This window comes from Vombatus ursinus, unplaced genomic scaffold, assembly GCF_900497805.2.
Source record: "Vombatus ursinus unplaced genomic scaffold, bare-nosed wombat genome assembly UNPS02011334.1, whole genome shotgun sequence".
Lineage (NCBI taxonomy): Eukaryota > Metazoa > Chordata > Mammalia > Diprotodontia > Vombatidae > Vombatus > Vombatus ursinus.
Window position 1 is genome coordinate 3,457,051 of NW_020951112.1, and position 144,179 is coordinate 3,601,229.

Consider the following 144,179-nt stretch of genomic DNA (forward strand, 5'->3'; position numbering starts at 1 on the left):
CTAATGACTGTACTTTGTTGAAAGGCTCAAGTTCAAACCCATTCTTCTGGCTTTCAAGGTGTCCACATAGCCATGTTTATCTCCCACTACTCTCCCTAATCCTTCGGGACCTGAAGCCATGGCCATAGTAAGCAGCCAATAACTGCCTGCTGGATGAATCAAAGGCTACCACTTCAATGCAACTGAGCACCTACTTCAGACAAGAAATGCTTTTCTGGTTGATAAAAGACAAGAAAGAAATAGCCCATAAGCTGGTATGTAAAAATAGCATTGCTCTAAGTGGGAGAAAGGATCAGATAAGATTAGAATAGCTTCTTGGAGGTAACGTGCACCTCAATACATAAATGTCCATACAATAAGGGAAGCAGCATGTGTTAGTGCAAACAAATGGCTGTACTCCTGGAGACCTGAGCTGTAGGTCCGGCTCATCAATTAACTCACAAAACATTCTTGGTAAAGTCCATTTCTCTTCTTGGATTCCAGCCTCCTCCTCTGTACAGCAAAAAACTGAAAACTAAGTGGGGTTGGGGGGAAGATGCCTATCAGCTGAACAAATTGCAGTATATTAATGTAATGACAAATTTCTGACACACAGCAGGTGCTACATAATGACTGTTATCATCACCATCATCACTGTGCCTTAAGAAATCATCAAGGGGTCAGTTTCAGAGAAACCTGGGAAGACTTTCATGAACTGATGCAGTGTGAACTGAGCCACACTCAATCACAATATAAACCATAACAAGGTAAAAATAAGCAACTTCAAAAGACTTAAGAACTTTAATCAGTGCAATGAGCAATCATGTACCTACCTCGTGGCAAATATGTGATGGACAAAATATGTAGAAAGAGATACATGCCATGGACATAGCCAATGTGGCAGTGTGTTATACATATTTATTACAAGAGTTTTGTTTTTCCATTATATTTTTCCTGGGCAGTGAGGAAATAGGAGGAAGATGAAAAAGAATGTTTAATTAAAAAAAGAAAAAGCAGACTAAATGGTCTCTCAGGTGGTCCTTTTCACCTAGAAAATTCTGATTTTAACATCTTATGAATTTGCTTCTGATAATTAAGTCTACTGTAAGAAATATAACAAAAACCAAAACCACAACTTTAAACTTGAAAACTATTCCAATTCACATGCTCACAGGCAAAGTGTTTTACATACTGTATCACATTTTAGACTTCCAACAATGCTGTGAGGTAGACATCACAAGAATTTTTATTTCCATTTACCAGTAAGTTTCATTCACTTAAGCTCCAGAAAGGAAACTCATTTAGGGAAAAGGAAAATAAAGTCTATGTGTATCTCCTTTTAGAATGATGCGTACACTCCACTTTTTTTCCACAGGAGAAAAGAAAGAACTTGGTAGAAAAAAGAGAAAGGCACAATTGTTTATAAAATTACAAAATCTTCTCGAATTTTGAATGTCTATTCTAAGTGTTAGGGTTCCAATTCAAGAAGACAAAAATAATCTTGTAGACCATGTAATTTTTTGTAAAAAAGTACCTATTCACATAGTTCCCAGCCCCTCTTAAAACTTATCATAATAGTTTTCTACCCAAAACAGTAGGAGTGGCAGTAAAAGCAACTAATATACTGATACGAAATTCGGTGTGTACAAAATGAATGGGAGAATTTCTTTTTAAAAAGTGATGCAATACATCTCAACTGTATTTCTAAAAGTTTGAAGAATTAATTTTCAATGAAAACCAAATCATCAGGAACTCAATATTGCAAAAGAGCCCTTAAAATCATCAGCTCGGGTACTAACCCTCCACCAGAAATGATCACAATCCTCTCCAAGTCTCAGCAGATGATATTCGTGAATTGCTTGTGACCACCCCCAGTTCTCTACCCCTCCAAACTGCCTATGACCAACTCTCTGGCATTCCTGTTAATTAGGAGAAGATACCTCTACATTAAAGAGAAAATGACCTTCCCAAAACAGTGACTGCTGTCAGTATCACAAAGAAAATATACCCCAAATATTCATTCCACGTATGAATTTTCCAAGCATGATTCAAACCCCCAATAGTAATAAAAACACCCTCACAAAGAATGCAATCATATCACAAACACACTTTTCTATGCAAAATGACTCTTTCTTCTTAATGCCATTCCTTTCTGAAATAAATGATCACAAGGTGTTCTTCATGTAAGTCACTGCTAAGATCAGATATAATAATGTACAGCTCATGCAGAAATCATATGTGAAAGTTGATTTATTTTTTTAAAAAGTCCCCTCATATCACATGTTGGCAGCAAGAATGTTTTGTTATCATCCCATCACATTTTATAATCAAATTCAGTGTAACCCAGGACACCTACCAAGAGTATCAATAGCACACAAATCTTCACATGGTTTATTTAAAACCACTGCTGGTCCCAGATAATTCAAAACAAAAATATGAAGGCAGCAACCATAACACACATACACAGTTCTTTGAAAGATGTGTTTAAATTTATCACCGCATTAAATGTGGAAATATAATTTAACAAAATACAAATCACATTCACAGCATAAGGCCCTGTGGTTTTTTAAAGCAGCAAATGAAAGAACAATATCATCAGTGAAAGGCTATAAAAAATAAAGCATGTAGGTTTTCTGTAAAAATGTTAAAGAATGAATTCTTTCCTTCCACCAAATGGTCAACTCTGAACATCAATATGTTAGAATAAAGGTTCCTGAAATTCTTAGGAAAGGAAGAATTAACATTCAGTGGCATTAACGGAGAAGAGGTCAGACTGTATCATGGGCAAGCTGAGCATCACTGTTGGCAAGCACAAGATACGACTGCTCATTTTTGGAGAAGTAAAGTTTATTACATTTGGAGCAATACAGCATCACCAACTTTAAAAGTTTATTCACCAAATACACTTGGATTCTTACAGATCTGCCTTGGAAAACGCACCTCACAAGTTTCGGTTCAAACACAAGAAGGCAAGAAGAGACAGGGCAATGCCCTACCACAGAGCAGTGCCAAGTGACTGCACCCATCCAGCCGGGCTCCTCCACTTAGATGGGCACAGGCAGAAAGAGCCAAATGATCCCAAGCACTCCCCAGGGAACCCAGGAACAAAACCCACTATGCCGTGAGGCGGACCATGCTCCACCAGGTTTTACAAGGATTTCACTTGCACTGATGACGGTTTACGAGGCTTTTACAGTTTGAACCAATGAGAAGCAAGATGAGTGAAATTCTGCAATATTTGCTGAGAACTGTCTAGAAAACAACAAAATGCATAAGGATTGCTCAAGGCAAACAACCTTACCCTTTCTATATGCTTACAGTTTGCTTTACTTAGAGAAACACCAATTCAGGAATCAATTCAAGCAACTGGGTATAAAACAAATTAAAATTAAAACTGAACAGCTGTGGCACGTGGACTCTGGTGGCACCGGGCAGACAAAACCTGCTGATGCCATCGACTCCTCTTTGTCACTGATTTGTTGCACCAAGTTACGCAGGGAGAGATGAGCCACCGACACCCACGTTTTCAGCTCTGAACGAGCCTGGTTAGGGCCATGCCTTCAGATCACTAGAAGGGGGGGAGGAGAGGATGTGGGAGAAGGCGAGGGGAACAAATCAAACTGCATTCAATGTGTACAAACGACAGGATTCTACATCGCTACAAAGCTGACGCGGACACCCTTGCTTTCCTCCACCAAATCACTCATATTCCTTCCTGTAGGGAAAGTTCCTCCAAGCCAGATATTCAATCAAACAAACCAAGATGGAAATCAGCTCACCCATGATTAAAATGTAATCAATTCTTCAAAATGAACACGAGATGCCTTACCCAAATAGATCTTTTAAATCATTGCTAGCTGAGCTGCTACTAGTCATATTGGCTGGCTGTGCAAAGTTCTGTGGGTTAAAGAAAGGATTGCCCTGCAAACCAAAGGCAGGCTGTCCTACCATGTTCAGCTGGGTTGCCATTACTGAACTGCCCGGCCCTGGGGACCCTTGAGGAGGTACAAACTGATTAAGCCACTGGTTTGGTTTCTGTTGAGATAACTGGTTCATGCTAACTTTGGGTTTCTGAGGCCCAAACAGACTGTCCAGAGCAGACATATCAGTGGGTCTGTGTGGGGTCTGCTGTGACATTCCAGCTGAAGCCCTCCGAGAGTGCAGGTTCGGTAAACTAGAAGGCGTCCCCAGAGTCATCTGGGCCACTGCCGGTGTCACTGGGCTGCTGAAGAGATGCTGGTTTGCACCGGCTGGCAGGCTGAATGCTGGCGTCTGAAAGCCCATATTGGCATTTAGGCCATTTGTCAAACTTCTCTTTGTATTATCAACCGGTGTGGAAAAACCCATGCCCATCCCCATGGACGGACCTGGAGAGAAGCTAGTGGAAGCCGAGATTTGGGGAGTGCTAACAGAAAGGCTGGTCAGAGAAGACATGTTATCCATCAAAGTTTCTGTCAAGTCCTTAGTCTGCAAAATAAATAAAACAGCAGCGTGATTAGGGCTATTTGCATCAAGGCTACACTCTTAAATCAAGCATGCCAACATATGACAGGAAAAATTCAGCTCAAGAAGCATTGAACTTAACTAAAATGTTTTGTTCACAATACATAATTTTATGTTGATTTCTCCATCTTTTAGGAGGGAGAATTTTTTTTTTCTTCACTTAACATTAACAAAGAAGCCTTCTGAAATAAAAATGTCATGACAAGCAAAAATTCAAATTATTCTTGCCACCAACTGAGTTTGTGCGGAACCAAAAGACCAGTTCTTTGAACTGTATGTGTCTGATCCTGGTACCTTTACTGTTCTGAAATCTGAGTATTTAAAAAACAAAACACAACACAACACAGCTCTACTCAAAAAACATCAACAGAAAGAGTCAGCCCATTTTGCCTGCTGTACAGAAAATTAGGTGTGGCAGGTGCCTGCCAGACCTTAGAGTGGGGGAAGGCCTGGCATTTGTCACTTACCTTTCAGTGACAACCTTCCCCCCACCCTAATCACAACCCTTTGAGAATGGACAATTTAAGGAAGTCTTTATAAATGTATCTCCTGAGCATAACTAACTTTATATGACTACTGTCTTTAAAGGGGGCAAAAAAAATGATACCAAAGAAAATAAACTCTGACCTGCTTGATGGGCACCACAGGGGTGTGGGCCTGCGGCTTCAGCGGCTGCTGACTTTTCAACTTCTGGGCCTGTTCCTGTTCCTTTGCTAGCTTCTGCTTCTCTTCAAGTGTCAGTGATGCCTTCAAAGTGAAAAAAGACAGTTCATGTGGCAATGTTAGATTTCCTTTTTTTAAGGCAAAGATCTTCCAGTTAATCCTGAATTTTCACAGGCTAGTTTTTATTAAAGTGCCTTCACCAAATACAGCACAGAAGAAATCTCTGAGACATGGCTCAGCCTCTAGTCGGGCCCAGGACTGAGCAGCATGGGAACATGGGAAGCTCACCCAGCTCTTGGAGGCACGGCTTCTTCTGCTGGCCCAACACAGCTCACAGGGTAGATATGGGGAAAGTATCTGCTAAGCCTCAAAGCTCCATAAAAAACGTAAACTGCTATTGAACGTTTGGAAAATGGTATACTCACACTGTAATTTGACAATAATTTCACACAAGTAACAATCTGAACAAGACTTAAGTTTGTCCTGGTTAAGAGAGGCACATTTCTTGTTAAAAGGCTTAAACTGTAGAGGACTTTCTGAACATACTTGGAACTGCTACTTATGAAAAGCTGGACATTGGAGTCATCTTCTTCTGGTCTACAGGACGGAAGGTACATTGACTTTGAGGTCCATTCCATTAAGGCCTTGCTTAACTCTAATTTACTTTACTTCCCCCAAATCTCAGAAGGGCAGAACAACCCCCAACAAATCAGTATCTAATTAGGTAATCTGGACCCAAACGAGATAATTGTGCATATCTTATTTCTCCTGCTAGTGCTTCAGCATCTTAAAGGAAGGGCTCCTATCCTGTCCAGCCCTGGATTCTATATGGTATCTTACACAGCAGATACTCAATAAATAGGAATGAATTAAAACTGTTCTGAGAATAAGCAGTTGAGTCCAGGATTCTACTCTAAGCTTCTTTAATTAACAAATGAGACAAATAGCATTTTATAGTCTAGGGTTGGAATCAGAGGAAATAAGATGAAAGTTCACCTCAGGAACTTTGATGTCATTGAACTTGTAAAAGAGAAGTAAACTTGCAGGAAAAGTGTTTAAGAGGAAACCAAAAGAACAGAACAACTTGTTATGCAAATGTGTTCTTAAGTCTGGTGGATGACAATTATCTACAATATTGAGAAAGGATTCCAATTTGGGAATACACATTCTAATCAGATAACAGATAAAAGACATCTTATCTCTCCCTTCCCCAAGTGGAGAGTCAATAAATCCCCTAGCACATTTTATAAGACTCTTTAAAAGAATCTTTTTTGGATAATACACTCATCATCTTTTTTTTTAAATTTATTTTGATTTATCAATAATCACTTCCATATGCTTTTGAGTTTAAAATTTTTCTCTCCATTCCTCCCCATCACCCTCCCCAAGTTGGCGCACAATCTGATATAGGCTATACATATACATTCATATTAAACATATTTTCATATTAGTGATGTTGTAAGTAAAAATTAAAACCAATAGGAGGAACCATCAGAAAAAGAAACAAAATTCAACAGAAGAGGGAAAAAAAAACAGCAATTCAACTTCCATAGTTCTTTCTCTGGATGGGGATAGCATTTACCATCACAAGGCCTCTGGAGATGTCTTAGATCCTTGTATTGCCAGGAAGGGTTAAGTTTATCAATATTAGTCATCACACAATGTGGCTGTTATTGTGCACAAAGTTCTCTTGGTTCTGCTCACTTCACTCAGCATCAGACCATACAACTCTTTCCAGGTTTTTCTGAAGTCAGCCTGTTCATCATTTCTTACAGCACAAAAGTATTCCCATCACATTCATATACCATAACTTGCTCAGCCATTCCCCAATTGATGGGCATCCTCTCAATTTCCAATTCTTTGCCATAACAAAAAGAGTTGCTATGAATATTATTGTACATGTAGGTCCTTTTCCTGTTTGTGTGATTTCTTTGGGATATAGCCCTAAAAGTACCATTGCTGGGTCAAAGGGTACGCACATCTTTATAGCCCTTTGGGCATAGTTCCAAATTGCTCTCCAAAATGGTTGGATCATTTCACAACTCCACCAACAACGCATTAGTGTTCCAATTTTCCCACATCTTCGCCAACATTTATTATTTTCCTGTTTTGTCATGTTGGCCATTCTGATAGGTGTGATGTGGTACCTCAGAGTTGTTTTAATTTGCATTTCTCTAAATCAATAGTGATTTAGGGCATTTTTTCATATGATTATAGATGGCTTTAATTTCTTCATCTGAGAACTGTCTGCTCATATCCTTTGACCATTTATCAATTGGAGAATGGCTTGTATTCTTATAAATTTGACTTAATTCTCTATATTTTAGAAATGAGGCCCTTATCAGAGACACTGGTTGTAAAAATTCTTTCCCAATTTTCTACCTTCCTTCTAATCTTGGTTGCATTGGCTTTGTTTGTGCAAAAACTTTTCAGTTTAATGTAATCAAAATTATCTATTTTGCTTTTCATAATGTTCTCTATCTCCTGTTTGGTCATGAATTCTTCTGTTCTCCATAGATATGACAGGTAAACTATTCCTTGCTCTCCCAGTTTGCTTATAGTATCAGCCTTTATATCTAAATCATGAACCCATTTTGACTTTATTTTGGTATATGGTGTGAGATTTTGGTCTATGCCTAGTTTCTGCCATACTCTTCTCCAGTTTTTCCAGCAGTTTTTTTCAAAGAGTGGGTTCTTATCCCAGAAGCTGGGGTCTTTGGGTTTATCAAAAAATAGATTACTATAGTCACTGACTACTGTGTCTTGCACATTTAACCTTTTCCATTGATCCACCACTCTATTTCTTAGCCAGTACCAAGCAGTTTTGATGATTGCTGCTTTATAATACAATTTATGATCTGGAATGGGTAGGTCACGCCCTGCATTTCTTTTCATTAGTTCTCTTGATATTCTGGCCCTTTTGTTCTTCCAAATGAATCTTATTATTATTTTTTCTAATTCTATAAAATAATTTTTTGGTAGTTTGATTGGTATGGCACTGAATAAGTAAATTAGCTTAGGTAGAATTGTCATTTTTATTATATTAGCTCGGCCTACCCATGAGCAACTGATGTTTTTCCAATTATTTAGATCTGACTTTATTTGCATGAAAAGTGTTTTGTAATTGTGTTCATAGAGCTCCTGGGTTTGTTTCAGGAGGTAGACTCCTAAATATTTTATAATGTGTACAGTAAGTTTAAACGGAATTTCTCTTTCTATCTCTTGCTGTTGGGCTTTGTTGGTAATATATAGAAATGCCAATGATTTATGTGGGTTTATTTTATAGCCTACAACTCTGCTAAAGTTGTTGATTATTTCAAGTAGTTTTTTGCTTGATTCTCTGGGATTCTCTAAGTATAACATCATGTCATCTGCAAAGAGTGATCTTTGCCTATTCTAATACCTTCAACGTCTTTTTCTTCTCTTATCGCTAAAGCTAACGTTTCCAGTACGATGTTGAATAACAGCAGTGATAATGGACATCCTTGTTTCACCCCCGATCTTATTGGAAATGCTTCTAGCTTGTCCCTGTTACATATTATGCTTGCTGAAGGTTTTAGATAGATGCTATTTATTATTTTAAGGAAGAGTCCACTTACACCTATGCTCTCTAGCGTTTTTAATACGAATGGGTGTTGTGTTTTGTCAAATGGTTTTTCTGCATCTATTGAGATGATCATGTGGTTTCTGTTAGTTTTGGTGTTGATATGACGGATTATGCTGATAGTTTTCCTTATATTGAACTAACCCTGCATTCCTGGTATAAATCCTGGTCATAGTGTATTATTTTTGTGATAAGTTGCTGTAATCTATTTGCTAATATTTTGTTTAGAATTCTTACATCTATATTCATTAGAGAAATTCGTCTATAATTTTCTTTCTCTATTTTGACTCTTTCTGGTTTAGGTATAAGCACCATATTTGTATCATAAAAAGAATTTGGTAAGACTCCTTCTTCACCTATTTTCCCAAATAGTCTATATAGTATTGGAATTAATTGTTCTTTAAATGTTTGATAGAATTCGCATGTAAATCCATCTGGCCCTGGAGATTTTTTCCTAGGCAGCTCATCAATGGCTTGTTCAATTTCTTTTTCTGCGATGGAGTTATTTAAGAATTTTATTCCTCTTCTGTTAATCTGGGCAATTTATATTTTTGTAAACATGTATCCATTTCACTAAGATTGTCAAATTTGTTGGCATATAGTTGGGCAAAATAATTCCTAATTGTTGTTTTAATTTCCTCTTCCTTGGTGGTAGCTTCACCCTTTTCATTCTTGTACTAGTAATCTGGTTTTCTTCTTTCTTTTTTTAAATTAGATTAACCAAAGGTGTATCTATTTTATTGGTTTTTTCATAAAACCAGCTCTTAGTTTTATTTATTCAATAGTTTTCTTAATTTCAATTTTCTTAATTTTTCCCTTGGTTTTCAATATTTCTAATTTGGTGTTTAATTGAGGATTTTTAATTTGTTCTTTTTCTAGTTTTTTTTAGTTGTATGCCCAATTCTTTGATCTGTTCTTTTTCTATTTTATTTATGTAAGCATTTAGAAATATAAAATTTCCCCTAAGAACTGCTTTTGCTGCATCCCATAAGTTTTGGTATGTTGTCTCATTATTGTCATTCTCTTGAATGAAATTACTGATTGTTTCTATGATGTGTTGTTTGATCCAATCATTTTTTAGGATTAGATTATTTAGTTTCCAATTATTTTTTAGTCTATCCTTCCATGGCCCTTTATTACATATAATTTTTATTGCATCATGATCTGAAAAGGATACATTTAATATTTCTGCCTTTCTGCATTGGATTGTGAGGTTTTTATGCCCTAGTACATGGTCAATTTTTGTGTATGTGCCAACTCATTATCTTTTTAACTGACTAATGCATCATTTGCAAATGGTTTGACCTACCAACATAAATAACAAATGAGCAAACGGTTTGGCATTCCACAGGTAAATATATACAAGTTTGCAATTAATACCCAAAGCTGCATAAAGTTAGTTTCATAATATGATAAAAATTAAATGCTATTTTAAAAACATAAAAATGCAGTTGTTAGCCAAGCTTTCCCAAAATATACAAAAGTATATCACTGGATACTGCAACAGGGAACAAGGATAACTCTTGTAAAAGGAGGCACATTGCTTTCCTCATCTGTAAAACGAGAGGGCTGCAATCAATTGCCCCTAAAGTCCCTCCATGCTCCAGATGGACAATACTGTAAGCCAAATCTATAGTATATGTCCACTGGTTAGTTGTGATAGTAAAGCTTAACATTTTTTCTGAAGGAAATTAAATACTAATGGTATAAAATAAAAAAAAAATTTGAAGAAAACCTGAAGAAAATCTTTAAGTGAGGGAAAAAGATCAACATCAATTACTACTGTTTAATCACTGAATCTGAGAGTCTCAGAGATACACTTTAGCAGTTGTTTATTTTACAATACACTGAATATGCAGTTTCATTCTATCCACACATTTAGGTTCAACAAAACTCATGTACTTAATGATTCATGGAAAGCGTTAAAAGTTGAGAAGTGTTTTCCTGATAAAAATTTCATATTCAAACAGCCCTACAAGAAAAAAAATGGTACTATAAGAAAACAATTTAAAAAAAACAAAAAGCTTACTTTCTTCTGTGTATTCTGTATCCCATTCTCTTTATTTTCTGATCCACCACCAGTCAGAAGGTCTGCTCCAATATTGTTAAAGACTTTGTCAATCTGTTGAAATTAGAAAGTTAACTGGTTAAACAGAAACAAACAAACAAAAAAGAAATCCAGGGGCAACTAGGTAGCGCAATGGATAGAGCACTGGCTTGGAGTCAGGAGAACCTGAGGTCAAATCTGGCTTCAGATTCTTGATACTTACTAGCTGTGTGACCCTGGGCAAGTCACTTAAACCTGACTGCCTTGCCAAAAAAAAAAAAAAATCCAATGATGTCATTATTCTTGAAAAAAGCCTGCCAGTGTAGAATCCTATTTTCAAGAGTTCTGTAAAAAAAAAAAAAAATTAAAGAAATCTCAAAACTTTCTTACCTGACTACCAGCATTAGGAATTTTTGTCTCTTCAGATGCATTCATTTGACTGGTGATATCCAAAGATCTGCAAGATCAAGCGCAATTATTGCCAAGTGAGAGAGCAAAAAAGGAAGGTGTGTATCCCCAGTTCCTAGCACAGAGAAGGACCCACAGAAGGTGCTGAACAAACGCTCAGTGACAGAGAGCAGTCACACTCCCAGGCTCCTCACACCCATGCTACCTGAACAAACCTGACACACACTAGGACTTTCCTGGGACTGTGGATGCCTCATCTGCCATTCTGCTTCATCTGATGGGCCTGATGGAGGTCCAGAGCTAGACTAAAGTAAGGTCGGGTGGAGGGGCGATGAGAGAGAAGATAATAAAACAAGTAAAAGGTGACCTCCAAGAGTTCACCGGGGGAGAATGTAAATATCCAAATGTGTAGTACAGACAGCAAATGCAATCAAAGGGCAGAGCAAGCCAATGAGGCTGAGGTAATCATGAAAAATTCATGAAGATGAGTAGGTTCAAGCAAGCCCTTGCAGAATGGGCAGAAAGGGATGTACTAGAGAAAGTTAGGTTTATTTTCCCCTGAAATAAAGTTAGGCATTTCACTTTATCTTCATGCAACAAACATGCAAATTTTATTTAAAGTGTTTCCCTCTTGCTTTAATGAATTCTGTCTTTTAACTGACAATTTCAATGACATTCAATGGATGAAGAACATTTCAGATGTTGTACTGGCCACAGGACTGTTCTAACAAAAAAGGCTTTGCTCAACACATCACACACCAAACACGTTTACTTTCATGCTCTAAACGGAGCCAGGGAGGTCCCTGCCACTTGAAGGAACCTCTTCCCTTTACTAGCTTTACTCTGCTCCAATTTACATGGGTAGGAGATGGATGAAGAGCTGCTGGTGGGTCATGAACTCCACCTATCACGTCCTTCCCCAGGGAGGGCATGTCTAGGGAATGAGGATCTCTCCCCATGGGAGGACTGAAGAAGTCCTTAGAGCAGAGATGTCAAATATGTGGCCCACAACACTGCCGAGTGCCACCCAAACCAAATCAAAATCTAACTGGAAAATATTTAATAAAATAAATAAAAACAGAATACAACCCAAGTCAGTGTGTGGCCTGCAGAAATGCATTTCTATTTGAGTCAGACACCACTGCTTTAGAGGATGGAGTTATTTCATAAATATTTCAGTTAATCCAAGAACAGAACAAAGAATCTAAATTTTTGGAAGGTTGTGAAGTTTACATCCCTAGTGGCCTTATTAGGAGCAATGTTGATAGGAGAAGTTCTGAGGGATGAACTACACAAAAAAAGACACTCTTCCTACTAAATCAATGCATTCATCTTTAAACAATGTTCTCCTTTAACCTAATCTGAAAGCTGATCTAAATAAAAAGGAAGAACAGAATGCTTGGCTTCTGATCAAATTAAAACCCAAGTGTTTTCCAGGTAACTCATGGAAGCCGATAAAGGTGAGGACTGGCTATTCTCACACCCAGAACGCCTGAATCCCAGGAGAAAGCGACTCACTTCTGCTGCTCTTGCATTATGTGGAGTTGCTCCAGTTTGGTTTTATGTTCCACTTCCAATCTATGAAGCATTTCTTTGATGACCGAAATAAAAGAATTGAACTAAAATTAAAAATTAGACAAGATTACAATTTTGAAAACTGGTAAAATAAAGCAATCAGTTATCAAAATATTCCTTATGGTTATTATAGCACATTTTTTCTAACACTGGCACTGAAGAATGGGACAGTACCTTTGCTAAGCATGCTCAGTAAAGCAAGCCTTTTAAAACTGCATCAGGCCTTAAATTCTCACTTTGCCACTTAACTATGTCAGGGAGTTTGGCCAAGGGACTTTAATTTGATCATCTGTAAAATGAGGAACCTGGACTTCATGACTTTTTCAGGCTCCCTTCCAGTTCTAAATCTCCCATCTCCTACATTTCTGGATGCAATCTCAATTTGGAGTTTTATGTCCCAAACTGTCTAAAAGGTGGCTATTTTTACAGACACTCAGTGTATGGCTTATAGATTTTTAGGAAAACACCCGCCTTAATTCAAAGAAATTTGGAAACCTCCATTTTTAAAAATTGACATATTCTATTCAGACACAAGAGCCTGAAATTCCAGGAAACCTGATTAAAATCACACAGAGCTGAGAAGCTGAAGGAAAAGTAAGTCATGGGTTCCCTGAGGGTTTTTAGAACAATCACTGCAGCTGCTGCCTCTGTCCTTGCAGGGATCAGGAGCTGAATCTTTGGGGTAAGGATGGGGGGGCGGGGAACGCTGCCTCTTCCTCCTCAGAGTCTCCCCCATTACTTGTAGCTGCACCATGGCTCCTAGTCCTCAGGCACAAGGCCATGTGCTCTCTCCTGGCACACGTGGGAAACATATGGAGACAAGACTTGAACTGATGGCTGTTCCTATCTCCTTCAATGTAAACGAGGACCGCTCAGACTGCAAATTCTGCTGTTTTGTTTCCCAGGGTTCAGGTTTCTGTTTGTGCTTTCTCCTGACCGGGCATAGCCTTAGAGCTTTCATACATCTTGCCCTCCATTTCTACAAAAGCAAGGCCTAATCAGGAACGGAATAGTCCTGTGGGGATGGATGGCTAAGCTCCATTCCTCTCTCAAAGAGCTGAGCTTATCGATGGAGACAACATGTGGAGAGCCACTTTGAGGCGGACACAGACAAACCAGACAGAATCAGGGGAAGGCACTGGCCTCCACCTAGTGTTTTGAGGCCTGCAAAGCACCATACACATGCTTCTTTCACCTGATCCTGACAACCACCTGGGGAAGCGGGTTCTGTTGTAATCCCCATTTTACAGATGAAAAGCTGAGGCTGAGAGCAGCACTGGTACTCGCACTCAGGTCTTCTGGACACCGAGGCCAGCCCCTTCACCCAGTGCATCTACATCTGTCTCCCCAGCAGGCGGAACTGCTTCTTACATGTAGTAATTCCTTAATACAACATCTGCTGAGTTGAAGACACCTTCAAAGCCTGCTCTCTGAAGATTTCAGAGAGATTTCACAGAATCACAGCACAAAGTGGAAATGACTTTCTACTTCAAACCCTTTACTTTCTAGGCCAGACCAGAAAGGAAAGTCACAAAATCAATTAGTGACCAAGAGCACAGAGCCAAGACCTTGGCTGTGAGCCTTTTGTGAGGGCAGAGGCTGGGCCATCACCCCGTTACAAGTGGCCTCCCTGTTTCTGATCTAGCCTGCCCACTGCTGCCACGAATGCACTGGGACTGAGCAGAGCTCAGCCTGGCATGGGGGTCATGCGCTGGGCTAGGTGGGCCTGAGGTCCCTTCTAACTCAATAATTCTATCCCTGGATCCCTAGAACACAAGGTTCACCGTTGCACTGTCCCCACACTGACAGCTCAGCAGTTACTGTTCACCTTCTCATAGCCAAGTCCACTGGCCTAGTTTTCACTCTTCTCTCCTTTCCTGTAGCACTAACTGCTGAATGTTGAACCCCTCCCGTGTCTTTGGCAATACCATACTCTCTGCTGCTTCTGCCTTCGCTCAAGGCAGGCCCTGACTTTCAACCACACCCTTCCAGTTTCAACTATCACCCCCAAGCAAATGATGCCCAGGATAAATTTTTCTGAAGAATAAAAATTCTGACTCACAGAATTCTGGAATACTAGAGCTAGAACACTACCCAGACCGCCCTCCCCACGAAGTTGGTCACTGGTAGTTTCATATTACCCGCCCAATCGAGTCAAAACTCCTCCGCCTGACATGTAAAGCCCCCCACCCTGCCTGCTCCCATCACCTTCTGTAGGCATCCCTGATGCTACAAACCAATGGCATCACTCCCCATTTTCTGAATACATTTCACTTTCCTGCCCTTCCCCCTCTGTCAACATCCTAACTCTCCTTCTTAAATGCCACTTCTTCCAGGAAGCCTTCCCTGGCTCCCCTGCCAAATGAATCCCTCTCTTCTTAGAAATCCCAGAATCTTTTCATCACCCACCCCTCTGGGCCATTTCCTTCCCTCTGTATTTCCCACATCCAGAGAGCCTCTCATGGGGCTTCACAGAGTAAAGACTTACTGCTAAATGAATAAAAATCCCTAACCACCAGACTCACCTGATTGAAATTAAGATTATTTTCAATGCTCAGAGGAATCAGATGAGGCAACACTTTTCCAGCAAGCTGTTCCTTAGTGATTCCCAACTTCTTATGAGTAAAAGTACACTTGTAAATACCTAATATAAAAAGATCAAGAGAAAACTACTCTTGAGTCATGAATCAACAAATGGGAATTCCACAAAAAAGTACAGCTACCAAGAGCTGCGCTTTGAAGTAGGAATGGGGACCCTGAATTAGACTGAAGCTTCCCAACAGTTCACTGTGTATTATTTCGAATTGGTGATGAAGTTCAATCCTAGATGCTATTTGCTAATTAATGCCTTTACCAGGAAGCGAGACTGAACTCTCCGCATCACAATTCTAAATGTGACAATAAAAGACAGTTACCCCCTATCCTTATAGTTACGTACATGGTTTAAAACAAAATTTCACACAGCGTAGCATCTGGATATATCAAACAGCAGCAGCAGCCCCCTCACACAGCAGAGGGGACATATTACAATGGCTTTTCCAGGTGCTACTGGAATTTACTAGACAAATGCTAAAATGTTCTGCTAAAATGTTTTGCTAAAAGCAGCAGGGCTCTTAGAGGTTCTTAATCAGCTCATAAATAGCTGTGACTTCTCATGGCGAGCTAGGGTGACTGCTCACAGCCTCCCGGAGATACTCCCCTGAGCCATCCTCCTTCTCCTCCTACCGCCTCCGTCTTCTATGCTAGATCTCCTCCTCCTTCTGAGGACCTGCAGCAAGGTAAAATCCTTGGTCTTTGCATGGTCTCTCTCTATACTTCTTTTCCTGGAGAACTGGTTCTCCCTCTGAAGACTCAGTTACCAATTTAAAGCTGCCAGCAGTTCTTTCTCACCCAAGTTCCAGTCCAGAATTTCCAAGTACCTATGTACCTATCATAGTATTATAGAGGATACAGTATTGCTACATAATATATATGCAGAGTATATACATATGTAGTGTAGTATATATTATACAATATATCGTATTATACAGTAGAGTACAGCATTACAGTATAGTATAGTAATAGAATCTATTGCTGTTATTTTTTCTTTTACTGAATTCATCCCTGCCCCATTCCTGTGGTCTCTCACTATCAGAATTTTGGTCCTAACACTTCCCGCATGGATGACTACAGCTCTGATGTCTTCTTGTCCTACTCACAAGCACGGATCCATGACTTGACTTAAATCACTCCTTAAATCATTTGCCTTTTAAAAAGAGAACATAGCTCTTCAAAGTCGATTACATCAAGTCCGGCTCTCCCAACTCTTCCAGGGAGGTTAGTCTTCTTACCTTTCAACCCTCTTCCCTCCCTCATAAACGTGAACCATACCCATAAAGGAGGTAGTGTGGAAAGTGCAGAAGATTTAGAGAGAAACTGGATCGGAACCTGAGCTCTGACCCTGACGACCTGTGTGACCCTAGGCCCTCTCTGGGCCTGTTTCTTCTTCTGTAAAATGAAGGGCTGGACTAGACGTCTCTGCAGTCTGCCCCCCTCTAGAGGTATGATCAGCTCACACAAGTAGCCTCCCCTCCATCTCCAATGCCCTTCTCTTCCTCACCACCCTTCCAGATCCAGCTTGCATCCTGATGACTGCAGTCACCACCCATCTCCTTTCTACTGTACTTTGGCAGCTCAGAAAATCCCACTTTTCATAATAAAACATCTTACATGAGACTATATTTGTTTTTTGAGTATGTCAGCTCCCCAAGAAAGTAACTCCATGAAGACAGGTCAAGTCTCTTACTATTCTGTTGCTCCTCATCCCTATAAACAGCACTACTTTGCAGATAACAGCAATAAGGTAAAACAACTTTATTTAGTTCTATGGGACTCTAAAGTTGCATCAACAACCATCTGTTGAAATTCAAACAAAGTATCATGGAGCATGATGGAGTTAACTAAGCATACTGTCAAGCTGAAGTTACTGAAGAGCATACGCACAAGGAATGAGTCAATTAAATTAGCTAAAGAAAGTAAAGAAAAGTGAAAATTATGGAATCACTTTAAAAATGTGATCTGTAAGGATTATGTAAGCTATAAATTTGGTGAAGTAACATAAAATAAAATTTAAAAACTTCAGCTACCTAAAATTCCCATGAGGACCGCAGGTTCTTTGGATGGAATTTGTTGTAGAAAGGGTAGAATATCATCAAGTACAAACCATTTATCCATGTATTCCAAAATCTTTCCTAAGCACACTAACGAATTTACACGAACCTATTAAAAAGGCAAATTGTTAGTAAATTAATACTCTTTGTGGACAAGAATTAAATATTTTTTACGAAAACTAAATTTTAAATAACAAAACACAATCTGTCAATGTTTAATGAAGTAAAACTATTACTTTTGAGACAAAATAACCAGGTAAAACATGCTTTGATTAAAGTTTGAAATCTGATTCTACATTAATACAAGATTATAAAACTTTTTCCAAAAAATTAATACAAAATTAAAGGGGTCTTAGATAGGTAGGTGGCACAGTGAATAGAGGGCACCTGGCCTGAAATAGGGAATTCCTGAGTTCAAATCCTGTCTCAGACACTTCCTAGCTGAGTGACCCTAGACAAGTCATTTAACCTCTGTTTGCCTCAGTTTTCTCATTTGTAAAATGGGGGTAACAATAGCCCTTGCCTCCCAGGAGGCTCAAATGAGATAATACCCATGAAGTACTTAGCATAGTATCTGACACATATTAAACACAACATAAATGTTGGCTATTATTATGAGCAACTGTACTTAACTAACAGTATTTACATTAATATGTAAAATGACAAATACAGATTTCTAGTATTTTCTATAGATTTAGATGCATATAGTGACTTTAAAAATTATAAATACTATTTTCTAACTTTTGCTAATGCTTGATTCTCCTGACTGACTGAGACCTATAAATCTTGGTAAAGGCTTTGTGTTCAATTCTTTCGCTGACCTGTAGGAGCCATGACCACAATAGCTATATTAAAAAAAAAATCTTAAATTTATTTTAAAAATCATAACAATGTAAGATTTCTACTTAAAAAACAGGCTCTCATAGTAAAGTGCTCCAACAAAAACTGTCCAGAAGAGACAGTACAGGGAAAAATAACACATACATAAGAAGAAAGAAATATCAGGCAAATAAGCAAAAATGAAACATTTACTTACAGCAAGTGAAGATGTTTGTAAACATGCATTTTTAATTCTTGGTATTAAAGAATTTTTCATGGATGGATAGTCTATGAGGTTTGCAAAGGTTGGAATGATGTTCAGGCAAAGTTCCTATAAAGGACAAAGACCTATATCAATCTTCTAATAAAAAAAATTTTAAAGCACTTCAATGCACATCAATATAGCCACAGTCTTATAATTAACATAGCATGCTTCTGATTCACAAATCCATTATCTCATCCAATCCTCACAACACACCAATAAGGCAAATCTTAACCCCGTCTTTCACAGGGAAGAAAACTGAAACTAAAAGAGATGAAGCAAGTATGGCCAGAATCCAAGACCGATTTCAGTTTGGTGCTCTCACACCTCTCAATTCTTTAATGTTGATTTTTAACAACAAGGAGGCTTATTATTCCTCATGCTGGGAAGAAAGAGGCCAAATCTTTATCAAAACTTCTTGGTAATTAATTTTTATACTTAACAATAAAATAGAATACCATGGGAAATACCTGAAGGTAATAGGATGTATCTTTTTTTAGTGCAATCAGGAACACAAAAGCCCATGTTTAATTGTTTTTGGTCTCCTTAGCAAGGTAAGAAAATGAAGGAGAAAGAAGAGGAAGAAAGGATGCCAAGTAGGCCGAGTGGGCCAGCTTCTAGAGTTCTCCTTCTCCACTCTGTGCTTTCACCCTACTGAATCTATATTCTTACCTGAGAGAGGAGAAAACAATGTCCCCAAGACAGTTTCAGATCTACAACCACATCCACATCTAAGCCTGATTACTTTTCTAAATCCTTTCACAATAGGAAGGGACCTGGGTGGCCTAGGAGTATCCTTTCCCAGCTGCCTGACGACCTCCAGTGACAAGGACCCCCTCACCAGGCAGGCCACTCCCCCTCTGTAGGCCTCTAACTTTTCCTTACATCTAGCCTAAATTTGCGTCTTTGCAAAGGGCTCCAGGCTCTCTGGGGTCGAGGAAAAAAAGGCAAATGCCTCTTCCATGTGAGGTCTTTTCCCAAACCTGAAGATAATTTCCACATCATCTTGGACTCCCCTCTTTTCAGGCTCTACACAGCCCCAGCTCCTTGAACCCATCCTCAGATGACACGAACTCAAGGCCTTGCATCATCTTCGGCTGCGCTCCTCTGAATTCTTTGCTACTCACCCACCTTCCTAAATAGCTACCAGGACAAAACACCATATCCCAGATGTAGTCTGACCAGTGCAGAAAAAGAGAAACTTCTCCAATTCCTGAAAGCTGTGAGACTCACTTAACAGGCCCATTCTTTTTTAGCACTAAATTTAGGCTCAAACTTTATTTTTAACATGTGTCACTTCTCGTGACTTTCTCCACGATTCTACTCCCTTTCTCATGATTTTCTACATGTAGATGAAGTTTGGGGAAAATGATCTCACTTTTTTCTTCTAGGTTCCTTTGGCATAGTTTAAGTTATCAGGCAGTTTTGTCTTTGTAGTGTTAAGCGGGCCTCTTTCAAAACAATGATGACCCTGTGGTTAAATTATCTGCTTATTATATTGTAACTGTGTAGGGAAATACCAGAAATGCTAGTTTCAAGATCTTTTCAACAGACCAAACAACCTTGAAACTCCCAGAAAAAATACTAAATATTCGTTGCAATATTCACCACCAATTAATATTTGCTGAGCCCAATGCTCCAATTCCAACTCAAGAGGAGGGTCATGCTATTTGGAAGTCTAACTGGTCAGCAAATCCCACCCTGGCCCAACTGATATGAATCTAATATTCCCTAAAAAGAGGTAGCAATCAAAATGGCCTTCTGAATGCAATAAGCAGAATAATAAACAAGTTTCCAACAATTTTTGTTCAAATTTTCAAAACAAAATTTATTTCCCATGTTTCTTTTGCTTTAAGAATCAAGCCTCTAAAATTGTTCCCTGTCAGCAATCTTACCTGGATTTGAATGGAAGGGGCTTCTAAGGCTCTATAAACCATTGGTAGAACACTGTTTTTTATTTCATCCGGAGGTGTTTTGGTTAGCAATAAATCCATTTTTTGTAGGAAAATTAACAAAATCTGTTTTAAAAAAGTAAACCACATGAAAATTATAAAGGGTTACCAAGATAGATATAAAACTTCTAAAAAACCCAACACATGAAATGTCTTAAAAAGAATAAACTTACCATGTTGCTGGCCTGAAGGCATGAAAGACAAAAAAACACAAACCAACTCAAGCATGTGATTGCATTTCAGAAGGCAGATCACTAGAACAATCCCAGTCATACCCTATAATGCTATCTATGTTTAAAAGTAATTAAAAAGCCTCCAAAGTCCTGATAAATCTACCTTGCTATCTTAACCCACAATTTTCTTTTGTGCCTGAAGGAACTAGTTCCTTGTTCCAAGCTGGCTGACCACACAGACAAGACTACATACAAAGTAGTTACCAAAACTGATTCCAATGCACAGAAAGGCTCCAGAAAGGCTCCACACGCACCTGAATAGGCTCTTGCTGCTTAAAGACGGGGCCAAGTTCCGGCAGAATTAACTTGACATATTCTTCTTTGGTACATTCCTCAGCAATCAGTAGAACATTGGGCAAAACGAAAGGTACCATATCAGGGTTTACAAATTCTGAGGTTAAGCAAGGCAAAATTCTTTGTACTATCACACGCTGCAAGAGGGAAAAAGCACAAGAACTGGGTAAGACAACTATATGAAAATTCTTTCTACATCTACTATACAAAATAAAAAAATTAAATAAACTTGAAATATCTTACGCACTTCTACCCTACTGCAGTAACCAAGGATTCCTGACAGCCATGTCAATGGAGTGCAAGCTCCTGAAGGTCTAACACCACAGAGAAAAACCCTACAATGTGAGGACCAGTCTCGCTAGGTAAGGCAGAGACCCTCATCAGCCTAACACTGTGTGCTAAGGGATAAATCAATTCATAAAACTGTCCTCTATGACATGACCTTGAGGGCTCCAATAGTACAGGAATAGTATGATTTCAAGCAAGAAGAAACCTTGGACATCATTTAGTCCAAGTTCCGAATTTTACCAACGAGGAAAACGAGGCTCAGGCAAGAAAAGTGACTTGTCCAAAGTCACTCAGACTCTCACAGAGCACAGCCCAAATTAAACTCCATCTCCTCCTATACCAGAGCCCCTGTTCTTCCTAATACACATTTATATGGGTACATAGTGTGCCCCCCAGGCAAAAGGTTAGCTCCTTGAGGGCAAGGAGCCTAACACTTAGTAGGTCCTTAATAAATGCCCAGCATTGCTGATGAATGATTGATTGACATGTTTACTGACTAATAAGAAGATTAATTTTTATGTCACAAGGAATTCATTCACTAAAAATTACTGTTTGGTGTACACAAACCCGAACGGTCATGACCATTCCTCTAAGTTTTCCATCCCAGCAAGCAGCCTTTCCCTGGTTTGACCAGTTCAAAGCTCATTTCCACCTTCAAGGTATTTCTCTGACCTCCCTTCCTTCCAAACCAAGTCTCCCCATTGGTTTTAGGGACTGAAGCTGAGACAGTCCCCGAGAAGCCTAAGCTTACAAGTAGATGTCCTCGTTTCTTTGGGCCAACCACCGGGTTAAATCAGTTATCAGCTTAAGATTTTTAAATCTAGGTCACAATAACAAACTGAACAAAAACAAACCTTGGGTAGTTTGGGTAGAACTTTCGGGAGTCCTTTGAAAAACTGTGATTTCTGAAGATTATCTCTTTGGAATAAGGAATCAAAGTATTGTAGCGTGACTGCACCGACATCATCAAAGAAGGGAATCTAAATGTAAGGGATCACAGAATTTTTGACGACGATCAGAACCTAGTGCTGAAATGAATTCTTTCTTTATTTAAGGTAATTAAGACCCAGAGAGACTAAATAACTCCCCTAATGCCACAGAGAGGATGACAACAGAGCTGGAAAAATTAAAATGAAAGATACCCAATAGTCCTGTTGCTTGTATTACATCCTCACTCACTATTCAATTCTCAACACTTTTAACATATTTCAAAGACCAATTGTGATATTTACCATTGAAAACTTCAGTGAATCAATGTGTGAGTGAGTGAGAGAGAGAGAGGGAGAGAGACAGAGAGACAGAGAGAGACAGAGAGAGACAGAGGCAGAGAGGGAGACAGAGGCAGAGAGGGAGACAGAGAAGGAGAAAGAAAAAGAGAAGGGGTGGAGGAAGAGGAGAGATCAAGTCATTGAGTCCATGACACTATCTACGTTAAGATGCGATACACTCTCAAGGTTCACTCATCATTCTTGTTAAGATTCTATTCATTTGAAATATTAGTTTTATGAGCAAAGTTCTATAAAGTTCTACTGTTTCAATCTGCATGAAGAGCATAAGATGTTCCTCGGGTACATAACAATCTGATCTAGAAATAAAAATGTTGATAATAAATACTATATGGCAAAATAATTGAAAATGAAGGTTTCATCCACCTGAGATGATCCCTTTAATACACTCACCTTTGTCATCTGATCTGCATCTGGCCTGACAGTAGGAGTCACATTTAAAAGTAATTTCACATGTTCCCGAACTTCCTCAGGTATGTTCTGAAGAGAACTGGATCCTAGACGACTCAGCTAATCAAAAGAATGATTAAATATAATGCAGAATTTAAAAAAAAAACTATGCAAAAGGGAATCAAATTATATTATTTTCAAATAACCTTTTTAAATATTTAAAAATGACACCCAAAATGTCTAATTCTACTAAATTAACTAAGATACTAGTTAAAATCATACTACTCATCCATGCTACTAAAAGAAAAACCACTAACCTTCTTATAAACATCTTACATATTTTAGAGATGTTTTTTAAATGAAGCTTTGCAAACAAAGCTAAATTTCAAACTGTCACAACAAATGAACATATATCATTACTCACGTTACATCTACAAAATTAAGTTAAATCTGATTTATATGCAATTTTAAAATGCAATACTATAACCTTATTCCATTTTAGATAGTTTGTCTTCAAAATAACTGAGAAACTGAAACATGTGGGGGCCACAGCAAATGAAGTACCTGATCCAACTGCCTACTGAAGCTCTTATAGATGTCTTGCTTGTTGACTTCAAAGATAGGTTTTCCTTTATTAAATACAGCATAAATAACAGCTCCTAAAGAGTACATATCACTTGCTGTCTCACAGCTCACAGAAAGTATGTATTCAGGAGCCAAATATTCAGGATTTGGTAGGCATAATGAAGGTAAATTTGGATCCCACTCTTTGCAAGGAAACTTAGGCTATTAAAAAGGGGGAGGGGAGAGAAGAGAGATAAAAGCACATGTATTAGGAACTTTAAATTAAAATTTGATTAAGCTTAAACAGCAATTTACTCCCAAACTCACAATCAACCATGCAAACTGACATGCTGCCTCCCCCTCCCCCCCCCAAAAAAGTAAGCTCCAACCAAGTAATCAGTAAAATACGGCCACAGTACAGAAGAGTTTTAATAACATTCTTGAGGCTATTGAAATTTACCTCCCAAAAGCAAATTTTAACATGTTATTATTAATAGTAAGAATTAGGATAAGTATTTTCTGACAAGTGCTCTAAATTTCACAGAGTAGAAAACACAAGATTTGCAGATGTTCCACCATATATGTAATGAAGACTGAACTTTGGGGAGGTTTTATTTTTAAAAGTTCATTATTATATAAATTTAAGCACAACACAGGTAAAATTAGTTATAATAATTACTACTCACAGCAAAAATCTGTTACATTATGTAGTGTAAAGTTCACATGTTTATACACTTGTTTTCCAATGTTAACATTTCTACTGAATTGTATAACTTTTCTCTATCAATAATAGACTTACTTATAACACTGAGAAGTAGCCAGTCAGTAGACAGACCTGAAATCTTGAAGCTGAATAAGTATCTTATTTTGATACTAGTTGTATGACCAAGGGCCAGTCACTTAATCTGTCTTAGTCTCAATGACCTCATCTCTAAAATGGGGACAGTAGTACCAGTAGAACCTGCCACAAAGGGCTGTTGTGAGGCTCAAAGGAGATGATGCTATGGAGTGTGCCTTGCCCACTTTAAGGCACTACAGAGATGTCAATGACCACTCTCATTACAGCTGGGCTATTTTCTGAAAACAGATTTTGCAACTTCAGCACTGTCAGTACTACTTACACTTGTATTACTCCTCTGAAAAATTTCGAAGAAAACCGTTTTCTACAATCCATTTTAAATGTAATAGCTAAGGTACTGTTTTGTTTTTTACACAGGGAAAATACCATTACCTCTTGTTCAGAAGGATTTGTTGATGGTATACAAAAATCAAAGCCCATTATTTTCCAGGCTCCTGTTTTATTCAATATTATATTTTCTGGAGTTAGGTTTCCATGAACCATTTTCACGCTGCTATGTAAAAATGACAATCCTTCAGAAACCTGTAAATGGAAAAAAGGCTCATTTCTTGCTAATAATACTCAAACTTATATAAGTAAAAAAAAAAAAAGTGACCACTTACAGAAAATTTGATATGACTTATCACAATTCTTTAGTTCCCCATGTCTAATATTAAGAAAAACTGTATTAGTCACTTTTTTGAGATTAAACACTAATTAAAACTCCATTTATAAAGAGAAAAAGAAAAAAGTTATTTGCAAAAAGTACAAAGCAAGTATTTTTAAATTCCTTTCAGTAAATGCTAGTAAGCAAAGAAAAAAGAAAATGCTTTAAAGGGCACTTGGCAATCTCCTCCAAAGTTTCACTATTTGAAATCAATTAAATGCTTTATGATATCCTACATGGAATCTAACAATCTTGTACACACTTATCTTTCAAACATCCAATATAGCATAAACTAATTTTACACTAATTCCATAGTATCTTCAGCAACTTTTATATTCATGCCTAATATTACTGTTAAATTGATGAAAAACTGATTAAAATGGTTGGTCTGTTTTGTTTAATGTTAAAAATGAAATTTAAGCTTTATCTTGTCTCCACCTCAAATTCTCCTTTTCTCAACTTGATATTTTCACTGTGGAATAGAAAACTAACAAAAAATTACATTTCTAAAACATTATTTGAAATGTTTTTCAACACAAAAATAATTTCTAAGTACCTCAGGTATACACAGATTATGATGCTTAATTTTTCTTAGTCAAGATCTAGGAATTACATGAACACCATTTTCAACGACACTTGGATTTTGGAGTGATTAAAGTCATCAAGACCATTTTGCTTAACAGAGACCTCTCAAAGATAAGCTGTGGCAACATACTAAAAATGACACTATTACCTAAACTAACCTACAGACTTAAGTATGACACCAAAAAACTAACTAAAGGATTACTTTAAAGAGCTAAAAAAAATAACAAAATTTTTATGAAGACCCTATTGTCTGTTTTACTTACTCACAAGAACTCAGGCAAATCTTCAACAGTTTAATGAAAAATACACAGAAATGTATGCAAGAATTTTGTAAAGTATAAAACACTATACAAATATAAAATATTATAACATGAAAGCTTAACTTAAGGTAAGGATAACATTTCAAAATAAAAGTTATAAACAAGACTATATTGACATATAGAGGGAAATACACATAACTTATTCTTGCTGAAAATACAGTTTTTAAAGTTAGTTTATGCATTAAAAAAAAATTCAGCAGAGATATGCACACACCTGAAGTAATCCGTATTTTGTTTCGACATCATAAAGTTTATAATCCTTAATGTCAGGGGACCCTGAGGAAGGCAGATTGTCCCAGTTCCCAAGAACATTGGCTAAACTTGCACATACTGGTTCTGTACAAAATGCCAGGCAGTCTCTATAAAAAATCAAAAAAAAAAAAAAGTTATATTTACTGTACCATTTTTCATGTTAAAAAAATTAAATAATCTGGATACTTATTCCATTCTTATATGAGAACATGCCAGATTAGTTTTTTTTAGTCAAATAGGCTTTTAGGCCAGCACAGCAATGTCACAAATGTATTTACTGAAGGTCTAAATTATGAATCAAATGTGATGGAATGAACATATATGGAATATGCTCCCAAGCCCCAGGAAACTATGAGACTAAGTTCATTAAACCAATACATACAGGCATACAACATTAAAAAATAGCATGTTAAGTCCAAACTCTTTAGGAAATACAAAGTAAGTTTATCTACAATTTACTGCCCAGTGACCTGCCGGCTCTCTCTGGTGAATGCCATTCAACATACACAAAGTATCACCCACCACCCAGAAGCAGTGGCTTCCGAAAAGGTGCCTTTCAAAGTCTTACAAAATGGAGAGAATGTCAATAAGCTAAGGCTTATCTGAAGGAAGATTCTGCTTCCACCCTGATCTGCCTTGAAGCCCATATAGTTAAAACATGGCTGGGGGGAGGGCCAGATAAGGGAGAAGACATGTTTTTAACACCATTAAAAGGCCAGAATGCCACTGGTGATGCCTACATTATGATTCACTGAAAATTCTAAGTAATAACAAATTTAGGCATCAAAGAAAAAAATCCCCTTTCATCTGTCCAAGAGGGGCAAGCTCTTTCCCTGTGTTCCAGGACAGTGAAAAAGACGACAGAAGAAAAGCATCCATCCAGATGTACAAGGGGCCCTTTCCATGTTTCCCAATTACTAGCATGCCTCCTCCCCAAGGAACCATGTATTCATTTTGTACATATTCTGAATATACTTACATGTGCACAGGTTGTTTCCCCAATAATATCTAAGCTCTATATTCATCTTTGTATCCCCAGCAGCTGATCACGGTGTCTGGCATACATATAGTTGGCACTTAAATGCTTTTTGATTGACACAAAGCAGCCTTGTACTACTGGTATGTTACAGAATGATAAAAAGTCTGGATGCCAATATATAAATAATCTTTCTCTTTTTAAAATTGTTGATTTGAAAATTTTAAAAGGAGTAAACATGATATTCACTCTACTGTGGGCAAATTTCCCTTTATTCTAACCCTATCTCTCACTTCTTTTTCTCCCTTTCCTAAAATAAAATTGACTCAAAAGATGGCACTCCTCCCCATCCCGAGACAAAGATGAAAGGCAGATAGATGTAGGCCTCCTTCTATGTTTCCAAAGCCGTCTATATCAGTGACTAAGCAAACAGCCTGTTTCATCACTGGAAGCCCAGGCTTATCCCTGTTCTGCTACCTGCCCCCCACAGGATCTCTTCCTGACTTTGAAAAGGACTTTTGCTCCTGGCTCACCTACTTCTCCATCCTATTCTCCAACATCTTCCTGCATAACATTCATGTAGTACGTTAATGATGCTTCAGCCTTTTAGATCTTACAGCACTTTACTTTTCTTCACTTAGAGTATTGCCATTTTCATTCCATATCATTCATAGAAACCTAAATCTTGTCATTACAGACATTTATCCACCTCTGTGGAAGGCTCAGATCTTGAATTCATTACTCCCCTACTAGCCAGAACCCACCTTATCTACCAGCTCTCCTGTTTTTCTATCCTATCCATGCAATGTAACCTTCATAAAGTTTTCATTCTCTTAACTAACATCATTTCAGCTAGTCCATCTGCCCTCTTGACTCAACTAGATGCCATCCTATCATTTCAAAGCTGAACCCCACCCCTCCTTAACATACTAGAATCTATACCCCTCGCACTCCATTGAACCAATTTCTAACCCTAAGTAGACTGTCTTTGACTTTTTCTACTGCTGCTCCCAAACTAGGGCACAGGAGGAAGAGGAAACAAAGCCCCTTACAAACTTGTGTTCAGTCTCAGCCTGGCACTTGTCACTAAGCAGCTCTTATATTTGTCCTTAATCAGCTTCCAGGAGCATCATCAGACAAGTCACTCAGCCCTTCTCCTCCCTCCCCCCCTTCTTCAGTTCCATGATGCCCTTTTCTCTTAGCAGAGGAGCTAACTCCAGCTTTTGGAGAAGACTAACACTAGGCTGCTGGTAGTGCTTTGGCTGGTGCTCACATTTATTTATTAACAATAAGCCTGAAGGTCCACATCCATCTCTGGCTTTAAGGTTACAAAGCACATTCCTCTCATCATAGCCCTAGGAAAAACTTAGTGCCAGGTCTATTCTCCTCATTTAGGAGCTGGTGGAACAGATTCAGGCAAGTAAAATGACTTTTCCAAGGAAGGTCATGGTGTGGGCACGTGGCAGAGCGAGGCCTCATACTTGGCTTCTTTCCAGGGTGCCCTGCCTGCTACCTCCACAGTTCTAATGAAGCACTGAAGAACGCTCCCATCACTCGGTGAATTAACATCTTCTTTTCTGCCTAAGGGCTATTTTCAGTTTTCATTCCCTTGGACACTCTATACCATATTATGTGGTTGAGTACACGATCCTCTAACTCTCGTTTGCCTCTGTATTGATTCAATTTCCCAGTTCACTTCAAGAATTCAATACTTATTAAGCATATACTACATGCTAGAAGGTAATGTGTGCTACCTCCTCTAAGAAATTCCAAAGTAAACAACAGCTCCCTCAGAAAACGTAAAATTTGATTGAGATGATAAAACATCGACACACAAAAATATAAAATGTCTTCACCTGGAGACACAAAGGGTACCAAGGCTGGAAAGATCAATGACTCCTCACAAATGGATGGGTACTTCATTTGTGAGGCAATGAGCAGAGCAACAACACTCTCAAAAACATGCTCTAAGACTACTGTGACAATTTGTTTAGGACGGGTTGCAAAGAAGAGAGACTAGAAGCTCAATGTCAAGTAAGGTAGGTTTCTTCCTTTTCAGACACATCTCTTCATCCTCCACATCATTACATGTCTGCCAGGGATCCGTCTTGGGAACTTTCTTATCCCTGTTAGTTGAATTAGTTCTCTACTGATGATCCCCAAATCTGTATCACCAGTCCCAATTTCTCACCTGTACTTGCCTCTCTTCACTTGGGTGTCTCACCATTACCTCATGTTCAGCCATCCCAAAATAAGAAGAGCACCTCTCTATCCTATTCCTCGGCTCTTCCTCCTCCTCCCCATCTTTAAGAGGCACTGCATTCCTTCAATCACCTAGACCAGGGCTTCTTAAACTTTTCCCACTTGTGACCCCTTCAGCACTTCTTAAACTGTGGATCGTGACCCCATATGGGGTGACCCACAGTTTAAGAAGTGCTGATCCAGACATGCCAGCTGTAGCCATTTTTCAGACTTGATGTCGGACAATGTCAGAGCCTACCACTGTTTTGAAACGCCTGTTTCAAGACTAGTTTGTGTATTGTGGGTGAGTTTTCATGGATAGTCAGAGTAGACAGTCCACAGTTGTGGACTTAAGAATAACTAAATGGAGGGGGGCGAAGCCAAGATGGCGGAGGGAAAACAGTGACTTGCTTGAGATCTCCCCCCAAACCCCTCCAAATACCTATACAAAAATGGCTCTAAACAAATTCTAAAGCAGCAGAACCCACAAAAAGACAGAGCGAAACAAATTTCCAGCCAAAGACAACCTGGATGGTTGATGGAAAGGTATATCGCGCCGGGCGGGGAGAGAAGCGCAGGCCGCAGCGACCCTGGAGCAGGCTTCAGAGGACTGAATCACGGGTAGCTGTGGTGGTTTCCAGACTTCTCAACCCATGAATGCCAAAGACAACTTGGAAGGTCAGTGGCAAAAGTCTGTGACTGCGGTGAGAGAGGAGCTAGGTCTCAGCCACAAGTCTGGAGCATGGCCCAGGGCCGCGGCTGTTTCCTGAGCTTCCAGCCCACAGACTGAGGGGGAATCGAGTGGCTGATCAGAGCAGGATTGCAGGGATCTTTGCCAGTGCTGAGGCAGGAATCTCTTGCTTTGCCCGTGCTTGGATCTAGGTCACAGTTCTGAGGGGTGGTCCTGGGGCAAAGAGGAGTGCTGGCGTGGTGGAGCTTGTTGTGGCGGTGGAGAGGAAACACCTCGTCCCTTATCATACCACCTTGGAAGAACTGAAAATTTTCAGATCCCTAGAAGTATCTCTGAAAACAGTTGTACAAACCCCTAAAGCTTGGGACAGTACATTCTCCACATTGGAAGCAGACTTTTACCTTAACAAAGAGGTTAAAACTCAAGTAATTGGCCAGGATCATGAGTAAGCAGCGCAAAAAGACTCAGACTATATTATCTTACTTTGGTGACAAAGAATATCAAAACGTACAACCAGAAGAAGACAACGAAGTCAAAGCTCCTACATCCAAAGTCTCCAAGAAAAATATGAATCAGTCCCAGGCCTTGGAAGAGCTCAAAAGGGATTCTGAGAAGCAAGTAAGAGAAGTAGAGGAAAAACTGAGAGTGATGCAAGAAAATCATGAAAAACAAGTCAACAGCTTGCTAAAGGAGACCCAAAAAAATACTGAAGAAAATAACACCTTAAAAAATAGCCTAACCCTAATGACAAAAGAGGTCCAAAAAGCCAATAAGAATACCCTAAAAAGCAAAATTGAACAAATGGAAAAGGAAGTTCAAAAGCTTACTAAAGAAAATACTTCCTTAAAAATAAGAATGGAGCAATTGGAAGCTAGTGACTTTATGAGAAATCAAGAAACTGTAAAACAAATCCAAAAGAATGAAAAATTAGAAAACAATGTGAAATATCTCACTGGAAAAACAACTGACCTGGAAAATAGATCCAGGAGAGAGAATTTAAAAATTATTGGACTATCTGAAAGCCATGATCAAAAAAAGAGCCTAGACATCATCTTTTAAGAAATTATCAAGGAAAACTGCCCTGATATTTTAGAACCAGAGGGCAAAATAGAAATGGAAAGAAGAATAACTAAATGCCTGGTGTCAGTATTCCCAAACTGGCCCTTGTGTACAGTTTCAGTTTAACCACTGATTGCCTTGTTCATTTCTTACTCGATTGTTTTTTGAGATTAAAATCACTGGTTCAAAACCAACAATGCCTATTGAATGTTTAGTCCACAGGCCACGGCAGGGTAGAGAAGAGATCTTGAATGAACTGGAGCCTAGGGTATCTGGAATGGGTTGCTTATGGATCAGTGTAGCATTATTTGTTCAGGGTCCTTGCTGAGTTCCATGTGCTAATCTAGACTTCCTGCTCCTTCCCAGGTAACAGCTCTAGGCAGGCTGATTTGATAGTACAGTGGGAGAGCTCTGACTAGGGCCCTTGTACTTTTTCACCTCAACTTGCATATGTAACATTGTTCCACTTCTGAGGCTTAAGGTCACCTCGTCCTGCTGTGTCTTGCTGTGCAGAGCCAAAAACTTTTCATTTGTTTAGAGCAGTTGGGTCAGTGGGAATGGACTGGCCGGTACCTTGTCTCACACTGATACCTCAGATGCCGGCTATGTGAATTGCCTCTTTTCTTGTTCCCAGACTTCTGTTTTGATTGTTAGCTAAATGCAAAACTGCAGATTATTCTCTTTCCCTCTTCCTCCTTGCCCCAAACCATGAAATAATGCATTTTAAATTGTTCCTAGGGTTTTAAAGTTTAAAAAAATTATGGCAATATCCAAAATTTATTTCAGAACATGCCAATAGATTCCTTTTAGGCCTAAGATCAAAACAGCAACCCTCAAAGCTCAGACAAGACTATTTGCTCAAAGGTTATTTCATCAATACCAAAATAAGCCTCCTGCCTTTGAAAAATTTATTTTCATTATTGTTAAGAGGTAGGGCAGCATAGTGTCCAGCAACATCAGTACTTGCCTCGTTAGGAGAACATTACTTTTGTCTAATAAGAAGGGTGTATAAGGCTACAGTCAATATTAGCCCTCTTTTTCTTTTGAACTGCAGAACTGGATTTTTTTTTTTGTAAAATTAAAACATTTTTCTTTTGAATTTAATGAAGTATTGCTAGCTGAAGCTATTTTGACATAGTAAGATATCGGACTGATTGAGAGGTGTGCAGCCTGATTCCAAACAAACTCTGAACCCTTTTAAAGAACAATAAAACATATTTTACACGCAAAAAAAAAAAAAGAAGAAGTGCTGATCCAGACTAGAAATTTGGTATTCTTGTCTACCTATTCTTCATCCACTTACACTAGACATTCACTGGGCACAACAAGGAGGTTGAGTCAAGAGGATACAAAGACCAAAACATAGTCTCTGTCTTGGAGGAAACTCAAAGCGAGCTATGCTGATAAGGGAGTATACAGGTGGTGCACGAGTGAAAGAGACAATGAGGGCTAGAGGACTTCTGAGAAAGGACACATCATTGAGAGCCTGAATTATTAAAGATGGTGGCCTTCTTCACGACTAGGTCTCCTTCTTTAAGCTAGGTCTAGCCACCTTTCAGGAAAGACAAGACTTGGAGAAAATGAAGTCAACCCAGCTACGAAGAACTGCTTGAGCAAAGACGCCAAAGAAGAATGCCCACAGTATGTCTGGGAAAAGATGGGTAAGACTAGAAAGAGCCAAAAAGGCAGGCACAAAGGAAAAGTTAGGGCAACTCGGGGCCAAGGTGTTTGCCTGAACATTGAAAGGTAGCCCTTCTCTCACATTCTTATTCCATTAAAAATCTAAAAATAATACCAGAACAAACAAAGATCAAGAAATCCAATAAGCAACTACATTAAATGGCTTCACCCACCCCCAAATTGCAGAAAAGGTCAGCCAGAAGCTGACAGGCAACAGAAAACAGAGCTAGGACTGTCAGAGTCTACTCTCCGGCAAACATGCAGGCAGCTTCTCAGTGCCTGTACCAGAGACCAGCCAGGGACACATGGATCCGCTTAGGCTGGGGCCAGAAGCAACAGGAACCAAAGACTAACCGCAAAACCCACAAATTTCAAGAAAGCCAAAGAGCGGTCCTTGGAAGCAGCCAGACACTTCCTAAGCGACCTTTCTGCCTCCACTCCCCTGACTATTCCAGTCTATCTTCCACAAAGGGGAAGGCAGAAAGAAGGGAAAGAGCATAAACACAATTAAGGATAGTAAGACCGTCCTAGCTTTACATAAATTGCCTTATACAAATTCAACTTCATGTAAAAAATTCTAAAAGAAATCTGCATTCAAAAAAGAAAAAAACAAAATGAAACCCTATGTTAACTTGACTGTACTGTGCTCTCTGCTCCCGCTCCTCAGCTCAGCATTCAGTATCCTTCTCATCCCCCCCAAAAAAACTAAAAAACAAAAACAAAAACAAAACAAAACTTAAAAAACCCCTCCAAATGAAAACAGAAGAATGGATAGGTAGAGAGACCATCACTGCCACCTCTAAAATAGGTGCCTGGCAGGGACTTAGCCTGAGAACTTTGAGAGAGGACACCTTTGCCCCACTCTGCCTAACCGTTTGCATGTCTGGCCTGAATGTCTGTCTTGGGGATCATGTGTCTGCCCCCCCCCCCCAGCTCCCACATGTCCCTCCTCCTGCTCTTGCTTCTCTCTGACATGTCCTTGAATTATGCACATTTCCTCCCTCCATTTCTCATGCCCGCGGGCAAATACTCATATTAGGTAAAAATCACTTTACTTAGACGTCTATGAACAGTTTGCTTACATAAAGTAAGAACTGTCTGTGTAACGTAAAATGTACAACAAAGGGCATCATGGAAGGAATTTCAGATAAAATGGCCCATAAGCTGAGACTTAAGGGGAAATGAGTATTCTGAGGGATGGAAATGTAAAGGGTACACATTCCAGGCATGTTGGGTGGTTTCTGAACATAGATGGAGGCAAGAAATAAGGCGTCAAGTTTGGAGACCATGTATGTAGTGTCCACTTTGACTGGAATAAGAGCTCCCAAAGGGCAGTAATAGGAAGTAAAGCTTGATCAGTGGGTGGGAGCCAGAGTGTAGACGAGTATAAATGTTAGACTGAACCTTCTTGAGCAGTGGAGAGGAATAGTCTGACCCATACTTCAGGACAATCCGTTTCTCTGCTATGTGAAGGATGGACTGGAGAAGGGAAAGAATGGAAGTAGGGAGGCCAACGAGGAGACTGAGAGTCGTTCACTCAAACACTGATGAGGGCCTTGTCTTTCCCAAGAGAACGCAAGCTCCTCAAAGCCAGGGTGTCCACTTTTCTTTATCCTTAGCACTGGAAGCACTTAATGTCTGTTCACTGAATGATGAAGTAGGGTAAAAGGTGTATGAGCAGAGAGAAGAGAACGGACGCTTCAGAAATTATATTAGCCAAACTGACAAGACTTGGCAATGATACGGGGTGAAAGAGATAAGAGTCCCCAGGACTCTGAGTTATAGAGGAAGACTGGTGGTACTCTCAAAAGAAAAAATAAATTTAGGAAGTAAAGCTGGCAGGGAAGACAATAAATTCTGTTTGGGACAGTTAAGAGGTCACTGGTAACCCTGGAAAATTGAGAGTACTGGGAACATGGAGAACAGCATTTCATTCACATGCTGTGGTCAGAAGTCAGATTGGTGAGTCCTGAAAGGTACACTAGAAATAACAACAACAGTCAAAGACTTAAACTTGGATCCATGCAATGGCCAGTGACAATTCCAAAGGACCAATGACGAAGCACGCTACCCACCTCCCTACAGAGATGATGAACTCAAGGGAGAGATGAAATACATATTTTTGGACACAGGCAATGTAGAAATCTGTTTTCCCTAACTACAAACATTTATTACAAAGGTTTTGTTTTTTGTTTTTTCCCCCAATATGGGGAAGGGAGATGAGATGGAAAAGATAATAGCAATAGGATATAATAAAATAAATAAGAGAAAGAAAAGAAAGAGGGTCACCAAAACATTTTTTAATACCTAGAAGAGAAAAAAGGCCAAAAGAAAACAGAGAAGCAAGACAGCTTTGAAAGTTAATGTTGAATTTATTATACTTTAAAGAATTGTACTTTATATATTGTACTTTAAATGAAAAGCAAATTGTACAAAATAGAATTTCACAATTTCACATGCAATCCTCTTTTTCTATTCTACTTCGCATTTGAAAAATACTCCTTTTAGCTAGTGTTTATTAAGTTTAGAATAAATTTTTTAATACACTGAAAAGAGCAGATGTTAGTTCTGAAGGAGACACAGACAACTAACTACTATGTTACTGTAACAATAAAAATAATAAAAAGCTATAATAGAGTTCTATGGTGTCACATACAATCCTTTTTCTGTTCTTTCTGTAATTTCTATATATTTAAGTTAGTTGAAGTTTGTCAAGTTCATAATAGAAAAGACAATTTTAAACAGTGTTGAGAACTGAGTAGATGGTGAGGAAATGGAGAAACCAAACAATAATTTCAGGACCTTGGCAATGAAATGGAGGAGAGATATAGGAGAGTAGTGTAAGAGAACGGAGGGTCAAATGAAGATATTTTAGGAATGGAGCAGATGTTAGCATGATTTCAAGCACTGGTTAACAAGGAACAGTAATAGGTAAAGAACTTGAAGACAGGAAGGGAAGGACCTATCATGCTCTAGGAACCTCCTATTCAATTACTCCATATTTTCTATTACATTTAATTTAAACTCCTCTCCCAGGTTTTTAGGGAATTATACAATCCGCACCTGATATAGTTCTATTTTCCACCATCTCCAGCATCTTTCTGATGTAGTAAAGCTTACTGTCTGTTCTATGCTGCAAACACACCATGCTCACTGCCACTTTCATCTATCCGTATGCTCCCGCTGTTCTCTCTCCAGACACCTATAATACTTTCCTTTCCTCCTCTTTAGTCACCAAAATCATTCTCACCTTCCAAGTCCCACCTTCTTGACTGGCTTTGGCTCATCTCTCCCTTCTAGCTATTCCTATGGCACTGAGCATCACCCAATTTAGTACTTAAGTATATGCCGTCAAAAGAGTTTTTCAGCATTTTCTATTTGTTGTCTCCTCTCCTTAAAGGAGGGGACTGTGTCATGTAACTTCTGCATTGTCTATATTGCCTAAAACAATACTAATAACACAGCAGGATCCGAATGGCTTATCCACTGAAAATATTAAGAAAAGTCTTTATTGACATTGATTCTTCTTATCACTAAAACTCACAAAGATAGATCAAAGAACTCATAGGTTAGATCATTTAAACTTTTTGCCAGTTTCCAGTGCTCAAATTGTTAGAACTTCTATTTGTATTATTACATCAAATTTTGTAAAAAGATTTAAACTATAAAATAATTTAATTGCTTTATTAAGTCTGATTAAGCTACATAAAAATTTACCTGGATTCTTCTAAAGGATGTTGGACGGTAAGAAGTCGAGGGTGTCGAAGCCGGGTTAACTGTTGGACTCCTCGTTTCAGAGAATCAATGATCTGATCCTTTTCAAATTTTTGATATTTGTCAATCAGCTTTTTATCAAAGACGAAAACAGCTACGTCCTAATAAAAAAATTATGTGTAACTAATTTTAGTCAGAAATATAAACAAGCAGTACACGTGTGTGACAACTTCTCTAACAGAAATACACTAAAAACTACTAACACAAAAGTTCTGTTAGACAATATAAGCTACTCAAATCTGAAATAGAATACGTTATTTTACTAAAGAAAAATTCATTTTTCTTGATTGAAGAAAAGCTGATTTATTTGGGAAAAAGTCTATCTACAACATAAATCCGAGTATTTAAAAAGCATGAGACACAAGTGCCTTTCTTAAAAGAGGGAAAATAGCATTTTCCCTGGTTTTGAGGTTTCTGATACCAGTACTACATGCAAAATGAAAGTACGTAATATGTTATCTATCCTTCATTGACAGTAAATGTTCATTTACCCAGAACCCAAAACCAGAAAACTTAAATAATTAAGTTTCGCAATACTATATAACAGGTGTTCATAATGATCAAAAGATCCCTGAAGTAAATATAAGTGAAAGAATAAATTCAGTACAAGCACTCCCTAAAAATAAAAAGTCTTTCCATATGCATGGCCATATGGCACCAATGTGCCTCCCCTCAATCCCAATCCAAACCTGCTTCAGATCAAGACCATGCTGGTGGTCAGATAGGAGGAAACTGCTCCCTCACCTTTACTTTCATCTTTCACAGCTTACCTAATGCTGAATGCAATAAAACTCTATCTTATGCACAACCATACACAACCCCACCCCACACACACACCCTGCTTTTCTTGCTTATTAATTCCCTTAAGAAAATCTCTGCCCTCCCCTCTCCCCATTATATTTGTGAGTCAAATACATTTCAAAGTATGGCTGACTGTGTATGAGTAGTGCTAACACAGTGCTACATCATGGAACTGGAAAGCCCTAAATCTTGAAATAAAATTAACCATAAGAACCTATACTATCAGCCTCTAACACACTTGAAAATTATTTCAAAATCATCTTCAAAGCTTCATTAAAATATCCTCCTCCCCTAAATTAAGTCTATTTTCCGGAAGTATTTTAGAAATAATTATTTATTTAGTAATTTTTCTGTTTTAAAAACTTATTACTAATTTAATAATATAGGAACAGTATTACTTTCTATTATATATGCATGTATATAAGTATATATGTATTGTATTTCTATTATATTCTAGATTGTGAATTAACCTAGAAAGCTAACCACAATTTATAAATTATTTTCAATGAGAAAATACATTCCAAATCCCAAGAAGTGACCTGACAAATAAAGGAATTATTCTAACAGTCTACCTTTAAGTTCAAGTTTTACAATTAATCATGAAATTATGCAGAATTTCATAATTCTTTGATAAGTGGTAATTAATACATAGAATAATTAGCTCTTAGTAATTAAGATATTCAATTTATCAGAAAATCTCATTCTCCAAAGGTCACATGTAGATAACCGAAGTGGAACATTGATGGTTTTACAACATACAGCAATATATTTAAGAAACTTGGCCAAAAAGCCAGACAAACAGGGAGAGAATTAACTATGAAAGCTACAGGTTGATCTTATTTTATACTGTAAAAGAACAATAAAGGGGCAGGTAAGTAGCGCAGTAGATAGAGCTCCAGCCTTAGAGTCAAAAGGACCGGGGCGCAAATCCCGCCTCAGATACTTGAAACTTACTAGCTATGTGACTCTGGGCAAGTCACTTAACCCTGACTGTTTCACCAAAAAAAAAAAAAAAAAAAGAATATAAATATAAAAAAAAGAACATAAATATAAAAAAAAGCTATACAAAATAGACTTGTAAATTTTTGTATAATTTTTTTCCATTTTGTTACATACGTGCAAATGTCCTCTCTAATTTAGTGTAACAATAAAAATCAAAATTAATTAAAATAAAAAGAAACTTGACCAAGAAATTATCAAAAGATAAGGGACTTTCCATTCTTTCTTAATTCATAAGATTTAGCCTAAATAAAATAAATTAATGTATCTGTAGTTCAACTCCTGAATAAAAGTAATAGTATTTGAAACTCTTGTTTTTACATTACTTTTTTTTTATTTACATAACAGTCAGATAAAATATTAGGATCATAAGACCAGAGATTTACAGCTGGAAAGAACCCTAGCTGTTACCTAGTCCAATCTTCTCACTTTACAGATGAGGAAACTGAGGCCCAACAAAGGTCAGATGACTTGCCTAGGGTCATATAAACAGCATGTGGCAGAGCTAGGATTACAATTTATTTTAACATAAAGTAAAAACTGGAAGTTATCTGACATTAATATATTACAGTCATATGATCCCAAGTTACTCTGAGACACAAAAACGATTTTTTAACAGCAGCACTCTTTCTGGTCGTGCTATATGGCTACAATCCACAAACAACTGCAAAACACCACAAGTTTTACACAAGAAAGACCATGTGGAGGGTAAGTAGTGTGTAACATATTAGCAATAGTAGGTTGTTTAACTGGGGAAAGAAAAAAAAAGTGGTGTGGTAACATATTGAGAACTACAGGTCATACACAAACACTTAAAAATGTTACAAAATGTAGAGGAAGACTCTAGATTGGGCCCCCTCACTAAAACCACTCCTTGTTTCTCTTGACTTACACAAGGAAAAGCAGCAACTGAAAGGACTTGAAAGATGACAGCATATGATGCCTCCACCAAAGTCACATAAAGATCCCAAACAGACATTCACACAGAGGCTTGAAGGGTCTGCTCCCTAAAGGCCATAAGACACATTCTTGTCACAATGTCTTTGAGTCACTACAACCAATGACCTAGATGCATACGTTTTTGTGCCTCATGATCATTCATGTGCATAAATCCTATTTTAGAGGAAGATGTTCTGTTACATTTTATAAATACATCTAATTTAAATGTGTTTGTTTTTTTAAGTTGTTAAGTATTGGCTGAACTGCTTTTTTTTTTTCCTTTTAATACCTTATTAGACGGGATGGGTGGGGAAAGGGAGAATTTACAAATGTGACATCAAAGCAAAGGCTATCAATAAAAATAAAAGTTACATCATTTAAAACACCTCATCAAAATAGAACTTAATTTTGCTTTTTAAAAAAGTTATGCCCTTAATAATTCACTCATTTACTCATTCAAATAACATTTGTTAAGCACCTACTGTGTGCAAGGTACAGTGCCTGCCACACAGTAGGTACTTAATAAATGTTAATTCCAAACTGTCTTTGCAAATGACTGTACTGACCACCACCACAGCTCCACCATCAATGCTCCAGTGGACCTCTTTTCCCACAATCCTTTCAACATTGTCTATTTGCCATTGTCATCTTTGCCAATTTGCTGTGTGTGAAGTGAAATCTTGGAATTGTTTTCATTTGCAGTATTAGTGATTTGGTGCATTCTTTCAATGTAGTTGTCAATATTTTATACTTTTTCTTTTGAGAACTGCCTGTTCACATCCTTTCATCATTTATCTATTAGGGAATGTCTATTAGTCACATATAGTTAATAATTTTTTATCTCTTGGATATTAAACCCTTATCAGATATATTTAATATAGATTTCCTCCCCCATTTGACCACTTTTCTTCTTAACCTATGCGCATTCTGTGCAGATGCTTTTCAGTTTCATGTAATGAGTTAACTAATATTTCTTTTGTAGTTGTCTCAATCCTTTGTTCAGTTAAAAACATATCTCCTACCTATAACGGTGAGAAGTAGATTGTCGTCTGTAATTTTCTACAGTATGATCTTTAATATTAAAGTCTGATAAGAATTTAAAATGTATTATAGAATACAATGTAATAAGGTATAGGTCTCAGTCTAATTTCTGCCAGCTGTTTTTAACAAATAGAGGGTTTTTTTCCCCTAAATAATTTGTTTTCCAGTTTATTTAACACTGGTTTGTTGAGTTCCATTATTTTTGATTCTCCCTCGATTAGTCTATCCAGTGATCTACCTGTCTATTTTTTAATCAATACCGGAAGACTGCTACTTTATAATTTAGTTTGAAGTCTCTAAGTGCTATTCTTCCTTTGATGCTACCTCTTTCATTACTCCTCTCAATATTTCAGACTTTTTATTTTTTTATTTTTATTTTTGGTAAGGCAATCAGGGTTGAGTGACTTGCCCAGGGTCACACAGCTGAAGTGTCAAGTGTCTGAGGCCACATTTGAACTCAGGTCCTCCTGACTCCAAGGCCAGAGCTCTATTTACTGCACCATCTACTTGCCCCTGACTTTTTGTTTTTCAAAATGAGTTTTATTATTTTATCATTTTGCATAAAGTATGCCTTTCATAACTTGACTGGTATAGTATTAAAGGTGTAAATTAATTTAGGCAGTACTTCATTTTACTAGATAGGGACGGCCTACCCATGAACACTGAATATTCCTCTGGCTCTTTAAGTTGTTTATTATTTCTTTAAGAAGCACCTCTCTAACTGAATCTCTACATGTAGTACAGGCTGTGCTAGACTGATCCCCAGATCCTTTATACATTTTATAATGATTTAAAATGGGATTTCCCTATTATCACTTCTTGGATTTTGTTGTTACTATATAGAAGTGCCATTGATGTCTGAAGGTTTATTTTGTAGCCTGAAAACTAGCTGAAACCATTGTCTCAATTAACGTCTTAGATGATATGCTAGGATTTTCCAAGTTAACTAGCATATCATCGGCAAACAGGAAAAGTTTCTTTCTTTACCTATTTTTACGCTTTTAATGTTTTTCTCTTGTTCTATTGCTGTCATTAGCATTTCCAGAATTATATAAAAGAATACTGGGGAGAGTGGGCATTCTTATTGCACCCCCATATTTACTGGAAAAGGATCTAAAATATCCTCACTGCAAATGTACTGCTTACATTTGATTATAGATAAAGTCTTTTTAAATGAAATTTAATACAATTATGTGTATTGTTTTCCTAATGTTGAACCATCTTTGCATCTCTGGAATAAATCCAATTTGTTCACAATAAATGATTTTAATTAAACACTGTAGCCTGTTTGACAGGATGTTATGGAAAAAAATTTTCATTTACATTTATCAATTATTGGCCTATAGTTCTCCCCCTGTGCTTTATCCTTCCCTGGTTTAGGTATTACGATTATGTTTGTCTTGTAAAAGGAATCTAATAGAGTGCTTTTTTCTTGATTTTTGAGAATGATCTGTATAGCATGGATATTCACTGTTTTTCCAAGTTTGATATAATTCAGCTGGGACAAACTAATTCTATTTCCTTTTCTGAGATTATGTAATTTTAAGTTCTCTATATGATCTGTTTGGGTATTTTATATCTTTGAAAATACTCCTCTCTATCTTTTGTGTTTCTGTTTTAATAGGTTATGATTATTACTTCGTTTTTCTGGTTTTGTTTAGATTTCACCTTGCTCATTTGCTACTTTGTTGATTTGATTTTCTGCCCTCTTTTTTAATTAGAATGAATAGTTTTATGAATTTTATTAATATTTTCAAAGAATCAGCACTCAATTTTTGCTATTTCTAGTTTCAAGTTTTTCTATTTCTCCTTTAATTTTTAGCATTTCTTCTTTTGTACTTATTTTAGGTTTATTTGTTGGCTTTCTTACTTTTAAATGCATATTCAGTTCATTAATCTTCATTTTTTTCCAATTTATCAATGTACGTTTATATGATATGATCTTTCCCAAGGACTACTTTACTTGTAGCCTGGAAATTTTGGTATATTGTTTCATGCTTATCATTTTTATTCACAAATTCTTCTCACTGTTTCTAGGATTTCTTCTTTGGCCCATTCACAGTTAAGTATTTTGTCATTAAGTCTCAATTTGGGTCTGTCTTTTATTTGTGCTCCCTAAATTGATTACTATTTTTATTACATCATAATCTATAAAAAATATATTTCTTATTTCTTTTTATATTTGTTTACAATATCTGTGTGCCCTAATACATGGTCAATTTTTGTAAAAGTCCCATGTAGTGCTGAGAATACAAACATTCTTGAAGTCTATTTTAGAAGCAGGTATAAGTCCTTTGGCTATGGTTTCTCCAACAATTTATTTAGTACTATATTTTCCCTTTTGTTTATCTTTCTGTTAGACTTATCCATCGCTGAAAGGCACACACTGAAATTCCTGGTCACTGTTATATTACTGTCTTTGTATTCTTGTAGTTCAGTTAAATTGTCTCCTTAAGGATTTAGATGCTAAGGCATTTGAAACAATTTTTTTTTTAAATTTATGGAATAAAACAAGCACTTCTATAACACAGTACAATAAAAAGGATGATTGTATGTGAAACTGCAAATCTACTAAGCACAACTTGCTATTCCTTTCAACTACACAACAAAATTATCATGTAAATTTCTCTCCCACCCAAATAGGCATATATATAAAATTATTTTATACATGTTTCTATTCATCAGTTCTTTCTATAAATGCAGATAGCACCTTTGTTCATATATCTTTTATAGTTAATTTGGGTATTTACAACAGACAAAATAACTTACTCAAAGTCATTCTTAAAACAATCTTGCTGTTACTACGTATAATGTTCTCTTGGTTCTGCTCATTTCGCTTTTCATTATTTCATGCAAGTCTTTCTAAGTTTTTCTAAAATCACTGAGATTATCATTTCTTTTAGCACAGTAGTATTCCATCACGATCATATACCACCACTTGTTCAGCCATTTCCCAGTTGATGGGCATCCCTGCAATTTCCAGTTCTTTGCCATCACAAAGAGAGCTGCTATAAACATTTTAGAACATATAAGGTCTTTTCCTTTTCCCCTAATCATCTTTGGAAATAGATCAAGTAGTGGTATTGCTGGGTCAAAGGGAATATGTGGTTTTAATACTCATATTGATTTGTTGCCCATGATTCTTTTTGCTATAACATAGTTTCCTTGTTTATTCCTTTTTATGTTTTGAATGTTTGTTTTTGCTTTGTCTGATAACATGACTTACCAGTCCTGTTTTTTTGGATTCACTTGATGCATACTAACTTTTTTTTTAGCCCCTCATTTTTATCGTATATGTCTTTGTTTTTTAAATGTTTCTTATAAACAACAGATTGTAGGTTTTTTTTTCTTACCATGCTTTTTCATTTTATTGGATTGTTAATCCACTCACATTTAAAGTCATTAATCAGATTTTGTGTTTTCCTTCATTTGTGGCTAATATGCTTTTTCCCATATTACATTTTCTCTCTTCCTCTGTAAGCACAGTACTATATCTTTTCAATTCTTTTAATTCAGTCTATTTTAAAATAATACCAGCTCTCTTCCCTCTCACCCTTAAGGGGACCTCCTATCATTTTTTAGTTCTTTCCTTGGTTTTTGTTTATTAGTTCCTTTTTCTTTCTCACTTTTCACTACTTATTAAATTATTCCTCTTTTTTTCCTCAGTTAAGTAATTAAGTGGAATTGCCTTGCTTCTTCCCACCATCAATGTGTTTTGCTCATTAGTTTTTAAAATTTCATTTTTTGACCTCCTCTAAAGGGAATTTCTTTTCCCTTATTTGCTTCATTACTATATTTTCTTTATATTCTAGATTTTTTTCCTTCCTCCTGAAATTTTTGATAAATTTGTTTTTTCATTATTTTCCCCTATTGTTTACTTTATAACTCCCTCCTCTCTGATAGTTTCTTCGGGAGGCTGGATCTCAAGTTTCAGCCCTCTCCTACAACAGGCAATTTATAGTTCGCCAGCTTCAGACTTTGCCCCGAGAGTTTTGGGGAGCCAGAACTGGCCCCAAATGGATGTTGGGCTCTTTCCCTCTGGTTTAGTGGAATACCACATAACCACACATGTGCCTTGCCCCCTTTCCTTTGGCTAAGCTCTGTTGTGGCACAGAGCGCCCTCATACTGCTATCAGAGTCTGAGCAAATTACTGTAGCGTGGATCTCTGCAGCATGAGGTGGGGGTGGGGTGTCCAGATGGAGAGTTGAATTCTTTTGCAAGCTAGTGGGTCAGCTTGTGTAGCACTACTACAGTGGGTGGTGAGGGAGGGGATGTTGAATAAGCAGGTTAGGAGTTAGGAATTCTTCTGTTACTAGATCATCAAGTTTTTACCTCTTGAGTTCTTGGTGGCCCAGACAATGAGACAACTGAAACTGCTTTATCTCTTGCACCTAATTCCTATTTTGGAGAGGTCTGAAAGGTCATGAGAAGCAAAGAATATGTCTAGGCCTCCATCTTGTTGGCAATGTGGCCTGGGACCCAATGTACATTCTAAAAAACCAACCCATGCTCTTCTTTAAACATTCTTGTGACTCCTTCCCAGGAACTCCTTGAAAACTAGCATTGTATGCCACTCCAATGATTAATCGTACACTGCTTTGTAGTATGTCATTCAATTTTTCATGTATTATGCATAGGGTAACCAAAAATTTAAATAAACAAAAAAGTCACAGCATGTCAAATCAGAAAGACTACCTTCTTGTTATCAATGCTACATTACTCCCCCCTCCCCCCCCATCAATTCCCATCCAGCTTGGCACTGTTCAGATGACAGCACGTATCATAAAATCCAAAAACTAAAATCTCCAGTAGCCAGCCTTTTTAATTCAATGATATCATTTATGCAACATTTACTAAATGCCAGGTACGAGGGGTATAAAGACAAAAATGACAACTATTCGTGCTTTCAAGAGGTTTGCATTCTACAGAGGGGCTGGGGTGACTATAAAGTTAAAGAAAACACCCCATGTAACTAAGACAGATGCAGAGACGTGCACAAGCGCGCACGCACGCATGTGTGTGTGTGTGATTTTTTTAAAGAAGTAAAACAATTAAGGTGATATCAAAGAAGGCTTCCGAAAGGAGAAGGCCTGAAATGAGTCGGAAGCCAGACTATTCTAAGAGGCAGAGGGGATAAAAGAGTGCATTTCAGACACTGGAGGCAAACAGCTGGGTAGTACGTATTTCAACACAAATTCCCACTATCTGTCTCCCTGCCCTTTGCAGTATTTATCTCCTATGCCTGGAATGTACTCTTTTATCTCCTTAAAAAAAAAAATCACACACACACATTTATTTACATAGGATATTAACAACAGCAGAGAGATAGCTATAAATAGACAAGAGAGTTTGATTGGATAGATCACCCTCTGGTTTGCACAATACTTTCTTTCTTCATGACAACCCTGTGAGGCAACTATTATACCTGAGACATGGAGAAGAATTAAGTCTCCTGAGGTCCCACAGCTAGAAAGTTCAGTGAGAAACTAACTTAGGTTTTGTAGTTCCATATCTACTTTTTGTATTTCAACAAACTTGCCTTCTTAAACTACCATCAAAAATATTTTTCAAAACCTAATAGAATTTTTTCCTAGAAAATTAGTTATACTATAAAAATACGACAGGTGATGAACAAACCCTGATTTCATCCCGAAATGTTTCCCTAGGCCAGCTTACTTAATTATTTTAGTAAGCTACCTAGAAAGCATTTTTAAGGAAAAGGGTTGGCACACTGTGAGGCAGTATGGTGCAGTGGATAGAGAATTAGTCACAGACTCAGGAGGACCTGTATTCAAGTCCCATCTCTGCCATATACCAGTTAAGTGACACAAGGCAAGTCAGTTAACCTCTTTTTAAAGAATTCTACAATATACCTTAATATTACTAGAGATAGTTTAGATTGATAAACAAAATCAAAACTGGTCATTTCTGACCTAAATGCCTTAACTAGCATGTTATTATTCTGCTTAGCAGGATGTTTTCCTGTAATACCAAAAACAGAATTACAATTTTAATGTGTGCAGTTCTTTAAACAATATTAGTAAGGCAACACCTACAAATACAGGAACCCTCAAGAGAAGAATTTGGATTCTGCCATATGGTGGGGACTATGTCCAACTCTACATGTGGCACAGTGTATAAAACATGATTAGCAATCAAATGTTTATTGCAGAACAATTTTTCCAATGAATCCTCATAATTATCATATGAAAAAAGATGGATTATATAAATGAAAGGACTGTGAAATCTCTAAAAGCAATGGTAACAGGAACAGATATGTCTATCAGAATTATTTTGAAGTAATCCTTTATTCTAAGGGGAACAAAAAAGTTAAACTCCAAAAACAGACACATGACAGACTAAACTGTAAGTTTGGGTAACTTATAATAAATGTAATTTTTAAAAAATCAATAGAGAAGCACTATAAAACACAGAACTACCTAGGTAGTATAGTGGATAGAGTAGCTGGCCTGGAGTCAGGAAGACTCATCTTCCTGAGCTCACATCTGGCCTCACATTTACTATCTATATGACACAAAGCAAGTCACTGAACCCTGTTTGCCTCAGTTTCCTCACCTGTAAAATGAGCTGGAGAAGGAAATGGGAAACTACTGCTGTACCTTTGCCAAGAAAACCCTAAATGGGATAATGAAGAGACAGACATGACTGAAATGAATAAACAATACCACCTAGGTAAAAAGACTTTCACCAGGGAACTCAGAAACGTTCTCAGAAACATACTTGGATAATTATCTTTAAAAAAAAAAAAAAAAAGACTTGATTATCTAACTAAAATTAAATCCTATAACAATGTCGAAGAGCTGCAAAAATTCATGAAATTAAATGTAATATGAGGAGGAGACTATATACTTAGGTAAAGTTAGAATGCCACTATGATCTTCTGACCAGTGTGGTTATTTATTTGCTACATGAAAAACAGTAAAACTGATATATCTAATAGTATTAAAGCAACTTACGGTGAGCTTTTTTACTGGAGGAGGGATTCAAAACTGTGATTTCATTGGTACAAAGAACTCTATCAATAAGGGCTGGCATCTCTTCACCATCTCAGAGAACTGGCTGGAGTATTAAGAGTATTAAGTGACTTGGTCAGTATCTGTAATACTCCTGTTAGGGTAGTATAATCCCCATTTGAAATGGGAGTATGGAAAAGCAAAGCTAGTTCTTCAAGGACACACCAGAAGCTGGGACTACAAGGCACATACTACATCTTAACTTACTTGTGTCCCTAAGTACACATACATACAAGGAAAACAACAGAAAGCTGACAGATTATGAGTCAAAATTATATACATACATGTGTTTATATGTACATACAAATATATTCACATACATACACACTATGCATTTATGTATACATGTATATACACACATACATATATACATATATGCAGCCAACACAGAAATTTATTTTGCTTAACTAAGCATATTTATTATTTTGGTTTTCTTTTCTTTTTTTATTCCCAATAAGGGAAATGGAGGGAGAAAAAGTAGATTTATATTCATTGAAAAATAAATTTCAAAAAAGAAACGTAAATAAATGACTTGCCTAGATAATCCTAAATAGTATTTTAAAGACAAGCTGGAAGGTTAAAGCTCTTTTACACTGAATGCCCATTTGAGATGAGGGCATATCTCAAAACACAAGTTATTTTTAAAATTGGAAATAAGATTAACTGGAAAATGTTAGGCTACCATAGCCTATAATCACAGTCATCAGTTCCAATCTCAGACTAAAAAAAAGTATATGCTATATTAATGAATAAATCAGTGACACTGCTGTAACCAGAGTATTTGTGCTCCTAGCCTAGTAATTTACTATTGATCAATTAATAAACTTAATTTAAATTAAGTGCCTTCTATATGCCAAGCACTCTGCTTGGGGAAAATGGGGAAAATAAAGTCATGGGGAAAATAAAGACAAGCAAAATAGTCCTCTTAACAGTCCACTTCAACAGAAGTGAAATATACTTAAACTCCTAATCTTCAAAGAAAAAGCAATCATAATTTTAACTTTCTAAATATCACCTAGAAATCAAGTTATAACATAATTTATTTCTTGAAATTAGAGAAATAAGGAAAAATAGGTACTAAGAAACCCTTCTAAATGAATACACAAAACAGAATAGGTCTCAACTTAAGAACTGAAGCTGACAATAAATGGTTTGTACTACCAGTACGTATGCACCCAAATATCTAAAATCATTAGTTGAGAACGACATTAAAGTAAGTCAAATAAATTTCCTTTTCAATCCGTTTTTTTAATTGAAGAAGTTATTCCAAATTTTAAAAAATGTTAACTGCTGATTCTATACAAAGAGCATGCATAAATATTCTTAAAACTGCAGACATCTATGTGTACAGCTTTGTTTCTGCAGGGTCGTAACATCTATGATTCATTATACTTTTATTAATTATTCACAATGAAATGTCCTCAGTAAAAATGGCCAAGTCCAAAGAAAAACAGCAGAAATTGATTTTTTAAAAGATAAAGCAAAAAACCCCACACAAATAATGACTTGTGCAACTATCACATGCTTTAGTAGCATGACAACAACCCAAAACTGCTCTGAAAGAGCTCAGCAATGCACCTTTCTTTCCATCTAACTGCAGGTTATAACAGCTTGCAGTCTTTACGAGATCCCTGCTCCTACCCCACCAATCCACACATGAAAACTATATGTAAAAATAAATCAGGTACTGAAAGACATAAATAAACAGCTTGGAAAGAACTCAGCACAGCAACAACTCCTTTGCCTTTTCAGATGTTCTGCAGAACCCAATTCACCATCTCTCTTCACACACAAGTCTGAAATTTCTTTTGCTTAGGATTTGTTTTTTGTAAGATGGCTTACACCTGTGTCAACCATTTCTAAAACTATGTAAATAAGGGAGTATATTTGGGGAGAAGGAAAATAGGAGAGAGAAGCACCTGAATTTAACTTGCTATATAGGAATAATATATCAACTTTACATTGTAAGGCTTTTACTTCAGTATTATGTTAATTTAGGAGTCATAAAAAATCCTTCAGTCTCCTTAAGCAAAGTAGGCAAGAATTCGCTATCACAGATGCAATCTTCCACCGTAAAGTTGATGTCAAATTTAACATGTTTCCATAGTAACAAAAAAAGCAGTCAATTGCACATGATAGTGAATGGAGAAGAGGAAGGGAATGTGGGAAAGACCTGTACCTTCCTTCATGATGAAGCGTTGATCAAACATGTTCCTCCTTATTCTTCCTTTCTCATTTCTCCGTCTATCTTCTAGGTGCCTCTCCATTCAATCAGATAAGAAAATTTTAAAAGTGTCTAAATCAGGAGAAGCTAGGTGGCGCGGTAGATAGAGCACTGGCCTTAGAATCAGGAGGACCTGAGCTCAAATCCTACTTCAGACATGTAACACTCACAAGCTGTGTGACCCTGGGCAAGTCACTTAACCTCAACTGCCTCACTCCCCCCCAAAAAGCATCTAAATAAAACTAATCTAAACAATATTTTTGATGATGTCAACCTCCTCTCCCAGTCAACTGCCTATGAGCTAAGTGCAAACCACTGGGGGAGGGGGGTGTCCAAGCAGCAGGACTGTGAGATGCCAGGCTTCAGTCTTCCATTCCTCCTTTGAAGCCTTACTGTTGCTTCAGAGGCAGCTATGCTACAGGCTCCTGAATCAAAGAATGAGAGTTGGAAGGTATTTCTGGGGCTCTCTGTCTCTCTCTCACCCTACAAACACCTGAGTGATGAGGGTGAGTGAAAAGTTCCCTGACATCATGCGCTCCCTGTGTTCTACTGCCTCTGTCCCATCTGAGTACTCTAGAGGCTGCATTTTTTGGGCCTGGAGAACCACTGGGTCACTATCTCGTTACTTCTAGTTCACAGACAACCACAAGCTGCAAAGGGACTTAGAAAACCACAAATTAACATTATCTATGCTGTTTGGTATTTTGATCTTGTTAAACATTTCCCAATTACATTTGGTGTGGGGAGGTACAGGCCTTCAGCCTGACCCCTCTGGTATACAATGCACTTACAATTCAACATCTAGAAGTCAGGCACAGTCCAGATCTCAATATATTGTAGTAATTACATTTGAATGCCTTTTATACAAGAACTCTTAAGTTCAGTGGCATTCCCCTACTGCCAGCAGCACTACCACACACCACACCAGTCCTTGAGGAACCACTTGTGAAGGAGCCATTCCAGAAATACAGCTTTAAGATGATCTTTGGCACTAGGAACTCCTTGTGAAGAAACTTAAAATTAAATATAGAAGAAATAAAAAACTTCAATGCAGATCATCACCTGCCTTACCAACTTGCAGTCTTAGAGATCTGTCTAGGGCACTGCGGGCTGAAGTGATTTTGCCCAGGGTTTCACGGCCAGTATGAATCAGAGCAGCAACTCAATCACAAGTCTTTCTGACTCCCAGAGTCAACTTTCTGTCCACTATATCTTTTCCACGAAACACAAATCAACAACCTACATGAGAGTCCGATTATACACTTTTGTTACTAACATAATTTTAGAAACTAAGTAATGGTTTTTTAAAGTGATCCATGGCTAAATAAGCCATTCTTTAAATGGGATGATTATTAAGCAAGTTAGAAAAAAATGACAACGGCTTACATCAGACATTTTAAAAATACAAAATGATGAAATGTCTTTTTAGTATATTCTTGACATGGATTCTGGACCTAAGAAACTTAAAGAAGCAGTGATGAAAACAAAAATTATGGACAAATTAAAAACTACCCACTGACTGTAAGGTAAACGTCATCAGTATTTTATTCTCATTTATTATTTGGTAAAACTCTTATTCCCAAGCAAGTTACTTATTTTCTAATTCAGTGGACACCTATTATGTACTAGGCACAGATACTGAAAGACGGGGGAAAAGATAGTGTCTGATTTATAGAACTTAAAAATTGTGTTAACAAACAGCCCTTTAGACATGGAAAGGTTTTCAAGCCCCTTCCTTTTTCAGATGAAAAAAACAAAAAAACAAACAAACAGACATAGACTAAGCCTAAATGACTTGCCTGAGATGAGAAACCAGGGCTCCTCACTTCTGAAGCTATATCCCATTATTATTCTAAAAAATCTCTAAAACTAAAACATCATGCACATTTGGATAGCTTTAACACCACCAGCTTTATAATAGTCACTCAAAAAACAAATTTACTCATGATTCACCACCAGAAATAAAAGTAACCCACAACTCTTCACCCACAATGTACTAAGTAATAATGACAATATCTATCATAGGACCAAAATTACTACTGTATTCAAGTTAACCAAAAGCTTGGTTCCCTTCTTTTGTGATTTAGTCTTAAACATAAACATAATGTTCACTGAAAAGTCAGACTCAGTAAAACAAAGGAGAAATATGCAACACAGTCAGTTATCCCATACCTTAGCCATTGTGCTTTGTATGTATGGGGAACTGGTAACATGCTTCCTAATAGTAGTTTAAGACTATATATCTAAACATATTTTGGGCGATATGACCAACACAGGAGAAATGTTTTGTTAGATTATGCATATTTGTTAGGAGGGTTTTGGTTTTCTTTCTTTTTTGGGGGGAGGGTGGGTGAAATTATTTTTTGATAACTGAAAAAATAAAATCTAATTTTAACAAATACTATATATCTCAAGCATTATGACCTTGAAGAATGCACTAATCCTTGTCAATGCATCAAATAAAACTGTCCAGAAAATAACAGCACTCACAATTACGCAAATTTATAACACTGATCCACTGATATTTAATAAGGTAACCTAAGAGTTTAGAATCTGAAACTGATGGACATGCTTTTCCAAAAAAGCAATTGTTTAATGGAAAATTAATTTTAAAACAATGTATTCATTAAATACCCCAAAGCATACTAATCCACATACTCTACAATTTTTACCCCCAAATGAGATACAAATAAAAAGATTTATCCGGTTAAAGACAAAAAAATTTTATACAGAATTTTTACATTTACTCAAGTGAGGAAAATGTTTCTCACTAAGTGAGGCAAAAGACCCACTTAATTATAGGAGAAATTCAACAAATAATTTTGCCACACCACACCATTAGATCAGAAAAGAAAACCAAAAGGACAGAATCTCACTTCTTCTAATATAAAGCCTTCATATCACAAGATACAGTAATCTTAGTTTTATTAACATTTACCTATCTCGTAAGACAAACAAAACTAAACCGTAGAATGTCATGACATGGAAAATCTGCAACTAAGTAAATCAAAACAACATATATGATATGGTGCTATTTATTGGATGCTATTTATTGGATAAGAAGCAACAAGAACACTGGAAGAACTCAACACAACTAGTATATTAAGAAAAATATATTTCTTAACATATCCAGGAATAAATCTCTTATCCATGTTTTTCATCACTATCTTTCACTTCAAGCTCACCTGTTTAGTTGACTTTTTTGTGCCATTAAAAATCTTCCAAGCTAGTCCATTGCCACCACTGGCAACATGTCGACCAACATCAAATTCCCTGGTGACAGGATTTCCCATTACCGCACTGGTGACATCAGCTGTTACTTTTGTAACCGTACTCTTCAACTTATTCAGCATGGACTCCATGGCTGCAATGGTATGCAATTCTATTTACCTATAGGTATAAGAGAAAAAAAACTTCTTTGAAAATTTCACCTATGTACAAAAGAATTATTAAAATTTTTAATTCTCATAGATTAACCTTGATGAAAAAAGTTCAACACCTAAGCAAAGGTTTTACTTCATTCAAAATACATACTGCATTTATTTTAAAACTACAGAGAAGTTTGATAACAAGAAAAAGAAATCAAACTCATATGTCCTTGGTAAGTAAAAACCTGGAAAATCAATTTCCTAAATTTTAATTGTAATCAAGATAGTACAGAAAAGTCATGGAAAGAAAGCTATGTGGTCAAATGATGCGAACAAATATTTCTCAAGAGACAAACTATCAGCAATCATATGAAAAAAATCCTCCAAATGACTAAGAGAAATGTAAATCAAAACAACTCAGAGGTTTTACTTCATATCTACCAAACCGACAAAGATGAAAAATGATAGAAATAGTTGATGCTGGAGGAACAGTAGAAAAATAGGCACACCAATACACTGGTACTACAGCTGTGAATTGGTTCAACTCTTCTGGGAGATGATTTGAAATCATGCTACAGAAGTCACTAAACTGTTCAAATTTTTTAATATAAAAATTTCTCTACTGGGCATATTATTTCAATCAAAGGCTAAGAAATATTGGACATAAGCCAAACTATTTGTAGCAACACAAAACTGAAAACAAAATAGCTTCACCTTAATAGGGTGAGTTGAGCTGTAGTAACCAAACATAATGGAATACTATTGTACAGTAAAGAAACACAGAATATGAGGAACTCAGAGAAACATGAAAGACCTGCATGAACAGATGCAGGGAGAAATAAGCACAACTAGAAGGGTATTCACCATGATTTCAGAATAAACAAAAACAGCACGACAAAGCAGATAAACTAATTGCTGTGACCAATCTCAATCCCAGAGAACATAGATGAAATACACTACCTTCTAAGTAATGAGGTGGGGGAATACAGGAAATGAAGGGTGCATGCGCTGTCTAGTAATTCTTAAATTTGGTTTATGTTAACTTTTTCTTTGTGATGAGGGAGTGCTGAGTCACAGTGGTTTGGATAAATGACTATGGTATAAAAAACAAAAGGCATCAATCAAATGTTTAAAAACACCTGCATGAGGAAGTTGAATCCTTCAAAATCAGTTTCCCCAAAGTTCACATAAAGGAATGGAATAAAGTCTCATTACCTGATGTGGAACAATGAAAACCAAAGCTGATATCATTTCTCATAAACGAAGAGAAGGAAGAGGAAGAATTACAGGTGAAATGATGGCTAACCTTTCAGGAAAATTCTTCAACATTATGGTAGTCCATCAAGTAATATCTACTGAAACTGCACAAAATGACAGTAAGTCATCATACATACGGAAGCATTTACTGTGTAAGTCTTACTCACTTTTCTCCCAGCCTTTAAAACCATCAACTTCATGTGGGACAAGGGTAGTAGAAGAATGCTACTGAAAATCTAAGAATAAAATATTGAATTGCACCAAAATTTCAGTGAAGAGCTTCCAGAAGGGGGGAAAAAGTATGAGACAAAAAGTTGAAAATGTGCAAAAGCACAAAGACCCCAAATGTTTCAATTTTGTTGTGAGAATACTACCCAGTTTACTTTCACATCTTTAGCTAAAAATACTTCTAACATTAGCCTATAGTCAAGTTCTCCGTATTTGCAATTTCGGAATAGGTAACAACTTGAAATTGTTCCTATTCTAGAATATAAATTAATATGATTGCAATTAATCATACCTACACTAATTTTGAAACTGTGATTTGCTATATAATAATTCTGAATACTTATTAGAAACATTTCTCTTTACTAGTATTTTAACACTTTTTTCCTTCAAGCTAATTGCTCTGCTAAGTACTAAGACAACATTTCAGTGTTATCTACACAGGTAATTTCTTCTCCACAAATATCTGCTGCTAATTGTGATATGTAAAGCAACTATAAAAATGGAATGGGCATCAGGGAAAATGATAAACTCCATGCAAAAGCTATACTGCTCATTGAGGTGAAATGGAAATTACATTTCAGAATGTAGACAGGACTTAGCAATTTTGAAATGTAAATTTAAATCACCACTAGTAACTATTTAAGAGATGAAATATCTCATCACAGAACCTAACAGAGCTAATTCTTAAAATTACAAGCCATTCTAATTCTTCATTTTCAAACCAAGTAGATTTGTTTCTCTAAATTAAAATTGAACAGAAGCCATAAACAGTAAATTTTAAAACAACAAAACCAAACCAGCTGGCTCTTTATACTCTCTGTTTACAACATATGCTATGAATCACAAAAAGAAATATAACATAATAACCATCTTACAAAAAGAAATTCAAACCTTTTCAACTTTTAAATTATGGACCAAAATAAAGATAACACTGTATGTTTAAAAGTTCAAGTTCAGTATGATGCAAAAAACAAGGAGAGTCCACTGCCACCTCATTCAGTGGAAAGCTGGCTTGTAGCAGAGCAAATACAGTAAATTTGTGGTCCTCATTTTGTTTGTTATGATGGCCCAGTCCCAATGACAGACTGCTATCAAAGGCCCCCACCTAGCTCAGAAAGAGAAAGGCCCAATGCTAACAGGTTAGGTACTAGTTTAGGAATTATTTGACCAGGGCAGACCCATAAAACAAAGAAAAGTACGAGATGGGCCTGAGGCTATTCTGTTCTGTAGGGCTGGTAATGGAAAGGAAGGCAGTGAACAAAGGGTGCAGAGATCCCACAGTTTTTACACCATCTATAAACACTGATTTAACTGTTAGTAATCATGAAAAAGACACGAAGAAACTATACAATTGGAACAGCTTCAACTCAGTCTATTCAAACCAACTGTCAATTCTGAAAAACCAGAAATGCACAGAGGAAAATACAGTGTCACTGATCTGCACTGTTTCTTACAGAAGTTTAATCAAGAGAAAGCAAATCACTACAATGAGACAGGGTAAAGGTTCTACCTCAGTCTACAAACACTCTTGATCTTGTCAAATTGAGAGGACATGACAGAGAGAGGCAAAGAAAGTTTAGAATATAGACTTGCCTGAAAAACAGAGGACGGACAGAAGAACATTATGAGCAGATCTGTCTCCCCAAATAGTGAATAGGTGGAGGGGGTGAGAGGAAAATAAATCACAGAAACCTTGGTATAAGACCTAAGATCTTCCCAAGAATTCAAGATGTAGAATGAGATATACACTTTTGGATATGGACAACGTGGGAATTCATTTTGCTTAATTTTACATATACATTACGAGAGCTATTTTTTTCTTTTGAATTGAGAGAAAGGAAGTGGGAGATGAAATAAATGCTTGTTAATTGAAAAATAAGGTAAAATGAAAAGAACTTTATCATGGCGAAAGTATTTTGAGCTGAAGCTGAAAGGACAAGTGGAAATTTGCCAATATTTCTATAGCTATTTATTTTTATCCTTAATAACAAATGAACACATTTTGGCCCCAAGGATCTATGAGCTTATCCACGAAGGTGGCAGTCAAGAATCATTAAATTTTCAAGGTCATCGAGTCTAACACATACCTCAAAAGAAATCCCCACTATAACATACTTGATAAGCAGTTATTTGGTCTCTGCCCAAAGACTGCCAATATCAGAAAAACCACCACCTCTCGACAATCCATTTGGCTTGTGGTAGGTAGAGAGAGCTCTGTTAAGAGTTTTCCTAACACCAAGCCAAGCCTAAAATCTGCCTTTTTGCAACCTGCACAAATTTCTCCTGCTTTTCCCTGGAAGGCAAAGCAGAACAAAGTCCAATCCCTCTTTTCCGTGACAATCCTTAAAGCACTTGAGAGAAGCCATCAAGCTCCCCAAATCTTCTCTTCTCCAGGCTAAGCTGATCCAATTCTTTCGACTGAACTTCCTACGTTAGGAGTCCGAGGTCCTTTGCCCTGATCTAGACTCTGTCTAGTCTATGTCTGTCCAAAACAATGACGCAATGAAATGAAAACGATATTCTCCACGTGTTCTGAGCAAAGAAGTGCTTAGAGAGCCTATGACTTTATTCCTGCAAATGGACTCAGGGTAGCTCAAGACTGGATTTGTTGTTTTGAATGCTGTATCACACAGCCAACGCAACGTGCGCTAAAACACTTGGATTTTTTTTAACATAAATTTCTAACACTACTCTGTCTCATGATCTTGGTCAAATACATATAAAAGAAATCCACTTAAGGCAAAGCAATTTTGAAAAGATGGAGAAATTAATTTTCAAGATATCTAAAGTATGAAGCCAAATGATTAGAAACATTACAAACGGTATTGTTTTCAAAAAGGCAGAATAAGAGGATAACAGGTAATCATCTCATCCTCTATGAAAAGGAGAAGAAAAGAAGTGGTTTTCATGAACAATGTTTCTTTCAGTAAAAACTGACTGGAAAGTGAACACAAAATTCCTCGAGAGGCCCCTGAGGCCACAGATCTGGGGGTGGAAAGGACCTCAAAAGCCACCAACTCCAGCCCCCTCATGTGACAGGAAAGGAAACTGCAGCCTGGAAGTATTAACCCACTTTCCCAATCAGGGGCTCCCTACCCCAAAATGCAGCTTTGAAAGGTTCTCCTCAAAAAGGGTGTCTTCTCTCTAAAGCATGTGGTAGTAACATACAAGAGTCCCTGGTAACTATAACTAGAGAATTTCATTCAATGATTTTTGGATTATTAATGTCAAGCAAGACATAAAACAAGAAGATGAATGGTTGCCAAAGTATTTGTCTCTGCTTTGGGGCAACTCCTGCATGAAGTTTAGACAAAGAGAGAGATTCTACTGACAAAAGAGAGAGATTCTATTGACAGTAGTCAGTAGTCATCCAGATAGTCCTGTCTGCAGATGACACACTGATTGTCTGCAGCTCCAGACCATACAAGGCCTTTTCAATGAGATCCACAGGCATCTGAATGATCAGCAAAGCAAAACACACAGGAAAAACTGTGTAGACAGGGACACAGAAGTGAAAAAGAAACCCACTCAGTGAGTCCAGGAGAATAGTTCTATGTTGCATAGCTACTACAAATGGAAAATGCTTAAGAAATAGAATTAGAGACCGAGTGGAATAGAGTCTCCCTGAGAAACTTCACAGAACTTTCCTTGAAGTCAAGTTGCTTCAGGATATGAAAACCCCATCTTTAACACGAATATCCTTCCAGTGATGCTATGTAGCTATGAATCATGCAACTTTCTCTCAAGAATAAAAATTATGGGAAAACCAAAAGGCAATTAAAAGACTACCTACTGGACACAAGTAGACTGCAACAACTCAATTCAGCAAGCATTTACTCAGTACCTATGTGAAAGATAGCAAACTAGGCTCAGATGAAAAGAAAAAATGAAAGAATAGTCTATACCCTCAAGGAGTTTATATTCTTTAAAGTTGAAAGAGATCTTAGAGGCATACACACACACACACACATATACACACACACCCCCCCCAGATAATGACCTAGCAAAAGAAAATGAAAAAGATATTGGAGAATTATCATATAAATTCAAAGGATGATGACTTAGGCCATTGGATTTAGTAAAAGAAATCACTGGTAATCTTGGAAAAAACAGTTTTAGCCAAGTGGTAGAGTCAAAAGACAGAATATGAGGCTATAAGTAACCAACTACTTCTGCTTAAGAAATGGCATGAGTAGTTTCCTTGGCCCATACTGATCCTACAAGTCACATGGCAAAAGTGATGAATAACAAATGAACTAGAGAGCCTTGGGGATGTATTGGGGTCCAAAGAAAAGGACAAAGAGCTCTAAAACTTGCAGCATGGTGACTTGATCTTCTAGAGAAGTCCTATGGGAAGATGCATAAAGAATCTCACAGGTATATAAGAAGGTGTGGGTGGTCTGAGATCTGCACCAGCGGAGGGAATACCCATATGGTTGAGATTGTACAGCAAGCAAAGAGACCAAAGGTGGGTTTGAAGTGTCATGTAACCTGATGAAAGGGAGCACGCATGCCGTATGTAATCTTTCAGTCTTGCCTGTCCACAGCCATTATATGTGGCTGGAAAATAACTAGGTAAAGTCATATGTTTAACTGAGAAAGCTCACTGAGTGTTCAGTCCTTTCCACTTAATTCTTTTACAAAAAGTATCACTGGTTCAAACCTACATGCAGTAGGGTTAGAAGTTCCTTGATGTCAGCTTTAATATTTCATTTCTCTCTTTACCTCTAGTACTTTTACTACAATGCCTAACACAAAGCAGTTAATAACTAGTTGTGGAAATAAATAAAATAAAGCTTAAAGAGTTAATGAATATTAAGAAGTAGATATAGATATGTAGATAACTGGTAATGTTATCACTGCAAATTCTGCAATGCAAATAAAAAAGAGGATATTAAACTTTGTCTGAGGATGGTATTTTACATTACTTTTACATGCCCCATTGCAATTGGACAGCAGCAGGTGTTAAACACCAGAAAAAATGGTAGAGACTGAATACTGCAAATGAACTGCAAATACGTATCTTGACAACATTTAAGCTAAAATGTTTTTCTAAAAACATAAAATTTCATCCACATATTTATGCAGCACAAGAAGCAGTATGACATGGTAGACAGAGAGTACAACCAGACATAAAAAATCCTAGGTTCAAATTCAGCCTCTGACACTAGCGTAGATGACCATGGGCGAGTCACTTGAGCTTTCCGTGCCTGGAAATTCTCAAAGGCTAAGTTAATGACAGGTTATGAACTGGGATAATCCAAGGATTTAGTAAGCTGATCACAGGTCCTTCGCATATTGCCAAAGATAATAGTTTTAGACTAAAGAATTGCTGAAATAAAATTTTTGGACCGAAACTCAGAGTGATATGCATTTGATTTTAAATACTTATTGCCAAAGAATAATAATCAATCAATAAACATTTATTAAGTGTTTACTATGTACCAGTCACTGGGTTAAGTGCCAGGAATACAAAAAGACTAAAAAATATGATAGTGCTTGCCCTCAAGGTGCTAATCATAATACAGTTTTAGAATTTAAAATTGCTCAGAATTTTTGGACTGTAACAGAGTGATACTCATTTGATTTTAAATACAAGTCAAATGAATCCTCATTTAAAAACAGGAACCCATTTTTGGCAAACATCCCTGTTAAAAGTGTGTAATCCTACTACATACGTAATATATTCTTGAGACCTGGGTAAAGGAGTCTATGAAACATTCTGAAATATTTCATCCTTGGAAGCAATCATAATAGCGTACTACATATTTAAAGGAAATTAAATTTTCCAGCAGAAAAGAAAGAAGGTGTAGTAGATATAAGGTGAGCTTTCAGGGAGGAAGACTTGAGTTTCAGTTGTACCCCCGACACAGACAGGCCATGTGAACTTCCAAGGCCCCGGAAACCTCTCTAAGGCTCTATGTGGCAGAGATGATGACCTGCACTGATTAAGGAAGTTTCTCAACTGAAATTACAAATAATTACGGAATCATAAGTAAAGTCCTATCTCTATCCTCTGTTTTCCAACATACTTCAATCAGTCTTCAATCACTTCTGGATTAATCATTCTCAGAGTAACTTGGCTTAAGTGCCACCTCCTACAAGAGGCTCCTGTTCATTTCCCATCAGTTATTAATGCTCCACTGCCTCCTACCACTGCACCCCCAGTGCCGTGCCCCCAAAGAAGCTCCTCAAGGGTAAGAGCTGCTGTGGTTTTGTCTGTGCATCCAGGGAGCCTCACACAGTGTCTGGCACACAGAAGGCATTTAATAAAATGCTTGTTAAACTGAATGATAAGATGGAGCACAAGAGTAGGATAAGCTTTGACTTTAAAAGCTATGTCATAATTTATAACAAGAACTAGAATTTACTCAATAAAATCAAATACCTATTAGTAAGTACTAGGTTCTAAGTGGAATATTAGATAGACAGAGAAACATAAAGAAGCACAGCCCTCAGTTCTTATAGTCAAGCTTATAAACTCAGGGAGAAGAGATAAGATACATGTGAAAAATTAAACAGTACTTAAATCTCAATCTAAAAGATGTAACAATTTGGTATTTGGAAAGTATCAAATAAGTATTACAGAAAATGGTACGAGAGATGCATAAGACTAGAGTGGGTCAGAATGCACTTGGAAGACTTTACAAAAGAAGTGAGATGATATCAAATATTTATGTGTTAACTGATATCTGTTTCAGAAAATGCCTATTTATGAGTAAATTTCTAAGCAGCAATTTCTAGTTAACAAGATATGTGGATTTAGAATCAGAGAATTTAAGTTCAAATTCCAATTCTGTCATTTACCAATATTATCTCTAGATTTTAGTATCCTCACTTACAAAATGAAGTGGTTGGACAAGACAACTTCCAAGATCCCTTCTATATCTAAATCTAAAGTTACATGATCATTTCTTTTTACGCAAAATTTCAAAACTGGGAAACTGCTATCATTTTCAGTTCTTAGGGAGATCATGTTTGGCCAACATTCCAGCGTGTCTTTCATCAACTCCTCATCTCCTTTTTAAAAAAGTAATATCTATAAACCTTTCCACCACAGTTCTACGCCCCCAGTTTACAGTGACATAGAGATAAACATGGATTCTCAAAGAGGAAGCTTTCCTTATACCTACAATAAGCTGAACAGTTACAAGAATGGACCCAGAAATATTGCCTGAGGCCGGTAAGAAACACTAAATACAAAGAATTCAAAGAAAGACGGGAAGATACATGAAATCATGCAAAATAAAGCTGAGCCAAAAAAATAAAAACAAAACAAAACAAAAAGCCAAACCTATTGACAACTGTGTTAAGTCAAAAATAAGACAACAGTAAAACTCAGTAAGAATTTAAGTGCCTACACTGTGTCAAGTACCACAGATGCAAAAAAAGGATATATACATTGTTACTTGCTTGTTAAACACATGCTTTCCTTTTTTTTTTTTTTTTTGAGGCAACCAAGGTGAAGTGACTTGCCCAGGGTCACACAAGTAGTAAATGTCTGAGGTCACATTTGAACTCTTGTCCTCCTGACCTCAGGGCTAATCTACTGCGTCACGTAGCTGCCCTTCACACCCTTGCTTTCTTTCAAAAAACAGAAAATTACAGAATATGAGGTTGTGTCCCAACTCCAATCACTGTTTCATACTATTCAACTATTTTCAGTGAAAATACTCTAGTAATAAAATTCATCAACCAAAAATATACTACTGATTAAATTCATCAATTAAAAAAATCTAAAGGCCAGACTGGTTAAGTGTGAAGAAATACATCACCATATCAGGTGATAAATTCTGCAATTCAATCAACTTAAGCAGAGATTAAGGGTTGGGTAAATACCACCTACACCGATGAAATCAAATACCTCTGAAATAACATTTATGGACAGCACCAACATATGAAAAACATTTATCACCACAATCAATGTCTTAACCACTAGATTACTATTAATTAATATATCCACCTCTACAGGAAAATGATAATTTCCATAAAAATACAGTTCTTTGAACTCACAAAAGAAAATTTAAAAATTTTACAAAATAGATATAGAACATCCAGAATTATATTTGTTTTCTGAACATTCTGAGAAAAATAGAACTGAAAAAAAGTGCTTTATTTTCCTTGACAATGGCATCATTTCTGGAAAAAGTTTCAACTTCAAATTCAAATAACATTGAATGGAAGTGTCTTCCTCCACTTAGGCTCCCCATCTCACTAAATTCCCACTCACTACTTAGTTACCTCAATTTCATTAACCTCTAGGGTCTCCTCTAATCCATATTTTCCCCATTGGACTAGTGGAGTAATTTTCCTACTCTGAGAAGCAGATGGTAGAGTGAATAGTGCTGGGTCTAAGTCAGGAAGATCTGCATTCAAATTCTACTTCTGATCCTTCCTCATTCTGTAATAAGGGGAAAGTCACATGATCACAGATTCAGAACTGCAAGGAACCTCAAAGGTTCAACACCTTTATTTTACAGTGAGAAAACTGAAACAAGGAGGTGTTGGGAGGTGCAGAGCCAAGATGGCAGAGTAAAAGCAGTGACTTGCTTGAGCTCTCCCCCAAACCCCTCCAAATACCTATAAAAAATGGCTCTAAACAAATTCTAAAGCAGCAGAACCCACAAAAAGACAGAGTGAAACAAATTTACAGCCCAAGACAGCCTGGATGGTTGATCAGACAGGTATATCACCCCGAGTGGGGAGATTCATGGGCGCACAGTTCAGCATGGGTGCACAGGCAAAGTAGGCCTCAGCAAACCTGCAGCAGGCCTCAGAGGACTGAATCGTGGGCAGCTGTGGCAGTTTCCAGACTTCTCAACTCCTTGAACACCAAAGACAACTCAGAAGGCCAGTGGGAAAAGTCTGCGACTGTGGTAAGAGAGGGAAGCGCAGTCCTAGCCCCAGTCCTCAAGCTCTGCCCCGGGGCGGTGACTACCTCTGGAGTTTCCAGCCCACAGACTGAGGGGAATTGAGTGGCTGATGAGAGGGGATCTCTTTGCTGGTGCTGAGGCAGGATTCTCTTGCTTTGCCCATGCTTGGATCTAGGTCACAGTTCTGGGTGGTGGTCCTAGGGCAAGGAGGAGCACTGGCATGGTGGAGCTTACAGTGGTGGTGGAGAGGAAATCCTCTTCATAGTTTCAAGACAGGAAAGAGTGCCTGTGGTTATTCACAGACCAGAGCACAGGCCACGAAAAGAGTAAACACCTTGCCCTTGATCATACCACCTTGGAAGAATGGAAAATTTACAGGTCCCTAGAAGTATCTCTGAAAACAGCTGCACAAAACCCCCAAAATTTGGGACAGTACATTCTCCACACTGGAAGCACACCCCTACCTTAACAAAGAGTTTATAACTCAAGTAATTGGCTGGGATCATGAGTAAGCAGTGCAAAAAAAGTCAGAACATAGAATCTTTCTTTGATGACAAACAAGATCAAAACATATAAACCAAAGAAGATAACAAAGTCAAAGCTCCTACATCCAAAGCCTCTAAGAAAAATATGAATTGATCCCAGGCCATGGAAGAGCTCAAAAATGATTTTGAGAAGCAAGTAAGAGAAGTAGGGGAAAAACTGGGAAGAGAAATGAGAGTGATGCAAGAAAATCATGAAAAACAAGTCAACAGCTTGCTAAAGGAGACCCAAAAAAATACTGAAGAAAATAACACCTTAAAAAATAGCCTAACCTAAATGGCAAAAGAGGTTCAAAAAGCCAAGGAGGAGAAAAATGCCTTCAAAAGCGAAACTGGCCAAATGGGAAAGCTTACTGAAGAAAATACTTCCTTAAAAAATAGAATAGAGCAATTGGAAGCTAGTGACTTTATGAGAAATCAAGACATTGTAAAATAAACCCGAAAGAATTAAAAAATAGAAAACAATGTGAAATATCTCATTGGAAAATAGATCCAGGAGAGATCATTTAAAAATTATTGGACTATCTGAAAGCCATGATCAGAAAATTAGCCTAGACATCATCTTTCAAGAAATTATCAAGGAAAACTGCCCTGATATTTTAAAACCAGAGGGCAAAACAGAAATTGAAAGAATCCATCAATCTCCTCCCGAAAGAGATCCCCAAAGGAAAACTTCTAGGAATATTGCAGCCAAATTCCAGAGTTCCCAGGTCAAGGAGAAAATGGAATACCTCTCCATTCTTTCAGCAGAGAGAGATTACAAATGCCAAATGTTAGAAATTCTACCAGATAGTGATTTTGTGCTTGTTCTGATTATTCTGTTTCACAAAGAGAAGAGTGTAGGGCAATACAAGGAAACATTTATGTTGTCAAAATCACAAGGAAAGAAGGAAAAAAAAGAAAGGAAAGGAAGGGAAGGGAAGGGAAGGGAAGGGAAGGGAAGGGAAAGGGAAGGGAAGGAAAGGAAAGGAAGACTTAGAATCAGAGGCTGGCCTTGAGTCCTTATTCTTCCTACCACCTGCATGACCTCGGAAGTCACTCTGGACCTTAGTTTTCTGATCTGTAAGATCCTTTCAGGCTTAGGCTATCATCCCATAATTGATCGATCCCACCTTCCCATCCAATCTCTTTCACAGGAACTCCTTAGACCTATTACACATAACAGTCAAATTGAACCATATTGTCTCTTGATTTTATCTTGTTCTCTCCCACATCTACGTCTACATTAACCATTGCCTACTTCCCTCTGCTCGACCCACTTCTGGGCATGCTGATGCCTATGTCCATGCAAAGACCCTCTTCCTCTTCTTCCAAGGTTCAGTTCAGATGCCACCTTCTCCATGAAGTCTTCCCTGATCCCCCAGTTAAGAGCAATTACTAACTCAAATTTCTCATGCTTATTTGACCTCTCCTATGCAATCATCATATTCTAGTATTATAGTTATTCTTGTACAAACATACAGTTCCTTGAGGGAACACATTATTTGTCCAACTATTCCCAAGTGTCTATGAGTTACTAATTAGTGCTTGTTGAAATGAATGTACAGAGTTTAAACTCAATGGCTAATAGTTCTTGAATAATGAATATACTAGGTATCAGATTAGTGATCTATAACGAAAGATCTATGCCTTTTTCAAGTATTTACTTGATAATTATTTAATAGTATCTATTATGTGGGAGGCACTGGAGATTCAAAGATAAAAATGAAAAAAATATTTCTTTCCCTCAAGGAGCTTACATTCTTATACAGGAAAAACTCCCAGGACACAACTCCTCCACCAAAATGGATCACAACCTGCCTATGACTTAATGGATAAATTCTATACTATTGTCATATATCTAGTGGCACAGGCAGGATCTGAATCCTTCTCCTTCAAGCCCAGCATTCAATCCACCAGCGCAATGCTATTATGATATATCGGTGGTACACAAGGACACACACTTCTATGAAATGAATATTCTAGAAAAGAGCTCCTCTGTGATATAACCCTTCATAAATCATGTGAAGCACAACACATACATCACTGCCACCGCTGATAAAAATATCTTCCTGCTCAGTTTCTATTTGTCCCCACAAAGTTGTGAAATCTTCAAAACTGGTCTCCAGCTCCTGGCACTCCATCCCCCTCCCTATTTCAGGCTGCTGAAATGTTGAAGAAATGACTGGATATACAGAATAAGAGAAAATCAGAACTGGAAAGGATCCCAAGAGATCAAAGATTTTCATTTCACTAATGAGAAAAGTGAGGCCCCAAAGTGATTATCTAAATTCACACAGCTAGTAAACAGGAATAATAAATAATTTTCAAAATGTGAACTTCACCAATATGTGCATTTTCTCTCCACTGGTCCCTGGCCTCCAAGGCACAGGTTTCTGGAAGCTCATGATAACATAAAAGCCTACATCTGTCCCTTAGATTTATCACAGATCCCTTCATTGAATCTGAGAGTTGGATGGGGAATATGGGAAAATAATTATGTTGTTAAAATCAAAAGGCATTAATCACAAAAGAAAGAAGGAAAGAAAGAAAGAAAGAAAGGAAGGAAGGAAGGAAGGAAGGAAGGAAAGAAGGAAGGAAGGAAGGAAGGAAGGAAGGAAGGAAGGAAGGAAGGAAGACTTAGAATCAGAGGCTGGCCTTGACTGGCCTCCTCTAATCCAACTTGTAGCTAAACAATAAACTCTTCTACAACATAGTTCAGAAGTGATCACTTACAGGCTCCAGAGTTCATAATGCCTCAGCATAGGTCCAAATCACACCCTCTACCTAAAATTACTACTGAAAAATCTTCCCATCCTTTTCCTAAGAATGGGTATATAGTCTCCTTCCCTAACTCTGCCTAAGGCTCACAGATACAGACTACGTGTTTTCTGAAATTTTTTCATTAGAATTAAATGATATTTCATAAAATGACCCTTTTTTACCTGGAACACTGGCATATATCTATAACTGATTTGTTTCTAATATTTAACATATTTTGGGTAAAGGTTGAAACTGAAATATGTTAAGTAAAGCAGAGATTAAGGGAAAAAGATAAGTTCCCCATTGTCCCCTGAAGCTAGACTTCTTTACGGTCAGTGGAGTCACTGCAGGCCAGATTCTTCCCTAGAAGAATCTTCCCTTCCCAAGAAGATCATAAGTTTGAGTACTTAAAAGTCAGGAATGAGAAGTCTCCTTGTTATCTCCCTTAACCAGGGTCTTTCTACCAGTCAGTCAGTGAATAAATACTAATTAAGCACTTAATTATTAAAGACTTACAATGTGCCTGGCATACAAAGAATGCAAAAGACAGTCATTGCCTTCTAGGAGCTCACAATCTAACCAAGGAAGACAACACATGAAAAGAAACGAAGGTGGAAAGGGGAGGGGATGCATGGTTAAGTTCAGAGGAGTACAGACCTAAGAATATAAAGAGATGTTGCCCAGGAGCCCTCCTTAAATGAAGGAGAGCTCTCCCGGTGGTCTGCCCTCTCTCTCTAATCAGAAAGAGGAAGGGGCACCAGGAAAAGAGGTGTAGAAGAGTGTGAGTTTCACAGACCATGTAATCTTGTAGGATAATGAGGTTCTGGGGAGTGTGACAAAGTCCAGAAGAGTACAGCCTGATGGGAATTGTTACTCTCTGTATCTGGAGGGGAGTGCAGAAAATCTTTGAGGATGAGGTTGAATTAAAGGAACTCAAAAGTCTATTCTAACCCTAAAATTAGAAGATTTGTGGTTCTTGTATAGTTTGGTCATGTTTTATGAAAATCTGATCAAATATAAACCTGAACTTACAAATTACACTCATAAAAATATTTAACCTCCCCTAATGCATTTTAAAATATAATCTGATCTACAAATCTTCCTTTCTAAATGCACAAAGCAAAATAATATCTAATAAAATCCAACACTTTATAAAAAGTTTACAAAGCACTTAATATATATTATGTCATTATAAGACATCTGCATTTGTTTCATTTGGTCTTTTTGGGTGTGTTCTTTAACTATGAAATGGATAGATAACATTAGGGAAGGAATAGGAGCTTGGACAGATTTCAGGAGATAGGAGAGGAAAGGGCTGGTGTTCTATAGTCCTTGGGGTCACCAAGAGTCAGACACAACTGAACAACAACAAACAACATCTTTAGCTATACAATATGAGTAGGTATATACCCTAATAAAGAGCATTTGCTCAATTTAGACCAGAGTGGGGAACAGAAACAATGTCTTCAGTACAGAAATAATTACAGCAGAGACATTCCTCCACAATTTTTCCCTCTCCCCCACTATCACTCGTGACTTGACTATTACTATTCTGTTCCTACAAATGTATTTTTAACAGCAGCAACATTTACAAACATACTTCTGCCTAAGTCATTCCTATGCTTCTTTCAAAACGGATCAACATTAACTTACATTTATACTTCTGCAAAAGCTTCTCCCTTTCTCCTACAACTCTGTGAGGTACTCTCTATTTTTATGTTTCTGAAGACAGGAAATCAAACAACTTCCCCAGTATTTCTTCTTCTGACTTAACCATTTTTTCCTCTACAAAGGTATCTTTCACAACAACAACAACAATATTTACATACAATACTGTTGCCCAAGTCATTCCTAAGCTTCTTTCATAATAACAACAACAATATCTGAACCCCAAACTCTCGCTTATTCAAAAGCTCTCCTCTCTGTCCAGGTAAAGTACACTAAATCTTTATTTCTCACCAAGAGGGACCAACCAAACAACAAATCACTAAGGCAAGGCCTAGCCCCACAGCTTTCAAGCCACCAAAGGAAACACAATATGAAACAGCATTCTTCATCGTACAAGTTTACAGTGACAAATTGACAAACTTAGGGTTGTACCTGAAGAACACTGAAGGGAGCTCAGGCCCTCACCTTCCATGCTACCAAGTGATAAGTCACATGAAATACCCCTCTTTCTTACTGAAGTTCATAGAGACAAACTGACAAACTTGAGAATGAAGCTGGTTTTCTTAAATGTTCGTTTTAACACAGCATTGTGAGTTACATTACCTAATAGACTTTTAAAAGAAATTTACGGTTTCCCAATCAGCAGGGAAAAAAAGTTCATCCTGGAAACAGTTCTTTATTTCTCTTGTCAAGAAGCCCATACCAGAAGTATTTTTAATTTTAATGATGGGCTTGCTACGTGCCAGGCTCTGTGCGAAGCGCTGGGGATATAAAGAAAAGCCCGAGTCAGTGCCTGCTCTCAAGGAGCTCACGGTCTAACGGGGAGAAAAACAACGCAAACAACTCTGGACGAAACGAGAGAAAGGCAGTATCGGCCGGAGATCATCAAGACCGGGGTCAAGGCTTTGGCATCAGGGGGATTCCTATTTAAAACAAACCAACCGACCGACCCTTAGTTTTACCACCTACTTACAAGCCCCCGACGGAGAAGGGGAGGAGGCGGGGGTGGGGTCGTTACCAGGGTCCGGAAGCAGGTGACCCCGGTCCTCTGCACACAGTAGGCGCCTTCTAAGTGTTTGCTGGGCTGGTCCTCTTCCCCGGGCTCCCCAGAAGCGGCAGCGGGGCTCCTCTCTCCGGCTCCTTAGACAAATCGAGGGCCGGGGCGGCCTCGGCGGCGCTGCCCCCTCCCCGGGCCCGAGACCCCTCGCAGGGGCACGAACCGCAGCCCCCGCCCCAGCCTCGGCTCACACCCCGTGCGCCCTCCGCCCTCGGGGGCTCCTCCAGGGCCGCGGCCGCCCCGGCGGCGTCGTCACCCGGCAACTGCGGTCGGGGCGGCCTAGGCCGGGCGGCGGCAGCCGGAGCTCCCTCAGCCAGCGGAGCAGGGACGGCTCCGTCGCGCGCGGCCCGGCCGCTCACCTGGTCCGGCCAATGGCCCCCGAGGGGGCGGCGCAAGGGCTCGCTCCCTTCAGCCGCCGCGCTGGCGCTCCGGCTACTCCACCGCCATCGACGCCGCTCCCATGGCTGTCGCCGCTGCCAGAGCTCCGGGAGCCGGGAGAGAGGCGGGCGAGGGGAGGGGCAGGAAGAAGAGCAGGTCCCGCCGGTCCGGTGAGGTCACTTCCGATCCTCGAGGAAGGGGCGGAGCCGGCCTGAGAGACGCCTGAGTGCGTGCGTGCGTGCGGAGCGGGGAGGAGGAGTCGGAGCATGATGGCGGTTCTTTTGACTCCGCGGTTCCGCAGGCTCAGCAGCCAGAGCGAGCTCCGGCTTCAGCGGCGGGACGGCCTCCGGCTCCGACTTAGCGCCGGCGGCGGTATCAACCGGAGGAGAAGGGCAGTTATCACAGGTGAGCTGTTTTGGTGGGGAAGAGAAGGGGAGCCAGACTTTGAATGCAGCTTCCTGGAGACTAGGGAGGCCTAGCCCCGCCCTTTTGACCTGGCCCCGCCTCAGATGACCTTACCCAGGGCAGCCTATGCCCAACTGCACTTTATCTAGCTCCGCCCACTCTTTGCATAGTTCCTCCCCTTTCTGATCTTAAACGTAGGGGAGGCTCTGCCCTATTCCCCCTGCCACCTTGTCTAGGCACGCCCATTCTCTACCTCTCCCCGCCCCTTCTTGCCTAGCCACGCACCCTTTCTGACTTTATCTTGGGCAGCCTCTGCCCTGTTCCCCCTGCCACCTTATCTAGCCCCGTCCATTGTCTTGTATAGCCTCTTCCCCTACTCAAGTAGACCTCAATCTCCTTCCTAATCCTGCGCAGCCTCACTCAAGACCACCTCTTTATCTAATCCCCCCCATCCTTCTTGCCTAGCCACTCCCCCTGCCCAGTTCTGCCCAATTTCCTCCACTAGCCCCACCCCCTGCCCAGCCCTAACTTTCCAAGCCTCCCCTTACCTGGCCCCATGTAGCCCCACCCTGTCCTTTTACCTGGCCCCTAGTTCACTCAAGGGATGTAGCCACTCCTGCCTCCTTTCTTGCCTTAGGTTGTAGTTCCAAAGTGGGCAGCTCTTACCCTGAAATGCACTTAGGATCCTGGGCCAGTACAGGCAGTGACAGGGAGACAGCCTTAGGCAAACAGCTCTCTTCTGCTCCATGTAAGGAGAAGGTATATGGACCTTTGACTGCTGGAGTTGTCTAAGGGTATTAGGGAGTTCTTGCTCTTTTATGTATCTTTACTAACCAAAGGCCTGAGGGAGAAAAGTAAAATGGATGCTCAAAAGCCAAAAGGATCCTTTAGTTTCTCCTCCCTCCCCTAGAACATCTTAAAGACTCTAACAAGGAGCCCAAATGATTCTAACCTCCTTTATGCTCCCTGCAGAGCTATCTTAGGATGCTATGCTGTCTAGTGGATGTGCTAATGAGCCATAAAATGCCTAAAAGGGAGGGAGGAGAAACAGGTTAGAGCATCCAGAACCCAGTAATAAGGTTTGCCTTGAAAAGCCACCTTGGTGTGAAAGAAGAATGAAAATTGCACTCCCTTAGTTTCCGAGTAGGTAGTAAATTTCACAAACTAAAAGGATCCAGAATTCTTACTATGATTCTCAAATCAGTGAAGTTTAGCTACATAGGTTGAGTGCCGTTTTTATCTTGGCAGAGGAATATTACGATATAGTTATTTTAAATATGGGTCATCATGAAAAATTGCAAACATTCCATAGTTTAGGATAGGAAATGAAATTTATTATGAAATTGGCAAGAATATATTTCACAAGAAGCATAAGGTTCACAAAAATAAGTGAAATTATGTATGCATTTGAGTAATCTAAATTCCACAGCCTATTCCATATGTCTAAATGTTTTTTCAGGATGCTCGGGTCCTTTTCAAGCTACTCAGCTGTGGAATGGTATCATTCACTCTCTTCACACGCAGGTGGAAATAAAAAGAAGACGGCAACATTTCCGAACTTATAAAGACTGTTTTACTGGTTCGGATGCTGTTGATGTAGTGTTAGGTCATCTTATGCAGAATATCTCCTTAAGCAGCAGTGACATCTCCCGTCTAAATGGAGTGCGTCTTTGCCAAGCTCTCATGGATCATAAAGTATTTGAACCAGTAGGAATGAAGCTATTCAAAAGTGAAAAGGAATTGCAATTTGAAGATACAAATAGCAGTCTCTACAGGTTTCTGGGCCATAATCCCAGTCCTGTTTTATCTAAAAGAAATTATGATCCTAAAAATATGGGGTTTGATCAAATAAAAGCAGAAGAACTCACCAGGTTAGTGACAATACAGTACTGCATAATGTTTGACTTAAACATTTGGGCTTCTAAGTGAAGAAAAATGAGTATACTTTATTTTTAATAGAATAGAAGATGAAACGATTTCGAATCCTTTAGCACAAGAAATTGATGAGAAGACAATGGAAGAACTAATTCATACTATAAATGGGCATACATCTTTCCCTCCAGATATCACAGTTGATAAATCAGTCCATGTGCTTTCAAAAAAAGGTAATTGAAGAGCTATTTGTATTTATAAGTGCTTAACAGAATTGTTTATGGTGGTGGTAATTAGATATGATATAAGCCATTTGTGTAAACCTTAATGTAGTGTGGGGATTAAGATTAGCTGGAGGATGCTGCATATGTTCTTTGACCTGTTGAAAAGTATATACTTTAACTCAGCTAATTCAACAAATATCAAGTGCCTGTTACATACAAGGCAGTGTGGTAGGTGCTGGAGATACCATAAAATAGTCCTTACCTTCAAGAAGTTTACATTTTACTTGAAACCCAGTATCAATTTTTAACTCTTATTTTAAGTGAAAAGTAATATCTTCAGTCATTTTTACCAGAAGATCTAAAATCCCCTTTATTAATGACTGACTAAAGACAGCCCAAGAATGTCAGCATTTCCTTTGTGTGTCATATTTCTGCACAGGCATCAAGTTGCAGGGCATGTACTATATATCTTAAAATGTTTCTCTTCAGACCAGCATGTATTATTTCTGTCATACAAATTCAATAGCATTTGTGGCTAATAAAGATAGTCTGTAACTAACACATGGATCACAAACTGAAAAGGTAAGATTTAAAATAGTAAGTTGAGTTTCAAAAGATTAACAGAGCAAGAAAAGATAATTCATCATGTCAAAAGCTAAATTTTTCCGGTACATAGAATACAGATAAAGTCCCAGAATCCTTAAGCTAAAAGGGTTATACAGACCTATCCCTTTCTTCAACAGAAAACTAAGACTTGTACAGGCCCTTCTAAATAACTTCCCCAAGGTCACACTACTGGTCACTAGCAGCACTAAAACTAGAACCCAAGTCTCCCATTTCAGTCTTCTTTTTGAACCACTTTGTAAAGAACCAAACTAGGAAATGTTGAAAGTTAGAAACTAGAAAAAAAGACTGCTGCTCAGGGTTTTTGTGTATCTTTGTCACAGAACTGAATTGCCACACTTTACAAGAAGGGAAAATGAGCAGGTATTTTAGTTTGCGGATAGATTACCTTTTTTAGCCTTTGTACATTTTAATAAGTCACTAATAAGGCATTTTCCCATGTTCAAAGGTCCTTAAGAGAGTTGTTTTTAAAAAAGACATCTCATTTTTTTCCGTGTGATTTCCTAATGTCTAGCAACAAAATAACTTTGTTAATGTATTCATTTCTTTTCCCTGGTAAACAGCCATAATAAAGTATTTGGCCTCAAAATCAACTGCTGGCTCTTAAGGATATGTATCCACTTTGTCTCCTATCCAGTTATGGGTGACTGATATATATTTGTAAGAGTACAAATAAAAAATTAAGAACTTTTAGAGTTAAATAAGATTTGATAAAAAGCATCTTTTGAAATCCCTGTCGAGCAAGGCAAACCAGTCCCAAGGTGAACTGACAGTGGTTCTTAGCCACTGCCATCTTACTTGGGGGCATCCTGGATAGAAGAGAAGGATTTAAGCACTGCCTTATCTGCATTGTAGAAGGTCCTTACCAAGAATTCTCAACACTACTGAAATCACAGATCTCTTTAAAAATAGATGCAATTAGAAATTGTGTAAGAAATTTAGACCTGCCTCAGGTTTTTAAAAATTAGATAATTAGAAAGCCATGTTCAAAAATCAGTTCTCTTTTTTATGTTTGGTAAATGTTTCAAAAGATCCATGATTTCATCAGTGTAGTTGGCTATTCTTTTTACCAACATAAAGTTGTAACCACTTAGGAAACAAGTTGCTTTTGCCAAGAAATTTATCACCTGTTGCCCACATTTGTCAACTAGGATAGTCTTTAGGGAATGGACACACAGGCCATCACTGAGCCCAACTTTAACCTTTCCAGTTGGGGGGAGACCTATCAGAGCTTGTCCTCTGCTGATGTCACTTTGAAAACCCCAGGTCCTCTCTGTGCCATAACAAGACACTGGAGCAGGACTTTCTTGGAAAAGTTGGAAATTTCAGTAATTTAAAGAGTCATTTGGGAGACATCACTATGAAACAGCCCATGGCACCACCTCCTAATAGTTGGCAAATGCCTGGACCTTGAAAAGTTCCTGGGTTAGAGGTCGAAAGGTATGACAAGCAGTGAAGCAATGTAAGTCACATGGCTTTAGTCTGCATTGCCAAGCCTGGGGCTGAGCAACAGAAGATAAGGGAGCTCCCCCAACTAATTCACCAGAACAGAATGAATCATGGTTGTTGGCCAAACAATAATCTCTCTGCTGACATCATAAAGCAATACAGAGCACCTGCTATGTGCAAGGCATTGTATGAGTCTTTTTGGTTATACAAACGCACAAGACCATCACTTCTCTTTAAGAGCTCATATTTCAGTTGGAGAGGTTATATATGAAATAAAATAGGAAATGTATTTTAAAAACTATGACACAAACATCATGTAAATGTTTAAATGTCAGAGACTAGAGTGTGCCTTGCCAGAGAGCCCCAAATCATGAGTGTCCTAAAGCTTACTTGAGCCCCATTAACCTAGCTCCTCTTAGCTGCTTTCCCTAATTTCCTTTTGCTGGCAGAATATCCAGCCTCATGCTGTTAAGCTTCCCTTTAGCCCCTGCTGCTCTTCAGCAGTCTTTATTTACCTTTTGTTAAGTCCCTAGTAAATTCCACAGTCTCTCTCCTCAAGTCTGAAATCCCAATGTCACTCTTTCTCTCAAAAGGGTTACCTTGTTTCCAACTTCATGTACTCGGGACTCAGTAAATGCTTGTTGGGGAGCCATCTCCAGTCGTCCTGATCTATATCTGGCCACTGGACCCGGATGGCCATCTGGACCCAGATGCTTGTTGAGTTGAATTCACCAAGATTGTCTTTTTAATTTCAGTGCTTTGGCTTCTATGGAAAATACTTTTTCCCTCCCTTTCAGCTTCTCTAATATATACCCATCCTTCAAGGCCTACCTCTTCAATGAAAGTGGTCCCCATTCTTGGAACTCCCTTCCCTATCTTCTCTGCCTATTGAATTTCTGCTTAGCCTTTAAAGCCCAACTCAAACAATACCTCTTTGAATAAACCATCCCATGAGTTAGTAGTGACCTTTCCCCTTTCAGATCTCACATAATACCTTGTATACTTACCATGTGCTCTTTTGTATTATCTGTCAGATCTCCCAATTCCTGGACCAAGGAATTCTTCCAATGTTTCATTGTGGTGTAGATAGCTCTAGAAAGCCAGCAGGCTATAGATGTTGGTAGGTTCTCCCAACCTAGAAGGAAAGATTACGATCTATGAGCATTGTGCTGGTTTGTGTTTTCTGCTAGCCAAAGACCAACCTAAGTTCAGACATCAGATAGTTAGCCATTGGTGATGGATTTTTCAGCCACAGCATCTCTCGGAGCTCCCATGAGCTGAGTCACAAAGGAGTTATGATCTTTGTCAGTGGAGATGAAATTGTAGGTAGGTGATTCAAGTATTAAGTAGCGGTATCCCTCTACTAGGCCATGAGGGCAGGGACTGTGCCTTATGTAATGCTGCATTTACCTCAGTGCCTAATACATTGTTCTGTACACATTAGGCCCTAAATAGTATTCACTTATTGGAAATAAATTTCTCTTAACTATTCCAACCGCTAGGGATGGTTCCCTCCTTTGAACTGTCATAATGTTTGTTGTTAGTATTCCTAATTTGAAATAATATGTTGCCTTATATTGATATTTAACTAGGAAAAAGTACATTTCTTCTTTTTCCAAACACATTGTTAAGTTCCTCAAGGACAGTGACTATCTTAAGCTTCTTTGTATCCCCTACAGAGGTGTCAAACACAGGGCCTGCATGCAGCCTGTAACACTTTCGAGTGTAGCCTGAATCAGATTGAAAAGTAATTGGGAAATGTTTAACAAAATAAATAAAAGTTTAGTAAAACATAGATACTACTACATTTTAAAGACTAAATCAAAATATGTGGCCCAGAGGGATCCTTATGTATGGTTTAGTGGACCCTTTTCTATTTCAGTTTGATGCCACTGGCCTACAGGACTTTACACTGTGTCATGCCCATACCAGGCATTTAATATTTGTTGAAGATATGGAAGAAAGATTGAGTCTATCTGGTAACCTTGGTCCCGTCTCCTCCAGAAGCTAGCTCCTTTAACATTTTTCCTTAATTTTCAATCTCTCTCCATCCACTGCCTCCTTGTGTGATGGCTACAAATATACCAAGATCTCTCCCTTCCTTAAAAAAAAGTTCACTTGACCCTATGAACCTTTGAAGCTAATGACAGATTTGATCTCTCCTCTTTTAACTTTGCAGTGTGGTTTCCACCTGCCTTTCCTTCCTTATTTCAGATCATTCTTGCTAATGCACTATACATTCTAGCTAAACAGATTGAGTTGATGTTTCCCATGTAGGACCATCCATTTCCTGTCTCTGTGTCTTGTCCTGACTCTCCCTCCTCATCACCCCCTCTGGGAATCCCCAGTTCCCTCAAAGCTGAACTCAGTTGCCTCCTCCTACAAAAGACCTGTCTTGACTCTTTTCCATTATTAATGCGCTTGGCTTAAGATTAAGAATGCGTCTCTGTTCTGTTTACTTAACCTGTCCCCAGCAGAGTGTAAGTTCTTTAACGATGCTTTACTAGGCATTTAATAAATATTTGTTGAAATAAATTTTAAGCTACAGTGTTTTTTCTCATCCTTGCCTTAATACAGGTAGCATCATAAAGAGCTGGAAATAACCCCAGAGCCCATCTAGTCTTCCTCCATTTTGCAAATGTGGAAACTGAGGCACAGGAAAGTGAGTGACTTGCCCAAAGTCATACAAGTCATATGTATCAAAGGAAAAATTTGAACCCGGGTCCTCTGACTCTAGAGTAGATGTTCTTTTCACTGAACCATTACTATATCTATCCTCTGATATCCTTCCTCAGGGTATGAATCAACTTATCAACAAGCATTTAGTAGGTGCCTGCCATGTGCCAGTTGCTGTACAAGTTACTAGGGATACAGCTGTCTTCAAGGAACTTATATTCTACAAGGAGAATTCAGCACATGTCAGGAGGTGGGGTCAGGAAAGGGAGCTTTGACCAAAATGGTCATAGAGATGATGAATGGGGCCGTGCTAGACTGTCACATTCTTTCCCGGAGCAATGGTAGCATTGATTATTGCTCTCAGAACAAGAGGTGAAATTGTGAGGAGAGAGTTACATTTGTGATGGCAAAGCAGAAGGTAGGATGCTTGCATTGGCCAGGCCTTGGAGTCCTTGTGTATGGCAAGATGGGGTGAATGCGATCTAGGATGGGTGCTATCAGAGAACAAGGCCTCGCCTCCCTTCTCGAGCTCTTACCTTTCTGCCTGTGACCTAGATCCCTTTCTCTCCTGCTTTTGAGGAACCTGTCTCCTATTCTTATCTTTGCTTTCTCATTCTCCTTGACTTCTCTGCTTCCTTCAAACATATGTAAGTTGTCTTGTCTTGAAAAAAAACCTTCACGTGACTGTGGATCTCTTTATGTCTTATAGAGTATGTCTCATGTTTCTCCAGTGAACAGTCTGCTCTTGCAGTCTAATTGCAGAACTGTACTTACTGAAACTGCTCTCATAAGGCCATCGCCTACTTTATGATTACCCAGTGACCTCCCTGGTTGTCATCACCATATATCTCAGATGCATTTTACACTCTTGACCACCTTACTGCTTCGTGAAAGAAACCTTTTCCTCTTGTAGCCTCTGAGGTAGTGCTTCTCTCGTGCCCCCTTGTATCTCTGCTTCCCCGTTCTCTTCATCTCACTGGCTGCTTTTCCTCTTATCCTTTAGCTGTACATATTTACTAGACTTCTAAACCCTCTGGTAACTCTCTGTGCTTTGTCATCCTTCGATAATCCTTATAGATTCATCCTTCAATTCTGTGCCCAGTAACTCATCTCTCTACCTTTAATCCAGTTCACTATTTGCCTGCCTTGTGGACATTTCTATGTGGGAGGTCTCCCAAATGACCTGAAACTCAGAATGTGTAAAGGTGAACTCATCTTCCCCTTGCCTCCCTACCATCTGAAACAGAGTTCTCCCTTCCAACTTCCATTTCTGTAAGTCCCCTAGGCGTAGAAACTTTGAGTTACCCAACCTTTTACAACATGACTTTGAGCTCATCAGTCTTGTAGATTCCTTGAAATGCCTTCTTAGCAAACCCTTACACTACTCTCCACTCTAGCCCAAACCCAACTTGTCTCTTCAAGCCGAAAGTCCAACAGCAGCCTCTTCATTGGACTCCTCTGTCTCCAACCTTTCCCACCAATTCATCTGACGTGCCACTGCCAAGTTCATCTCCTTTAGAGCATGTCATCCCCTTATTTAGAAACATTCAGAGTCTTCCCACTATTTATCAAGTAAATTCCTGACATTCAGGGTCTGCTTCATTGTAGCCTCACTCTCCCTTTCTAACCTTATCTCCCCCCGCTACCCTGTTACTAACTTTATCTTCCCACCACCACCATTTACTACTAGACAATTTATTCTTTCTGAGACAGTGCTTTATGCTACTCCCTCTTTCTTTTCTCATGAAGTTTCCTCTGCCTGGAACACCCCACCTTCCCATCACTACCAATGAAAAGCCAAGCCATCTTTTCAGGCCTCATGTCGTCAAGGGCCATTTCATTCATGATACTTTCCTGATTGGCCCCAACAAACAAGCTTTCCCCATAACTATGTATGAGCTTTCCTTTGTATCACTGTTTATACTTTTCTTAAAGCACTTTTCATTTTTTGTCATGGATTGAGGTTGCTTTTGTACTTGGCTTGTACTCCTTGCTAGAATGTAAGCTTCACAAAGGCAGGGATTTATGTCATTTTCTGTCACCTAATGCGGTACATTGTACATTTTTGTTGTTGTTCAGTTGTGTCCAACTCTTCGTGACCCCATTTGAGGTTTTCTTGGGAAAGATACTAGACTGATTTGCCATTTCCTTTACTGGCTCATTCTGCAGGTAAGGAAACTGAGGCAAACAGGGTGACATGACTTACCCAGGGTCACACAGCTAGTATGTGTCTGAGGTCAAATTTGAACTCAGGTCTTCCTGACATCAGGCCTGACACTCTATCCGTTGTGCCACCTAGCTGCACACTTTGTACATAGTGGTGCTCAATAAATGAATGACCTTGAATTGGCCCAGAGGCACTAAAGATGAATATTTGTGTAGTGGTGAGATAAGTACCCTTGCCGATGTTTTTCTTGATATGCCTTCTCACACAACTTTTCATTTCAGTCCAGCTAATACTGAACTCTAAGAGGCCCCAAACTTCGGTGAAGGGTTTCAAAAGTGCATTATGAAGACCCCCCCTTCTGGAGGGTCCTCAGAGGCCATCAAAGCCAACCCCTAATTTTAGAGCTGAGGAGTCTGAGGCCTGTGGAGGTGAAGGCACTTGTCTGATGTCACAGAAAACAAAATTTAACTATTTTGAAGCTGAGGGCTTTTATAATTTAGTGAGGCATCATTGTTCTCATTACCAGTGAGGACACAGAGAAGCTTCCCAGGCAAATGATTTACCCAGAGAGAGAGTGTCAGTCCGTCAACAGTCACTGAGCATTTTTTAAGTACTTAATAGATGTGCTAAGCAGTGGGGAGCCAAATAATGCAAAAATAATCCCTGCCCTCAGTGAGCTCATATTCTAATTGGGGAGAAGCCAGGCAAAAAATTGTATATACAAAGTTTACACAGTGTAAATGGGACAGCGTCTCAGAGGGAGGACGCTTGCAGTGGGTGGAACTGGGGACGGCGTCCTGCAGAAGGTAGAATTTGAGCTGATTCATGAAGGAAGCCCAAGTGGAAGGGAGGAGAGAGAGCATCCCAGGCGCTGAGTAGGGCGACGGAATGTGTGTGGGGGCAGAACTCAAACCAAGGGCTTACCGGCCCAGGTACAGGGTTCCATGGGCTCCACCCAGGGTTTCTCACTTTGTCTCTGCCTTGCTGATCTTACAAACTCTCTGCTCTTTTTTCTGGCGAGTCTTTATCTGCAATTTATTGAATTGCATTTATTTATAGTTTTCTTATTTAAAATTGCCATTTGCTTCCTATATGCATATATTTTCACTTCAGAGTATATTATATTCTTACAGTGTACTGAGAATTTTTTTTTCCATTCTGCATATTGTGAGGCAAAATGGCATAGTGGAGAAAAGGCTGGCCTCAGAGCCAGGAAGATGTGGGTTCAGGTCTAGCCTCTGGCCTGTAATGACTGTGTGACTCTGGACAAGTCACTTTGCCTCTTAGCATCCCCAAAAAACTCCTAAGATGACAAATTGAAGAGTGAGTGCTAAGATCTGCCTTCGTTGAGGAAGTCTCACCACAAAATCCTGGGACTGGAATAAACACTTTTGCTAATTAGTAGAAATACCTGATTGGAAATAGTTTACTGGTTCGTATGCCTTACTGATGATGGTTTTGTTTTTTTTCCTTGTTCTTTCTTAAGTTGCGGAAGACGTGTGGAAAGAGCAAACATTGTTAAGACTCCTCCAATTAATTCACCTTCCAATCTTAGAAAGTATTTTAGAGCCCCCAGTAAAAAACCAGAATGTTCAGTGGAACCGAGAAGATCTCATCATCTCCAACACTTGCTTAGATAGAGAGGTTATTCATGGCCTCAGTTTGTCTGAGTAAGTATGCATCTTTATTATCAAACAAATAAAAGGTTATATAAATGGCAGTCATTATTGTTGTTATTACCAAAAGCTTTCTTGCTCATATTTTGTATTTGGTGTTTAAGTCACACAGGAACATAGAATGTGACATTGTTCTAATATAGTCAATGTGAATTCTCTTACATTTCTGTATTCAGTATATATGAGTACACACACACACACGCATGCATGCACACGCAGTCTCTGTCTGTCTCTGTCTCTCTCTCTGTCTCTGTCTCTGTCTCACACTGGATCCAGTTTGGCTGAATTGTCTACTCTCAAATCAGGACAAATAAAAGTTCTCTTTCTGAACTGGTCCCAGCCCTTGTTGCTCCTTGCTGGTATACAAGGAAACGAAGGAAGTCAGACGTGGTTTTCAGCCAGCCTTTCCTTGTTGTTCTTTATGATTTTTTTTTGTTTGCTTTGTTTTAGTATTCAGATATTTAAATGGATCTGTGATCTCACTGATGTTAACTCCTCCTTGGGCCACAGTTTTAAAATAAAGGAGTTGGACCACATGGCCTCTTGGTCTACAATTGATCCTTCCAGGGATGTGAGCACAGTTCATCCATACCTGTTTCCCTTTGGACTCTTTTTTTGGGGGGGAACCTCCCCTGAGTTCACTATAGCATATCCGGAGGTCTTCCTTCATATTGAGACGTGAAATTAGACCACCCAACAGTTATCCCAGCTCTGGTCACATGACTACCTTCCTCTTCTTTTTTGGTTTAATTAGTTATTTTAAAAACTTTTGATTGATATCTTTTGGTCTTCACATCACTTTCATTTCTAAATACATCCCTCTTCCTCCCCTGCCTTAACAAAAATTTAAAAAGAAAGAAAATTTTTAAAAAGAGTTCAGTGTGGGGCAGCTAGGTGGTGCAGTGGATAGAGCACCCGTCCTGAAGTCAGGAGGACCTGGAGGACCTGAGTTCAAATCCGACCTCAGACCAAACACTTGACATTTACTAGCTGTGTGGCCCTGGGCAAGTCACTTAACCCCAATTGCCTAAAAACAAAACAAAAAAAAAAAGTTCAGTAAAACTAACCAAGTCTGGCGGAAAAGGGTTGGGTGTCCTCAAAGTCTCAGTGCAGCTGTAAGCTCTAATAGTTGAATAGGCTTTGGTGACCCCTTGTTTATGCACTGTTTCATGCCTGTAACCCCCCACCTTTGCAAAGAAGGAAGGAAGGTGAGCCTTCTCAGGGCTCCCTCCTTGTTAGATACCTTGTAGTCTTTGTACGAGTTGTGTTCATGAGTGAGTTCACTCTGCATCAGTTCATGTCAGTCTTCTTATAAGTCTCTGAATTCTTTGTGGCATTTCTTATGGCATAGCAATGACCCATTATATTTTGGTATCTCTGTTTAGCCTTTCCTCAGTCTACTTTTTGCCTAGTTCTTTGCTTTCACAAGAAGTGCTGCTGTGAATATTGTGGTGTGAATGGAACCTTTCTGTCTTTCTAGGGTGTACCCCCAGCAGTGGAATCTCTGGGTTGAGGGCTGTAGATGTTTTAGGCACTTATCTCAACATAATTAGAGGTCGCTTTCTGGGATGTTTGGACCAATCCATAGCTCCACTAACAGCATAGTAGTGTGCCTGTTTCTAAAGGCCTGCCATCGTTAACTGTTCCCATTTTGGGGTCATCTTTGCTAGATGTGAGGTAAAACCTCAGATTATTTTGATTTGTGAATCTCTTATTTTCAGTGATGTTAAGAGCTTGCACTTATTTCCCAGAGAACTCTCTAGTTCATATTACTGGGTCACTTGTCGTTGTTCTTATTCATAGCTCAGTATTGGCTCATAGGTCATTGTGGCCCCCTAATCACACCCTACCATGGCTCTCTCCATTGGCCTCCCAAGTGATGCTTATGTTTAATCATTTAGGGACTCCAGTGTCTTATGTCTCGTGACCTTAAAACACCAGTAAAATATAGATATTAAAATGAGAGATTTTCATCTCAGGGAGAAGTTTGGTGTCCCTAAAAGAGCTCTGTGGTCTCCCAAAGGCAGTCCTGCCCTCTCTCCTGTTTAATCCTGGGCCCAACATAAACTGATGGACAATAAATCAAGTCTATTACTTTGATAATCTTAAATCTCTCTCATGCAGTTGCTTATATAAATTCAGTTTTCTGTTGAAAGTTTATATAACACATGTACATATATAATATAGTATTAAACAATGCTTTTTTGCAGTTAGAAATATTAATCTATGATTTTTTTTTCCAGGATTGACAGTTGGCTCAACGCAGCAATTGAATGCCTGGAATATTTCCCAGACCAGCTAATAGTGATGGTTAGTCAGCAGCTAGTTCAAAACGCTAACGAAGAAACAAAACTGAATATTCATAAGAAGATATTCTTTGATATTATAATAAAATATTATAATCAAGAAAGAGAATGTTTACTTAATGACAGTTATTCTGATGTTCATTCAGGAATTATTGAACTTCTGGGTAAGAGTGAAATTTCAAGGAGGAAATATTTAATCTTAATTTTTATCACATGTATTTAAACTTAAAGCTAAAGATAGAGAAATTTAATTACTTTTGCATTTAGTAGCTTCTTATGTTCTTTGAATCTGGTGACATTTGAGCAAGACTCAGACTGTCAAGTGACTTTTTCCTGGTAACATTTTTCATGGTCTTTAAGTGGGCACAAAATTTAACTTCTAAGCCAAGTACTGTGCTTAATTTTGTAGCGCTTATTCCGCTACCTCTGTCCTGTAGTGTGCTGATAATTTAAAATCCAAATATTGCTATGTTCATTGATGTGCATTTTGAACTGTTTGTAATACCTGTAACAGAGAAAGGGAAGCAAGCAGACGCTCTGGAAGCGTCGCAGCTGTACCTGAGGCTCCTTTTCCCCAATGTCAGGGAGGAATTACGCAGACTCCTGACTTTTATGGCCATAGCGTCAGACCCTCAGGGCTACAAGTTACAAAAACAGGTATGACCAGTATTTGAAACATGAATGTGTTTGCATTTTTCTCTTGTTCTTCTGATAAAATAGTTGATTCCTGTTACCTTTATTCTTTTTTTGCAGTATGATAATAGAACAGTTGTCATGAAAATGCTTGCCAAAGCTGTTTTGAAAAACAAGTCACTGTCGAAAGTACAAACTGAGCGACTGGTCCAGTTTCTGCTAGAGAATCATTGTGAGCTTCTTAAGGTATCTTTTTTATTTTCCCTTGGCACATTTACACTAAGCTATCTTTATTCCATTTTTTTTTTAGGTAACTCTTTTTATAAGCATTTGTCATCTCCTCCCCACCCCCACTGAGCAGTAAAAAGAAAACCTTCATGACAGGTTTGCATATGCTAACAAAACAGGCTCCCATGCCCTCATTCTGCATTTTCAGTCCTTCCCTCTGCAGCAGCAGGCAACTGATTTGTTCAGTCCTCCCTACTCTTGGCACTGACCAGAATTGTCATGTATACACTATTCTCCTTCTGTGAATTCAGTTGTTTTAACATCCAAAAGCTAAATGACAGGTGGAGATTCATCAGTCTTTTGGACATACCCTGTCCTTGTGAATTTAAGTAATTAGAGCATTTACTGGAGACTACATGTTTGGAACTTTTTTTTTTAACCTCAGTACTGCCTTCTGATACTGGATCATAGAGTAATACTTGTAGTTGCAAAGGCATTAATGTATTATTTGAAGTTTCTGTTATACTGTGTGTAACATCTCTAGCAAGCAGTTCTTCTTTGGGGTACCACTGCCCCCCCCCCCAAATCTCTATGACTGTTACTTCATCTTTCACTGGCCATAGTCAGAAGACTTGGGTTTGAGCTCTGGCTTAGCTATCAACTCTATGGCTACAGACTAGTTTTTTAATCTCTCTGAGTCTTGTAGTTCTCTCTTGTAAAATGAGGATAATAATATTGAAACAGTCTGGAGAAGGAGATTCAGGGCAATTATCATACTTGGAGTTAGAAGATCTGGGTCAAAATCCCAGTTGTGTGATAATGAAACTGAATCAGCCTGACCAATTCTGGAAGACAACTTGGATAATAACAAAATTCACCTGGAGGAAAAACAGGTCAAGAGTTTCAAGGGAAATAATGAAACAAAAAATGCATAGTGGCTAGCAGAACCAGATCTCAAACTTTACTACAAATCAGCAAAACAGTTTGGTACTGATTAAGAAATAGAAAGGGTGATCAGTGGAGTAGATTAGGTATACACATCATGCAGCACAAAGGAGCACAGTATCCTAATACTTCATAACCCTAAAGATCCCAGCTATTGGAAAACACAACCCAGTATTTGACCCAAAAAAAAAAAAAAAAACATTGAGAAAACTGGAAAACAGTTTGGCAGAAAACTAGGTATAGACCAGTTTATCTTCAGCACTTAGCAAAATGCCTGGCATATACAGTAGGTGCTTAATAAATGTTTATTGATTGCTCATATACCATATACCAAGATAAATTTGAAATGAGTACACAACAGACATAAAGGGCGACATAAACACATTAGAGGAAGAGGGAAGAAGTTGTCAGATCTGTGGATAAGAAAGAATTCATCATGAACAAACAAGGTAAAATGGACAGTTCTGATTACATAAAATTAAAAAGGTTTTATAAAATTAGAAGAGAAGCAGGTAAAGAAAAAAATCTTTGTAGCAAGTCTCTCTGATAACAGCCTAATTTCTAAGATACATAGGGAACTGATTCAAATATTAAAAAATAAGCCATTCCCTAATTGATAAATGGTCAAAGGACATGAACAGGCAATTTACAAAGGAAGAAATGCAAACGATCAAAAGCCATATAAAAAAATGCTCTGAATCACTAGTAATTAGAGAAATGCAAATTTAAACAACTCTGGAGTTCCATATTACACCTGTCATATTTGAAAAGTTGGCCAAAAAAAGGAAAATGACAAATTTGACAAGGGCTATTGAAAAACTTGTGCATTAATGCACTTTTGGTGGATCTCTGAATTGATCCAGTCCTTCTGGAAAGCAGTTTGGAATTTTACCCCAAAAGTTATCAAACCGTGCATACCCAGTCATTGCACTAGTAGATCTATACCCAAAAGAGATCAAAGAAAGAGGAAAAGGATTCATATGTACAAAAATATCTGTAGCAACTGTCTTTGTGATGCAAAGAATTGGAAACTGAGGGGGATGCCCATCACTTGGGGAATGGCTGAACAAGTTATGACATATAAATGTAATGGAATACTATTGTGGTATAAGAAATGATGAAGGTGATAGTTTCAGAGAAACCTGGGAAGACATGTGGAACTGATGTAGAATGAAGTGGGAAAAACTATGAACACAGTTAATACAATGATAACAGTACTGTAAAAAGCAAACATTCAAAGACATGAGAACTCTGATCAACACTATGATGGACCGCCATTCCAGGGGACTCATCATGAAGCATGCTGCCAACTTCTAACAAAGATGTCACGTACTCAATAGTATAGACTAAGACTTTTTTGTGTGTGTGTAAATGTGTTCTGTTTGTTAATATTTGTCACAAGGACTTCGTTTTTTTCTTTTTTTCTTTCTTTTTCCATTAGGCAATGGGAAGGAAAGAAGGTAGGTTTTGGTTAATTGGAAAAAAAATTTTTTTAAAAGACCTGATTGAAAAGAAAACAACTTGGAATTAGATGAGAAAAGTCAATAAATTGTTAACAACCTTTGACCCACCAATCCCCATACTGAGCATATACTTTAAGAAGGCCAAAGACAGGCAAAACATTCCCAAATATTTCAAAATATTTACAGCAGTACTTTTTGTGATGGCAATAAAAATAGAATTGAAAGAAAGCGTCCATCGAATGGAAAACGAATGAAGAAACTGTAGTATACTAATGTATTTTATTGTGCAGTAAGAAATGAGAAATGTGAGGAATTCTGAGAAAGGTAATTTGTATGTATTGGTACAGAGAGAAGAAAAACAAAGAAAAGAGTGTACACAGCAATTATAATAATGTTTTTTAAAAAAAAAACAAAAAACGAAAGGCAGCTGGGCTCCAGGTAATGGCAAAGTGATCCATCTTGGTTTTGGAGAGCAGACAATCAAAAAAACCCAACTTCCTCCCCTATGAAGAGTGGTGGAGAGCTCCTGAGTAAACTGCTTAGGGCTGCCTCTGTTGACTGACTTTAACGAACTGCCTTTCCTATTTAAAAGAGGAAGCTCAGTGCCTGGAGACAGGAAGAAGGTCATTGTATTGGGAAAGGACTGTACCAAAAAACAAAAGGAAAGGAAGAGAAGCAGAACTTAGCAGTAGCAAATGTGAGGGGATGAGAACTTCCCTGCAACATTGCCAGAGAAGCCTCGTCCCTGGAGGTTGTTCCTGTTGGAAATAATGTTGGATACAAAGCAAACTGGAAGAGGAGTATTTCTCGACTTTATGAAAATAATGTTTTTCTGCACTTAGTGATTATGATGGAGGCATTAGTTAACACTGCTTTGAGAAATGATCTGATTTGTTAAATACAAATCATTTGTGGATTCACTACAACTGGACTTCTGAAGGCCATGGATGGTGACCCTAGTTTCTAGCAAAGCCTGGACTTAAAATAATGAAACATTTTCTTTTTAAAAATATCCTTTAATTTTTACTGGTGTAGGCATTTATAGAGCTTTTAAAGTTGGCAAAGGACATTATTTTCAGGACCCTCAAAACAACCCTGTGAGAAATATAGTAGAGGAATTATTATCTCTGTTATGCAGATAAAGAACCAAGGTTCAATAAAAGTTCCATGACCTGTTCATGGTCACACTGCTAGTCTCAGAGGCAGGATTTGATCCCAGGTCTTTCTGACTCAATGTATACCACCTTATCCACTATGCCTTCTAATACATGAATTAGATTTCACTACTGATGTATTCTAGACAGAAACCATACCTTACATTTTTAGTTCTAATTAAATCAAACATTATCTGTTTTTATATAGACGCCTTTGAATTTGTTGGAACTGGTCGGTAGGAAATTCAGAAGCCTTCTTCATGGAGAAGATCCAGATCTTATATCAGGTACAAAACTGAACTGTGTGCCTCTTGCAGTAAATTCAGTAAGGCTATATCACTTAAGCACCACCTACATTTAAGGCACTCTATTTGCTGCTCAGGTTATAAAAATGGAGGCTCTGCCCCCAAGTAACTTAGGATCTGGAGGTGGTGAGGGTAGGAAGAGGAGCCGAGATAGGCACACAAATAACTAATATGTATATGTCAGAGTATAATTAAGTATATAGAAGTAATATTGGCATGGAAGGAAGGCTTCATAGAAGAAGGTGACAACTGATTTTGGCCTTAAGAAAAAGAATTTCAGTAGACAGAGATCGTCACTCCAGGAACGGAGGAGGTGGGATGTACATGTGCAGGAAAGGGTACAGTGAGTTTTAGTGTTTTATCAAGTTGTCAGAGGTCACTCAGTTAAGCCAACTTTTCCCTCCGCTATTTCTAGGGCAAGTGAATGGCATCCCAGTTCTTTCTTACAGAGTTTTCATTGTATTGTACTTTTGCCAAGTGGGTGATAGCCTCTCTAAAATGGCTATTTTTTGGCCACTTTGTTTATAGTCTTACCTCTTTTCATTTCTAGTCAGACTTTCTCATTTCTGTATTGTTGGGGAAAGAGGTTTTATAGGTGAGAGTGGGGATGGTCTTAAAGATAGGGAACAGAGCCCAAGAAAACCATTCCAATGCCTTTTCTTTCTCATATCCACTATGCCAAAGAACTTTTTAAGAACATGCAACTCGGTCTTATGATCCTAATTACTAAAATTCATCTTTGCAAAATTTGTAGTTTAAGTTCAGAAAACTACCAACTTTTATCCATCAAGCTGAAAAACAGAGAGAATAGTAACATTGTAGGAAGAATTGCACTAAAAATGCCTAGAAAATTACAGGAGACAGTTTTTTTTTTTTTTTAATGAGCCATTAATAAAATCCATGGCTTCAGATATCTATACATAAATGTACAAAATTCAGCTAAGAAGGTGAGCTAAATATCAAAGACAAGAGGGAAAATTTGACATCTTAGGTATTACCAACGAGTAGTAGAATACGGTCCTCGAATGGAATACCTTATTCAAAAAGAGAAGGCTCACTCCAGTGAGAAGAGTAACATCGTATGTTAAGAACATACTGTTCCATGTGAGGAAATTCAGGAAGTGGACAGGAGGACAAGCAAGGGTGAGAGCACTGGAGTAAAGGTCAGAGGAGCAAAAATAGAATTATAAATTATATTTATATATTATAAAAAAAAATAGAATTATAAAAATAGTATTATCTAGACCACCAGAACAGAAAAAGGAAATAAATGAGTTTGGGAAAGGCATGGGGGCCACGATCTGAAATTAACTGAAACTCTGATTATCCTGACATCTACTGGAGTGCTCTCTCTGCCCAAAGTAGAGCAGCTAGTAACATCCTACTTACCTTAATAATTCCATCCTTCAGTCACTTAGCAAGCATGTATTAAGCACCTTCGGTGTGCCAAGCACTGTTAAGCACTAGGTACAGAAATACAAAAATGAAATCACCCCTCCTTTCAAAGAGCTTACATTCTACTGGAAGGATACAGCATGTCTCCTAGGAACAGTGGAGGGATTAGCAAAGGGCACTTCTCTTCTGGACCTGCTTCTTACCAACCGAGAACTGGTTGCTGGACTATTTGTGCCCGACTGGTAGAGGAGCCTTCTGAGTTCAAATTGTTGATCGGCCACACTGTGACTTGACTCTAACATAGTGATTTTGGTCCTCTTTAAGAATGAAGGACAACCCCCAAGGATGAAATCGGATAACCTGTGTGAGGGGCTCTGCAAAGCTGAGAGCGCTGTAGAAATGTTAACTCTTACTGTCCTTCCATTACTCATGAAGTCATTTGTACTTTTAGATCACCTAAAAGCAAAGAAACATTTACGGAGGGCAACACTTAACATGACTGTCATTCAGACCTCGGAAAAACTGTATTCAGCATGAGGCAGTCTTGTTCATACATGCACCTGAGGGCTATGTAAACATTTTTACTTTGTTTTCTAAACTGCGTAATTGTTATTTTAAGGTTTCACGTTTTGTCAGCGTTTGACTCGTGAAGAATATGAGGGACAAAAACAAAGGACAACTGGAGAGCTCCAGCAGCTGATTCAGGAGATTAACATCAGCTCTAGTATTCCTCTCAAACAGAAGAAGAAACTGATGAAGGAATTTCAGAAACATCACCCATCAGCTTTGAATTAACGTTTTAGGGGCAAGAAATTGGATGCAGTTTTGTAAGCTGGGTTCTTGTAGAGGGTAGAGAGCTTTTTTCTTTATACCAATTCCTTTTTAAGACTGCCAAATTAACATTTTAGTAGCAGGAATACAATGAAAAGTATAGCCTCCATATGCCATGTTTATCCAGCAAGCATTTAACTTTTGAAAAGAGGCAAGTTCATCCCTCAGTGATACTACTGAATCACTTACTTGTGCTCTACTGAATAGTTTACACTACTGAATGATTGAGAAGTGATGCTGCTACCATTGGGGGTCTGATGCAGTCAAATCCCTGAGAAGTCTTTCTGGGTATCAGAGAAGAAACATACCTCGTTGAAGCTCTGGACAAGAATCTTTCCGCACTGGTGCCATTTTCCCTTTGCTGCTAGAATGTAAATGACTCAAGATGATCTAAAGGTATAACCGAGAGAAGGGCACCTTCAGTGTGACTGCTGCTTGCTCCGGTGTAGATCATAGCCATCCCCATATTCCTAGCCTTTGCCATCCTTGTCCCTGCTTTTCAGTAAATCCTGCAGAGGTGCCTTCCATCCCAAGCATCCAAAGTCTTCCCTTGCTTATTTTATATTTCATGTTTACCAGGCACCACTCTGCACATGGGCAATTCCCTTTCCCTCTTTTGTTGCATGACCAGCCGTTTCCTAGGCACACACTTCCCTGATTATGTCTTTTTTGCTACTTCTTAAGGTAATTTATTGGTAATATGCTACAACCTACTTATTCCCACCCTAATTTTTTTCTTTTTATTATTTTTTCCAATGAAGCATTTTTCTCTCCCTCCTAATCCTTCCGCTGAACATCAAAAAAATTTTTAATTAAAAAACCTAAACTAAAAATAAAATCCTTATAAAAATTATGCACAATCAAGTAAGACAATTCCCCATATTGGCTCTGTCCAAAAATCATGTCTTATTCTGTGTTTTCTGACCATCACCTCCCTGGCTTACCACATTTCATCTTCCAGCCTCTGTAACTGAGGTGTGGCATTGCACTCATCAGAATTTTCACCAATCTAAAGGTTTTCATTATAATAAATATTCTTATCATTGTTTAAAATTTTTCTCCTGGCTCTATTTAATTCCCTCTTCTTCAGTTCACAAAAGTGTTTAGTTTCCTCTGAAACTTCCTTTTCATTATTTCTTATGGCATAAGATTCTGTTACATCCATATTCCCCAGCAAACAGACAAGACACTCTGCCCTCTTAGTTTCAAAGGTTTTGCTCTTGTACATATGGATCGTCTTCCTCTTTTTTTGATCTCTTCAGGTTATAGACTTAGTCTTAACACTGGGTCAAAATTTATCCTTAGTACCCGTGTGACCCTCGACAAGTCCCTCAACCTCTACTGCCTCACCAAAAACAAAAAAAAAAAAATGGCAAGCTTAGTTCAGTGACTTTTGGATCACAGTTCCGAATTGCTTTCCAGAATGGCATGAACAATTCACAGCTCGACCAACACACGCATCTTTTCGTTGCCTTTGGAGTCACCAATTTTGATTATCCTGAGAGCATGGTGTTCCATAATTGACAACTGCAGAGTATCACTGACAGACCTTTGGCATTAAAATGGCACATTTTTATGGCAATGAGCAGTTCAGAACTATTGGAAGTGTATAGTTCCCCAAATGTGATATATTCATCTCCTCAACTATTTAAATCTGAGCTGACTCACATGCAACAGATAGATTAACTCAATGAGTTCATCCAACTGCATCTTATAATCTGGACAATATATTTGTCATCCACTTTGTTGTGCAATTGTAGATTTTCTCTCCTGTCAAAATGGGAAATAGCACCTATATCCCATGGGTGATGTGAGGACCAAATGAGATCATTAATGTGTGTAGAACATTTTATAAATTTTAAATCTCGGCAATTTGTATTATTATCTGAAAAAAGAGAAGAAATTCAATTAATCAATTATCAGGTTACCATGTTCAGAAAATTGTGCCTGGCATTTGAATGTATCGAGTCCCTGCCCTGAAGGTGCTTACCATCTATTGTAGAAAAGAACTAATCAAATAACCATAGTAGAGAACATGGAGGTTGTTTGGTGTAATGGCTGGAACAATGGACTAGACATTTAAGACTCAGATTCTGGTCCCAGCTTAATCACCCACTAACTGTGTGATCTTAGGGAAGTCCCTTGCCTTCAGCTGTGGTTTTGTCATCTATAAAACAAATCACATAAGCTAGACACGAGGCACAAAGTGTCAGTAACCAGATAAGCCCGTAACTGATCAGGAGGTCTGGGAGACGCCATGGCAGGTAGTATAGCAGCAGTGAAGCACTGCATGTGAAAATGGTACTTGCTGACTGGCTGGAGACCAGCAGTCCGCTCCAAGGGGAACCCAAGATCTATATACAAGACAGTGCAAAATACGGGTGGAAAGAAAGGCTGGGCTGGGCCACGTTAGTGAGGGTCTGATGAAGCAGCTGGTACTTCATTCAGTGGGTAGTGGGGCATCATTAAAGGTCTCTAAGGTGGCAGACAAGTTCCTTTTTGCCACACTCCACAAGAGGAGTCTGGTGAAGAACCAAGCCAGAAGAGTCTTCACAGTCACAAGGCTGGCCCTTTGTTTCACAGAAAAGCTTGCACCCATGAAAAGTATTGGGCAATTTCCCCAAGGCAGCCCAGTGTTACTGCAATGTGTGTTAAGATAAATGTCTGGATTGACCCATTCCATAGCTTCTCTACTGGACTGCTTCCCATTTGGACAAGAGGCACTCTGCTTCGTCCTGTGTGGGGTTAGGCTGAATTCCTTCCAGTGATACTCATCTCGTTTGGGAGGCTCTGCACCATCCTAGGACTTGGTGTAGTCAGCGCGATGTTATTCACAAGCAGGCTAAAAACTTTGAGACATATCCATATCTACTGAAGCCTATGCCGTCTCCATCAATTCCAAGAATAATGTAAGTGCACACTGAGAATTGTCTGCGATGAAGGTTTGAGAAGGGAAGGTACTAGCTTTTTACAAAGGTTCTAGAAGAGACTGCCTCTTCATGGATGAAACATGTAGGGAATACAAAATCCCTTTACAGTGAGAGTTTGTTAATGACTGATGAGTATTTGAGCCAAATAGTGTCTTCAACACTGTCCTCTCACCATGCGTCTTCTATGCGTTATGTCGGAATCAGGAAGGATTCCTTAAAAGATGTAATGAGAGAGAATTGTGTCGGACAACGCTCGGATTACTAATTATCAAGAAGCATAAAAACAGGGCAATACGTACTCTTCAAAGGCATCTGCCACCATCATGGAGGACGGCCAGGGCCAAGACTACACTGAAGGCAGATTACTCACGAGATGGCAGGGGTCCAGATCCTCCTCTTTGCAAATTCCATCGTGCTGGATCCATCAAGCCCTGGAACAATGCAGAGCCTCCTACATTTCTTCATAACCTTGACAAATCGACATCAGTTCTTCTCATTCAAAAGCAATACTAATAACAATGCTTTGTGGAATAAGTGAAATGAAACATTTAAGCAATAATAAAGAGTGAACAGAAACAAAGACTATACACTAAAGGCAATTTATTAAATATGCTCTAAGTAAAAATTAGAACACTATTTAAATTATCATTTCCATCATATATACATAATATATAAAAGAATATGAAAACTAAATGAAGCCAAAAAAATCTTATTTCAAATCACATATATGCAAAAAAATGAACTATCAAAGGCTGAATCTGTTCTTGTAACTATAAAGAATAAAATTTTAAATGCATTTAGTCTTTTATTCATCAATGAAAAGTAACGTGCCCTAAAAAAATTAGTGCAAGCCTCAACAGAAGCCTCGCTCCTAAATAAAAGTGTACAATAAAAGTACATACGCCCCTTTGTACTTACCATTTATGGTATGAGTCACTGAAGCTAAGCTTTCCAAAGCTCTAACACAAAGTATGTCAATCAACTCAAGACACTTTCCAAGATGAAAGATTACAATAGTGCTCATTAACTTCTTTAAAAAGAACTGCATAAACACATCCATTCAGGAACGGTCTTTAAATATCAAATTTCTCTTCACATATGCAATGTCCATTTTCTTCATAATCTTCTCTTGTTACCACCATATCTTCAAAATCATCATTCTCTGATATCAGCTTTCCACCTTCCCACGAATAAGTGATTGGGCTGAAAATAAAAATAAATGAACCCAGATGAAGCTGCAAAAGCTACTAGCAATCTCTGTCCAACTAGTAAACAAACTACCTAAGACGGAAGACTGAAATCTTCTCTGTGAAGCTGAAAAACTTGTACAAGAAGTACACTTCAGAGAGCAAGCCTACAGAGGCTGCCTGGGCCTTCATCGCAACCAAGCCACTGCTACTCAAGTCATATGGTGATCCCTTCCCTTCTTCACCCTGTACCTGCAGCCCTGGCCTCTTGAGAGGGACAAAGACGCCAGGAAGAAAGCTGTTATCTAGTCGTGATTGAATACAAGTGCTAATTACAGGGCCAGAATCTCCCCCAGCTATACCTGAACCTTTCACCGCCCCTGGAAAGGCTGTTTTCAATTGGGAGCCAAGGCACAAAAGGTGCATCATCTCAGTGTTCTGCTGTCTTTTGGGTCCTGTAAAGACCCAAGACAGTCCCCCTCTATGTGTGCTGACATTATCCTTCATATAAGAATAAGAATGACAACACATTTGAGTTAAATTTTAAGTAAATTTAACTAAAATTAAACCAGAAAACAGATGAAGTTCCCAGCTAGAGAGCCAACCTAGAGGTCAGGAATGCTTGGGTTCCTGCCCTGCCTCTAATTCATCCAGGCTACATGGGACTCCCAAGAAGCACTTGGCCTCATTCATACAACCCCCCTGTGGGCTGAGGCAGTTCCTGCTGCCTAACTCCTTAAGCCAAGCCTGCATATGATGCAGTCACAAGGGATGCTCCATAAAGGTTTGGAGCAAGGATGCAGAACTATCATCAACCTATCTCCCCTGGGCTAAAAACTAGCCCCAGGGAAGTGGCAAAGACTGTGACTGACTAGGGAATCCCTCTGGCTCATCAGCTCCCGAGTCACACACCCTAACAACTCATGTCCGCAGTTCTCATTTTCACTGGGAATGCTAATGCAGCCACAGGGTAGCCAGCAGGCCTTAGCATCAGGAGGCCACGAGTTCAAGTGTGGCTTCAGACTCATGCCTCCTTTGTGACCCTAGGCAAGGCCCCTAACTTCTCCATGCCCCCTGCCACCTCTACGACTCTCACATCGGCAAAACAGGTGCCAATCTATACAGGTAGAGGGGGTTTCTTTACTGGAAGCTCCCTTTCTCAGTGAAATCATTGGGCTAGTCCAAAAATTAATGCAGCACATGAGTCAGGAAGGATTTGCAATGCTTTTACTCTGCCCAGAAAAACTCATGCAAAATTAACCAATAAATAAAAAAATAATATAAACATCAGCATAATAACAAGGGACTCTTGCTGAGGTAATAAGACATAAATCAAATACTCTGAATTGACAGTGTAAGTCAAAGTTCAAGTGTCTGAGACAACAAATGCAATAGGAGCTTACAAAACCTATTCAGAGATCTGATTTTCACTATCCACAAATGGGATGACGGCCCTCCAATTCTCGGAGGCCACCTGGTAGCCCTGATGCTTTCTCTCTGTATGACCCTGGACAGATCCCTCACCCATGCCGGGCCTCAGTCCCTCCTCTGTATAAAAGTGAATTGGACTCAGTGGCCTCCAAAAGCCCTTCTGACCCCATATCAATGACCCTCCTTGTTCCTATTTTCTCTCATACTTCTAACTCAAAATTTAACCAAAAAGAAAACAATGTCATCTCTAACCCTGCTTCCTGACAAATATCCATGGCACTCAGTAACACTGTTTCAAGGCTTTTTTATGACCCCTGAGTCCTGTATGCTCAAGACTTGTATTTAGGAACATACAAGGTGCAGTCAAATAATTTAGTTGGGCACGAATGTCTATACTAAGGGTTTGGATCTATACAATGTGATGTATCTGCATCCTGATCCATGAAACAGAAATGACAAAATCAGTATCACTGATCTCACAGGAAGCTTGGAAGGCTAGAAGGAGACAGCCAGATCTGCGACTGACAGCTGGAAGGGCCATGCTGCATCCACTCATACAGAACCTCCATTTTATCCAGAAAGTAAAGAGATAGGATGAAATTGCTGCAAAGCATTAATTTTATCCATGTGGTAAAGAGACAGGATGAAAAGTTATTGTTTTTATTTTTCCTTAAAGTAAAATTATAACAAAAAAATTATATTAATAGATGCACCTGGTTATTCTAGTATTAGAAATAAAAACATGAGATAAATGCAAGCTTTTATTTATAAATCTACTTTTAAAAAGCTGAATTTTTTCTAGTCATTTTGTAGTGGAGATAAGTTGTTACCCGACAATCTCAATATAACAAACTTTAGCTGTTGATTGCTTAAATGTTTAACTTTGATGAAAGTTCTTACTACATGTCATAGAAGTACTTAAAGCAAAACTGAATTCCACTGTCTAAGAGATAGTGTTCCCTGAGAACCAACTAAAAATCTACTTGAAATAATTAACAGCCAAGCTGCAGAATATAAAATAAACCCACATAAACCATCAGCATTTCTCTGTATTACCAACAAAGTCCAGCAGGAGGAGCTAGAAAAAGATATTCCACTTAACATAACTGCAGACCAACCTAAAATACTTGAGAGTCTACCTGCCAAGACAAACCCAAGAACTACATGAACACAATTACAATACACTTGATGGAGTTGTGAACTGGTCCATCCATTCTGGAGAGCAATTCGGAACTACATCCAAAGGGCTATAAAACTGTACATACCCTTTGATCCAGCAATGCCATTACTAGGTATGCATCCCAAAGAGATCAAAGGAAAAGGAAAAGGAGCTATATGTACAAAAGTTTTGTAGCCGCTCTTTTGGTGGTAGCAAAGAATTGGAAATGAAAGGAATGCCAATCAACTGGGGAACAGCTCAGTAAGGTGTGGGACATACTTCTAGGTTGTATCCCAAAGAGATCATAAAAATGGGAAAACGACCCACATGTACACAGATATTTATAGCAGCTCCTTTTGTGGTGGCCAAGAATTGGAAATTGAAGGAATGCCCATCAACTGGGGAATGGCTGAGCAAGTTGTGATATGGAAATGTAATGGAATACTATTGTGCTATAAGAAATAATGAGCAGGTAGACTTCAGAAAAACCTGGAAAGACTTGTATGTTCTGATACTGAGTGAAGTGAGCAGCACCAGGAGAACACTGTACATAGTAACAGCCACGTTGTGCGATGACTGACTTTGACAGCCTCAGCAAGGCAAGGATCTAAGACTACTCCAAAAGACTCCTGATGGAAAACGCTATCCACATCCGGAAAAAGAACTATGGAGTCTGAATGCAGGTGGAAGCAGACTATTTGCTCTCCTTTTCTTTTGTTGTTTTGTTTTATTGCTTCATTCTCATAATTCCTCCCCTCAGTTCTAACTCTTCTTTACATCATGACTAAGGGGAAAATATCCTTAATATGAATGTATAAGTACAGCCTATATCAGATTGCATGCCATCTTGGGGAGGAGAGAGGAGAAGGGAGAGGAAAATTTAAAACTCAAAATCTTACGGGTTTTTTTTGTTTGTTTGTTTGTTTGTGAGGCAACTGGGGTTAAGTGACTTGCCCAGGGTCACACAGCTAGTAAGTGTCAAGTACCTGGTCTGAGACCAGATTTGAACTCAGGTCCTCCTGACTCCAGGGCCACTGCTCTATCCACTGCACCACCTAGCTGTCCCAAACTCAAAATCTTACAGAAGTGAATGCTGAAAACTAAAAATAGATAAATTAATTATTAAAAAAAAAAATAAGTTGTGGTATATAATTGTGACAGATTATCATTGTACTAGAAGAAATGACGAGCAGGATGCTTTCAGAAAACCCTGGGAAGACTTATATGAACTGATACAAAGCAAAGTGAGCAGAACCAGAACACTGTATACAGTTAAAAGCAATACTGTACGATGATCAGTTAACTGTGAATGACTTAGCTATTCTCAGCAATACTATGACCCAAAATAATTCCAAATGACTTATGATGAAAAATGCCATCCACTTCCAGAGAAAGAACTGATGAAGTATGAATGCAGATCAAAGCATACTTTTTTACTTTATTTTTCTTGGAGTTTTTTGTCTCTTTTTTCTTGCAATATGGCTGATAAGGAAATATGTTTTGCATGGCTGCACATGTATAAACTACAGCATACCGCCTGCCTTCTCAAGAGGGGAGGAAGGGAAGGGAAGAGGGAGGAAGAGAATTTGAAACTCAAAATTTTAAAAAATGAATTTTTTTCACATGTAATTGAGAAAAAAAATTTCAAGAATCTAGAGAGAAGCAGTATGGCAGAGTGAAGAGGGCTCTACACTTGAAGAGAGGAAAACTGAGGATCATATCTCACCTCAAGCACTTCTTAGCTGCAGGAACCTGGGCTACTCATTTAACCTTTCAGCTTCAGTAAACTGGGGACAAAAAACAGTATAATATATACTATAGGATATTCTTCACAGGTGATGTTTTTGTATGTGATTGAGAAAAAAATTAAAAGAAAAAAACCAATGTGTTATAATCAAGGTTACACCTGAAAAAATGGACTGTTTGTAAAATGCATACAATATCCAATGCAGTACAGTTTGAAGATGAAGATCTATCCTGAAGAATATATGCCCCCCCCCCAAAAAAAGAAGAAATGAAAATCATGTTAGGGATTGTGGCTGATTTCTGAAAAGGACAGGGTACTGTAAACATGTCTCCCAAAACACTACCACCAATAAAAATAATTCCACACTTGGTCCCACTCCCGTGTTTTATTTCTACATCACAAAACCCCCACTTACTTTTCAGGAAGCACAACAGAAACATCATAATCTGTCGGAGTGAGACACCGAACCTCTGCGTAAACCCGATCCCTGAATCCTGGAAAGAGGGTGTTTCCTCCAGTCAAAACAATATTCTTGAAGAAATGGGGTTGCATTTCTTGTGAAGAAAAAGATAAATGGCATTAATAAACCTGAAAATTAGCTTCAGGTCAGGGAAAGATTGTCTCTAATCCAAGGACTCTCTGGTCACACTGTATGGATTCTGCTCAATGATAGGGAATGAAAAATAAAACTGACCCCATGTATATTTCCTTTTTGGGGGTGGGGAGGAAATAGCTCTATGTTATCCATATTTGTACACTATACTTTTGTTAGGAGCAGTCAATATTTTTGGATGATAACAACTCTAAAGAAATTATCCATTGCTTCTCCCTAGACATCTAGAATACTATATCTTTAAAGTTAAGGCAGAATGAAACTGAAAGTTTTGCCCAAATTTTACTGTATGTCAGGCTAATAACGATCACTGTGGCAATACTCAAGATTAATGCAATCATTAGTACCCCACAAATACAAAAATATTTTAAGAAAGGATCTAGGTTCCAACATTTGTTTGATGATGAAAGAGTTGCCACAGAGCTGGCGGGTGTAACAGCCACTGTAGATGTCCCAGGGGAAGTCATGTGAAGCAGAATGAACACAGGACATAGAAAGATGGGAGACTTGCAAACACACCACTGTCGCAAAGACCTCTCACCAAATTAAGGACAAAAAGAGCTAACTTTAATCTTGGCCTTCAATGTTCAGCCACCTGCAAAAATCTCTTACTTCCATCAAACACACACTCTGTAAGCCAAATTTTCCTGCCATGTTTAAGCTACTCCCTGGGAGTAGGAAAAATCAGAATCAACATGAACACTTGCTTGCCAGCCCCCTGAGTCCCATTTAGTTCAGTGTATCAAGTAGAACCCAGGAGATGGCTGAAAAGCTTCACTCTTCAAAACGCAATTAGTTTACAGACCTATGCATCCAAAGAGGTTGGAAACCATTCTATTCATATTTATGAAAACCACTAAAATGACAGCTTATAAATATTTCTAACCTAATCTGCACTAGCTTGAATAGTACTAAAATAAAGGTCAAAGGTTAGGATCCATGTACTATCTAACCACAGTTTGAAACTACTAGCTATTGCTGGAAAAGCACTCTGCTAGCAAGAAAGCACTAGAAATGCTAAATACATCTGAGTTATCACTGAAATACTCTGAAGTGTAGATCTTAAGTTCAAGTCAACCATAATGGTCCCTTCAAACTAAGAACAAACTAGTGACAAAGGACTAATACAGGGAAAAATTATCAGAGGATATTAGGCAATCTCCTTTTTTCTCTGTCTTCACAGCTAGAACAGATTTTCATCAGTTAGAATTATATGTTAAAAGTCCCAACAAGATGCTCTCTTCATAAGCCCCTTCCAATCTTAAGAGTATGTGACCATACTATTACTGTTCAATATTTGGTGGGTCGAGGGCACGTATAGGAAACACAAATGTTCATACTGTCAACATAAAGCTATACATCAGAACACCTGTGTAATTACAACTGTACCTTCAGGCAGATTCTGAATAGAATAGACAATAGCTTCTGGGATTCCCATTTCTTGAATGCCTATGTCAGAAGGATTAAAGAGTATTTCTGGAACAGCAAATCTCTCATTTGCCAAGCGAAGAATTTGTTCCCCAGACTTATATTTTCCACTTAACACCATCTCTTCCCTTGGCTAAAAAAAAATATGAAATGAAAATGAATTAAAATAGATTGAGATTGTATTACCTAATTCACATGAATGCTATTAACATAAATGGCAATGATGCTATTAGATATAACGGTTCATAAAACTTAAAAGCATAATCTGTCTCCAGATGCCTTTAACAAGAACTAGTTCCTAAAAGAAACGTCTACTTTAATCCATAGATACTAAAAGGTTAACTAACTGGGTAAGGTAGCATCCACTTAGGTTTTATTACCTATTACGAATGTAAATTTCTCCGAGAAAAATTGTACTTTCAAACTTCAATCAACTACAACCTCACCAATCCAGGTGCTCCCGCCACAAGTGCAGACTGCATGCCTGCCCATTCAGGGTGACTGTGGTACAAGGTCACTCATGAATCTATCGAAGTGGCAGGATCCTTCCTCTAGATCTCTTCATCTTGTATGGTGCCAATGGAAGAAACACGCATTCTGTCACTGAACTCTTGCTCTGGCTACATGACTGGTCATCTTTTTTTCCAGTCATATAATTTCTCTACTGACATTTCTCATATTCCACATAGTTCCCCATCTGTAATGTGTCGCTTACACTTAACTACATACTTCTCCAGTGTCCTATGGGGGGATCCAAACGTTCAACCCTTTAGAGACTGTAGGGGTTTCCCGACTTAAAGCCATACAACATCACTGAAAGAATACTGGTAATAAAAAGATAAGCCTTTATACCTACTCTCCCACCTATACACAATTTTCATGAGAATTATCTATACGTGAACTGAGGACATCTTGAATAAGAGAACAAGCAGGCTGTCCCCAAGCAATAGGGACATTATCATTTCACAAGTGACTGAAAGATGCTGAAAACATAAGATCCTACTGTTTATTGTATGTTAATTTTTTTTTGGGGGGGGGGGTGAGGCAACTGGAGTTAAGTGACTTGCCCAGGGTCACACAGCTAGTAAGTGTCAAGTGTCTGGTCTGAGGCTGGATTTGAACTCAGATCCTCCTGACTCCAGGCCTGGTGCTTTATGCGTTGTGCCACTTAGCTGCCCCTTGTAAGTTATTTAAAAAAAAAAAAAAGGCATTAACGTCAGTGGAATAAAAACTGCCTTACAGGCTCTTTTAGGGGAAGAGGTCTCTCATTCATACATCAAGATCATTTGACTCATGATGGAAAATGCTGTTCACATCCAGAAAAAGAACTATGGAGTCTGAATGCAGATTGAAGCATATTACTTGCTCTCTTTTTTCTTCTTTTTTTGTTTGTTTCTTTTTTCTTGTGGTTTCTCCCATTGGTTCTGTTTCTTCTTTACAACATGACTAATGTGAATATAGGTTCAGTGTAAATGTATAGGTAGAGCCTACATCAAATTGGGAGAGACAGGGAGAAAATTTGGAACTCAAAGTCTTATGGAAGTGAATGTTGAAAACTAATAAATAAATAAATAAATTGTCACAAATATTTCCTTGCTTTTGTAAAAACAAAAACCTTCATACAGTCTTTATGGATTCCATGATCACAGGTAACAGGAACCTTGCTTTAGGTTGTTTACTAAAAAATGACACCTTCTGTAGCATTACGTCCTCTAGAGCCCCCTGGCTGAACTAATTTTAGCAGTTTTAAATGATGGATGATGCTGACTACTTCCTAAAACAGCAGCACAGTTTATAGTGATTACACTTCTTATTGGATGCTACCAGGACTGGATTGATGAGGGCAGTGCAGTGATTGTGACCTATATTCATTATTTTTGTAACTAAAACAGCTACTTCTAAGATCTTTTTTTCCAAAATTCTCTCATTTTTATGTGATTAAAACACATCTCACTTTAAATACTCATTTTAAAAAGACAAAAACTTCATATACTATTGTACTGTCTCACTTGACCTCTCTAGGAATAGCATAATTTGGATGGGGGAATGTTGTTTCATTTTCTATGTTCCTCTTAAATGGAGTAATATTGTGATATATACAGTTATGGAACATTTGGATAAAAATAACAGTTTGAGCAATAAAGAAATAGAGCAAGTGAGAAAATTATACTTCATTTTGCATAGAGTTCATCAGTTCTCTCTCTGGAGGTAGACAGTACCTCCAGACTAGGTAGGGAGTCCATAAAGACCACATGAAGGTTTTTGTTTTCACAAAAGCAAGGAAATATTTGTGACAACTGTTTTTAACTGTACAATTTTCAAACTCTTGAATACAAAGCACTGAAATTCTAAATTTTAACAATATCCTAACTAAAAATCCTTATAGGAGAATATGTCAGTCTTTTCCCACATCTTAACCAAAATTATTATGTAGTTCAGTTTTTGTGTTTGTATAAAAATTTCTTCTCTGTGATTCAAATTATGAAATGAAAATCAAGTGCATTTCCAAATATATGTAAGCTAAGTATGTATAAAACTATAATTTACAGATTTGCTTTCCAAACACAATAAAACTTATGAACAGATTAAGATTATTAATATATTTTCATTGGGAAAATTTATATTAAAATGATTACTCTCAGTCTCTCCCTGAAATGTACTCAATCGTATGAAAACATTAACTCAACTCAAAAACTGCGACTTCCACAAAATTACCTTACAAAACCCCTTTTTAATTGTGCTGAAATCAGGCAAAACGTAGTCTACCATAACTGTATTTTCTTCTCCTTTCAATCTGAAAAACAAAAGAGATTTTAAAATAGTTCAGCTCTGTGTGATATGACCTGGAATTGACTTTGATCATTAGGACATCAAAATGCATACTTTGCAATATCCATGTCCTTATAAAAATCTTGAGACACATAGCATACATCTTCTTTCACCTGATTAATTACGTGTGTTTCATCCATGACATGTAGCTGTCTGCAAAGAAATGAAATACAAAAAATCTGAAATTTAAAATCTGGGTCATAATAACCTTTTATTTTTAAAAGCATTTTGATTTAAATTCTATAGTAAACGTAAAAACAAAAAGACTTCATGAGTAGAATACAAAGTCTACAAAGAACTATACAGAGAGTATCTTATCCATATATATTTTGATAAAAACAAACATTTTGGTTCTAAAAGAACCAAACAATAAATATCTTGCATTTCGTATTGTTTTTCATTTACTAAAACACCTTCCCCTCCAGTCTTTCATTTGATCCCCCCAAAACTGCAGTGAAGACAGGGGTTATCCCCAATTGACACATGAGGAAACCAAGGCACAGAAAATTTAAGTTTCTTACCTAAGGTCAACTTACAAAAATTGCAGCTATCCCAAACCTTTGGGTAACAAGTTTTTCTACAGGGCAAAGTTTTCCACAGAGTTGAGGGTTTAACTTTGGAGCACCAAAAAAGCTTTCTTTTCATCATTTTGGATTGAAATCTAAACTGGATTATAGACTTCTCTACCTTATGAAACAAGTATATTGAATACTATTTATCTTTGTGCTGATGACTCAAGGTCAATAATTACTAATGTTGATTCCTGAATTCTGCTATAATATAGTCACATCCCTCCCAGCCCCAAAGGTTCAATGAAGTATGTAGTATTTTTTCCCCTATACTAAATGGCCCTGAAATGCTAGGTTTTTGAAGTCTTCGGTTTGCTTTTTATACTTTTTCTGACTCCTCCTTTGCTGTAAACTGTCAGCTTTTAAAAGTTATCACTGTGCCAGCCTGGAGCAAACTCCTTGTCCATTTTGACACTTCCAAACTGCTCTGGGTTAGGAAACCCAGAAAACCCAGACTATTACTATTCTATCTGAAATAAAAGCATACTAGCTCAGTAGCCTACGAGCCAATTGCACAGACTTCACACCACGTATTTTGGCTGCTCCAAAGTCTTTTTCTGTGCTCCCTAGTTCTCTCCTATGTTCTAGAAGGGCAAGAAAGCAAAAAAGTTGAGGTCTACAACACTTAACTGTACATGTTCATCTTTTACTCATCGTGTATTTCTATAATATTTATATTATTCAATTAGTAATTAAGATTCTCATTACGGTGAAATCACAGGCTTCAAAATAAACTGAGAAATTAGAATGGCAAAATCCGAGCTGATAACAAGTACTTCAGATTGTGTAAGTGAAATAATTAAAACACATCCAAAGCCGCATGACAGGTGATGTAGACATAGCTGAGAATGGCCTCCATGAGAAGAGGGCAGAAAGTCCATGACTTGCCTCCACAAACACCACGTAGAGAAAGTCTTACCGGTAAGAAATGATCTCCTTCAGATGATTGGTGAGAAGCTTTCCTCCAACGTTAATGCTGAAGGGCAAGAACCAAATTTTACTGCAGCAATCATCGTTATGTCAACACCGCAATTCTTTTACTCACAAAAAAAAAACGCAAACTCTGCTACATTTTTACTATTGCTTTCATTCCTGACTCTTTCCTTCCCTCCTCCTTGTCCTTAAAACATCTCCTGTAACAAAGATTTTTTAAAAAGGGGGGAAAATGCAATTCTAACAAGCAAAACTAACCAAAACACTGCCTAAGCCTGACAGTATTTTCAATTTGATAATTTATAAATTACAAATATTTTTATATAAAATATGATACAGTAAAATAATAGTAAATAAATATTAAACATCAAATATTTAATAAAATGTTTAATAAAATATAAAAATCTTTTAAAATAAAACAAAAAACGCAATGCAGCTTACCGAATTATTGCTTCTTTTTTCTTTTTACTTCTGCAATATGGTACTATGTGTGTAAAAGAATAACCACTGTCCACAATGATACAGCATAATTCAGATGGATTATCTCGGAAATAGCGATGTGCACTGAGGCCTCCAGCTACAATAAAATAACCACATATTAAGCAATCTTCTACAGTACATTGTTTTTAAAGTGACAGGGGAAGGAAAGCAAATAAAATAAGTATCACTGCATCTTTTCCTCTAGTTGTAACATGATAGTATATTTGTTTCTGAAAAACCTCAAGATGCAAGAAGGACAAATCTGTAAGATATTATCACTAACCAGTAGAGAAGATCTCCACAAAGTCTTCCTGCAGTTTTTAACTGCTTTATGGATTACCTAGACTGTAGATAAGATAAAAATACATGACAAACAACTTGTAAAGGCAAAATGAACTTTCTCCTGTTGGCGAATACAGGGCCAGTTCATTATCCATATGAAGTATCTGTCCAAGAGCGAGGTTATTATGGACCAATTCTACAGGATGTCCACCCTAATGCATATCCCAATCTAGACAAGAGGCATTCTTCATCATTTGCTTTTATCTTTGTGGACTGTCAGGCCAAACTCTTTTGAGTGTCAACAGATCTCATTTCAGAGGCTCTACAGTGTTCTAGGGCTCAATACAATCAACATAATGTTATGCACAAAGGCATGTGGAGGACTTCACCATCTATAGAGGTCTCCTCTTTCATCTGGACTTTACACCCAGCGAACTGGGCCTGGACTTGAACAGGAGGAGCACAGCTGGCTAGACTGTCTTTGGAAAATGGTGCAGTGCTTATAATCACGCCAAGGGCCCATCTTTTAACAACAATATTCTTCTCATGACGGCATATGGCTATGAATCACAGAATACCAGAATCTCTACCCAAAGGGCCATGGAGAAGCACGTAGTGGATGTGAGTGGGATGCAACAAGTTACCAGCAAACAAACATGCAAGAAAAGGGGCATAAAGGATGTTATCCTAGAGATGTAAGATGTGCAGCCATAAAAAGGTCATATAGTAAGAGCAAGGGATAAGCCCCTGGTAGACACACAATGTTAAAAGATCTAAAAAGGAGCTCCAGGCCTTCTGTGGTAAATTTATGGGAACAGAAGGACAAGAAGATGAGAGGGCATAGATGCAAAGCTATCTGCACTAGTGGAGAGAGTGGCCACATCATGGAGCTCACAGATACACTAAAGCCCTAAAGAAGCTAACGTGGCCTTCCTTCAATATGGTGAGCCGAGGGTGGCTTCCCTTCTCAATTATGGGAGCCTGTGCTCCTCTGTCACAGGATCTGAAAAAAAAAGTTACACTGTGTCCAACTATTGTTTTTAAATATCATTGAAAGATTATTTCTATCACAACTACTATCTGTTATTAAATTTAAAGTTAAAAAATGTACAAAGTTTATAAACATCCTTTAAATGAAAGTGGAGGGGGACAGAGAAAAGGAGAAAGAGAGGGAAGGAAAAATAAGCAAAGGGAGGTAGGGAGAGAAGGAGGGAGAAAGGGAGAGAAAGACACCAAGGGGAAAGGGGAAGGACAGGAGGGAGAGGAGGAGGTAGAAAAACAGAGGGAAGGAGACAAAGGGAAGAAAGGAAGGAGAAAGAGAAGAGAGGTAAAAAGGGAGAGACAGACAGACAGATAGACAGAGAGCAAGGAGGGGAGGGAGAAGAGTGGGACCAAGAACACTCAGAGGGAACATGACAGGCATCTTCCAGTACCTGAAGGGCTGTCGTGAAAAAGACTCATTCCACAGAAGAGAGAAGTAGGAACAACACATGAAAGGTGCAGAAAAGCAGACTCAGGGTGCAGATGTAAGGAAGAACTTTGTAACAATCAAACCTGCGCGTGCACAAGTGTGCAAAGGACTGCTGTCAGAGATGGTGGCTTTCCCTCATTTGGTGGCATCCAAGCAGAAATGACCACTTCCTAGAAATGCTGTGGAGGGGATGCCTGTGCAGCTACAAGGCAGCCCTGATGGTCCCAGATGCCCCCTCAAGTCGTACTATCTGTGATTCCATAGCTTGGGCACAAATCCTCACTGTGCTAGTCACTACCTCCATAGGGAGCACGGCAGAGTACAAAGAGCCCTGGCTCTGATCAGAGAAGGTGGGTTTAAATCCTGCTCCTGAAGCTCAACCCAAGCAGGTCTGGGCCTCACTGCCTCCATCTGTAAAGTGAAGGTCGCACTTGATGGCTACAGAGGGTCCATTCAGTTCCAGATGCACGAACCCAGACCCTGCCAGAGACCCAACAGGAGGCTCTTAAGCTTTCTGACTTCACTGTCTTCGTCTCTAAAATGGACTGGGACTGAAAGATTCCTGAAGAGGTCCTCCCCCGCTCCAAAATCCAGTGGCTCTAAGACTGTGCTTTTAGGAAGTCATTCTCATGACACATAGTCACCGTGCCCCTCCTACACTCCCAAGGATGATCACAGTAACAGTAACAACACCAACAATGACGGCGGTAACGATGAGACACTCAAAGCATTTTGGTCTCCCTCTCTTTCTTGAAAATTCTCAGGACCACGTACTGAAGAAAGCATCCAAAAGGTGCTTTTCTCACAATCTCTCCCAATGCAGATGTGCAAAAATCATCCTCCCCACTTGGCAGAAGACGCTCACGAAGGTTTGGTAATTCGCCCCAAGCCACCCAGCTAACAAGCTGTCACGCAAATGCAAGTCTTTTGGCTCGAGAGCCGTCATTCTTCGCCCCCCCCCCACCCTCTCCATGCTAGGAGTTGGAGGAAGTAAGCACTTAGGCCTCATCAATGAGGCCGTCCACGCCTAGAGCAGACGCAGGACGTTTACATAGAGACTCGGAACCAGTACGACGAGGGGCACTGGATGAACTCTGCTTTCTTCTCCCTCTAAAATTCCATGACTAATTCTTTCAACCAAGAAGGGCTATTTCCTCCCTCTTATTCTAAGACTGGAAATCTATGTTCACCCCATCTGTGACCGTAGCCGTCCAACTAAATTAAATCCCCAAATCAACTCACCATTGACTCTAAGCACCGCTTGGAACTGATATTCTTCAAACAAGATTTCGTTCATTGACTCTTGAATTGAAGTGAAGTTAAAATACGGTTCTGTGATTATAATGTTTGTGTCTACAAAATCAACCTGTAAGAACACAAAATATACAAAAGCTTTTTATGACATCAACAAGAATAGTGACAAGTTGCTTATTAGAGATCTTGCTATGCCTAAGTATATTAACAAGAGTAACCACATGGATTTTTTTTTTAAGAAAGCAGAAGAATAAAAAATGTAGGAATGAGTTACAAGTCGGGCTTGGCTCACCCTTAAGAAGCATAAAACATTCTCTTAATCAGTTTTCTCAAAACTCTCAGGACCAGGGACTAAGGAAGCACCTAGAACACAAAGCTCTTCTGAAGAATAAGCCCACGTACTGAAGAAAAATGGGAAGTGGATGTAACATCAAAGAATGGGAAAGGTGGGCAGGCGAGCAGACTGGCCTCACGAGAGCAGCAGGGAGCCCCACAGGGAAGTCAGGGAGTAGCAAACGCCACGCACATCTGACATCCCACCCCTACCCTGAGCTACCACCTCCCCTCAGACCTTCATGGGGACAGCCCAGAACCCTGAGCCCCAGAGCCCCACAAAGAGGCAGGCTGCCAGCCCAGTGCCCACAGCCATCATCCTAACTCATGGGGAGATGCCACCTAGGGACTGTTTCTGCATAGGCTGCAGCCACAGCTACTGCAGACCCAGGAAAGAAAGCTCTAGCCACCAAAGTCCTGGGCACTGTCACATGGCTCGAAGAGGCCTGACCATTTGCTTTCCCACCCTACCCTAAGGACCACAGGACCTTTTCATGACTTGCAGATGAAGCCTCCCACATGTGTTGTCTCTCCAATATGAACATCAGCTCTTTGAGAGGAGCCACTATCTTTTGTACTCGTACTCCCAATTCTTGGTACAGTACTTGGCCCAATGTACAAGCTGAATAAAAAATTTATTCATTCATTCATTCACTAATGTGGTGGGTGCTTCATTGTGCCCGCAGAAGTAAGACAAGGTGACCTTGCAACTCTAAAATCCGGTACCTTAGATATGATATAATCATAATACTGAAACCTGACAAATGCTGATTCTGAATTTTACAATCTCCCTATGTAGCCAACTTCCTTTTTTGCCTGGAAACAGAAATCTTATTTATCTTACATGTGGTTTAGCTGACAAAAGCTAACAGCTTTTGTGTCAGCATGAAGGAGTTCAAGTCTTGCCTTAGACACACACTGGCTAAATGGCCACAGTTAACTCCCATAATCTCTCAGTGATCATAACTTCACAGATTAGAGCACAGGCCTGAGGAGGCAGGATATAAACCAGGTGCTCCTGACATGGAGTATAGCACTCTATTCACCATGGTCCAGACATCTCTTAGACACTCTAAGTTACACCTGTGTTGGTGACCTTCATGACTGTAGGGAGTTTCTATAATGGGAGTTTCCCATTGTGATAAAACCACAAATCTAGACCTCTCCACTCCCACACCACTACCACCACCAAAATACACTTAGAAAATGAAAGTCTAGAATTTATCTATAGACTAAATGCAAATATGTTAAATGTATATCTAATAATGCACATTTATTATTCCAATACTATTTCAATTTCAACAATCACAAATAGTAACTACATTAACATTTTCAAAGTAAAAATATTTACCATCTTGAAATCTTAAATGTAGACCTGTTCTTCAATATTAATAAGCCTTGGAAACAAATCTGAACACAGAGTATAATTCTTTTACCTGATACATTTCTTTCCCAAAAAGGTAATCCCAAACTTGTCTCTGAACATCCCAATTCACCAAATAGCCCTAAAAGAATTCAGAAATTCAAGAATAATCTTTAAAACATCAACTGGAAAGAAGTCCAAATAATAATAGAACAACTCATACAACATACACTTATTAAGAAACCACAAAGTGCAGAATTCATGCAAAATGTTGAGGGGAAATGGTTTCTGCCCTTGTGGGGTTTTTAGTCTACTAGGTGAGTAGGGACGGTAAGAATGTACATAAGCAAGTATAATATACAATCACACACAATTCTCTCATGAAAAATGGAGGAAAATGCTGTATGAAGTTGAAGAGGGTAAAGTCCCCTGTTAGGTAGAGGAGCCAAGAAGATGCATGGAGATGTGGCATTTGAGATATGCTTTAAAGGATGGGAAGGGTTCAAAACTGTGAAGTAAAAAAAAGGGCTTGAATGCTGTCTTCAATAGCTGTAGCTGTAGTACCTCTAGGAGGCAAAGAACAGAGGCAGGAAAACCTTGGGGTACATAGAGGACAGCGGTTAGCCTAACTTTGCTACACTAGAGAGTGCAGAAGAGACAGTATTGGACATGTTGTAACAAAAGAATAGTGCCACTTTGTGGAGGGACCCAAAGTCCAGTAAAGGATTTTGTCTTTACTAAGGCGATGACAGGAAGCTACTGAAAGGCTCTGAGCAGGAGCAATCCATCCATGAGAAATGATTAAGCCAGCAATGGTGTAAAAGATGGATGGGAGGGAGAAAAGAAGAGGCACAGAAAGACTTGGTGGAGACTATTGTTAGGCAGTGAGGAATGCCCTTTCTGGGGTGAAAACAGTGAGAACAGAGAAGAGGGGTCTAAAGCAAGATGCTGTCAAAGTCAAATCAATGAGACTTGGCAAATGATTGGACATGGAAAGACAGAGAAAAGGGTCAACAATAATGCCAAGGCAGATGGAGCCACTGGAAGAAAAAGTGATGTCAGAAAGAAGAGCAGGAGAGAAAAGAGCAAAATAAAAAGTTATCCTGAGCGTGCTTTGGAGATGCCAATGGACATCTGGGGGAAGAGCCCGACAGAAGGTGGAGTGTGACGCTCAGGACAGCAGTCGGGCCAAGAGACCCCGGTCTGAACACGTGCATAGAGATGAAGGACAGAGATGACGAGAGTAACTGAAACTGAGACAGAGCAAAGCTGCAACGAAGCCACGAGGACCAAACGACATGCAAACATGCACCAGCTCAGGAAAAAGAGACAGAGAAGGGGACCTGGGAGGGGAGGGGAACACACACACAGAATCCCCTGGTGTCGCTACAAATCACTAAGACTTTCCTTGCTGGTCTACCTTCTCTCATTTCGTGTTAGATTTCAAACTACAGATATATCCCTATTAGCTCAAAATGGATATGAAGTAATACTTTAATAATTTAATAAGTAAGTAATAATTTAAGAGAAGAGAGCTACCATTTTCTATCTGCTTATTTTCTGATATGAGATAGGTTCATCATGCTTGGCTTATAATGAAAACAAGTCCATTCATTACTACTGTGAGATCTGCATGTATAACATAAGTGAGCTTACCTGGTAACATAACATCACTGCCATTTATTCTTAATAATACTATGTGATTTCAAGAAAAGTTCATTTGATTTTAGTAAGAACTTGTCAACTTTTATAAAATTTTATTAATAACTTGTCTTTAATTTAAATTTATCAATAATTATTTTTAAAAATTTAACCATTTATGTTGAAAAAAACAATATAGATAAAAAATGTACATTAAGATTATGAAATGCAGTTGGACAGATAGCCCAGTGATTTACAAACACACAAACACACACACACACACACACACACACAGATATATCTTAGACATATGCAGCAGATGAGTAATAAGCAGAGCCCAGATCTGAGAAGGAGAAATAAATTGGACAAGGCTGCATTTGGGAAACTGTGCAGTGCTCTCAATCGTCCTAAGCTACTCCCTACGACAAAAGCTCATCTCTTTAACAATGTTATGGTTCTGGTCTTTGTGGCCCAAACCGGTGATTTCAATGAAAGGAAATCCCTGGGGAGGAAATTCTCCTTACTGATGCAGATCAACAACTGTTCTGCACTTTTCAGAGAGAGCTGTGGGGCACTTACAAGGTTTAAGTGACATACCCAGGGTCACAAAGCTAATGCCCAGGTTGTGCTGGTTCTCTACCCCCTACGCCCATGCTGCTTCATTTTTTAGCATGATACAGAGCTTCAAATTATGAAACATCCTAATATTAGAAGCATCAAATTTTCAGGTGACAAAAAGGACAATGGAAAGATTCAAGGTGGGTATGAGCAAGTTAAAGTTCATTACCCTGTACAGTCCATGACTTATACACAAAGTATGGCATAACAGGCATTCTCAAGTGGTTCATACTTTTTATAAAAATATTCTGATAACTGATAAATGTATTTCACTAAAATTGCTTTCCTTTGTAATCCTATGCCGTGTGCTTTATGCATCTCAAAGTAGGATCCTGAGAAAGGGTCAAAAGCTTTGAGCAGACTGCCAAAGGGGTCCAGGACATGAGTGAAGGTACAGAACTCCTGCTTCATGGACTATTTACAGACATGCTAAAACTCGATCAAGACAGAAGGACATAGCAGGTTGAAATCTGTTCCAGTGAAGGGAGCTCCCACACCAATGAAATAAATGATGTACACTAGTCTGTTATATCCATTGTGCTGGCAATAAGGCATTACTTAGTTACCTTCTGAAAAGGCAGGATGTAAAAGAGTCCAGAAGGGTCCTTTATTTCATCTATTTGATTGGCTGTAAAGGTTTTGAGACGTGCTGTCTTTGACCGGAACTGACAGTTTGGAATAACACTGTTGAAAATAAAAAAAGTAGAAATTGCTTGAGATGTGAAGGCCTGGAAAATTTCAAGATTCCCCATCCCACCCACATAATGGAAAATTTTGATAATAAACACTTTGTTTGCATTTTTTCCAGTATTTCCCCAAGACTTTAGTACCTGTGGTAGAAGCGCCAGCAAAGATCTGCCTAATGAATAAAGCATTCACACTGGAAAAGGTAGGAAGGTTGGGGGAGATCAGATTAGGAAGGACTACACAAGGGACCTAGGACTTCATTCTCGAGGCTTTTCAGCAGGTGTATAAAACGATCCATGGCTGAAGAATAATGTAGCAGTAGTCTACATGATGGAATAGACACGCAGCCCAGATTAGTGGCGCAATGCCTGTCTGTCATCAATCACTTCTGACCAAAAGAGCTAGATGATAAGGATGTACCCTAAAAGTCTACTTTGGTATAACGTTCTATCACTGTATAGAAATGAGGTATCTTGAAGAACTGTGATAAGTTTTACTGGACCAGAAACTAGTTAGGAACATAAGAAGCTGGGGAGAAACATTCATGGACCAGAAAGCAAATCTAAAAATCCCAGCATTTGGGGACAGCTCTGATCCAGCCCCTCTTTTATCCAAAACCTTCTTCCATGGCTCACAAAACACCTTCAGAATGAAGCCCGGGGAAGCTAGGTGGTATAGTGCATACAGCACCAGCCCTAGAGTCAAGAGGACCTGAGTTCAAATCTGGCCTCAGACCCTTGATACTTACTAGCTGTGTGACCCTAGGCAAGTCACTTAAGCCCAACTGCCTCATCAAAAAAAACAAACAAACAAACAAAACAGAATGAAGCCCAAACTTTCTGGTTAAAGACTCAAGACCAGAGTAAATCTTCCACGATTTACCATGCCAGTTTCATCTCTGACTTCTCCCCTTAACTACCTGTGCCTTTGCTAACACCTTCTCTGCCTGGAATGCCCTCCTACCCCATTCCTGCCTATGCTCCTGTCCAACAGCTTACCTTTCAATGTCACCCGAAAATGCCAGCTCTTTCACCCACAGAGACTCTAAAAAGCGCAAAATGTTCCACATTTTTACACTAAATTATCATGGCAACCCTGTAAGGATACTACAGGTGCCATTACCCAAGACCTGGAAAGCGATTACCCTTCCTTCATCACTTTGGGCTTGCTCACTTTCACACTTAGAAAGGGCTGGGTCCTGGACAGGAAATCAGGGTCTCTTCTCAAAGCTTTCCTGATCTCCTACTCAAAAGCAACTATTCTTTCCTCTGCTTTCTCATGGCATTTTGCATGCAACACTTCAACAGCGCTTACCTGCCTTGAATTATGTGTATTTGTGTATATGTCTCCTGATTCTAGGTTCTTCAGGGAGCGCTTGTATTTTTAAATGCCTAGAGTGTCCTGCACATTGCAAGTGATCAAACGTCTATAATGGAAATGCAGAGGAAAGGGTGTGTGTGAGGGGCATAAGGATTTCTAAATTTTAAACTATTTGCCAAGATTTAAAAAAAAAAATCACCGTAAATTCAAAGCTTAATGTCTATCAGTCAGCACATACTCATCATACATGTATTACACGCCAGGCATGGAAAGACACTGGGAATATGAATACAAAAAAATGAAACAATTCTTACTGAAAAGGAATTTACATTCTAAGGGAATAGGAGAGATAAGACGACCATTTTGCTAACAGAATTTTCTATCTTTAAGGCAACTTGTCCATTTATATAATAAAAATGTTGTTTTCCAATTTTAGTAAATTCTATTTATGTAGCACATTAACAGAAACACGTTTAATTTTCAAAACAACCTTGTGAGGTAAAGTGCTTTGCAAAGCACTTTGCAAAAATAACATCCAATAGAAAGTGATAAGCTATTTGAGCAGCAGAAGCTGTTCATTTTTGCCTTTGTGTTCCCATCACCTAGCACCCAGCAGACATTTAATAAATGCTTCTTGACTGAATGAATGATTAGAAGCCACAGAAACTAGGAAACAGCCTTCCTGTCACACAGGAAAAACCAAAATCTCCTTTAGAAACTTTCCAGTTTCACAATTAAATCATTACCACCTGCCACTAGAGAATGTATGTGAACTATGAACTTCAGAGCTGGAAAAGACTTAGGGAACGTGTAATTCAACTCACTCAGTTTGCAAATGAGGAGACTAATGTCCACTGGGATGAAGCTTCTACTCAGTGTCACATCCAATGCATGGGACAGGGAAGGGATAAGAACCCAGGTCCTGTGGTGTCGGATGAAAGCTTCCCAGAGTCTCTGCTCTAAGGGGCTGCATATGGCAAAGCAGGTGACACTACAGAAGTGCTCTTTAGGTATTTCCACTCTATAGGCTGCATGGGACATCCTGGAGAAAGCACTAGAGGACCTGGAGTCTATAAGAAGCATTTATTAAATGCTTATTTATGCCGGGCACCGTGATTAGCGAAGAACATGAAAGACAAACGATATACTGCTCACAAAGCTCACATCCTAATGGGGGGGTGGGGGGAGCAGAGATACAACAACTGCACAAGGTCTACAAAAGTAACCTTAATCAAAAAGGGGCTAAGGGGGAAAGGGGAAGCAACACCCGAAAAACCATCCAGCGGAAGGCTGACCGTGAGCTGGGCCTCAAAAGAAGCTGGGAAAGCAGCTGACGGGGAGGGAGGGCATTCCAGGCACGGGGAATGTCCAGTGCAAAGGCAAGGAGTCTGGAGACGGAAGAACTGGTACGAGCTACGGCCAAAAGACGTGCGTCCCCGCAGAAGCGGACAAGAGACTCCCGGAGGGCAGGGCCCGTTTCAGTGTGGACCCCCTCTGCGACTCCCCCCCCCACATCGCAGGCTGGATAAATGAATTCATAAATGGGACCTGAGGCGGCTGTTTGCTACTCCCGAGATCTTGGGTGAGACTTGCCATCTCCGGCCTCAGTTTCCTCCTGGGGTGGTCAAGCTCGGAGGCCACTCCCAGTGGGTCACCCAGGCCAGGAACCCCCCCCAGCCCCCGGCCCCCACGTGCGTAGGCGGGACTTCCGGTTGCAAACACAACAACCCCCCCACTTCCGGGCCCCCCGAAGCCGCCACAAAATCGGCTACGGAGTCTCCCTTCCCCTCCAAAGCCGAGAGGCTCGGGGACGCTGGCGAGACTCCCCCGGCGTCAGGGACACCCACCCCTCCTCATTCCTGGCCGAGAAGCGGTCGCTCACCTGACGCCGTCGTGGCTGTAACCGATCTTGGCGTTGTAGGCCCCATTATCGAGCACCAGTGTCGCCATTATCCCTCCGCCCGCAGAGGAAACTACTGCGCAGGCGCCGTATTTTTGCTGGAGGCGGCCCTCTCTTTTCTTGTCCTCCGGCCGGTGGCCACTCTATGGTTCGGCCTAGCGGAGAGCCCCACGGAGCAATCCGCGGCTCCACAGCGCCGCTCTCGGCTGGGTGGAGCCTTTTTTTGCGGCGTTCCCCCGTCACGTGGTGAAGAGGGCCGGCAGAGGCTCCGCGCTTGCGCAGTGAGGAAGAGTGAAATCGGACGTCCTTGCAGGGGAGAGAAGTGAAGGCAGGGTATGGAGTGCTCTCTCTGCGCCTTTCTTCGTGGTGGTATCCTAGGGCCAGAGGAGGAAGGGACCTATCCAAAGTGAGACCGAGGGAGGGGTCAAGACCACAGACCCGGAACTGGAAGTGTCCAATGAACAAACGAATGAATGAATGAATGAATGAAGCGTTTATTAATGCCATTCCTAGGTGCCAGGCACCGTGCTGGGAATACTGATAGAAGCAGGAAAAAAAAAATTACAGCTGTATTATTTTACGTTCAAGTGGAAGCTAGGTGGCTCAGTGAACAAAGCAGAGCGCTTGGAATCAGGAAGACCTGAGTTCAAATTCAACCTCTGTTTCCTGGCTATGACTGGACAAGTTATTTAGCCTCAGCCTCAGTTTCCCCATCAATAAAATGAGGGTGATAATAGCATCTACCCCACAGGTTGTTGTGAGGGTCCAATGGGATAATATTAAAGGGTTTTGCCAAGCTTACAACGCTGTTATCTTGTTGTATGTCCTTCATTCTGGAAGAGGACCAATGACATCAGGAGGGTGATGCCTTGACTTGCAAGTGAAGTGGGTTTAAGTGAGGCAGAGCTGGGCAAAGTCATCAGCCTCACTCTACTCCAGAGTCTAGTGGCAAGACATAGGTCAGGACAACTGGGGGGCCTTGGCCTTTTTAACACCCATTCAATGATTAAAGGCTTGGTAAGAATTGAAGCAAAAGATGACCTAGTTTGCCTTCACAGAACAATCTATCAGGGAGGAGAAGACCCTCAGCTGTTATCAGTATTATTATTAGTGGGGGAAGACAACACAGATATGGTGGTGTAGAAGGTGGAAAAGTCATCCTGGGTTGAGGTGTGCATGGCTGGTATGGGTATTTCCTTGAATGGAAGTTCAGAGAGTTGCTCACCAATCTGAGGAAGAGACTGAAAGGACAGAGAACCAGTGTCCACCTGAAAAGAAGGCTGTGGGGGGCAAGGTGCAGATGATTTTCCCATCCATTGAACAACATAATTCTGAGAAGAGGTCCATAGGTTTATTATGTTATATATTGTTATTACATATATATTATATAGTAACACCATGTGAATGGTGTTACTAAATGTATTTGTCCTGGAGTAGTAGATAGTGTTGAGCGAAGATGAGCTGGGTTCAGGCCTTGCATCTGACATATCCTGACAGGTCTGATCTTGGACAATTCAAGTCTCTCTTCAGCCTAGGGACCTCTCCAAGACTGTATGCCACAGGGAAGGTACTGATCTCTATTGATAAAGGAATTTTCTCATCGAGTGCTTTCCACATTCATGAAATCATAGGGCCAGTTAAAAAATAAAGTTCTCTAAAGATAGAGGCAATTTTCCTTACTAGGAGTTGCCTGTACCAATGAATTCACACATTGGACCACTTCCTCCCTCCTTCTCTCTCTCCCTTCCTTTCTTTCTCTGTCTCTCTATTTGTCTGTTTCTCCCTCCCTTCATCTCCCTTTTTCTCTCTCCATCTTCCTCTCTCCATCTACCTCTCTTTCTTACTCTCTCCATCTCCTTCCCTTTGTCTCCCTTTCTCTTCCCCTCCTCTCTCTCTCTCTCTCCACACACACACACACACACACACACGGGCATTTTAATTCAAACCCACTGAGGCATCATTTTTTTAAAGTCAAATTACCACATCCACGTGGCAAATATATGCCTGAAGGGTAAAGTCATACAATTATAGAATTTTAGAGCTGGCAGCAATCACAAAGAAAAATTGGTTGAACCCCTACATTTTACAGATGAGTGAGCCCAGAGCCAGGGAAGTGACATGATTCACTCGAGTTCTCCAAGCTAATTAGTGGTGCAGTGCCTTGGATATTGTGGAAGTGCTTTGCTAGAGGGAAAATAATCTATTGGATAAATGTCCTGGAAAGTAAAGGAAATGTCTTTTCACTGAAGAAAAGACTGGGCAATGAGAACAAAGTGGGACATGTTTCATCAGACATAGTGGGTATATTGGTTGGTTTTGCTGAGCTGTTTTAGGTTTTGCTTTTTGCTTTTTTGCTTTTTTTTAGTCTTTCTTACAAGAACAGACTTATGGGAAGGGGTATGTTCAGAAATAAAAGCAATGGAAAAGCAAAAAAAAAATTTAACAAGAAAGTATAAAAAGAAGAAAGGGAACTTTATGACATATTTAAGATGGAGAAAAAATAACTTTGAGGAAATGATTTTCAGGTCCACAAAAACAAAATTTTTAAAAATCACCCAAAACTTATTGGTACAGCCTGCCTTTCCCCCATCTTCTTAATGCTAATGCCATCCCTGTGCTGATTATTTCCATTTTATCCTATCTTATTTGTACATGGTAATTGGCATGTTGTTTCCTCCATTAGATTGTTAGTTCCTTGAAAGCAGGTAAGATTTTTGCCTCTCTTTCTATCCCCAGCACTTAGAGTGCCAGGCACATAGTAGACACTAAAAAAATGCTCCTTGACTTGACATTCCTACCTGCTGAAATCTTTCCATCCTTTCAATAGTAACCAAAGAATCAAACCCAGATATTATGTAGTTATCATGACCAGGCTTAGTTCAACGGAAGGGATATGAGAGTATACTGGCTTCCTTTTTTGATAAGATTGAGGACTTTAGGTGTAGACTGATCATAACATATATGACATAGACACACACACACACACACATATAGTATGGTTCTGTTGATGTACTCATTAGTCTTGCTGAGCTGGTTTTTCACCTTTTCTTCCATTCTGTATTTATTCATTCATTCAGCTCTGGGTCTACGATCCTGTCCCCTCCCTGGGCCTCCGTTTGGGTAGGACTCAGTGACTTCCAAGGTCCCTTCCTCCTCTGAACATGGAACATGTTATGGAAGATATGGGCTGGCTCTCTGGATGGGGAAAGATGGGATGGCTATATTGGAACATAATGGTGATCTACAAACAAAAAACAATCAAATTTTTAAAAATTTAACCATTCCCCTATTTCAAGCCCAGCCCAGATGCCACAGCTTCAGTAAGCTTTCCACAGTTACACCCTTTAGATGTTGCATACCCCCAGATCCTTTCTCTACTGCCATGCTATAAAATGAGCTTCTGAATTAATGAAATGACTAGAAGATATAAGGCATTTTAAGGTTTGTAAAACGCTTTACAAGTTTTCTGATTTAATCCTCCCATTAACCCTGGGAGACAGGTGCTAATGTTATCCCCATTTTTTAGATAACAGAAATGAGGCTGATGAGGTTAAGTGACTTGCCCATAGTCACACACAAGGTAGTAAACATTCAGGATAGAACACAAATCTTCCACACTCTGAGCCTAGCACCCTATTCCATATGGCACCTAGTTGCCAATTAATGAAATAAATGAAAAAAGCAACTAGAATTTGTTAAGAATCTACTGTGTGCCAGGCAGGGTAGCTAGATGGCCTGGAGTCAGGAAAACTCCTCTTCCTGATTTCAAATCCAGCCTCAGACACTTACTAGCTGTGTGACCCTGAGCAAGTCACTTAACCCTGTTTGACTCAGCTTCCTCATCTGTCAAATGAGCTGAAGAAAGAAATGGCAAACCACTCCAGTATCTTTGCCAAGAAAACCCCAAATATGGTCAGGAAGCATTGGACATGGCTGAAAACTCAACAAAAATGTGCCAGGCAGTCTGCAAAGTTCTGGGGTGGGAAGTCCAAGGCAGGAGATGACATGCAAACAACTGTGTATAAGTAAGATAGGGACAGGTAAGTTGGGAGTAGTCTTGGAGAGCTTGGGAAGACTTCTTGCAGGAAGTGGGAGTTTAGTTTAGACTTGAAGCAAGGCAGGGAAGTTAGGAGGCAGAGATGAGGTGGGAGAGTGTTCCAAGCATGGGGGACAGCCAACGAAAATGCTAAGAGTCAGGAGATGGAGTGTCTTGTGTGAGGAGCATCAGGGAGGCCAGTGTCACTGGATCAAAGAATATATGGCAGGAATAAGATCTAGGAAGACTGGAAAACTAGAAAGGGCCCAGGTTATGAGGGCTTTAAAAGCTAAACAGAAGATTTTATATTTGATCCTAGAGGTTAATAGGGAGCCACTGGAGTTCATTGAGAGGGAGTACAAGGATGGCTTGGTCAGACCCGCACTCTAGGAATATCAATTTTGACAGCAAAGTGGAGGATGAACTGGAGTGAGGAGATTGAAGATGGAAAGGCTAACCATTAGGCTATTAGGATAGTCTATATGTGAGGTCATAAGGGCCCGGACCAGGGGTCAGAGAAGATGAGAGATATTGCAAAGGTAGAAAGACAGGACTTGCCAGCTTATTGGCTATAGGGGGTAGCAGTGAAAGGAGTGGAGAATGACCCCTAGGATTTGAGCCTGGATGACTGGAAGGGTTGTGGTACCCTCGAAAGTGATAAAGAAGTTAGGAAGAGAGGTGGATCTGAGGGAAAGATAATGAGTTCAGCTTTGAACATGTTGCGTTTAAGATGTTTATGGAACATCAAGTTCGACATGCCTAAATAGGCATTTGGAGATGTGAGGCTGGAGGTTGGGAGAAAGGTGAAATTAGATAAGTTGGTCTAAGAATCATCCATGGGGGGCAGCTAGGTGGCACAGTGGATAGAGCACCGGCCCTGAAGTCAGGAGGACCTGAGTTCAAATCCAGCCTCAGACCAAACACTTGACACTTACTGTGTGACCCTGGGCAAGTCACTTAACCCCAGTTGCCTAAAACAAAAAAATAAATAAATAAGTAAATAAAGATATTGTTAAAAAAAAAAAAGAATCATTCACGGAAAGATAATAATTGGAACCATAGAAGCTGATGAAGTCACCAAGTGAAGTACTACAAAGGAAGAAAAGGAGAAGGCCTAGGAAAGAGCCTTGGGGGAATCCTCATAGTTGGCAAGCATGACCTGGTTAAAGATCCAGCAAAACAGACTTGGCAGTGGTCAGGTAGCAAGAGAAACAGGAGAGAGCAGTGTTTGGGAAACCTAGATAGAACAGAGTATCAAAGAGAAAAGAGTGATCAGCACTGTCAAAGGCTGCAGAGAGGTCAAGAAGGAGAAGGACTGAGAAAAGGGCATTAGATCTGGCCATTAAGACACCAGAGATAACTGGAGAGAACAGTTTTAGTTGAACGATGAGGTCGGAAGCCACACTGCAAAGAGTTAAGAAGAGAGTAGGAGAAAAGTGGAGACACCTATTGTAGACATCCTTTTCAAAGAGTTTAGCCACCAAAGGCAGAAGAGATATAGGATGATAGCTAGTAGGGTTGGATGTGTAATCTGGGTCCTAAAGCCCACTGGTATGGGACTCTCTCCTAACCTGAATGAGGGGTGGTGCAGAGTTGACAAGTAACTCTTCAGGGCAGGGGACTAGTCAAGCTTTGAGTCAAGTCACTGAAAGCACTTCGGGCTTCCATCTTTGAGAGAGGATGGAAGAGGCCAACTCTACTTCAGATTGCTGAAGGAAGAGACTCTGAGAAGACTTAAGAGGAGCAGCAGGTCTCCATCATGTCGCCATCCCCAGCTTGCTTTACTAAAGACTTCAGGGAGTTTCCCCTTGGGTAAGAGATCCAGCATTCTGGAGCTGAGTTAACTTGTTCTCAATAGGAGAACTCCTTCACTCGGTATTGTCTGGTTTATATTTTCCTATGTATACCTTCTCTGATTTCCATTTTGCTACAGTTTGTTTAAATGGGCTTCTTTGTTATTTGCTATGTGTATTCATTGTGGAACTGGCATTAGGTGGGAAAAGGGTAAAGCCTTGACTATAGCGATTGAGACTCCTCCTTCTTCTGAAATGACAAATCGATTGGAATTTATGTGGAACCCAATCCTATCCCCTACACTAACAATATTTAAGGGAGCAGGTATAGATGTACTTCTAGCCTGGTGCCCTCTTTCTCTGAGGTGAGCAGTGTGGCCCCTGGCCTGAACCTCCTGCTTCCCCTCCTGGCAGGAATAAACCTCTCCTTTTGAGAAGGGTGGAAGGAGAAGAGTCTAGAGATGTCTGTTTTGCCTTCCTTTGAGCCACACGTCAACAGACCTCATGTGGGCCCCTCTCTCACCCTTTCTTTAATGCTACATGTGGGACCCTCTCCTCTTTCTTGATAAATGGATCAAGTGAGGGTTTTTGAGGGTGGGGGAAACATGGTCATGTTTGTAGGAAGGAGGAAAGCAACCCGGAGGCAGAGAGAGAGAGAGATTGAAGATTAGTAAGAGAGCAGGCATGATGGAGAGGAAATCTGCTGGAGAAGGCTGAATAGAATGGGACCACTTGTACAGGTTTGCCTTCTCAAGGACAAGGGGAAGAGAAATAAGTAAATATTTTTATAGCTTCAACTATGTGCCAGGTACTGTGCTAAATGCTCTTATCCCGTTTGGTCTTCACAACAACCCTGCAAGATAGGTGCTATTATTTTACAACTGAGGAAACTGAGGCAGAGTTTGAGGGACTTGCTAAGGGTCTGAGGCCAAATTTGAACTAAGGTCTTCCTGACTCTGGGCCCAGGGCTCTATCCATGGGCCTCTCTGCCAGTGAAGGGCCAGCTCTTCATGTGAAGCAAGGATGAAGGAAGAGTTGGTGGCAAAAGGCATCTGAGTGATATGTGACGAAGAGGAGAGAAGAGAGAGCTCTTGGCAAGTGGGCTGTGTTTTTCAATGACACATGAGGCAAGGCTCTGAGCCTAGAGGATGGGGGATGGGGAGAAAGTATTAAGTGCTTACTATATACCAAGAATTGGCCTGAGTTCTGGGAAATACAGAAAAGCTATCCAGTTCTTGCTCTCAAGGAACATCACATTCCAATGTGACACATAGGCCAAGGGTCCGCAGGGCACATCAATGGGTCAGATGACCATGCCTCAAGATTTGGAAGGCAGAGCAAAAGAGAAGATGGTGAGGCCTGGTGGTCTTCCATCTTATTAGAAAGAATGTGACTGTTGACTCTCTGTTTATCCACGTGGCATATGCAGCCATGTCTGCCCAAGGGAAAGAGACAGGCTGGAGAGCCAAATCCACCCCAGTTTAGAAGGAGAAGTGGACCTAATGGTCAGAGTAGATGAGAGATTCTGTGGAGATTCCCTCCACAGGAATTAGGGGAGAAGAGTCAATATCCAGTCAAAAGAGAAAGAGAAGGGATCATTGGCAAGAAGATAATGGTCTAAGGGTCTCCCTTCAGCATCTTCTCCCACTGGGTCTTCCAGCACTGTCAGAGAGCTGTCTAAAGGACCATCATGGCCCCACTCTTTGACCATCTCCATTTTGCCAGAAATTTGCTTTCTCTACCTTCCCACCATTGAGCTTTTATCTTCTCTTGTAGGAACCAGTTCTCCAATTCAAAACCATTTCCGGAAGTCTCTTCAACAAGCTGGTCTCCTCCCCTTCCCCTTTATCTGTTATTTTCTCCCATTAGAATGTAAGATCCTCATTGATAGCTCTTATTTCTATCCCTAGCACATATTAGGAGCTTAATAAATGTTCTCTCTAAATGTAGATAACAGACATTTGTTATATCAGATAACTGACCTAAATTACAAAGTCAAGATGAGTTACATTTGCTGTAGTATTTAGATGCTAATTTCATTTGACCTGGCACATTTTCTTTTTTTTTAATTTTCCTCTTTAATTTATGGAATAAAATAAGCATTTCTATAACATAGTATACATTTTTTAAAAAGATGATTGTACATTCTGTTTATGTTATTATTAGAAGACAAATGTTGCCTCAGCAAAACCCAGACCTGCCTGGCCTTATCTATAAAGACCCCTAAATGCACCTTGGCATCTGCAAAAGATTCCTCTTTAACTTCTAGTTCAGTGTACCCAGCAGCACTGTGGTTCCATAGCTTCATGAAGGGCTGGTCAGGCCAGACTGAAAATATTTCCTTGTGTTGACAGGGTACTAGACAGGTGACTGAGAGAACACTCTCCTTCTGTAATGCCCTTGAAAAAGTCACAATGTCCTTGTGATGGAGAGATGTGGCCCAGATTATATATGTGAATTTGGAATTGGTTGAATGATAAGACCCAAAGATTAATGACTTGATGCTAGGGTTCTAAATCTGTGATCCTATAAAGGTAACCCAAAAGGAAATAATTACTGGTGTAATTAGCAATCTGCAGTTGGCTCAGTGTTGTTCGATATTTGATCAATACTTAAAAACTGATGGAGAGGAACTTTGCAGTAGTGGCACATACTGAATTTAAGATGTCCTTGTCGTAGATTTCTATATGTGTCCACCATGGAATGTTAAATGGAGAACTGCAGTGTTTCATTTGGAATAATTTGAATATTTTCACCAAAGTTGCCATTAATTTTATTCAGGCAAATTTTATTTCAGAAAATTGAAAGAACATAATGTGTGAGGGAGAAAGGGCCAAAACTGACCTTTTCTCTTTATAAGAAAAACAAACAAAAGAAAACAGCAGCATGACACTGGTCTTCTGGGTTTTCATCACCTTAAATCTAATAAGCAGTATGCCCTGACTTGCTGGGAAACTGTATCTTCACAACGAATTTATGTGTGAAAGCAAAAATCAAGAGACACCTGATACTTAGAGGATACACAGTTACCTGGTAGGAGTCAGGAGAATGGCCTTGGGGTTCTCTCAGTTGTGGAATTAAAGGCCTTACTTACAAAGGTGCTTAAGGTCAAGTCAACAAGTATTTATTAAGCACATACTATAAGTCAGACCCTGTTCTAGGAACTGAAAATACAAAGAAAAGCAAACACAGCCTTCACCTTTAAGGAGCTCACAATCTAATTGGGGGTGGGGGGGAGAAAGCATGCAAATGACTATATACAAACAAGATAAATGCAGGATAAATTGGAAATAATCAACAGGTGGAAGGCACTAGAATGAAGAGGGATCTAGAAAGGCTTCTCATTGGAGGTAGAATTTTAGCTGAGACTTGAAGGAAGCCAGGGAAGACAGAAGGGGGCAAAGGGAAGAAAACATTTCAGACACAGGGGACAGCCAGTGAAAATACAAGAAGTTGGGAGATGGGGTGTCTTGTGGGACAATAACAAGAATGACAGTGTCTTCCTTGGGATTCTACATGGGAATTACTAACTCAGATTCCTTAGTGAGGGGGAATAAGCTTACCATACACAAAGATACTAACAGCAGACAGGCCTCACTTATTAACAGCTATGTATAAGTGTTTATATACATCTATATCTATATATTTTATAACATACTATTAATTTTCTTATATTCCTCAGAGGGAAGTAGGATAACACCTGTAATTCCAAAATTCCAGGAAGGATACCTTTATACACATTGTAAAAAAGGGGTAAAGAACTAGAAATACCAGGCATTGTGGAAAGCATTGCAGAAGTTAAAAAGTTTTGCTGGACCTGCCACAAGTAACCCAGGTGAGAGGTAATGAGGACCTGAATTAAGAGAGTGTCAGTGGGAATGAGGAGAAGACAGATATGAGAGAAATTGCAGAGGTAGAATATACAGACTTAATGGGACTAGATTGTGGATCTTAGGGAAAAAGAGATATCAGATACTATTGTGGTTTCATGGTGTGTTATGGGGTCTTCTCAAAAGAATTCACAGACTCAAACCATCTCCAACCCAAGCAAAGGCATGTATTGAAAACTATGCCTCTCAGAAGTGGGCTAAGTTCCGAGAAGGAAACAGCAGTTTCCATAAGAGAAGACAGACAGTTTTATAGTGTAATGATTCTGATTACACAACAGAAAATATTAATATTAAAAAGACAGAAAGGGTTTGTCAAGGGATTAGGTAACAGGGGAAGGGTACCAGCCTTGGTGGAACTGCACATGTGATTGCCCACAGCGCATACAGAAAAAAACCATTGTGGGGGGCATGTATGTATGATAATGATATTATAATAAGCCTCTCTAAGTCATAAGTTTACCTAACGGACAGCTTTTGCTATTACTGCATAGATGCCTACTTAGGGAAAGTTCCTTCTATGGTTTATTAGTCAAGCATCCTGGTGGTGTTGCTTTCTGATTGGCTGGCTATTGTGGTCGTGTCTAAGATTATCTGGATATGTTTGTGGTTGAGTTTATAGACACACCTGCTGTTTCGGTGAGGAATATAAAGAATGGGCTTGCGGGCAGTGGCTACCTCGAGGCAGTGGCTGGAATTCCATCCCATGGACATGCATGCTGTTCTAATGGGGCATGAGTTCATGGACATGCCTGTTGTTTTAGTGAGGCAGTGAGGCATGTATGAGGAAGTTGGGATATTGAGTCTGGGGGTCTGTGGTGTGGTTAAAGCCAGATTGTGTGGTCAAATCAGGACATGCCTGCTATTCAATGAGGCCCATAGGGAAGTTAGAATATTGGGGCTGGGGGCAGCTTTATCACGATTCTGTCAATATGACTTCCGAAGTTTCACACATTGGTGACTGGGACCATAAATGTTTCCATTAGTTTGAAATAAGAAAGTCAAACGGAAGAGCTGCTGTTGTTTTAAGGGAGGGAATAGACTGAGAAGAAATTAAGTTTGATTTGGGGATTGTTCAGTTTGAGAGAGGCCAGCAGAACATTAAGAGGGACATGTCTACCTGGGCTTTGGAAACTTGGGGCTAGTGCTTACTGGAGATGGAGATCCAGAAGATAACAACATAGAAATGAGATGCTGAAAGCCTTAAAGATGATAAAAGTGCAGAAAGAGAGTAACGTTAATGACAGCCTCTTTAAGCTGAAGTTTAGGGGGATGGGAGAAGGAGGAAGAAACAGGAAAGGAAGTAGAAGAGGAGGGAAAAGGGAAGAAGACAACCATGATCCTACAGTGTCACATAAACCAAAAGAGAGGTTCGAGAATGAGTGATGGACAATTAAATTAAAAGAAAGGATATGGACTAGACCAGCTATGTTATTGGTATAGGGAACTCCATCTACCAATGCAAGTCAATATCTTCCCTGTAACTTCTATTCTTAGAGCAGGGGTGTCAAAAATCAAATAGAAACGAGGTCACTAAAGTAAACATAAGGATCCCTGCAGCTGCTACTGACTTAGAAAAACACCTATTAACATCAATGTGTTCTATTGTATTTTTATTCATTTTGTTAAATACTTCCCAATTACATTTTAATTACTCTGGGTGTTAGTTGTGTGGGCCATGTATTTGGCACCTCAGGCCAGAAGCTAAATGATTGGCTTAGGGCCATGCCACCAGAATGTATCAAAGGTGGGATTTGAACTCAGCTCTTGCTCTTGCTGACTTTTCTGCTAGCTCTCTACCCATTCCACTATCCTTAAATTAAATTAAACCCCTATTTTTAAGTATTTCCTAAATGCAAACAACTGTTCTGTGCCCTGGGAAAGGTATGAAGTTAAATAAAACTTGGTCCTTATCCCCTAGGAGCTTATCTAGTAGTGATTGATAATACCAAATGCTTCAGGAGGATGAGAACTAATAAAACATATTGCTCTTGTAATTAACCACCAGAGGGCACTGTTGAACAGTTGCCTGATCCTGCTTAGTGATAAGAACCAAATATCAGTCCACCAGTCATCCCCAATCATTGGGTTTCCCTCAATATCAGAGGGCACTGTGGTATGACTCCAAGTTTTCTCTGGAACAAAAAAATACATTAAAGTATTTGGTGTGAGCTGAGTGTTTTTGGCCACACCCGAGACTTGGCCACCCAAACAGGCTAATTATCTACAAGCATGCCCAAACTCATGTTCCATTCGCCATCAAATCTCCTAGAACATGAATGTCCAGTCAGCTAGGGTGACTCTGGAATTCTAGGTATCCTTACTGGTCTCTGTCTCCTCCTTAAGGTCATGTCAAGGCGTGTACTCCACTGACAGTTGAATTAGATGCTATTTCCTTCTCAAGGAAACTGTCTTTGCCAGATGCCATGGCAGCTGATGGGTTTGCTCTGGCCATGCATGCCTTGTGCCTTCTGTAGTTGTATACATTCTCCATTGCTTATCTCCAAACCTGATCATGTCCTTGTTATTAAAGTCTTATCATGGGAAATCACTTTGGGGATACCAGAGTGGGAAAGATGAAAGTAGTTTGCTTCCATGCCAATGACCATTCTGTGTCCTTTTTGTTTGAAAAATTCCACCCCTACTCCCACCTCCACTCCTCACCTCTCTGGTCTTTGTTCTTTGTAGCACCCCTTCAGCTTGACCTATATGAGCATCCTGAAAACACTCCCCCCTGCTCCCTGCCTCTCAGCTGTCTCCTCCTTCATAATGATACAGGGAGGGAATGTAGGAGATGGAGTATGAGGGTTATATATAGATTGGAAGAAAACAGTTTCCGTGGACTAACAGCTGTGAAAGTGATACGGAAGGGGTTTGGGGAGTGACTAAGTGACTAGATGATGAAATGGGGCCAATAGGTGTAGACCAGATTTGTCACACTCTCATCCTGGTTGGCAGCATGCCCGAGTGCTGCCCAAACCACAGGGAAATACCTAACAAAATAGAGAAAAATACACTAAAACACAGATAATGTTGATGTGTGGTTTTCTAAGTCAATATGCAGCTGCAGGGATCCTTATGGATGGCTTATGGCCCCCTTTCCTACTTGAGTTGGACACTGCTGACGTAGACCATTCTTTCATGAATAGTGTGGTCCTTTATATGTTGTCTCTCCTAATTAGAATGTAAGAGCTTGAGACGGACTTGCTTTTTTTTTTTTTTTTTTTTTCTGGTGAGGCAATTGGGGTTAAGTGACTTGCCCAGAGGCACACAGCTAGTGAGTATTATGTGTCTGAGGCCGGATTTGAACTCAGGTCCTCCTGAATCCACCAGCCCGTGCTCTATCCACTGCGCCACCTAGCTGCCCCAGCTGACTTGCTTTTCAAAGAATACCCCTGAGTTCAAATCCACTCTCAGACCCTTACTAGCTGTGTGACCGTGGCCAAATCCTTTAACCTCTATGTGCCTCAGTTTCCTCATCTGTGAAATGGGAATAATAATAGCACCTGTGGAGGATTGTTGTGAAGATCAGATGAGATAATATTTGTATAGCCCTGAGCATGGATGTAGGCAGCCAATTAAAAGAAACTTCCCTTACTCACATAGTAGAGGACACAGCTGGCTCTATGTTAGAACTAGTAATGCTCAGAGAAGCCCAGGTTACATTTGTAAAGTGCCATTCTAATACTAGTCGTTATCATTATCATTATTATTATTATTATTATTATTGATTCAAGTGAGAGAGAGAAAAACAAAGTATCTCATCTTCTGAGAAGGATTATTGGAAGTACAATAACCACAGAGTGTTCTGAGGACTGGATCAAAATTGGTAATCCTCAAAATAAATAATTGGATCCATTTTTTAAAATTATGGAGGACTCCACAAAAGAGTTATTTATGTTTACATGGGTTATGTCTATTAACATTAACTTTATCAGACATTAAAATGTCTTAGTATTACTATGAAAACAGCTTTAATCTCATTCCTCCCTTCCCTACCCCTACCCCCAGGTCCTTGGGCCTCACTTTGAAAACTGCAGCTCTAGGGGGAAGGAGTGTTAATCTTTGCCAAGATACCACAACTGTTATCCTAAGACCTTATTCCCCATGCCTCTGTTCATCAAAAACAATATCACAAGTCCACAAGACACATAGCACAACTGGAGTTACTAAAGAGAAAGGCACATGTATATGGGAACTCTCTGTGCTGAGGAGCCCAGGGGTGCAGGGAAAGTCCTGGTATTTAAGTTTTAGGGAAAAGAGGAGGGCAAATGGACCCATCCCCTCTTGAAGGGGAGGAGAAATAATGAATAAGTGAAATGGCAAAAGCAGCTTTCTTTTCCCATGGGAGCTGCCCCAGGGGTGGGGAACCTGCAGCCTGGAGGCCACATGTGGCCCCTCTAGGTCCTCAAGAGTAGCCCTTTGACTAAATCCAAACTATTCAGTCAAAGGGTTGCACTTGAAGACCTAGAGGGCCACATGTGGCCTTGAGGCCATAGGGAAGCTAGACCATGAAAATGGGAGGATCCCACGTGCAGAAAGAATTTCTCAGTCTGGTGCAGACTGGCTGGCACCTGTCTTGAGTCCCAGGGACACACAGGGAGTCAATCTTGAGGTTCAAACAACATAATATGTCAGTTCGGGGCGGGGAGCTTTGTCTTTGACACATTTGGGGTCTCCTGCATACTCCAAGTCCAGTATTTTCTGGAAAATATGGCGGCTTAAAAAGACAAGTCCCCTAGACCTCTCACTGGATCTTGAGTATAAAAAGGGAGAATTTATATTCTCTTGGGCAGCCAGTGAGCTAAGTAGTGAAAAAAGCACTGGCTTTAGAGGTTAATAGAGAGGTCCAATGATGACCTGATTTGGACTCAGGAAATGCTGAGGATACAGAGCCATCCTTGGAACCAGGAAAACCTGGAGTCAATCAGTCCTCAACCACCGGCTACCTTCTTTGGTTGTAGTCTGAGAAGCAGAAGGTCGCAGTGAATGGAGAGTTGGCCTCAAGGTCATAAAGACCTGGGTTCAAGTCCCACCCGTAACACACACTGACTGGCAATGTGGCGCTGGGAAAATAATGTAGCCTCACAGTGTTCTGGGCAAATTTCTAAGATTCTAAGTCACAGAGAAGGAGAAAACCTGCAATGCTAAGAGGGAGTTTTCTCACATGGCAGTTCCATTGGCCAGTGGAATCACAGGCCCAATCCCTATGCCTATCCAAATGATAACTAGATCCTGGTAAGGCAACACATTCTGATGATATTAGTTTAACATTTAGGAAGGAACATTTTCTTAGGTTTAAATCATTCTGCTAGGAACTTTGGGGCTTGCTTTTTATTTTTGCTAACTCTTCCATTATGATTACTTAAATTTACTGACAACCACACCTTCATCCCTCTCACCTACATCTCCAACCTGTCTTCTCCTGCCTCCTGGAATCTCATTATTCACTACCCTTAGCCACAAACCTCCCCTCTCCCCCTATCCTGCCTTCTCATCCTATAAGCTTAACCCTCATCCTCCTTAGGCTCATTCAAGTTCTGTTCAAGTCTTTACTTGATTCTACTGTGCTCGTGGAAACTTCTGTTCCAAGACACCCCTAAGCAATCTTCTAACATCCAACTTGGATGAAATCTGGGTTTCTTGTAAGGATACCACTTTCCTGGAAGGCTTTACAGTTAGATGCCACTCCTACCATTCCCTGCCAGGAGGCAGAGGGATCGGCATACTCCTAATCCCTGTTGCTGTTTATAGAATCATAGGATAAATTCAAGATTATTGTAGTCTGGAAAAAAACAAACCTTTTTTCTGGCCTAACCTGTCCAGCAAGAGTCTGTTTCCTTGCCATGTCCTTCTCCTGCTTGGTAAACCTTAATTACTCCCTTGAGAGCAAATCCCTTTCTCAGGATCTGGACAGATTTTGAGAAGTTTCCAGGCTTGGACCTTCCAGTTTTCTAACTAATTGGTGTTTCCCTCCCTGTTATATCAGAGATTGGAAATCCATTGGAAATTTAGAATGTAGGAGCCTTGAGGGTAGGAAGTATTTGTGCCTTTCTTTTTATCTCCAGTATCTTTAGGGACCCAGTGCTTGTAAGGAATAAGCAGGTAATAAATATTTGATTGATTGATTGATTGACTGGGGCCCCTGTCTTCCTTATAAAACATTTGAGGAGTTTGGTCCCCTGGGGCCAGCACTGATTGAGGTGTTCCACTACCTGGGATCAAGTCTAGGCTCTGGCATGCAGTAGGATCAGGGGTGGGGAACCTACAGCCTCCAGGCCACATGTGTGGCCCTTTCACTGAATCCAAACTTCATAGAACAAATGAGTAACAACCTCCCTGAGCCTGTTTTCTTGTCTATAAAATGAGAAGGTCAGACAAGATGGTCTTCAGGGTCCCTTGCAGCTTTAAATCTATGGATCTCTCCCATTCTCTCATCTCAAAGAGAAGGGGAGAAGTAAATCAGGATTTCTATATCCCATATTCTACATCTTAGATCCTGGGCTAACCACTTCATAAATATCTCATTTAAGCCCTACAATAACCCTGCTTGGTAGGTGCCCATTTTACAGCTGAAAAAACCAAGGCAGAAGTAGTGTCTTGTCCAAAGTCATATAACTATTAAACATCTGAGGCCACACTGGAACTCAGGTGTTCCTGGCTTCAGGTCCAGAACTCTAACCATTGTGCAACCTACCTGCCTAACCCCTTCACCTAATCTATCATCTCTTTTCTGCCTTAATTTGTCTTCTTCCTGAGCTTGGACACCCTTTCTCTTCCATACCTTCCACCATGGTGCCTGCTTCTCTGATTGATCAGTGCCTCAGGTGACCCAACGGGTATTTATGCAGGCTCTAGGTAAGCTTTACACTACTTTGAGTTATTTCTATGCTACCCTTGCCCTGACTCAAACATCTTCCATGTATTGTTTTCCAGTCCTGGAACCATAATCAAATTAATACCAACATTGCTTTGGAAAGGGTGTGTCTGTCTACTCCCCTATGGTTCTATTCACCATCACTGGAACTTTCCAAACCAAAACACTCAGCTGTGGACACCACTTCTCTATGTATAGTCTCCCCATGTAAAATATAAGCACCTTGAGAACGAGGACTATTGTCACTGTTGTATTTGTATCTCCAGTGCTCAGCATTGTGCTTGGAACACAGTAAGAGTTTAATAAAGGCTCGTTCATTCATGGTCAGCCATTTTTAAGACAGCTTCTTTGCCCTTCAGCAATGGCCTAAACCTGAGAAAACTCGACTGTCTGCCCTTTGAGCGTTTCTCAGACAGCTGGAAAAAGTCACAAAGTCAAGTTCACTCAGTTAGTGTACAAGCATTTCTTAAGTGCTGGTTGTGTGCCAAGTACAATGCTAAGTGCGAGGAATACAAAGAAAGGCAAAAATAAAATGTAAAAAGATCCCTGCTCTCAATGAGCCTGTTGCGGTCTGAGAGGTTGAGACCCCTCAAAGACTGGAGTACAGGACAGGGTCGTCTGGAATGAATTCACAGACTCAAGCATTCTTTAAGTCAAGGTGGCAAAGATTTATTGTTACTCTTTTTAGCAGGCAAGGATTCTTAAGGAACCTGCAAGAGACTGAGGATGAAGCTAAGGTTTATATGGAAAAGGACATGGGAAAGGAATGCCAGGGACACTAATGAGGTAATCTAAAGGTCCAGGTGACCTTGGGAGCTGTGGATCAGAAAGTACAGTGAGTATACCAGACAGGGAGGGACATGACAGAGGTATGGATCTTGGGAGTCTAGCAGGAGGAAGAGTCCTTGGGCCAGCTGAGGGCAAAACTCCTTGGGCTGGGCAAGGCACCCCTCTCCCTCTGTCTTGATGAGAGAATGCGCTGCAACAAGGGAAAGCTTTCTCACAAGACAGGAACTCACTAAGGAATTGGGAGGCTTCCAGAGATATGATCTGAAGGCTGGGGCCTGAGCAGCCCAACACTCTCTCACCCAGCTTTGTGTAGCTGCACCAGGGAGAGAGATAAGGGTCCTGCTGGGGCCCACACATGAGTAATTGCTAGGCACAGTGTCCTTGGGCTGGGGAGTGATTGTCAGAGACAGTGTTTCTGAGACTAGGGAGAAATTGGGGTCCAAGTACAAGCACAAGCACCCAAGCACCCCATCAAGCCCACATTCAAATGGGGAAGACCAATATGCAAACAATCATGCACAAACAAGATATATGTTGTGTATACACAATATACATATGTGTATACATGTATGCCTGTATAAACATGTATATATACATGTATGCATGTATACACATCTGCATGGAGATGATGATGATGGAATACACAGGAGCCAATGAGATCACCAGGTGAAATAGTACAGAGAAAAAAGTGCCCAGGACAGAGCCTTAGGGGCTGTGGGCACCTTTGACCACTGTAGAATTACCCTCTTGTCCTTGATACTCTCTCTTCTCTAGGTTTGCATGAACCTAGAATGTTCTAGTTCTTCTCCCACCTTTCTGAGCACTCCCCTGTCTCCTTTCTGGATCTTCTCAGACTGTCAGATGCAGAGAAGCTACCAACATGCATTGACAAAGGGAGGTCCAGATTCTAGGGACATCACAGGTATAGCAGCTATCCTCTTCTTTTTTTCCTACTATAAGAAGTGCTGCTATTTACTAGCTGTGTGACCTTAGGCAAGTCACTTGACCCCATTGCCTAATCAGAAAAAAAGAAGTGTTGCTATTAAGATTTTGCTTTATATGGTAACCTTCTTTCTATCATTAACCTCCTTGAAGCCTATATTCAGTAATGGGATCATTAGGTAAAAAGTCAATAACTTTTCTTGCATAATCCCACATTGCAATATTGGACAGAGAACAATTGGACCTTCACAGAGGAGGATTTAAATTACAGAGGAATCTATGTTCCTGCCTGAGGGGTGACTGTGATCATGTGGGAATATGGAAGGTTATTGAAATTGGTTAAATAAGATGTTTTTCAAAATCACAACTGCCCAAAGGACAGAGTATCTATCAATGGGTCAGTATTCAATCACCATAAATAATAAGGGTTAACATATGGTACTAATGTACCTGGCAAAGACAGCAGCCTATGAGGGTTGTCCTAGTGGGAACTTTTTGAGACATTCCTTTAACACTTAGGAGTAACTATGGACTGACCACCTCTACTCCATCAGGAACCAGCTGCCTCTCCCCTCCTTCCACAATTCATAACTGTTTGTATGCTTAGCTGTGAATACATATTCAGGTCATGAAAACACGTGATTCATTTTGTTGCTGTTATTGTTCAGACCTGTGATTTTATCAGTGTGGATATCCTGGAAACCCCCAACACCCGCCCCGCCCCCTCCCCCATCAACACACATTAACAACATCTGCATAATTTGCATCCTTAAAAGGTAGGTTTGCCTATTTGTGTGTCATGGATCCCTTTGGGGAAAGCCATGTAGGGAAGAAGCCTCATTTTGAGAATCCTCAGAATATTTTTTAAATGCATAACATAAAATACATAGGATTTCAAAGAAAACAATTATTCTGAAATAGCTATCTAAATATTTTTTCTTCTCTTATTGCTAAAGCTAACATTTCCAGTAAATTGAAGATATTAGAATAGGCAAAGAAGAAACAAAAGCTATCGCTCTTTGCAGGTAATATGATGATATACTTAGAGAATCCTAGAGAATCAAGTAGAAAACTACTTGAAATAATTAACAACTTTAGCGAAGTTGCAGGCTATAAAATAAACCCACATAAATCATTGGCATTTTTATATATTACCAACAAAACCCAACAGCAAGAGACAGAAAGAGAAATTCCATTTAAACTTACTATAGATATTATAAAATATTTGGGAGTCTACCTTCTGAAACAAACCCAGGAACTATATGAACATAATTACAAAACACTTTTCACACAAATAAAGGCAGATTTAAATAATTGGAAAAACATCAGTTGCTTATGGGTAGACTAAGCTAATATAATAAACATGACAATTCTACCTAAGCTAATTTACTTATTCAGTGCCATATCAATCAAACTACCAAAAAATTATTTTATAGAGCTAGAAAAAATAATAACAAGATTCATTTGGAAGAACAAAAGGTCCAGAATATCAAGGGAACTAATGAAAAGAAATGCAGGGGAAGGTGGCCTAGCCATTCCAGATCTTAAATTATATTATAAAGCAGCAATCATCATAACCACTTGGTACTGGCTAAGAAATAGAGTGGTGGATCAGTGGAATAGGTTAGGTTTGCAAGACACAGTAGTCAATGACTATAATAATCTACTATTTGATAAACCCAAAGACCCCAGCTTCTGGGATAAGAACTCACTATTTGACAAAAACTGCTGGGAAAACTGGAAAAAAGTATGGCAGAAACTAGGCATAGACCAAAATCTCACACCATATGCCCAAATAAAATCAAAATGGGTTCATGATTTAGATATAAAGGCTGATACTATAAACAAACTGGGAGAACAAGGGATAGTTTACCTGTCAGATTTATGGAGAACAGAAGAATTCATGACCAAACAGGAGATAGAGAACATTATGAAATGCAAAATGGATAATTTTGATTATATTACATTGAAAAGTTTTTGCACAAACAAAACCAATGCAACCAAGATTAGGAGGAAAGTAGAAAGCTGGGAAAGAATTTTTACAACCAGTATCTCTGATAAGAGGCTCATTTCTAAAATATATAGAAAATTAAGTCAAATTTATAAGAACACAAGTCATTCCCCAATTGATAAATAGTCAAAGGATATGAAGAGGCAGTTCTCAGAGGAAGAAATTAAAGCCATCTATAGTCATATGAAAAAATGCTCTAAATCACTATTGGTTAGAGAAATGCAAATCAAAACATCTCTGAGGTACCACATCACACCTATCAGATTGGCCAACATGACAAAACAGGAAAATGATAAATGTTGGAGAAGATGTGGGAAAATTGGAACACTAATGCATTGTTGGTAGCATTGCAAACTGATCCAGTTATTTTGGAGAGCAATTTGGAACTATGCCCAAAGGGCTATAAAAATGTGCATAGCAATACAGCAATAGCCCTTCTAGGGATGTATCCCAAAGAGATCATAAAAATGGGAAAAGGACCCACATATACAAAAATATTTATAGCAGCTCTTTTTGTGGTGGCAAAGAATTGGAAATTGAGAGAATACCCATCAACTGGGGAATGGCTGAGCAAGTTGTGGTATATGAATGTTATGGAATACTATTGTGCTACAAGAAATGATGAACAGGCTGACTTCAGAAAAACTTGGAAAGACTTGTATGGACTGATGCTGAGTGAAGTGAGCAGAACCAGGAGAACATTGTACAAAGTAATAGCCATGTTGTGCGATAACTAACGTTGATAGACTTAGCCCTTTTCAGCAATGCAAGACATCTCCAAAAGTCTCATGATGGAAAATGATATTCACATCCAAAGAAAGAACTATGGAGTTTGAATGCCAATAGAAGCATACTATTTGCAATTTTTTTTTCGATTTTGTTTCCTCTTTCTGGTGGTTCCTCCTATTGGTTTTAATTCTTCCTTACAACATCACTAATGTGAAAATATGTTTAATAGGCATGTATATGTATAGCCTATATCAGACTGCACATTGTCTTGGGGAGGGAGGGGGAGAAAAATTTAAAACTCAAAAGCTTATGGAAGTGATTGTTATAAATCAAAATAAATTAATTAAAAAAATTTTTTTAAAAATAAGTTCATGGACCCTGGGTTAAAAATTCCTGCTTTAGAGAGTTGGTTGGAGATAATAATAATAAATATACACATGTGTGTAAGTAATTTACTATGTGTCAAGCATTATGCTAAGTAAGCACTTTACAGTTATCTCATTTGATCCTTACAACAACCCTGGAAGGTAGGGGCTATTATTATCCTATTATACAGATGAAGAAACTGATGCAAACAGAGATGGATTGACTTGCCCAGGGTCACACAGCTAGTAGGTGTCTGAAGCCAAATTTGACCCCATTCTTCCTGACTCTGGGGTTGATGCTCTATCCACTGTGTCACTAAGATCATAGCCTCATAAGTCTCAAGATGGAGGGAATCTTAGAAGCTATTTCCTTGTTTTATAAATGAGGTATCCGAGAACCGGGGAAGTGAAATGTCTTGCCAAGATCACACTGGTATTCAATGACAAGTGACAAAATAAGAGTTGAATCCAAGACTTTCATTCTCCGAGACTGGCCATGCCTTGAGCATATCATTCACCCCTGCAAAATTGAAACTCTATCCCTCGATGACTTGTCCAGTCTTTTTTGCCTTTGATGGCATATTGCATACTTAGTAGCATAGCCTTATGAACAATCAATCAAGCAATCACTAAGCACTTAATAAATACTTACTGTGTGCCAGGCAGTGGGAATGCTCAGACCAAAAATAAAAACAGTCCTTGCCTTAGAGGAACTAGAATCAGGGCTGGACACTGAGGTCTCTCCACTTCCCTCTTCTCCACTTCAAAATTTACTTGTCTTCAAAATGTAAGCATCTTGAGGGGAAGAACTATTTTTGTTTGTTTCTATAGCCAGTGCCTAGCTATTTGCTTTGTACACTGTAGTTGCTTAAGAAATGTTTGATGAGTTAAAATGTTTGTTGAACTGGTATGACATTAACAACTACCAACTTATATATTCATTCTCCCATCTATATGAAATCTTTATGAGTCATCTATAGATGAATTGAGGGCATTCTACATGAGAGTATTAATAGGGAACAAGGTGGCTTCTGCAAGTGATATTCCATGTTGAAGCATAGCTTTACTATCTCACAATTAACTGAGAGACAGAGAGAATATAAGATTCCATTGTGGACAATTAGTCTGATCCGTGGCATTGCCTTAGATTTCACTAATGAGGCATTGTAAGTGTTCCCCAGGAATTATACAATTCATACAATGCCCTCTTTGGACAAGAGCATTTGAAGGACTCCTTGTTGTGATTGGACTTTGCACAAAACGTCGTCTGACCCTAGCAAACACCTTGGATGAGTTCTAGTTTTGGTTTTTTTTTTCACTTGATCTAAATAACAAATGGTTACTAGAACTCAGTTGTCTCTGTAATCAAATAGAGGCTTTTATCATTTTGATATATGCCTAGGACAGTCTTTGTCTGAAGACAGCCTTCAGTGTTACCTTTTGTTCTACCAAGTAAAATCCTATTTTAAAATCAACAAACACAGCAGAATACTTCACTCTCTCCATGTCTATGTCAATGGTGTGATTTTAGAGACATTGTCTGAAAATCATCCTCAAGACCCTGCCTGTTCCCTTCTCATGTTCTCACCGAGGACCCGCTCATTGCATGCATTGACAATTCTCATCAAATTTTATAGAGAAGAGAAAGCAGATTCCTATGTGTTGACTGCATCAAGCTTCAGAATGTCACAAAACCTTCTTAATGAGACCCACAATCATTCCAAAGAGTTTGCCCAAACAATCCACACAGGAAAAGACGAGTGGATGAAGGATACCTATTATGAAGACTATGATTTGCAGCTGAACAGACCACCCACTGAGTTCTTCCATCCATACACATGTAGGCACTGCAGATGTGTGTCCAAAATTGGATATGAGGAAGACAACAAATTACTTTTGGGAAACAGAATGGAACTTTCAGCAATCCCAAGCTGCTCTCTGAAACAAACCCCACTATTTTCAACTTCAATATTCTTCTGGTGGTGGTCAGTTATTGGCAATCACTACAATCACCCCAGATTCAAAATGGCAAAGGCAACATTGTAGAGGAAAGAACACCAGCTTCGGAAATAGAGAAGCCGGGTTTCTATCCTGGCCCTGCCACATTCTCCCAACATGACCTAGGATATACCACTTCACCTTTTTTCTCTGATCCTCAGTTTCCTATATAATGAGGGGGTAAGTCTATATGACTGCTCAGGTTGCTGCTGTCTCTGACTTTGAGATCTGTGAGCTCAGTATGGGGGGCATAAGCAGCCTATACTGTTCCAACAAAGCTGACTTGAGTGTAGCTGTGTGTTGGACCCATCTCAGACCAGCCCACAAGAGTTCACTATTCCATTTTTAGTGTGATCATTTATACCCCAGAAATTGGTAATCAACAAATCAGGACTTGATTTACTGTTTGATTGTTTGGATAAAGAAAGAGTTAGTAAATGCAGATTAAACATAAAAGTGTGTGTGTGTATACATGGTCATTAAACATTCACCAGCATATCCCTTTACTGCTCTATCAGCTCTGCATGAGCTCAGCAGGAGTGCAGAGGCAGGCTCGGGAGTGACGTCATCAGCAGACTGGAAGCCAATAATGATAATGGCTGGCACTGATACAGCACTCCAGAGCTTGCAGAGTGCCTTACATCCATTGTCTCATATGAGCCTCACCGCCCCACTGCTTACATTAATAAGTCGTGCAAAAGAGATTGTCTAGGAAATGTCTGATGGGAAAAAAGTGGAGCAGTAGCACGGAGGAGGGAAAAGAGTACTGAACTCAGAATCCCTGGGTCTCCTTGAGAATTTTGACTCAGCCACTGATTATCCGTGTGCCACAGGGCAAAGGACAACTTCTCGAGGCTTCAGTTTCCTTAAAAGTAGAATGAATGGGTTGGGTTTGACCAGCTCTAAATCTATGTTCCCGTGACCCTGTATGACCTCTGAGGGCCTTTCCTAAATCCGTGATGCTGGGAGTGAGCTTTGTCTCTTCCCCCTCTAGCTGTTTGCTGCTACGTCCCTATCCTAAGGTCTCTTCCAGCTCTAAATCTGTAATGTTGTGACCCTAGTTGATTTCTAAGTCTCTGCTGGCTCTCAATCTATGTTGATATGACCGTAGATGACTCCTTAGGTCTCTTTTAGCTCTTGATTTATGATCATAGAATCCTGATAAAAAGGGAGAAGGTAGTCCTGTATTAAGAGTAAGGGATAACAGATGGATGGCCCAAATACTATGTGGGTATCCACAGTATGTATAAAGAAAGACACTAATAACAGCTTCTAGCTCCCTAGATACAGCCGCTATGAAGGAGCTATAGGGGGACATAAGCAAGAGTTACACTGAATGAGAAGGCGCAGATGGTTAGAGAGCTGCCTGGCTGAATGCCAATGAAGGAGAAGGGAATGGGGAAGGAAATGAACCTTTATTAAGCACACATAATGTGTCAGGCACTGTGCTAAGAGCTTTACAAATATCTCATTTGATCCTCCCAACAACCTTTGGTGGTGGGTGCTATCATTATCTCCATTTTATAGATGAGGAAACTGAGGCAGATAGAGGTTAAGTAATTTATCCAGGGTCACACAACTAGTAAATTTCCGAATCTGAATTTGAACTCAAGTTCTGGCCCAGGGCCCAATCCACTGTTGCATAAATGAGATTGTGGGTCTTTGGAAAGTATTGAAGGAGAAAAAAAAGGGCAGTTAGTTGGTAGTAGATAACATTTCTTTGGGTGTTTCTTTTTGGTATGAGTACAGTCCATGGTGTTTTCCATTTTCTTGGTGTCTTTTTGAGATTGATTATAAACGGAACCCTTGGTGTTTAAATTGTGTCTAGCTCAGATTTCTTCTCTGTGTGTTTGTTCAGATCCAACTGTCTTTACTGGTTTCATCTTGAGTCTGTTTGTGACTTCATCACACAAATACAGAGGGCACAGTCCAAATGTCCCACTATTATTGCCAGTGAAGATAGATTTATATTACACACACACACACACACACACACACTCACACACCTTATTTCACATCAAATGTTTTCCTTCTTTAGGTTTCATTTGTCAACGTCATAAATGTTCTTGAGAGAGTCTGGCTTAGCTGTATCTCATGCCAAACTCTCTTCAGGTTTCTTTGCTCCTAATTTGCTTTTTCCTGTTTTGGGGTGTGAGGCTGTTTGTGGTCCTCTATGAGGAACCTTAGCAGTGGTCCCCAAATGAAGTTGTATTTAAAATCACGTGTTGCTCTTGCCTGCCATCCCTCCTTGGTAAGGAAATTAACTGTTTGTTGCCTAAGGAGATTTGAGGGGATGGTAGAGTCTCGTTATGGTAATTGTTTTGCATTAATTCAGCTCTAAAAGATAGGGGTAGTTTCAATTTCTTTACTGTTATCTATATCTCATTTTTTTCAGAATCAGTAAATTTTTATTTTTAAACAAAAAGGGTTACAATTGCTATAATTACATTCAAAGGAAATTAGCTTCCTCTATCCCTTCTGGGGCTAAAGGGACTCGATTTAGCAATAAGAGCATCTTGGTTTAAATCCCACCTCAGAAATATGATGAGACCAGCTCAATTATCTGCTTCTCCAAGGGGAACTTGTGAACCTTCATTTTATTTGCAAATTCTCTAAGTTTTCTAGTTCTGTTGACAGTGGGACTCTAAATATGGGCTTGGTTGAATTGCCCCAGTAGAGTATCAGTTCATTGGTTGATGAACAAAGAATATAATTGAACAATAGTAAAAAAAAAAAAACCTTTATCATTGTCTCAGGGATAGAGAACTGGACCTGCAGTAAGCAGTTTAAATCTTGCTTCAGCCACTTACTAGCTGTGTGCCCCAGGGCCAGTCACTTAACCTGTGTGCCCCAGTTTCCTAATTTGTAAAATGAGGATAATAATAGCACCTATCTCCCATATTAAAGCATTTTATGAACCTTAGAGTGCTATATAAATGTTAGTTGTTATTATTAAAATGTTGTGAGTCTTAGTACCTTCTTGCACCTTTTCTGTTATTGAGCCAATTACACAAGGCTAGGAAGCCTTCCTTCCTTTCTTTTCTGTCTCTCTCTCTCTCTCTTTCTTTTTTTCTCGTCTGTTCTACGCAACCATGAAATGGATGCATCAACTGGTTGGCCAACCTTCTGGTGAAGTATACTTTAAACTGTTATAGAAGTGGTCATTAACATCATTAATGATAATAATCCATTACAGTACATATAACCATCACATAACCAAATAGTAACATGCTCCATCTACATCACAGGCAAGCTGGTGGTATTGACTCATACTCTTTCCACAAACAAATCTAAGGCTGTTTGTTACTCTTCTGTGACTTCTTTCCCACTATGATACCTACTACGGATGAGGCATTTACCCTGACTTCACCTGGTTAAAAACGTTGATGAGAAAAGGGAAGGAAACCTCAGTCTGATTTGCCCTGCTCCATACCTGCTTGGGCATGACCAGGGCTACAACTCACTTCCCCATTTCACTTTCTCTGGCTACCCTCCCCAGCCACAGACACACCCCACTCTTCTAAATCTGTCCTTTCTAGCTCTTCTACACCACTCTCCCCACCCCATTAGAATTGAAGTGAACCCCAAAATTAGAAATAGGGAGTTTAGTTAGGAGAAAACAGGATGCTCTCCTAGAATAGCGTTCTCAGTCTGGTATATGCATACCTTCAATAGGGTTCTGGAGAAGTAATTAACCTTTTTATTTTATTTCTTATGTGCATATGCATAGTACACTTTAAAATTTATTTCCTTTCACTTTGAATTAGGAGCAAAGTTCACTGAAAGCCAACGGCTGGGGCCACTGAAAAAAAGTTGGACATCCATGATTCCAGAGGGCAAAAGATAAACTGTGCTATTTGCCTCCTGAAGGGTGATGGACTCAGGATGCAAAGGGGGGGACATACATTTTGAACATACATAATACAGGAATTTGCTTTTGCCCAATTATGCCTGTTTTCTAAAAGGGTTTTGTTTTTCTTGTTTTAAACTGGGGAAAAGGATGAGAGGGAGAAAAATGCTTGTTAAATGAAAAATTTTAAGAAGATTTTTTTTTTTTAAAAAGGAAAATATCGGAACCCTTGCCCTAGAAGAAGTGAAGGAAAAGCTAGGGAAAAAAAAAAAAGGACTGAGCAGAGGGGGAGACAGACCCACTTTAGGGGTAGGCTAAACATTTAAGTTGGAGGAAAATAAACAAAATTCAAAAGAATAGTGTAATAAAAAATGATAACTGAATTTGAAGGGAAGTAAGTCATTGCTACCAGCTTCAGTTTCCCAGTCTATAAAATGGAGGGGAAAGTGGTCAGCGCGGACGATTTGTAAGGTGCATTCAGACTCCAAATGCCAGGGTAGCGAGGCTGTCAGTGATTGAGGAGGCAAGGCCAAAGAGGGTTTGGGAGGGGAAGCTGAGGTTGGTGGCGGGTTAGAGGATACTCATGTCCCACTTCGGGTTTCTAAAAATTTTACTGCCTGCCC

At 39.2% G+C, this 144,179-nt stretch overlaps 3 protein-coding genes across 6 annotated transcripts; 1 reads left to right on the forward strand and 2 right to left on the reverse strand.

Annotated features, from left to right (window-relative positions):
* Positions 1–2,211: 2,211 nt before the first annotated feature.
* SCYL2 (SCY1 like pseudokinase 2) lies at positions 2,212–69,819 on the reverse strand. Of its 3 annotated transcripts, none has more exons than XM_027855772.1 (18): positions 69,733–69,819; positions 52,824–53,028; positions 36,543–36,700; positions 26,141–26,285; positions 24,748–24,897; positions 23,517–23,738; positions 22,956–23,072; positions 22,131–22,256; positions 20,949–21,125; positions 20,405–20,527; positions 18,465–18,578; positions 17,405–17,537; positions 15,305–15,423; positions 12,723–12,823; positions 11,187–11,253; positions 10,779–10,871; positions 5,110–5,229; positions 2,212–4,446 (listed from the first exon to the last, which is right to left on the reverse strand). In XM_027855772.1, the coding sequence occupies exons 2-18, from the start codon at positions 52,998–53,000 to the stop codon at positions 3,805–3,807; spliced, it is 2,784 nt and encodes a 927-aa protein (XP_027711573.1). In that variant the 5' UTR covers positions 53,001–53,028; positions 69,733–69,819; the 3' UTR covers positions 2,212–3,804. The 3 variants fall into 3 exon arrangements, with proteins under 3 accessions (XP_027711573.1, XP_027711571.1, XP_027711572.1); XM_027855770.1 differs by lacking the exon at positions 69,733–69,819 and adding an exon at positions 69,335–69,498; XM_027855771.1 differs by lacking the exon at positions 69,733–69,819 and adding an exon at positions 69,290–69,498.
* Positions 69,820–70,017: 198 nt separating this feature from the next.
* Positions 70,018–90,893, forward strand: DEPDC4 (DEP domain containing 4). The gene is made up of 9 exons (XM_027855773.1): positions 70,018–70,156; positions 71,616–72,027; positions 72,116–72,261; positions 80,655–80,838; positions 83,088–83,314; positions 83,665–83,807; positions 83,904–84,029; positions 87,782–87,860; positions 89,893–90,893. Exons 1-9 carry the CDS (start codon positions 70,018–70,020, stop codon positions 90,066–90,068), a joined length of 1,632 nt encoding a protein of 543 aa, XP_027711574.1. The 3' UTR covers positions 90,069–90,893.
* A 2,860-nt stretch (positions 90,894–93,753) lies between these two features.
* On the reverse strand, positions 93,754–116,431 carry ACTR6 (actin related protein 6). 2 transcript variants are annotated; one of them, XM_027855757.1, is made up of 12 exons: positions 116,262–116,431; positions 112,939–113,056; positions 110,187–110,255; positions 108,406–108,529; positions 105,372–105,507; positions 104,917–104,973; positions 103,483–103,581; positions 103,315–103,393; positions 100,561–100,732; positions 98,974–99,112; positions 98,538–98,598; positions 94,155–94,237 (listed from the first exon to the last, which is right to left on the reverse strand). In XM_027855757.1, the coding sequence occupies exons 1-11, from the start codon at positions 116,327–116,329 to the stop codon at positions 98,577–98,579; spliced, it is 1,083 nt and encodes a 360-aa protein (XP_027711558.1). In that variant the 5' UTR covers positions 116,330–116,431; the 3' UTR covers positions 94,155–94,237; positions 98,538–98,576. The 2 variants fall into 2 exon arrangements, with proteins under 2 accessions (XP_027711557.1, XP_027711558.1); XM_027855756.1 differs by lacking the exon at positions 98,538–98,598 and having other exon boundaries at positions 93,754–94,237; positions 116,262–116,427.
* Between the last annotated feature and the right edge of the window lie 27,748 nt (positions 116,432–144,179).

Excerpts from the sequence above, each read along its gene's own strand:
- SCYL2 (XM_027855772.1), bottom strand. The coding sequence starts at position 53,000 with ATGGAGTCCATGCTGAATAAGTTGAAGAGTACGGTTACAAAAGTAACA. Across the intron at positions 21,126-22,130 it reads TTCTACCCAAACTACCCAAG|CGTGTGATAGTACAAAGAAT; the intron begins GTTTGTTTTTGT and ends TCCCTCTTGCAG. Across the intron at positions 4,447-5,109 it reads CTGTGGTGCCCATCAAGCAG|ACTAAGGACTTGACAGAAAC; the intron begins GTCAGAGTTTAT and ends TTTATTTTGCAG.
- DEPDC4 (XM_027855773.1), top strand. The coding sequence starts at position 70,018 with ATGATGGCGGTTCTTTTGACTCCGCGGTTCCGCAGGCTCAGCAGCCAG. Across the intron at positions 72,028-72,115 it reads AAAGCAGAAGAACTCACCAG|AATAGAAGATGAAACGATTT; the intron begins GTTAGTGACAAT and ends TATTTTTAATAG. Across the intron at positions 87,861-89,892 it reads AGATCCAGATCTTATATCAG|GTTTCACGTTTTGTCAGCGT; the intron begins GTACAAAACTGA and ends TGTTATTTTAAG.
- ACTR6 (XM_027855756.1), bottom strand. The coding sequence starts at position 116,329 with ATGGCGACACTGGTGCTCGATAATGGGGCCTACAACGCCAAGATCGGT. Across the intron at positions 105,508-108,405 it reads AGCGGTGCTTAGAGTCAATG|CTGGAGGCCTCAGTGCACAT; the intron begins GTGAGTTGATTT and ends ATTTTATTGTAG. Across the intron at positions 103,582-104,916 it reads AAGGAGATCATTTCTTACCG|ACAGCTACATGTCATGGATG; the intron begins GTAAGACTTTCT and ends ATTTCTTTGCAG.